This window comes from Lactuca saligna, chromosome 6, assembly GCF_052625555.1.
Source record: "Lactuca saligna cultivar CGN05327 chromosome 6, ASM5262555v1, whole genome shotgun sequence".
Classification (NCBI taxonomy): domain Eukaryota; kingdom Viridiplantae; phylum Streptophyta; class Magnoliopsida; order Asterales; family Asteraceae; genus Lactuca; species Lactuca saligna.
Window position 1 is genome coordinate 44,849,902 of NC_136422.1, and position 144,179 is coordinate 44,994,080.

Here is a 144,179-nt window from a genome sequence, read left to right on the forward strand (position 1 = left end):
TAATTAAACATTTAATTAAATTATTAACAACATCCATAAGGGTGCACTTTAAACCTTTTAAAATACTAGGGTTCTAGAATTTAAGATTTTAAAATTACACATATAATTAAATTTTAAATTCCAAAACAACATGGTGTATTTTTAAAACTTTTCAAAAAATACTAGATCAAATTTTAAATAATTAAATTAATAAATTAATTTTGTATTTATCTTAAAATATGACCAAATTACTTAATATAATAAGGATATACACTTAGCTTTTCAGAAAATTCATTTTTAAGAAGTAAAAACGAATTATGGTAATTATCCTAATCCAATTAAGATATAAAAATCGAAAAATCAGGGATTTGACGAGTCAACTTGTCGAGTCAGTCAAGTGAACTCGTCGAGTTCCATGAACAGACTAATGAATCTATTCCCTCATCATTTGGACAATTCACATATGCATCAAATTTAACATAAAAACAATCTGGATTTAATACCACTGATGGATTTTGAGTATAACTACAACCTATGTGATCAAGCTACCCTAATTGCTTTGGATCTAAGTTTTTCACTAGTTGAACATGCAAATTTAAATACCAAAGCAAAACCCTACATCTAGCATATATAAATAAAAATATACATATAATTGGGGTTTAGAAATTTACCTCACTTGTTATATAGCAATAACAAGTGACCTTGAAGATCCTTGACTATTGAGAGCTTAGTGTCGTAAATGTTACACCTCTAATGGCTTACAAACACCGCTAGCAAGACGATAAGAGGGAAGAGGAGGGATGCTCTTAGAAATTCGGCTAGCATTTACAAAATGTAAGAATTTTCCGAAAATCATTGGTATCGGGGTCTTTTTATAGTTGTGGGTTGCTAGGGTTTTCTGGAGGAAACCCTAATTTCCAATTTAAGGCTTAAGCAACACATGGACTTCTCATCAAGAGGCCTTGGACGAGATCTATAGGGCCTCCCTACAGTTTTCGTCCACTCCCATCTAAGGAATCTAGTAGTCGAATTTCACAACTATCAATGATTTGTAAAACAACCCTTGTTCCTTTAATCAGTTCCTCAAAAATTAATTCCAAATTAATTTCTAATTAAATACCAATTAAATAACATGACTTCTAATTAATATGTTATTTTCATAATACATTAACAAATCAATTTATTATTCCAAATAATAAATTCAACATCTCTCTCCAAAAGTCATCCTATCAAGTTGCTAGGGTGAAGGCAACCCAAAAGAACCATGCTACTATGAAATAAAGTGCACACCAATTATAGTTATGGGCTTAGACACCTAATCCTACTTCTTTATCATACTCAAACTATGGGAGGTATTAGATAATAATGAGTTTTTATAGATAAATGCATTTTTATTTATCCTACTCCTATAAGGAGTACGTGTTGCATCCATATGATTATAAAAGCAATACACAATACATGAAATAATGCGTGATTAATCTTGTAACTCTTATATGGTATCTGCCGTGTATCCACCCTCAATCTTTTCTTTATCTAAAACCTAATCACATCCGATCTTGGCACCTCGTAATGGCTCCGTCTACGTTTGATGATGAATATTTCCCCATGAATACTCTCCTCCACATGATCCTAATTAAACTATGTTCTACCAACTATCTTCACTAGAATAATCAAATGCTTCTAATTTTTTCTTATCAGAAGTTAACTACTCATATTGATGGTACCCCTGCTTCCCTTAAAACCCTTACTGTCGAAGTAAAGCAAGTTCCCAATCCTGCTTTTTTGCATGAAAAAATCTTGACCAACCTGTAATAATTCTTTTCAACTCCTATCTTACCGAGGAAGCTGCTTCCGAGGTTCTTGGCCTCACCTCCACTCACTCTAAATCTGGCGATAGTAACTTTTGTATAGAGTAGATTCACTCCATTTGAGATTCCATAAGGAAGATTTCCAAAAGTACCACTTCTGTTTCTGAGTATAACAAGAAGTTTAAGGGTGTTTGTAACAAGCTAGCTGCAATCGGTTAACATGTTGAAGATATGGACAAAATTCAATGGTTTCTTTCTGGTTTGGAAGCCTCATATGAATTCTATTTCCATTCGCACTTCCAAGAAATCTTCTTCTTTTCGAGATCTTCTTTCTCATGCTGAAAGTCATGAACTATTTTTAAAAGCTCTTCATGGTCCATCTACATCACCTGTACCTTTTTCTCTCAACAATCACGAACTAGCAACACCACCAATACTAGATGTGGTCAAAATCAAAATTTTACATGTGGTGGTGTTCGTGTAGGATTTAATGGTGTCATAGGACGTGGTGGTCATCGTCCTCCCTATTGTCGGTTAGGTAGAATAAATAGACAATACACATCTGCACGTCCCACTCTACCCACATATTCCTGTAATGCTTAATTTTCCGATGCAAATCTGGCTTAGTCCTTTCATTCACAGTGTCATGTCTATAAAGGACACCTGAATTGGTATGTTGGTTCTGGTGCTATTTCACAGATGAATTCTACACCGGATAACGTCACTCACACAAATCCAATCATAGGTAATATGCATGTCACCTTTGGTAATGGTCAAAAGCTTCATGTTTCTCTTATTGGTCAATCTATTCTCTTTAATAAATTGTTACTATGTGATGTCTTGGTCATTCCATATTTAACAAAAAAATATATTATCATGTAGTAAACTTACTGGGGATTAACCGGTTGATGTCTTATTTTCTCAAGCATTTTTTTACCATTTAGGACAGAGTAAGCAAATATATGATAGCACAAGGCCTATGTGAAGATGGATTATACATGCCCAAGAATGGACTCATAGCTTTGACCGAAACTTCTCGTGTTTCAAGAGAAACTTCTTTTGAATTATGGCACGCTTGTTTAGGATACATTTCTTTTGATGTTATTTCTAGTTTACGTAAGTTGGGTTTTTTACGTGTTACATCTTTGCTTCCAAAACCAGTTAGTTATAAACCTTGTCAATTTTCTAAGGGATAATGATTACCATTTGAATTGATTCTAAAGGATCTTTACATCCATTAGATTTAGTTCATTATGATTTGTGGGGTGCTCTCCTTTTGAGTCAACCTTTATTCATCTATGTCATTGTTGTAAAACTTGCTGAAACTATCACACCCCATGAAGAAAAATTAAAACGGATTATAGTTTTCTCTATTAAATTTTCATCTACCGTACACTAGACCCAGAAACTAAATGATATGTGAACAGTTGACTGATATGATAGAAGTTGGAAGCATTATCTAGAAAGAACAGATAGAAAATGTGATACACGGTGATTCTATTTTCTTTTGTTTTTTTGTTTTTTTGTTTTTTTTTTTTTTTATAAATTTTAGATTTAATTAGTGGCCTCTTAAATATATTGGGTTCAACCGACCGAGTCCCTGTGTGTAATATGAACAGTAGTAAATTAAAAGACATTAAATCAAATCGATAATGAATTAAAGTGAGTTGGTCACACGGTATGAGCCCCATCTAAATTACGATTGAGTTGATTTCAATTCCAAGGAGAACATGAGAAGAGGTGTACGACTCTTGAGTTCAGTATCAGAAAATAAAAGTCTTTGACCATTATTCAACATAAATTAAAATTTTTCTTTTTAGACAAGATTACATAATTGGTCCTTTTGCTTTATAAAACTTCATTGTTTCATTCTCTAACATTCATATTGACATGAATGGTCCTTATAGTTTCAAAATTTTCATGGTTGCTCCTTAATTCATCTAAAATAACAGCTCTACTCTTTTTTAATTTAGTTATACTTTTTAATTACAAATTGTCTAAATGATAAATTATAAGGACACCATCACACCTACCCTCCCCTCCCCTCTCATCTCCCATCTTATCCCTTTCTCTCTTTTATCACTGTCCACCCCCTCCCTAAAGTTATATAAAAAAAAACGAATCAAGGTATACTGTATAAACTTGCAAGCCTTTTATTGAAGTAAATAGTAACTCAAAAAACTCCTATGCATGAATGTTTACAGATCCCTACATATTATTTAGATACTAACCTAAACCCATTAGTCTATAACTAGGAAACTAATTTGTAAACATCTAAACTTTCCTTATTTACTTTCCTTATTACCTAAGAAGATTACAAAGACTTGGACACCACCCCAAGATAACTAAAATAAGAACCCGGTCCATGCTTGTAAGCCATAATCGGTTCTTAGATAATTCCCAACAACCATCCCTTGAATTTCTGAGTCGAAGGTAATTCTTGCACGCTTAGTAACGCTCCTATTTTTGTGAACCTTATCTGAGCTAAGGACTTTATAAGTGGATCTACTCATTGCTTGTCTCCCAAAACATGTTCAAGTATCACTTTCTCGTTTTCCAAATGCTCTCGAATGAAGTGGAATCAATGGATCTATTTGATTCTTCCATGAAAGACAAGGTTCTTTGACAGTGCAATTGTTGATTTGTGGTCTATACGAATCAACACCTTATGTTTCCTCATTCCTGTCAGATTAGCTAACAACTCCTTTAACTAAACTGCTTGACACGTAGCTGCAATAGCTGCCATGAACTCAACTTGACACGACGATGAAGCTAGTATATCTTGCTTCTGGGAATACCAAGTGATAGGTGAGTCACTAAGGTAGAAAACATGTCATGTCTTACTTATACCATCATCAACATCAACATTATGACTACTATCACTATAGCCTAGAATGGACAAATTTTTTCTTCGTTTGTATATTATTCCATAAGATGTTGTACCACACAAATAACAAAGAATTTGTTTAATAGCACTTGTATGAGATTATCGTGGACTTTGCATATAACGGCTAAGTATAAAAACCAAACATGCAAAATTTGTACGTGTGTGCAAGAGTTATAGTAAGGAACCCACTAGTTTTTTATAATGGGTAGCTTCAACTTCTGGTTCATCTTCAGCTTTTGACAACTTTAGTCCCAGCTCCATCAGATTTAGTCTTAATTCCTCTGCAAGGGAATAAGGTCATCGTCTGTATGGACTGGTTTAGCCCCAATGGGGTAGTGATTGACTGCGAGCAGCAGCTAGTGCGAGTTCAGACCCCAAGTACGGGAGGGTTGGCGATTCAGGGCGAGAGGAAACAATGTGTACCGACTTTATGTTCGGCATCAAGGGCAAGACACTACCTTCAGCAGGGTTGCACAAGGTACGTCGCTTGTATTATGGATAATTGGGATAAGGTTAAGGCGATCATGCATAATGTACCAATTGTATGAGAGTACACAAATATGTTCCTAGAGGATTTTCCTGGCGTACCTTCGGAGAGACAGGTAGAGTTCAGGATCGACCTAGTTATATATGCGGCTCCAGTAGCTAAGGCACCATATCGGTTGGCTCCTCCCGAGATGCAAAAGTTGTTTGCATAGCTGCAGGAGGGGTTAGACAAGGGATTTATCAGACCGAGTATTTCGACATGGGGTGCCCCAATTCTATTTGTGAAAAAGAAGGATGGGTCATATCGGATGTGTATAGATTACTGGGAGCTGAATAAGGTAACAGTGAAGAACCGTTATACCCTCCCAAGGATTGCCAATTTATTTGACCAGCTTAAAGGTGCATCTTGGTTTTCCAAGATTGATCTGCGATCTATTTATCACCAGATGCGATTCAAGGAAGACGATGTGCAGAAGACAACCTTTCGGACTCGCTATGGTCATTACGAGTTTGTGGTGACGTCGTTCGGGCTCACCAATGGTCCTGTCGTGTTCATGGATCTCATGAACTGCGTATACAAACCAATGCGGGATACGATATGTGATAGTTGTTATCGATGACATCTTGGTGTATTCCAAGACTCAAAAACAACATGAGGAGCACCTGAGGGAGGTACTGGAGACACTGAGGAGGGAGAGAATTTTCGTAATGTTCTCCAAGTGTGAGTTCTGGTTGTGTGAGGGGGAGTTTTTGGGGCACCTTGTCAACCAGAAGGGTACTTTGGTCGATCCGGCCAAGGTAGAGGTCGTGATGCAGTGGTAGGTTCCGAGGTCTCCATCCGAGATTCGGAGTTTTCTTGGTCGGCGGGTTACTATCAGATATTCATCCATGATTTCTCCAAGATTGTTGTTCCGTTCACCCGACTGACCAAGAAGTCTGTGACATACCGTTGGAGGACTGAGCAGCATGCAACTTTTGAGATTCTCAGCCAGCAGTTGTGCGAGGCACCGATTCTGACCTTGCCGAAGGGTGTTGACGATTTCATGGTTTATTGTGACACTTCAATCGCGAGTATGGGTGCAGTGCTGATGCATCAGGGTCACGAGACAGCATATGCTTCGAGGTGGTTGAATCCTCATGAGGCGAATTTCTCAACGTATGATTTGGAGCTGGGGGTTGTGGTTTTCACCCTCAGGATTTGGCGACACTACCTCTATGGAGTTCATTGTACCATTTTCACAGACGACAAGATCTTGAGGTACCTGATGGATCAGCCAAATCTAAATAAGAGGTTGCATTGTTGGTTGGATGTGGTGAAGGATTATTACTGTGAGATCCTTTATCACCCAGGGAAGGCCAATGTGGTGGCTGATGTTCTCAGCCGCAAGGCGGTTGCGGCTCCAATTTGGGACATATGCCTAAGGATGATAATGATTACTCTATTGTTGGAATGGATTCGAGAAGCTCAGTTCAAAGGTATGAAGGAGGTGCATCGGAAGTGTGAGTGGATCATAGTTCAGGTGGCTTCATTTAATTATGACAACCTTGAGTTGTTGACCTTGCATCGGAGGGTCTGGGTACCTTACGGGGGCGTTGTACATCAAGTTTTGATGGAGGAGGCTCACAAGTCGAGATTCTCCGTTCATCCCAGGGCGATAAAGATGTATCGGGATCTTCTCCCTGGTTATTGGTGGCCCTATATGAAGCGGGACATAGCTTGGTATGTGGAGCGTTGCTTGACTTGTAGGAAAGTCAAGCACGAGCACCCGTAACCTCACGATAAGATGCACACGTTGGAGATTTCCGTGTAGAAATAGGAAGACATCACCATGGATTTCCCTACAAAGCTACCCAGGACTGCACGTGGAGCGGATTCGATTTCGGTCATCGTATATTGGTTGACAAAGAGTTCACATTTCATCCCAGTCCAGGAGAGTAAATCAGATGAGCGAGATCTACGTACGCGAGGTAGTGGAAAGTCATGGAGTGTCAGTTTCGGTTGTGTCTAACTGAGACATTTGCTTCACTTCCAGATTCTGGAAGCGGTTTCATGACGAGATGGGCACTCCTCTTCACTTCAGTACAACTTTTCACCCTCAGACGGATGGGAAAAGCGAGAGGACGATTCAGACTCTAGAGGATATGATGCGTTCGTGCGTATTAGATTTTGGAGGGAGTTGGGAAACATTTCTTCCATTGCCAGAATTTTCGTATAAAAACAGTTATCACGCTAGCATAGACCAACCTCCATTCGAGATGCTCTACGGGAGGAAATGTGGGACCACAATCTGTTGACTCGAGGTCGGTCATAGAGTCATGGGGATTACGGAGGTGGTACTCAAGACCACAGAGAAGATCCAGTAGGTTCGGAGCAGGCTCCAGATTGCTCATAGTTGGCAGAAAAGCTGTGCCGACAAGTGTCGGTCAGACTTGGAGTTTCATGTGGGAGACATGGTTCTCATGAAGGTGTCACCTTGGAAAAGTGATATCCGGTTTAGGAAGAGAGGCAAGCTTGGCGTAGCTTAAAAACTTGATATTCTAGCCCAGCTCTGTCAGATTGACAACATATTTCATGTCTCCCAGCGGCGAAAATGTTTAGTGGATGATTCCACGGTTGTGCCTTTGGAGGAAATTCTGGTGGATGAACGCCTGAATTATATTGAAAGGCTGATAGTGATTCTCGATTGGGGGAGAAGACCTTGAGGAACAAGATCGTGGGGCTGGTTAAGATAGAGTGGCAACACCGAAAGGGTACAGAATGGACTTGGGATCCCGAGGAGGAGATGAGGGAGCATTATCCGAAGTTTTTCAGGATGGTGGACATCGAGGACGAAGTCTGATTTAAGTGGGGGAGACTTGTAACGCTCGATATTCTCCAAGGTATTATTTATTTAATTGTTGGGTTGATTTGAGCTTGGACCCATTGGATCCATATGATTGGGTTCAAGAGTGTCGTACGCAGGGCGCACCAATCTAAGTACGCGCAACGTACTCATAAGATATGGTAACCGTTGCTATGTGCGTACATGCTACGTATCAAAGGGTACGCACAACGTACACATGCAGTCCTCAAAACCCTAAAATTTAGGGTTGATCCCTATATAAAGAACATTATCCCCTAAAGTCCAGCCTCCCTCTAACCCTTAGACACATTCCATGAAACCCTAATCCATATTTTGAATGTTCTTGTTCTTAGAAGGCCTCTTGAGAGCATTTTTGGTGTTTTCATCCGTTCTCCAAGGAAGTAAAGGTCAAAGTAAGGCTGTGGTGCAAAGGAGAAGGTGTAGATCTAGGATTTTTGCTTTATTTCAGACCTGTTTAAGGTATAAAGCCTTGAACTTGATCTCTAAGTGGTTAGATCTCTTGTGTTGAGTTTGTGAACATTTTTGGTCCCAAGGATGAAGCTTTATTGTTTAAGACCGATTCCTAGGCTTAGCGTTGCCATGCTTGGTGCTATTTGGGTCCCTCAGTTAGAAAGTTTCCATCTTGGAGGTCTTAATGTGTTCATGCATAAGTTTGTCCATTTTAAAAGAAGTAGGTCGTCATATTTCAAGTTTGGACCCATTTGGCGGCTTGCAAGCCGCCAGGTAATCGACTTTTTGGGTTAAGACCCTTCAATTGACTCAGATCTGCGTTTGGATCTTTAGGTCTTTAGGGGTTAAGCTATTTTTGGGATTATGGCCTAACATGATAGTACGCTAAGTGTACAAGCCCGTACACCTAGCGTACAAGCCATATAGCATGTACGCTTAGCGTACAGATGAGTACCCCGCGTACTCACTAAGTTAGGCTTTGCATTGTTTGGGCTTTGGTTTGGGCCACTTCCATGGAATAGTGGCTTGGGCTGAGGAGGACCACCTGAAAAATGCAATAATGGGCTGAAGAAATAATTTAGGTCAATGGGCAAAGGCCCATGTGAAAGAATTAGGCCCAATTGAAATTTGGGCCATATATTGGGCCTTATGGGTGTAATTATATCATTTCGGCCATGGGTTATGATAAGAGTTGAATTTTGGGATAAGAGTATGTTAGAGTATAATGGTATTTTACCCCAGTGAGGACTTAAGGTTATGTGATGAGAATCCTAAACTTAATTTGTTTTATCTGTTAATTGGAAGCTCGGGGAGTCGAAGGATCAACAATCGGGGATCATCAATATTATTCAGCTTTGTGAGTTGAGTTTTCCTCCTGTTTGAACGGGTCGAAGGCACCAATGCTAGCATGTATTTATGATAGTATTTTTCCGGGCTACGGTTCGATATCAGGCGGTGCCCGATGTATGTTTATATGTTTTCTAGATTATAACCCGATGTCTTCGTGATTCTTACATGTGTCTGTATTTGTATGTTTCTGGATTATGGTCTGATGTTGGGCAGGGCCTGAGAATTGTTTGTATGCTTATGCTATTAATTATTATATGTGTATTTATTGATATGTTTATATGTATATCGAGCTTTGCTCGATGCCGGACACTTTCCAATGTCGGGTGCGGCCTATGATATGTTTATATGTGATTATGTAATTATGTGTATGGTATATGGTAGTTTGGGGAAACTCACTAAGGTTCATGCTTACAGTTTATAGTTTTGGTTTCAGGTACTTCTGGTAGCAAAGGAAAATCTCGGGATGACTACATTGCACACACTATAATGTTTTAGCCCGAGATGTTTACTCTTATGTTTCTTATATGATACTCTGATTGTAAGGTTTTGAACACTTGTCTTGTTTTGACGGGACGTTTTGATAACTATGGTTTTATTTAATAATTAAAAATGAAATTTTTGGGACCATAGTTTATGTATGTTAAAGTAACATCCCAAAAATACTAAGTAAAAAGTTTCATTTAAATAAGTCAAACCATTTATTCATTATCCCAAAAGGAGATTAGAGTAAAAGGCTCAAAACATCAAAGTAAGATCATAAACAATCATTATGGATAAAATCTTTAGGGGATGCAGTGCGATCAAGCCGATTCTTATTTAGAAGTCAGATGTTCCTAAAACCATAAACATGAAACCGTAAGCACAAAGCTTAGTGAGTTCCCCACAATACCACATACTAAACACATATAACATCTCAAAACTAAACTGAGTCTATTTCACCCCCATAGGTATCTTTCAACTAATATCGAATCTATTTCACCCCCTTCAATATCTTTAAACTGGTACTGGATCTATTTCAACCCCTTCGGTATCTTTCAAAAGGTATTGGGTCTATTTCACCCGATTTGGTATCTTTCAGTTGATATTGGGTCTATTTCACCCCTTATAGCTAATCACAAAGTCATATTAGTAAGAGTCATAAATAAAACAAGCACATACAAGCTTATTAGCAAATTTCACAAAGACAACTATCATCCTACAAACGTAATCTAGTAGTTTGGCATTGGTGCCTTAGACCCACAAGTACAGTGAAGAGGCTCACCTCTCAGATGATAATCAACTATTGCTGCTCTCACTGCTAACAATACAAGTGCTACTCTACACCAAGATATCATACATGGTAAACACTTGGTTTACCTTCCAAATTTAAGGGTCGGCCATAAGTCAACTAAAGTCAAAGTTAAAGTGAAAGGGAATAGACCTCCACGCCGTGGCCAACCTTGGTCGCTCCGTGACCCATGGGACTAAAACCGATCCAACAACAAGTCAAAAAAGTCAACACACCATTAGCAAATCCTCCATGTCGTGCCTTCCTTGGCCATGCCGTGGGTATGAGATGACAAAACTGTCGACTAGTCCCTCTTATCGCATTAATGGATAAAGTTTCCAACTTTATCCATTAAGACACTTCAATAAGACAAGATCTCTAATCAAAGGTCTAATAAAGGCAAAATCATGACATGGGCTTAACAACTAATCACTTTTACTCAAAGTCCTCAGTCTAAACAACTCCAAATGAGTTTCTAATACCAAATCTAACATAAGTTTGGGTGATTTATAGACATGCATGTCCTTTGCATATCTAGATTCTGTTTTAGGTCAAAATGAACAAAAAGGTGACCAAAACTCATGCAAGGCTAAGAATCCCAACTAAAGTCTAGTTATATAAGATATATTACTTATGGGACTCCAGAGAGTCATAAAGTTGCACCCTTTATCATATCAAACAACCAAACATCACTTAGACCAAAATAAGCTAACAAAGCTAGATCTACAACCAAAGAATCATTAAGATTGAAACTTGAGGACTCATAAACTTACACTTAGATGAGTTGTTTCTTGATCTTTGGGAGAGCACCTTCTTCCTCTTCCTTTAAAATGCAACCAAACACCAAAAAAGCCTTAATATCACACAAGGGAGGCAATGATTAGGGTTTCTAGTCTTGAGAGGGTGGTGCAGGATGAAACATCAAGAAACCCTAGCCATAATGTCCTTTATATAGGGCCCAAAGCCTAAGGATTTAGGTTTCTCCAAAATCAGCTACCATGCCATGGCAGAGAATTTAAATTTGTTGTCAAGAAAAACAATAACACGTCGTGGTGAAGCCCCACCATGCCATGGCTAGCTAAGAATAAAATTTTGAAAATTAAATGAATAGACGCATACCTGAAATGGGAATTACAACTCTCCCCCACTTAAATATAATTCTATCCTCAAAATCCGTTTTGGTTAGAATACTTAAAAACAATACAAATATATTCCATAAACTCCCTGTAACCACTTCGAAATTAGCGCATCTTATAAAGAAAACTCAAGTCACCACTAGGAAACCCATAGCTTCTAACAACAACCCAATAACTTGATGCTAATCGAACACAACAACTACCTTTCTCTCCTTAACTGTAAGACCCAACTTCTAGTGAAAACCACTCAAACCGAAAAACTTATTAAAAACTGGAACTACAGTTAATTCCATCAATAAAATCTCAAAACCGACAACCCATCCGTCTAAACTCCAGAAGCTATACTTTAAGACTAATGATCATCCATTCGTCGTACCTACCCCTAGTCCCTGACTAGTAACACCACCAAAACATGTAGAAAGAATACCTTAAAACATACCAATCGTGAATTTCGATCAATCCCAAATCCGAAAGTTATGACTAAAAACTGGAAATACCCACTTGACTTCCAGAAAAGTCATCACCAACCCACTACTCCAACAAGCATAATGATGGCCCCTATAAGAATTTCACGTTGCATCCAAATCTCCTATCAGCTCAAGTGTACATTGTAGAAGAGATTTAATCGGGTATGAACGTAATTAGAGTAATGAAAGTAGTATGAACACAAATAGTATATAAGATTTGGTTTATAGCTCAATTATACTTTCATATACACAAAGAGTATCAGACAGAAGGAGCTAGAAAAGTTCTATCTAACCCTGAGTACAACTCCTATTTATAGGAGAATCATAAAGTATACAAAAAATACTTAGGTCTAAACATCAAGACTTCAAAACATAATGTGCCTTAGTAAATAGATAAAATGACTTTCAAAACAATCATCAATAACTTTGAAACATTACAACATATTTGACACTAACATTCCCCCCTTTGTAATAAGTGACGAAGTCAATTGATCATTGTTTTTCTTACAACTATTCATATACAAAATCAAGTTGTATATTGATCAGATGTATATCTTTCAACATCGTTTTCTTGGAACAAAAACTTCGTTTGTTTTTCCTTCTTATTCTTCCCAACAAATGCTACTCCAAAAGGTTTCAAACATATCTCACCATCAACATACTTTTTTCAGATCAGCTTGGCTTTTCAACATTGATTGAGGATTAGGAATTTCTTTTCCCATTAACATTGTTAATTCAATATTAGTCAATGCTAGACAACCATAGGAGTTGTCTATGAAAAGCTTGAGATTCCCTAACCCCAAACGCAACACATCTTTTCTTGTTCCTTGAAGTTTTGAAGCATCTGAATCCTTGAGTATATATGCATCTTGAACCAGATCATTCAAGTTCATCAAAGGAAAGCCAACTATTGAGAAATCACAAGCAACCTTGTTATTCCTCACATCGTGGTATCGAAAATTTTGCGGCATACTCTCAAATAGTTTATCCTTTGTAATACTTATCACATGGACAATCTTTACAAGTGACCACACCTCCTCCTGATCGAATCCCAAGACTACATGAAATATCAGCTTCATATGAGTAAAATCATCTGGACTCTTGAATTGATCAACAATCTTGAACTGAGCAATAATAAACATCATCTTGTTTATTGGAAAATCTAGTTGATTCATTTCCTTGTTTTTGATAGCATAACTCTTCCTAGGCTTCTTTTTGAAATCATGCATTTTGTTATAATCCAACCTTGCCTTGATGTTTTCATAACTATATAGTTTCCTTGGATCTCCTATATTGAGATTCAGAGGATCATCTTGACGTAGCCTCAATATACTCTGGATTTGGTGTTGCTTCTCCATTTCAGCCTCTCTCTCTGCCTTTCTTTCTTCCTTTGATTCCTCAATTATCACCTTTTTCCCTTATCTTGATTTCTTTTTATTTCTTTTGGTTTCGATGCACTCCCTTCACCAGTTGTCCCAATTACAATACCTTTGGAAATTTTTCTTGTAGTTATAACTGTAGAAACCACCGGATCAGCTTTCGATATTATTGGTTTTGATTAGGTATGTATGTTGCAAATAGTTTACCAAAAACTTTTTGCTTCATCTTTAGTTTTCCCAGAAGCACCTTCACCTTAACCAAATGGCCTTCTCATTCTCCCTTTGGCCCCTGTGACAAAAGGTGGGCCATTCGTTGGTAGAAAACTGACAAGCTGTGACAATGGGACTAACTCTTTTTGAATAACAGTTTCAAAGATACTAAACTTATGAGATAAGAATTCAGGAGTTATCAGAGAAGATGACCGTGACTTTGAAAAAAGATCATTTAATTCATTTAACAACTTGTTAATTTTCGAAAAACTCTAAACTTCATCATTGGACATTTGCTCAACCTTCGTAACAAGAACTTCATACAACTTGACAAATTTAGTAACCGCATAAAGCAATTATGTCAATCTTTTTCTTTAGTGAAGCATAGTCTTGTTGAAAAATTGCTATTTCATTTCCCATATCTTCTCGAAGTTCTTGAATTTTTAAATTCACATCCTCCCTGACTTTCTTTGCATCTTGAATAAACAAGATATGATATTCCATTGCGACATCCTTTAAGTCTTTGGGATCAAAAGCAAATGTGGATAACTGATTTTTCACCCTTTTCTCGTTATTCCTATAAACATCTTGAATAGCATCATGAAGACGGACTTCATGACGTTTGAGCATAAGATCAACTTCCAAACTCGATACTAAATATTTCCCTCCTCCATCAGCTTGAATTTGCAATAGAGAATTAAGTTTTCAATTCAAGATTGTGAACTGTGTGCCTGTAAGAATCATATTATCTGGAATGTCCTCCTCTTCCTGATCAAACTGAATATCTTCAAAAGTTCCGTCGAAGATATTCTCATCATCATCTAATGGAGTTGGATTTTATTCATGAGTAACAGGTGGTTCAGTATAGTGTGAATAGAATAAGGCTGTAATAGGTTTATTAAGAATAGTATCGAAAGTAGGTGAGTTGGTATCAACAGAAGTAGTAACAAATGGAGGTAATTTGGTGGAAGTGTCAATGGTATAAGTTTCGAAGATAGAAGAAACAATAATAAGGGTACCGTGAGGGTGTGCCGTTTCGACATTTGACACCAAAGGTAGAGAAACAATAATTGATTCTCATGTAGACACTTGCGAATACACAACAATCATTTCGACAGTTAATTTTTTTGGAGAGTTTGCCGCCAGAGGATCCCTATCAACTTCTTCTTCCGTAGATTCGTCATTAATCACCAACTTGCGAAGTTTCCTTTTCTGCTTCTTTGAAATACGTTCTGCCATATCTTCAGGCTTTCATTTCTTTGCAGACGGAGAAACGGGAACAGGAACTTCACAAATCACAACACCTTTTCGTGTAATGTGTGGCTTGCAAATCATTGAAGGAGAAAAACTAGGAGACCTTTCAAAAGAACTTCTTCACTTATGAGCTATCTTCTTGATTTTCTTAAATACCCCTGTTTTCAAAGGAACCACTTCCTTTTTAGGATCAACAGACACTGTTTCAATTTGTTTGTCAATACGATTCGAAACATTAACTTCTTCAGTTTGTATACTATTTGGAGAATAAGAGCTTTTCTTCTCTTAAATTCGTTTTGAAGGACTATCCTCAAACTTCTTTGATTGACAAGATCGTTTAGACGAACCCTCATCAGATCGAGATAATAGAACACCAGTCTAGATTGATGAATTGATAGTTGGCAAGTAAGTTTTTAAGACATAGTTCGAAGGATCCACCTTTTTGAACATTCCATCAGGAATCCTAGCAACATTAGAAAATTCCTCTACATCATGTTTGACTATTTTTGGAAAATTATACTTCAGAAACTCTACTTTTGCCTCATCATTGGTTACCAAAATTCCTTCCCTCTCATATGCAAAATGAAGAATCAGACTCCAGTATGTTGCACAAGAAATCCCATCAATAACATTAGTGTTTTTGACACTCTTTAGAAATTCCTTCCACATCTGTGTAGCATAATCAACTACAATATCATAATATATGCCAGCTACCATAGCATAGACCTCCTATCTTCATTTATTGAGACCAACACTTCTACCCGTGAGATATCTAAGATAAATGCCAAACAAGAAGTTCCAAATACATGGGTGGTTTGATTTCTTATAGTCACTTATCTTGGTGAGAGTAGGTTGATAACCCATCTCATTGAACATATACAGAACTTGACCATTCATAACTTTGTAGAAAGGTGGAGAATTGGGTATTTCTAGAATTTGATAGAACAGTTTCTTAAACAAAAGAAACTTCTTTTCATTCACCAGATTGAAGATAATAACATCCAATGTTTTTCTATAAGTAGCAGTAGAACCTGCAAGTGATAGCCAAATCATTGGAACTGCAAACGAACTAAACATGACAATTTTCAGAACAGAATGTTGTAACACCACAATCAACAATTTTAACTCTTCTGGATAAACTGAAACATCATTATAGACTTGATAATTTGTACATTGAATCTTCATGATCGGTTGAGAAGAAATGTATTCGATGGTTTGAGATGAATCAACAACAGTAGCAGGAGTAGCCATGATTAGGGTTTTTAAAAGTATAAAGAAGACATAATTCTTTTTGTGATTTGGGGATTTCAAAAAGCATAACCGAGTAAGGAACCCTTGAAAACCTTTATATAGGTGACCCTTGGATTTCAATTTGAAGCAGGATCTGCATTAAATGATAACTGATGTGTCACCTAGAAAATCACACCCATACGCCAATAAAATTACCATGCATGATAAATTAAACATCATATCTCCTTGAAAATCGGACAGAATACAAAATTTCACTTCACGCAGCTTGTTAACTTGCCATAATGGAATTAGAACCATGAAAAACCTTCGGAATGAAGGCTAGGCTCTTTCACTTTTGGGTTAAAAAGCGAAGTCATATGCCAAACTTTCAAAATCATCAACCTGAGTTAGTAATACTTAGAACCTCAAGGATTTTTTGAGTGCAGTGTGCCAAGGAAAAAGATAAGAACCAAATAAAGAAAACTTTGGATCTTTGGTGTCGAAAAATTAGATTTTTAACACAAAAGCAGATGAATCCCAGGAAAATATTACTTCATTAATCTTCAAGAGAGATGATCAACTGCTTCCGTGGTTTCCCGTGAATTGGAATCGAAAACTTGTTAATAAGTATCGAAGTGGATTATAACATAAAGTATCCACACTAGTTATCAAAGCACTTTCACTGTTAGTACTCGCTCATCGCGGTACAATGTGTGGCGATGATAGCATCAAGGAGAAAACAGAAAACACTAGAACGTTTACACAGAGTTCATTGTCGAGCACACACAGAATACACCATCATATAACAAACATTTCTTTCAAATCGGCCTAACTTTCATTTCGGTAAGACTTAGTCGTCATCATTCGTCATGGATTGGCGTGGTCCTCACCATACTAAATTCATATGTTTCCATCGCCATGACCATCAAATTCACGAAACCCTAGTCATTCGTAACGACAACCCGACCTAGACCTCAGTATGGTCTCTTGTCTTCTAAACCCCGAAGTACTCATGCGAGGAGTACCTTGCCCTTCAACACATTGACACCGTATATTCATCATACTTTCCTGAACTACCAATCGTCAACAGATCGAGTTCAAGCACAGATACTAAGGACAAATACAAACCACCTATCACCATTAAGTGTATACATGAGGATGGTATATAATTATGATTATGCTGATTTAGTATGTGTGATTCCGCCCAATCTCCTATTCCTTGTTTGGTTGTGGACCGGGGCAGAGTTGCACATCCGACCGTCTTACTAATCTTAATTATATATGTCTTGTATACATGAGGTAATGATAGATGGACCAGGTATGAATCCTATCTAGATCGTAAGGGCAAAGTTGCCTAGATCTACGAGTTAGTATTCTGCCATTCAGAGGAGCACAACCCTAGGAGTACTGCTAAGATAGCTAATTTTAGGATGAAATTCCATCTAATGGTGTGACAACCCGAAATTTACTCCGTTAAATTTAACCCCTCCTTCCGTTAATAAACCTTGTTTTATTAAACTGTCCGTTAGCCTTTTCGGAAGAGGTTAATTAATGTGGGACATTTATAATGACTTGGTAAGGATTGAAAACAAATTAGAAACACCCTCATTAATCCCTTGAAAAGTTCTAGTTTCAACCAAGTCGAAATACGACCACTTAATCGGGTGCGACCAAAAGCCCCGTTTAGCGGCAGTATCAGATAGATTTCCACTGATCCCCAACTCAAGCACCTATATAAGGGATAGTAAACTTCATTTACATTCTTTTCACTCTCTCTCTCTCTCTCTACACTCTCTCTCTACAACTTGTTTTCGAGCCAAAAATGCCCATTTCGAGCCCCAAACTAGTAAGAAATCTATCCTAACTTGTAGTATAGCTTAGTTAAGATGAAAATTCATGTTTAAGACATCAAATAGGGGCAAGATTATGTGTTTATGGCCCAAGAACACTCTTGGACTGTGAACACCCATAAATGGGGTTTTTAAGCTCCAAAACCCCTTCAAACTACCCCTAAGGCTTAGATATGGCTAAATGACTTATGGGAACGGACTTAGAACACTGTGAACTTAAATTTTGAGGAGTAAACTTGATTTTACTGCCCAAGAACATGCTTGGTTCGTAAACTCCTCTTCATGGGGAGTAAACTCAAATTCAAGTGTTAGAAATGCCCTCAAACACCTCCTATGGCCTTGGAAAATGTCTAGAAGCAACCACCATTGAAGTAAAGGCATTAAACATCAATTAAACCAAGGAAATAGGATTTTACGGCTGTAAACCCCCCCTAGGATTGGTCCATGGGCCGTAAACTCCCAAAAAGTGCCCAAATGGTGCCCTAACTTCTTCATTTGGCTTGGAAAAAGGCATAGAACTTTATTCTCTACCATCTAAGTCCTTAAAACACCAAAAGAACATGCATATAGGAGCTTAAAGCCGTAAAATCCTTGTTTAGGGCCGTAAACTCCTCAAATGGTCCATTTAAAGCTTTAAACCCCTTCATATGCATTATATTTGGACCTAGCCTAATTCTATGAGTGAGATAAGACCATTTAGCACCCTAGAACACCCTCACCATGAGTTTACCACCGTAAACTCATGGGGAGTTGGTCTTAGGGTCGTGAACTCTATAAAGAGTTTACTCTTGAAGAGTAAACTCCCTATCTAGGCCATTCATACCCATAGATGTTACCCGCGACACCCCTAGCACTCAATCAAAGTGTTTTCCGCACTTTAGGATGCATATACGTGTTTAATTAGTATTATATTTACTAATTGTATGTAAACATATGCCATCATATGTTAATAGGTCACTAAGTGTGTTCAAGTCTTTACATGACACCGAGCACCCAACCGACACCTTCGTTCGATCCACTTACAACAGGTGAGTTCATACCCCTTAATGAACCTTTTAAATGTTTTTACATGCTTTTATGGGGGGGGGGGAATACAAGTTAAACATGCCAGTTATCATATCAATCACATGTGATTGATAACCCGCATGCACAAGGATTTATTACACTGTCAACTATTTTACCAAGTATGATACTGTAGGTGGTTTTCCAAAACGTCTATAATTATTCAAAGCTTTTCTCAAATTGTCTCTCGCGCTGTATGTTTTATTCAAACTCAGTTACACCAGCATTTTAAACAAAGGTTTTTTTTTCTGTACTTATATTGTTTTATCAAAGTTATAATCAAAACTTGTTTATGAATGATTTTCAAGGGTTCTAAAGGTTTTCAAACTTATTTTACAAAAGAATACCAAGTCATGATTTTCTTAAGTATAAAGGTTTTCCAAAGTTTTTCATCAAAGTTTCTTCCATGTTTTTATACTCCTACTTTATTAGATACTACTGCTTCGTTACACTTCTACTTAGTTAATGCTCCTACTTTGTTAACGCTTTTACTTCGTAATACACTCCTACTTGTTAACGCTTCTACTTCACGATACGCTCCTACTTCACAATACGCTCCTAATTCACGATACGCTCCTACTTCACGATACGCTCCTACTTCACGATACGCTCCTACTTCACGATACGTTCCTACTTCACGATACGCTTCTACTTCACGATACACTTCTACTTATTAACGCACTTGCTTCACGATACGCTTCTACTTGTTAAACACTTCAACTTTGTTAAATATTTCATATTGGTTAAATGTATGCTTGTGCTTGTATAGATATATATATAAATAATGTTTAAAGGACTTAGGAAGGCTAGTTCACCCTATTTCCTTTTCTTCGTTGAGATGTGGTCTGGTGGGATCGGATATTCGTCCGAAGGATGTTTGATCATTAGTTATACATTATGTATACAAGCATAGACATATAGGTTTACATCGGTCAGTTCAGTTGTGAGTCTCTATGACTTTTCCAGTATTTTACATTAGATCTCACTATTCGAGATGCATCTTCAGGACACGGCCTTCTCCGTTGTCTAGTTGGTAACTAGAGTCTCCTGTAGGGAGAGCGGGCATTATGTGTATAGATCTATACGGGATTGACACCCCCGCACCCTGAATGCTAGCTACAGCCCACGACCTACCAAGCCCAAGGGGTGACAGATGTCACATTATTTCCGACGCTTGCAGGGCGTCAAGTTCTCTAGTGTCTATCAGTATGGTTACGAGTATCTCGGGGTTACGATATAATTCATGGCCTTAAGGTAATGGGAATTAACATTGTATTCACTGTTTTTAGGCCTTGCTAGCCGTATCATTCATTTGATACTGTCTAGGGTCTGTGTCTTCTCTCGTTAGACTGAGTCAAGCGCGCCGTTCATTCGATACTCTCCTGGAGTCTATGATTTCTTTCGCCTTAGTCAGCAGTCTTCATTGCTAAGGCATATGTTATTTTCCCTGATATTCTCCTACTTTCTTTAAAATCAATACCATATTTTGATAATGATAGTGTTAAGGGAAAAACTACTTTTTACAACATAATTCCGTCCAGTCTTGGTAGAGGACTGCTTTTAAATAAGAAAATATAGGATTTTCTGGAAAGGACTCTAATTCATTGTGTACTGTGAAACTACTACTTGTATAAAGTTATTTGGATAAAATGACACTAAATACTTGTGAACTCACCAACATTTGTAAAAATGCTGATACTCACTTTCAAATAACTTGTATTCTCAGGTCAGCAATAGACAGGTACATCTCAGGCGCTTTTGGTGAAGACCGTTTTGTACCAAGCTGCATCTATATTATTACTTGTATCACTAGACAAGGCAAGGTCAGTTGAGCCAAAAATTATATCATCAACATAAATTTGAACAAATATTAGATGATTCCCAACTTTCTTTCGAAATAATATGGGATCAACTGTTCCTTCTTTAAATTTAGATTGTTTCAAAAATGAAGTAAGTGTTGCATACCATGCTTGTGGTGCTTGTTTTAAACCATAAACTGCCTTATCTAAGATATAAACATGATCAGGATGTTGTTTGTTAACAAAACCTGGGGGTTGTTCAACATAAATACTTTCTTCAAGCTTTCCATTTAAAATGCACACTTCACATCTATTTGAAAAACATCAAAGTCTTTGTGAGATGCATAAGCCAGAAATATACGAACAGCCTTGAGCCTTGCGACAGGGGCAAAAGTTTCTTCGTAATCTGTACTTCTTGTTGAGAATAACCTTTAACAACAAGCTTGGCTTTGTTTCGAACAATGTTTCCATCTTTATTGGTTTTATTTTTGAAAATCCATTTTAACCCGACAATCGAAACATCATTTGGCTTGGGAATTAATCTCCAAACCTTATTTCGTTAAAATTAAGATATTTCAAATTGCATTGCAACAACCCAATCTGAGCGTTCCATTGCAATCTTAACTGTCTTTGGTTCAATTTTAGAGATAAAAACATTGAACATGCAAAATTCTTGATGATTATTTAATACCTCATTCTTTGCACGAATTTGATCTCTTGTTAAGACTCCCTCTTGTGGATTACCAATTATTTGTTCCTTCAGATGATCTTTTGTCCATTTTTCCATTGGTGGATAAGCTGAATCAAATTCCAAAGGTGCATCTTCATATAAATCATCATGTTTTGAACCTGCAACTGAACATGCATCATTAATATCATGAAAATCTTCGTTTTGTTCAACTTTCTCCCCTCAACATCAGCATTCACTCTCTCATTCTTCCCCTCGAAAGAATGCTCCCCCTGAACTACAGTGTTCGAATCCAAGTGTTTCTCCTCCACTGGATTAATATGCATACTTTCATCCATTGCTTGATAATGTGATGTTGAACAATGATTGAGTTTCGTTGATTCAAGGATATGATTGTCATTAGCATTAATTTCAGCATCAACAACATGATCTGAAATTCCAAAAATCAATCATAATCAATATGCAAAGGTTATGAAGGTTCAGATTCTTCATGAATTTCTTTCAAAATAGAATGATTTTCAAAATGTTTTTCAGTATGTTTGATATAATAATCATCAAATGTAAGATTGAATGTTTCTTCCACTTTTCGTGTTCTTTTGTTTAACACACGATAGGCGACTAAATTATACGAATATCCAAGGAAAATCCCTTCATCAGCTTTTGCTTGAAACTTTGAAAGGTTTTCCTTAAGATTCATAATAAAGCACATGCATCCGAAAACATGGAAAAATTTCACATTAGGTTTTATATTATTGATTATTTCATATGGAGTGATATTAAAACGACGATGGATGAGGATCTGTTTTGAGTACAACATGCACTGGAGACAGCTTCAGCCTAAGGGTATTGTGGAAGATTCGCATATGCCAACATAATTCTTGCGGCTTCATATAGAGGTCTATTTCTTCGTTCAACAACACCATTTTGTTGTGGTGTATATGGAGATGAAAAAAAATTATGCGAAATTCCTTTATCCACCAAAATCGAATCAAGAACATTGTTCTTAAATTCAGTTCCATGATCACTCTTTATCTTTCGAACCGTCTTCTTCAGCGTCGTTCCATCTTCTTGATAAAGTCAATCATGATTTGCGCAACTTCGGATTTAAGTCTGAGAAAATAAACCCACTTGAATCTTGAAAAATCATCAACAATTACTAAAATCTACCGTTTCTTGTTGAGAGTGGATACAGTTGATGGTCCACACAAATCAATGTGTAAAAGTACCAGAGGTTCAACAATCTTTGAATCAATCGTGATTGGATGACCTTGCTTATGTTGTTTTCCAACTTCACAAGTTTCACATAAAGAATCATTATCAAATTTAAGTACAAGTAAACCTCGTACCAAATCTTGCGCAACAAGTTTGTTGATATTTTGAAAGTTGAGATGTGAAAGTCTTCGATGCCAAAGCCAGCTAAGATCTGATGTAGCTTTCGAAAGTAGACATACAACAGGTTTACCCATAATTGGATTGATGACCAATGTAAACATGTCACCTTTCCTTTTAGATTTAAGCAAAACTTCTTTTGTGTTGACATTCAAAATAATGCTTCCTTCTTCGTTAAAAAGTACTTGACTGCTAGTGCTTACCACAAGTAGTGATACACTTATATAGTTGTGTTCAATACCTTCTACATAAGCAACCCGATTCACTGTGAATAGACCATTCATTATTTTCCCATATCCTTTGACTTGACACTTTTGATTGTTTCCAAATTTAACCACTCCATCATTCTTCAAGCTTCGAAAATCTCTCAAGTTCTCCTTCTTCCCAGTCATGTGACGAGAGCAACCACTATCAATGTACCATTTGTTATTGTATTGCTTGTCACATAGTACCTGCAATTATTGAAAAAATTTAGGTACCCAAGGCTTTTTGGGTCCTTGGTTATTAGCTTGAAACAAAGAATGAATTTTAGAACTGAAAGCCCAAGTTCGAACTTGTGTCTGGATCCTATCAATTAAATCAACATCATTATCTAAAGATATTGAAATGTAATTTTTTTTGATAGGTTTGGATTTTCACTAGATTGCACCTCCGGCTTCTCAATTTTTGTCAGTTTGTTGATTGGTTTCCATCTCTAAATTGGAGTATTCGAATCTTGAGAAGATAAACTGCCAGTTGTGGACTCATTTAAATACTTTTCATAGGCTGATTTTATCTAACCTTGAGAAAACTTTCTAGGCTGAAACCTTTTTCCTTGTCCCTCAAGCTAATGATTAACCGAATGAACTTCTGATTTTACTTTTGTGCTTGAAACCTTTTTTGGTTTTGTGATTGGAGGACTTCGAAATTTTGGCTTTTGTGGAGTAAATTTTTTGGATGATTTGAAAGCTTCATGTGAAGTTGGTTGACTATTCGTTGATTTTCGAACATTGTTAAGTTTTCGATCATTCACAACCTTTTGTGAAGTCTCATACTTTCGAATGTTATCAGATTTTCGAACATATGCAACCTTTTGATTAATTGGAAAGGTGTCTATTACATTCATTGGTTGATGAAAAGATGCATTTCGTGGTTTATCTGTGAATAATGGCTTTTGAAAACTCTTTGATTTTGAAATATGTGTGGAGTTGGATTTTAAAAAACTTTTTTTTTCTCATATGAAACATTGGAATTGGTTAAAGAAAGTTTTTCCTTAGACACAACTTGCCTAAAAATTACCTTTCGTGCCTTTCTCTTTGAAACTTTATGATCTTTTGAAAACTTATCAACAAGCACTTTGAATTCATTTGAATTAAGTTTCACAATTGGAGTTGAATTAACAACTTCTTTTGTAGCAAATTCATTTTGCTTTTAAGATTTAACAACCCATTTTTGTTTTGGTTTCTATTGTTCAAAAACATATGAATTTTAGTGAGGTTGTTTTCAACAATGTTCTGATTCGCAAAGAATCCTTCGTTCGTTGAACGTTTATTGTCCTCTTCGACCAATTTGTTGAATTCGGGCTTTATTTTCTCTATATTTCCAGTGGTGATGAAGATTTGATTTAGAAACACAACATACGACATGACATCAACTTTTTCTCTGTCGAATGCAAGAAAAGGTAACAATTTACGATATTGTTCTTTGCTGATGTCAGAAGAATGATGTAAAGAAATTAAAGTGGCATACAAACGTTTGGTAGAATTACAGTATATGTTTTGTTGTGCCAACAACAACCTGACATCTTTGTCTAGATTCTCTCTATCTTTATTGACATTTTGTAACTGTAACTCTGGATACTCTACTCTAATACGTTTCGTGTCTAACAAATTTCGTGTCTCAAGCAGTTGACTATTATGTTTCTTTTCCTCGTTACTAGAAGACACAACAATAGCATCAAAGTAAGCAACAGCATCATCAAAAGCAATTATTTCATAATCATATGCATGTAAAAGAATATTAAAAGATTCGAGTATAGAACGTACCTTGGTTGTCATAGGATATTTGTCACTTGTCTTCGTAACAAAGTAACGTCCAAATATCTCCTACTCTTCTTCCTCCTCAAAACTTGCAAACATGGCACCATGATTCGGATGCCTCATCTCCTCATCATCAGAACCGGATGACCAGATCTGATACGTGCCACTTTCTTCATTTTCACTTTCTCTTCTTGCCACTAGAGACAAACATTTCGCCTTCTCACGAACTTCCTCCAATTTTTCCACATAATATGCTTCGTCCTAGTTTTTGTTGTTCTTTTCTTCTTTCTTGCGAATCATAGAAATCAACTGTAAAATGATTCGAACCATTGCAATAATGACAGTCTATGCCAGGATCCCCTTTCAATTTATTTTTGCCTTTAAACTCTTTCATCTTGTCATCCTTCTTCTCAGAATTTTCAAACTTCTTCTTCTCTTCTTCACCAGACTTCGTAAAATTTCCTTCATCTCACTCTTCTTCCCTTTAGGATTAAAAGGCTTTTTGAAAAACTTTTTAACTGGATTATTCAAGTAAAAAGCTACAGCTTCATCATCAGAATTCAACAGAAAACCTTCTTCATCCGAATTCTCCTTTTGAGCAGACTCCTCCTTAGACACTTTCAAAACTAAAGTCAGTGGTCCTCCAAGACTCAACTTTGATTCTTCAGCTATTTTAAGAACTTCACTTTCGTGTGTCTTTAGCTGATTGTAAACATCATTCAAAGACGAACAGTCGAAGCTCTACTGTTTTTTTGATCATCATGCTTACACTTCTCCACTCCTTCCTTAGTCCCAAAACAAAAGTAAGATTGTACTCCATTAAGGACCTTGTAATTCCATAGCGATTGCACCTGTAGATCAACTCATTCAGACGATCGTAATAGACTTCAATTGTTTATGTTTCCTTTTGTCTGAACTCCTTCAGTTCAACCAAACATTGCTATACAGAATTGATCTTTGTCTTTTCACTTCCTTGATACTTTTCTTTGAGAGTATTCCAAATCTCCTTGGCAGTTTTACAACCATGAATGTAGTTGTAAACAACAGGTGGCAAAGCACCTCTTAACTCTCTCATGCATCTATTTTCAGTGTTCTTCAGTCTTGTTTGTTGATCTTCAATAGCAGAAGTAGTTCCAGACGAACCTAAAGGTTGAACATTTAATGGAAGCTGAACTGATCCATTGATACAAGTCCATAACACTTCATCAATCTCGTTAAGATAATCATGGATACGATCAGCCCACTGATCATAATATTCAGGAATTAACATTGGAATTTTGGTTGATGATCCAAGCAGATGAGAAAATGAATTCCTTGAATTGATATTGAAATTCGCTATTGATACAGATGAAGTTTTTCGTGATATTTGAATTAACAACGTAAATTTGAAAACGATTATATGAAACGATTCAAAAATTTTAGTAAAACACTCGATTCAATCCAAATGCATAATCGAATCACAATCTTAGATCTACGAAAAAATTTCAATTTCAAAAAGCGCAGAAACTTTTGAACCAAAAAGTTGATTCAAAACTTTTTGAACAATTGAAAATCAGATCATAAAGATGATTCCTGCTCTGATACCAATTGATGAATCAATGAATCAAGTATGCAATTAATCAGAGTAGATATGAAAGAAAGAATGAGTAATTGAATACAAGATGTAAATAAGATTTCGCTTCAGCTCTATTACGCTTTGACTATTTACAGAGAAAAATAGACAAGGCTATTCAAGTTGTCTAACTCTAGTAAATGATCCTATTTATAGGATAGATAAAGCGTACAAAAAATATACTAAGGAGTAAACTCTAAAGCTTTGAAAAAAACCGCCCTAGTAAAATAGATTACAATTCATACGAAGAGTACAAAGTATGCTTCAACTAATTACAACAAAACAACCCTTACACATAAGCAACTACCATGTTGACCAATGACCCATATGTCATCCATGGAAACCATAAGCAACTACCATGTTGACCAATGACGCATATCTCATCCATGGGTGATGCCATGGACACCATAAGCAACTACTATGTGGACCAATCACCCATACGTCATCCATGGACACCATACGCAACTACCATGTTGACCAATGACCCATATGTCATTCATGGACACAATAAGCAACTACCACGTTGTCCAATGACCCATATGTCATAGATGGGTGATAGCATGGACACCATAAGCAACTACCATGTTGACCAGTCACTCGTAAGTAATCCATGGGAGATACCATGGACACCATAAGCAACTACCATGTTGACCAATGACCAATATGTCATCAATGGACACCGTAAGAAACTACCATGTTGACCAATGACCCGCATGTCATCCATGGACACCATAAGAAACTACCATGTTAACCAGTCACCCGTAAGTAATCCATGGGAGATACCATGGACACCATAAGCAACTACCATGTTGACCAATGACCCATATGTCATCAATGGACACCGTAATCAATTACCATGTTGACCAATGACTAGTATGTCATCCATAGGTGATACCATGGACACCATAACCAATTATCATGTTGACCAATGACCCATATGTCATCCATGGACACCATAAGCAACTACCATATTGACCAATCACCCATATGTAATCCATGGGTGATACCATCACACCATAAGCAACAACCATGTTGACCAATGACCCATATGACATCCATGGATACCATAAGAAACTACCATGTTAACCAATGACCCATATGTCATCCATGGGTGATACCATGGACACTATAAGCAACTACAATGCAGACCAATGACTCATATGTCATCCATGGACACCACAAGTAACTAGCATGTTGACTAATGACCCATATGTCATCCATGGGTGATACCATCACACCATAAGCAACTACCATGTTTACCAATGATGCGTATTTCATCCACGGACACCATAAGCAACTACCATGTCGACCAATGACCCATATGTCATCCATGGGTGATACAATGGACGGCATAAGCAGCTACCATGTTGACCAATGACCCATATGTCATCCATGGACACCATAAGGAACTACCATGTTGACCAGTAACCCATATGTCATCCATGGACTCCATAAGCAATTACCATGTCGACCGATGACCCGTATGACATCCATGGGTGATACCATGGACACCATAAGCAACTACCATGTTGACCAATGAACCATATGTCATTCATGGACACCTTAAGCAACTACCATGTTGACCAACGACTCGTATGTCATCCATGGGTGATACCAAGGACACCATAAGCAACTACCATGTTGACCAATGACTCGTATGTCATCCATGGGTGATACCATGGACACCATAAGCAACTACCATGTTGACCAATGACCCATATGTCATCCATAGGCCCCATAGGCAACTGCCATATTGACCAATGACCTATATGTCATCCATTGACACCATAAGCAACTAGCATGTTGGCTAATGACCCATATGTCATCCGTGGGTGATACCATGGACATCGTAAGTAACTACCATGTTGACCAATGACCTATATGTCATCAGTGGGCACCATAAGCAGCTACCATGTTGACCAATGACCCATATGTCATCCATGGACAGCATAAGCAACTATCATCTTGACCAATGACCCATATGTCACCCATGGGAGATACCATGGACACCGTAAGCAACTATCATGTTGACCAATGACCCATATGTAATCCATGGACACTATAAGCAACTACCATGTTGACCAATGACCCATATGTCATCCATGGACACCATAAGCAAATACCATGTTGACCAATGACTCGTATGCCATCCATGGGTGATACCATCACACCATAAGCAACTACCATGTTGACCAATGACTAGTATGTTATCCATGGACACCATAAGCAATTACCATGTTTACCAATGACACGTATATCATCCATGGACACCATAAGCAACTACCAAGTTGACCAAAGACCTGTATGTCATCCATGGGTGATACCATCACACAATAAGCAAATACCATGTTGACCAACGACCTATATGTCATCCATGGACACCATAAGCAACTAGCACATCGACCAATGACCCATATGTCTTCCATGGGTGATACCATTGACACCATAAACAACTACGATGTTGACCAATGAGTCGTTTGTCATCCATGGGTGATACCATGGACATCATAAGCAGCTACCAAGTTGACAAATGACCCATATGTCATCCATGGACACCATAAGAAACTATCATGTTGACCAATGACCTAAATGTCAGCCACGGGTGATACCATGGACACCATAAGCAACTACCATGTTAACCAATCACCCATATATCATCCATGAGTGATACCATGGATACCATAAGCAACTACCATGTTGACCAATGACTCGTATGTCATCCATGGGCGATACAATCACACCATAAGTAACTACCATATTGATCAATGACCCGTATGTCATCCATAGACACCATACACAACTACCATGTTGACCAATGACCCATATGTCACCATAGATGATACCATCACACCATAAGCAACTACCATGTTGACCAATGACATGTATGTCATCCATAGACACCATAAGAAACTACAATGTTGACCAATGACCTATATGTCATCCATAGACACCATAAACAACTATCATGTTGATGAATGACCCGTATGTCATCCATGGACACCATAAGAAAATACCATATTGACCAATGACCCATATGGCATCCATGGGTGAAGGCATTACACTATAAGCAACTACCATGTTGACCAATGACTTGTATTTCATCCATGGACACCATAAGAAACTACCATGTTGACAAATGACTTGTATGTCATCCATGGACACCATAAGCAGCTACCATGTTGATGAATGACCCATATGTCATCCTTGGGTGATACCATGGACGCCATACGCAACTAACATGTTGACCAATGACTTGTATGTCATACATGCGTGATACCATCACACCATAAGCAACTAACATGTTGACCAATGACCCGTATGTCATCCATGGACACCATAATCAACTACCATGTTAACCAATGACCTGTATGTCATCCGTGGGTGATACCATCACACCCTAAGCAACTATCATATATATTGACATGACCCATACGTCTTTTATATATAAATTTTGGTTTAAACATAAAGCATAAAGATGTATAGTTTATTAATGTTTAATCTTCGTTTATAATTTTAAATTAAAATTATACTATGAACGCCTCGTTAGTCTATGTTCTTTCTTGATGTTAGCTAGATGTATATACCCTATCTATCAATCTGGAGCTACTTTAATAAATTTGAATTACTAACTATTTAGCAGTAATTAACACATTTTGAATTTTTCATTAGCAGAGCTTCAAAATATTTCGTAATTCCTTTCCCTCCAACCTACACCTGATTACGATGCATATTACGGTAAGTTTACTGATTAGAAATGGGGTTTACATTTTCTGTAATCATCATCTCTGGTAGATAATTGATCAAAATCTTTGTTCATTATATGTTTGTGCTAAGAGTTTGGCGATATAGGTTTTTATCATCTAAAATTTATTTTTATTTAATTTACTGTTATCGTGATGATCGTTTCTTGTTCTATGATCATCTTCATGTATACTATCATCTTAAATTACAAGTTAATTGGTTTTGATTGTATTCAATAGTTTGCATGCGTAGTAATGTCTTCATATATAATTTATTTTTATTGTTTGTTTCTCTCTTCTCATCAGTAGTTTATCATCCTTAATACGTTGGTATTGACTATAGTTTTTTTGTTAATTTTTAAGCAAGAATATGTCGAACTCGAAAGCTAAAGGGTCATTCGGTGTGAAGCCAACTACATTCATTATACCACGGGTTATGAAACACAATAGGATTTCAACTGCAAAATTCATAAATAGATAATTGCAAGTTGAATAAATCGACTTCCCAATACCAACAACTACATCCAAAGCACCTATAACATCTACCAAAAAAACCCGAGTACCTAAATCATTAACATCAACCATGACTACCACTTCCTCGGCATCACTTACAACATCCACACCGTCCTTAGAAAATACATCTAAAACTTCAGAAACTGGAACAATACAATCCTCAACACTTACATCAATAACCAAAACATCAACACCTACATCATCTAAACCATCCTCATCACCGACACCCACTACCACATCATCAACACCCATACCTACTACCACAACCACAAAACCTGCATCTACACTACCATCGTTCACAACTACACTAACTACCACACCATCCTTAAGTAAAGGAACTACCACATCCTCAACATATACATCTATTCCAACACCTACCCCAGAATACACCCATCAACAACACCTATCCTAGAATCTACCGCATCACCAACATAATTAACCATGAATTAACCTATAGTGGAAAGTGTAGAAGGTGAAAACAATTCCTCTAAAGATTGTGGACCAGATAGACGTTTAAATATTCATGTTTCGAAAAAAACGTGAGTTACCAATCAAATCTTAATTACAACTTTTTCTATGTATAAAGTTTTTGTTTACATGTACATATCAATTTATAACTTAACACATCACACGATTACTTGCAGGCTTATGCCACCAGGCCCTTGTGCACACTTTATTAGTCAGTCCTTTAAACAAAGAGTAGATCCAAAAGGGTACGCTTAGGGAAAAGTAAGCAAAGAAATGCGCGAATTATATTGGGAGGAGTTTCAGGTAATTCACTATATGTGATAAATTGTTGTTTGGTAAACATTTACACTTAAACTTTGTTTATATTGTTAATGTGTAGAAAAAATGATGTTGGGATGAAACAATAGACACGTTGGCGAGGTAAGCTTGGTCAAGGAAAGCGGCAGAAAGTTATCGTCAATATCTCTTCAACATGCGGAGCCCTAAAAGAAACTAACACGGATTTAAACCAACTCATATTCCACAGAAAGTCTAGAACTCCTTGAAATTAAAATGGAATACAGAAGAATACAAGCTAAAATCTAAGCAGTTAAAGAAAAATAGGCGTAACGATGTGGCTAATGGAGTAGCAAAATCTACACACAACGTTGGATCCTTAACTCATTTGAAGATAGCTTCTAATTTGGTAATTTTTTAAATGGTACATCGTATCAATTTTTATCTATGTTTATCAGTAAATTTGCATTTTATATGGTATTTATGCAGAAGAAAAAATTAGGACGTGATCCACCCCATAGTGAATTGTTCATGTATATACACACGAAGAATCACGATGGAGTCACTTTCACAAATAAAAAAGATAGACAAATTCATGTAATATTCATTTAAGTGTTAAACTTTTATATTGTAGCTAGTCCATAATATCATTCATAAATTTGCTATCTTTTAACTTATATTATTTTTATTTTGTAGGCGGCGTATACAGAAAAACAGGAAGAGTTGGAAGCTGGATGTGTTGAATTTGAGGAGGACAAGCTATTTTAGGTTGTTGTTGGTGGTCATGATAAAAAAAAACTTTATGGATTAGGCTCTTTTGCAACGGCGGTTCCCATTAGGAACGGTAAAACGGATGTATCTTACATTCCAAAAAAAAAATGATGAAATAAAAGAAATGAGGGAGCTTGTTGCTAAACAAAAAAAAAAAGCAAAATGAAGAGCTTAAAGAAATGACGAACGCCCAAAATGAAGAAAAAAACGAAAGGGTTGGGAATCTTGAAAAACAACTTCAAACGACATTGGTTCTTATTAATGTATTCACAAAACAACAATAGTAGCTTGACATATGTTTATTGTAGAGTATTTATTTTAGATTAGAAACTTTTCTTTTTTCCATGTAATAAATAATTATTGTATTATTTTATGATATAATGGTTTTAATTTTTTTGTTATTTTTTTTCATATATTACTTCAAAATAATTTGGATCTAATTTATAAATCAATTGTCCGTCGGTCCATATGGAATCTGGTATATAATATACCACGAAAATTGCTAGGGATTCATGACCATGAATTTTTCTAGTAAGTCATTGAACGAAATTTGCTAGGGATTCAACACGACGAAATTTGCTATAGAATCACCACCACGGAATTTGCTACAAAATGACCACCACGGAATTTACTAGAGAATGACCACCACAGAATTTACTAGGTATTCACCACCACTGAATTTGCAAGGGAAGGACCACCACGGAATTTGCTAGGGAATCACCACCACAAAATTTACTAGGGAATGACCATCACGAAATTTAATAGGTATTCACCACCACGGAAGTTGCTAGGGAATCACCACCACAGAATTTGTGATGAAATAACTACCATGTATTGTATAACATAATCCTACTATGGAATACCATCTACCACGGATTTCATTACGTTGTCAAATTTGTTACAAAAGTATCGTTTCCGTTGCAAACCCATGCTACGGCGTTTTAGGGACGGAAATAGGCCATTGCAAATTCCATAAAAAATATCTTTTGCAACGAAATTTCAGCTTTTCACAACAGATTCCTTCCGTAGCAAAATATTGTTTTTCTTGTAGTGTTAGTGCCCCAAGTGTTGCACCTCTAATGGAGTCACAAACACTCTATGCAAAGTATGATGTAGGAGAGAGGAGGATTTCGACCACTCTAGGGTTTCTTAAAGCCTTGGATGAAAATCCCTTATAATGGGATCTATTTATACTTGTAGTTGCTAGGGCTTTAGGTGGAAACCCTAATGTAACTGCTTAGGCCTTAAGCAGCCCATGGATCCCTTTAGAATAGCCCTTGGATGAATTCCTTATGGGCTTCCCACATAATTCATCTAAGCTTATTCCAAGGTGATCCATCAGCCCAACTGCAACTATCTAATAATTACAATAATAGTCCCCTTTGTTTAATTAGTCTCTTTTGATCACCATATTAATTCTAGATTAATTTATGATCAATAATAATTAAAAAATATGATTTCCAAATAATATATTAATCTTGTAATATATTAATAAATCTATTTTGAGTATGAATTTATTCTTCATATAATAAATTTTACTCTCGTTCTCTCGTCTTGTCATCCTATCAAGTTGCATGAGTGAAGGCAACTCAAAAGGACCATGCTCATAATCGGGTCAAGTACATACCAATATACTTATGGGCTTAGACACATAATTCAATTGTCTCCCACTTGGATAAGTCTAATAACTATTTTGCAAGTACGATTTCAGAACCTGATTAGCAATCGTAGCTTTCAAATGTCGCTGTTGAACTCTGATCTTATTAGCAACACGCCCTTTAGATATGGGATCATATATTCCTCCATTCTAGATATCGTATGAACTGACACATGGATTATAATCATTCTCTTTGTTCATATTTTGTTTCCCGATTTCCGATGTATGACGACTAACAACAGATTACAATTGAACACATCAATTTAGTCTTGCCTTGGCCAAGCACTTATAGTGTCAACACTAAATCATTAAGGGGACCACAGATATCGCTTTTATCCCACATTGGGTAAAAGGAACGGATAACCTTCGACTCATATTCTTGCTCTATTCAATCATCAAATTACACACAACAATACGTTTTATAACACTAATTTACTGGTGCGTTTACGTATTATCAATGTGCAACCAACTTGCAAACTACAACTCATATCTCTTAGTTACAATAATATAAGATATTATCGTCTCACAATCACTCATGATAAAATCCATGAAGTGATTCATGTGAGCTTGGGTTTAATCTAATACTCAAATCTTATTTTAGGAGCACTCATGAATGTTGCAGCAAACTGTTGCTATGTGTAGACGCTCTAGAGAATCTACAAGCCAGTTCATGATAATCTTGCCTCATACCCACTTCCACCATATGATCAACTGTGGATGATTGAATAATCTTATTATTTGGGAAGTCAAAACATGCGAAGTGAAACAGAGGAATAATCGAATCCAATATGGCCTCAAAACTTCTGAGTATAAATAAAACACCTTGTATTTAATCACCATATCGATTACACATTATTCATTGTATAATGTTTCGGATAATCAACTTAATACTTGAATTTAAACAATAGTCATCGCATTCTCTAAGCATGCACACTATGTTTACCTATGGTCCTTACTTTGTGAAATAGATCAATTGAACACATTCCCAATGATGCTCTTTTCACAATTCCTAATCCTTATCACAAGTGTAAGAATACCAATTCTTGCCATTATTAGAATATGTTAGATTCTAACATTTTATGCAATGATCCCTTTGTAATGCCATGGCACCAAAGTCACCAAGACTCTACCAATAATATAACAAAAGGCTCTATTGAAGATTGTTATAAGACAAATCTATAGACATGAAGTCTCACATTCAAAGTACATTCCTTTGAACATCCTTCTTGCATGAAAGTTTCTAATCTACATAGATTCTTAATATCAAACTCCGATTATGAAAACGTTTCCATATTTTCCATATGACAACTCATTCTTAATAGAATCCTATCTATTTATAATAATGCCAATATGTTCCATTTAATACTTTATTTCCAACTTCCCACACGTGACCAATCCTTGGCGAACCTTAGATTGTACTTGACAATTGTTTATTATACTTTAGTCATATCTGGTTCCGGTCCTTTTCCCTCTTAGTGACCTAGGGATTTGGAAAAGATAGAACGGTCGAATATTACAGCATATACAATCGATCCTATATCCTAAGCACATGGGATACGATTCATAATGTCTTACATAAATACATGATACTTTACTAGTATCTTGCTATAATATTACCATATATAGAATTCCTTTATGTTGAATGTTTTCAACATATTATTCATATACGCCCTTTGACTATATTTTGATTAGCATTTCTCGATCTAAGCTTTTAGATTTAAAATGAAGTATAAATTTCTCTCCCTTAATTATAGCATAACAACTTTTCAACCTCTGCAACTTTGCAAAATGAAAATTTTGTTTTCAATAATTAATATTGCTAACTATCAATACATAATAATCATGCTCCCACTAACATGATAATTATTTCCTTACCTGCATAGCACTTATGCTCCCACTAGCTTTGACATGTATTCAGAAATCAATTGGACTTCTAGAAATCAATATTTACTGATTTTCATTACCAAAGTTCATATTTCTGATACGAGATGATTTGATAAGACTTTATCTAAGCTTCTTAAACTCGTACACCTTTCCTTAGATAACTCATATATGTGTCTAAACTATTTTAGAACTCACAACAGTACGTCCCAAATGTTCAAACTATTTTCCATTTCTCACAATTTGAACTATGAAGAGGAATGTTGTAATCGTAATCGAATTTGTGAATGCAAGTTACATAATGCTATCTCCTTAAAACTTCTTAGTGAAAGTATCTCCTCACAATCATTTTCATGAAGCGGAAAGAAACCTTATGACACTTAGGTTTTATGGTGTATGTGTTCTTATCCATGTGAATTTATCATAACCATAATCAAAAGACAATGTTTGTGACAAATCCAAACTCATATGGACTGAACTTGTTCAATCTTTATTTCTTACCGTCTGGCAGCACAAGGGCCTGCTATGTCTTCCAAGTAGTCAGGCAGCTCACCCATACAGATCAATGAACTTTTATTGATCAAGGTGCATTGCCTTTATGCATTCAAATGAGAACTCTTAGGATTCGCATGCATAGTTAACTCTACTGTAATGGCACATAAACAAGAATATGTCAACACGATAGGTTACAAACCTCAAGTCGTGTGCTAGTGATAAAACAATAGGTTTATTTTTGATTAGTTCCTGAAACTTTTCAAGACCATTAAGACTCCCACTGGCCTCTTGACATATAAGATTCTCTTTTCAAGAAACATTCCTTGACAAACAAATAATCAAGAGCTAGTACGGGTTCTTATCAAGACAAACACTTCACACAATTGGTCTTAGTTGGTATTTGTCTTATCCAAGACATCTCAACTTACAAATTTCAAACGTGCAAGAGTAAGAAACCTTTTTTCCTCCACATTTGATGATTGTTATAAACCTTCTTAAGGTGATGTCACTCAAATCACAATCTTGGAGTACGACTCCAAGACTTGATTTTGGAACGAAGTATGATTCACCTTTTGATTTAACCATTCAACAATTTACGATTTCTCTTAGAGGATCAATTGTGACACGATTTCATAATCATTAGTTAATCATAAAACACGATACTTAAGTACTTTCCCTTCTTTTTAGAATGGAAAAACTTTTATCTTTCTGCCTAATTGATTCTTCTTATTCATTCTGCTATACATTGAAACCTTTTCAACGATTCAGTATTACACTTAATCTTGTAAGCATAACCATATTTACTAAACTTTTTAGAAAATCATGACGAAAAGTCTTATCTTTCTTTGTGATGGACGTGACTAGTACACAACAATGTGTACCAGATCCTTTAGTCCTTCACTTGAGTCACATCCATATGTGAAAAAGGAATTAGTCTCAATTTCCCAAAGATGAAAGTGCACATTCATCATACGATGCAAGTCGCATGATTCCAAGTTTCCATCCAATTAAAAATTGGGTGATGAGAATCTTTCCTTATTTGGAAAATTTCTGACACTACCACAAATATCATAATTAAGAATCACATCCATTTTAGTATTGCTAAAAAACATCAATTTTCACAAATGCCATTGCAACGATATAAACAAGACAAAACCAAAATTTATTTTATTTATAAAAATATGGAAAAGGTTGTCATTACAATCGCAATTACAAATGCAAACTATGTAAATATTCCTAAGCAATCTACCTTTACTCTTCTAAGTAGCAACTAAAAAATCCGATCTTTGAACCATGCGATCGAAATCCATTTCTTCGTGATCAGACTCTGGTCACTCTTCCTTTTAAGCTTCCTTTCTTTTCTTCGATCCTACAAAACATCAAAATGTAATCTTATCACATCATTATTAAGAATATACAAATAGGAACTTAATAGAGTTAGATAGTGGATTTACTTGAAGCAAAGTCATACATATTGACTCTCCCACCCTTGCAATCTTTCAGGTACATATGGCAGCTTCACATCCAATGACCCTTCTCTTAGCAGTAGAAACAACCAGACTCTTTTGGAATAGTACATCGAACAATTTCAGATTCAGCCTTTCTCCTTACCATTTGGTCAAACGATTTGACCTCGGCCAATCCCTTTCCATTGGTAAGAGAAGACTTTTCTGGACTTCCAGTGTTGCCATTTTCAATGTCCATGGAAGTTTGGGAGGTTGATCTTCCCAACAAATTTGCTTGACCAGTGCACCAAATCATCGATGATTCAGCAGCAATAAGCAAATAGGTAAGATCAATGAGGGTCACGTCATGGTTCATCATATAGTACTCTCTAATGAACTCACTATATGATTCGGGAAATGATTGAAGAACCAAGTCAACAGCCAACTTCCTTCAAACAATGACACCCAACATTCCCAACTTGTCAATGTGTGACTTCATCTCCAAGATGTGTGCACACTCAGACTTTCCATTTTCATGTTTACTTGCCAATAGGGATTGAGTGACCTTGAACGTTTCAAGTCTTCGAACACATGGGTCAGGGAGAACAATCGGAGGAGGTGGAGGAAGTGAAGCATGATTTCCATTTATACGATCCAATCGTGGAACATCACCTTCAAGTGGAAAGCTTTTTCCAAAGGATTCGGGAAGACCATAGTCATTTGACATCTTCAAAACGGGAGAAAATTCAAGTTAGTTAATAAGAATCCTTGATATAACACCCAAATGAAATATCAAGGCTAGGATCCAACATAATATTCTGTAATTAGGAAAAGGGATGATGTAATCCAATTGCAAAATATTTGAAGGTAGGTATATGACGATTTACCAATTTCCACCATAAAAAACGAAAAGATAATTAGCTTTTAATTGTTTTAAAACTCCTAGATCTTTTGAGATTCATTGAACTTTTTAGTGGCATGTTTAATCTCAATTATGCCTTTCAAGTTTGTGACTGGGATGATGAGGATCACAAACAAGGCGTGGATAACCATGCAAATTAGCTTGATACTCTCAATATTGGTCACCACCCAATCAATGTCCTCGTCAACCACACACACTCCATTGATCAATGATAATCTTACGAGAAACCCATTGCCATCCTTCATTGGTCCCATATTAGTGTGTTGGTTAACCACATATGCTCCACTAATGACCAACAAGGTGTAATATGCAATTTCATGGATTAGCACAAATTCCACATTTTTTCTAAAGTAACTAAGATTTGGGAATTTGTAAAAGTGTATAGTTACTTCGTATTTCATTATACTTATAATGGAATGTTGTGTCCTATCCTACTCGTTTGGCTAACGACCCTCCACTGGTCAAGAGTGTGGTGAGTAAGAGTGGATACCCGATGATGGTCATTTTACAGGCCGCTTTCCTAAACACCCCTTATAGACCAGCTTCGTGAATGAGGCCTACTAACGGTAAGACTGACTCTTTGCTCATATCTATAATATTAGACTTTTAATTTTATATAGTATAAGGGTGTATAATACACTTTTAAAATGCTAGATGGTTTATTCTATTAATAAATTAAACATTTAATTTGATTAATCTTAAACCATATTATTATGGATTCATTAATTTTCTCGTTTAATTAAACACTTAATTAATTTAATAAAACCATAAGGGTGTAATTTGAACTTTTCAAAACATTAGGGTTCTAGAATTTAATATTTCAAAATTAATACATTTTAATTAAATTATAAATTCCAAAAGTCGAGGGCAAATTTTGAAACTTTTCAAAATATTTTTTAGATCAAATTGGAAAAATAATTAAATATCATATAATTAGTAATTATCACATAATTTGACCAAATCCAATTTTTACATACAAGATAATTCAAATCAAAATACAAATAATTAATCTTTATCTTATAAAACAAGTAATTATCTTAAATTGACAATTATCCATTAATTTGTTTAGGATACCAATTACCATAATTGAAAAATCTGATTTTTATTTGGAAAAATAACTTATGGTAATTATCTAAATCAAATTAGGGCAAAAATTCCGAAAATCTGTTGTCAGATCAGAGCTCACGTCGTGAGCACTATGCTCATGTCATGAGTCTGGTTCAAAATCGAAAAACTCAATCTTTCAGATTTGAAAACTTAACTCTTGCATCATATAACAAAAAAAACTATCTTAGGCTTTGATACCACTGATGAGTTTTGAGCAGAACATCATTCCTATGGTGTACATACAACCTTAATGCTTTGGATCTAGGTTTTCCTCAAGGTATACATGCAAACAATCTTCCAAAGCATAAAACCTAATCTAACATGTGTAAGAATGAAATTCATATGTTAATAAGGGTTTGGAATCTTACCTTACTTGTTATGTAGCAATAACAAGAAAAATACATAAAGTCCTTGACTCTTTAAAGCTTAGTGCCCTAAGTGTTGCACCTCTAATGTAGTCACAAACACTCTATGTAAAGGATAATGTAGGAGAGAGGAGGATTTCGACCACTCTAGGGTTTCTTAAAGCCTTTGACGAAAATCCCTTGTAATGGGGTCTATTTATACTTTTGGCTTCTAGGGTTTTCGGTGGAAACCCTAATGTAACTGCTTAGGCCTTAAGTCACCCATGGACCCCTTTAGAATAGTCGTTGGATGAATTCCTTATTGGCTTCCTATAGAATTCGTCCAACCTTATTCCAAGATGATCCATCAGCCCAATTGTAACTATCAAATAATTACAATAATAGTCCCATTTATTTAATCAATCTCTTTTGATCACCAAATTAATTACAAATTAATTTCTGATCAATACTAATTAAATAATATGATTTCTAAATAATATATTAATATTGCAATATATTAATAAAACCATTTTAAGTATGAATTTATTATTCACATAATAAATTCTACTATCTCTCTCTCTCTCTCTCCTCTTGTCATCCTATCAAGTTGTATGAGTAAAGGCAACCCAAAAGGACTATGCTCATAACCGGGTCAAGTACATGCCAAAATAGTTATGGGCTTAGACACATAATCCAACATAGTTAGAATACTAGGGTCTTGTTGGTTGCTTTTATGTGTATATTCCTTGTTGGGCAAGGCTCGTTGGATTAAAATAGACTCTTTGAGAGAGAACCGTTGGACGAGGCCCGCATGTTTGAAACAATCCAGTTACCATAGTATATGGATGTGTTGTGTTGTATGTTTTATTTCGAAAATCTGGATACCCCTTGGAATGTATAAACACTTTCCAAACTGATATTTCTACCCTATGTCCGGGTTACTAGAAATCCAGCATAGGATAATCCCAATGGGATACTTATGAATCTAGGCACAGAATACGTAAGCCAAATTGCTAGATTATTCTAAGTTTGTATGAAGAAAAATGAGAGTTAAAAGGTGATCTCTTCTCCTTGAAAGGAGATTCATTTATATAGAAAATTATATATATGTTTTCTTTTAGGGTTGGCCGTCATGAGTTCCTTTGGAAACAAGTCAACGCACTCTGGAACTAATGAGGAAATTCATGGTTTCCAAAACTAAAGATCTTAGTCAGTCTTACCATAATGAGGAAATCAATGATTTTCATGGGTCCCTTGGACACCGCTAAGGGCACTACTCCTAGACCCCACCAAAGAGGTGTTGCCCTCGGACCCTCTACTTGTCGTCGAACTGACTTCTAATTTGTAATGCCCGCAGATTCAGGCTAGTAAATTAAGAAACAATAAGCATTAAAAATGAATTTTTGATAGACATTATTTAGAATAAATAATCTTAACCAAGTTATAGTATATGTCACAAGGATTTCGTACATATAAAGAACGCTGAAATCCGAGTTATAATGAAGAAGTTATGACTCGTCGAAGTTTTGCAACAAAATCGTCACGACGTTATGTGTCGTAAAAAGTGAGTTTGAGATAAATAATTTTTAGCCTTAACGATCTATATGAGAGTTGTAGTATAAATTAAACCAAGAATTTACATAAAAATAACGTCCAAATTTGACTTCGTATGAGGAAGTTATAATTTTTCTAAGATTTCGCATAACAGTACGTAACCCGAAATTCGAATTTTAAATCGATCAATTTTTAGCTAACACAACCAAAATCAGAATTGTAGATCTCATTAATAGGAGCTCAATGATATAAGGACAATCAAAAACAGACGTTGGATGACAAAGTTATGAATTTTTAACGGGCTTTAACTGTCTAAGCCTGTTAAAGTATAACATTAAAAATAAAGTCAAAATTAGCCGACGGTATCTAAACGAAAGTTGTAGATCACGTCTCTTCCTATGCGTGGATATAAAGAACGTCAAAAAAGGAGCTTGTATGCGAATGTTATGGATTTTAGAATATAATTAGTTTTAGGGGTAATCTGCGAGAAACACGTGGCACTATCTGAGTCGTTGCTTCCTCCCCACACCTTGCCACCAGATGGTGACACTTGTCACCTCAACACAACGTGTTGGTGATCAAAACACGCTGTGTTGGGCCATTTCTCATCCTATAAATAGAGGCGTAAATCTCTTAATTCGTTACACCATTCTTATCTCACTATCTCCCAATACTCCTAAACCTTTTAAGTTTTTCTCTAACGCCTCCTAGGTGTTATAGGCGAGTCCTGGAGCACCAGAGGGTTCCAACAAGAAGAGATTTTGGCTTAGAAGTTATGCCCACGCATACCCGACTCCTAGTTAAACCCCCTTTTAATTAAGTTATGTTTTCTCCACTTTAAGTATAGCTTATGTTTAAGTTTATTATCGTTATTACGAACTTATATAAAATATATGTGATCAGTAGTTTAAATTATACACGTGTTATTATAATACCTTTTAATTATTTGTGGTACGGGGAATCAGGTTTGAAGGGCCGCATATGGTTGTTGGATTTCAGAACATCTTAAATGCCAAAATGGTCCTGCCCTCCAGTGTTTCATGTTTGGCCCTATCTGTAGATAGTATTTGAAAAGATTGTTTACCACTTAAAAAATGATATAGCTCGTAGTTAATAATTAGTTTCAATAAATATTAGACTAAAATATAGTAATAATGATACTAGGCTTCGTCGAAGGAAAATAAAGTTGTTAGAAGCGAAGTGCTTATGTATTATTATACCTATAAATATATTGCGTAAATATGGGTATATGGAAGATGATATGGATAATGAGATATGAAAGATGATATAGATGTTGAGAGGTGAAAGAAGATGAGAAGACTTGACTTAAGCGACGATCCAGTCATCTAGCAGAGTATAGATGACGACCACAAACTATTCTAGATAGTCCAGTGGAATGCCAGTTGGCTCGCAACCTATAGGTGTTTTTAAACTAAGTGTTCACTAGGTGTACTCAAAAAACCCTAGCAGCTATGGACTTAGTGCCTTACAAATGAACGTTAGCAGCTATGGACTTAGTGTCTTATAAATGAACATTGGCAGTTATAGATTTACTGCCCTATAGATGATCATTGGTAGCTATGGACTTAGTGTCTTACAAATGAATGTTGGCAGTTATGGACTTAGTGCCTTATAAATGAACATTGGCAGCTATGGATTTAGTGCCCTATAGATGATCATTTGCAGCTATGGACTTAGTGCCTTACAAATGAACGTTGGCAGCTATGGATTTAGTGCCTAATAGATAACATTAGCAGCTATGGACTTAGTGCCTGTTGGATGAACCCTGGTAGTGATGGACTTTATGCCTATTTCTTAGGATAATCCTTAGAAATGAATGAATGAAGAATAGATGATTCTTAGGGTAGATCCTTAAGAATAAAGAAGATATTGGGGATTGGAAGTTGGGTTAATTGTTTGATGATTAAACATAATAATTATATTATTGTGTATTGAAAACCCTATGTACTCACCAGGTTTCCCAACCTGATCCACTAAGTTTATTTATATCACAGGTGTCGATACGAAGCTACATTATACTGAGATATTAATAGAGATATAAATCGTTAGTGTAAATGAATGCAAGGTCTGTTTATGATATTGTATTGACGATGACATCCCAATGTTTTGATATAAATAAAATACATTTCTTCATAAATGCTTTGATAATATCTTTATCATGTTTTCTGGGAACAAATTTCAGCAATATTATCCTCTAAAATGGATACTCTTGTTTTCAAATAAAGCATAAATAAATCGTTCTTTTCTGACCGTGAATTTGGGGATGTCACAGTTGGTATCAGAGCATTATTTTAAGCTAACTAGGAATATTTATAATTTCTATACTTAAGCTTATAATGCTAAGCGATGATCAAGAGGAGGGTGTGTAATATATTTTAGGTAGTATACCTGAATAGACACAAGCACTGCTTATTTAGGGAAGATGCCTAAATTGCTTTATGTGCTAAATGACTTGTGATTCTTTATGATGCCATTATTTGATTGGATCTATGGTATGTTGCCTACCAAATCTAGAAATTTTATGTGATCAGATTTCTAAATGTTTAATTACGGTATTAGATATGTCATATAAATTTTCTGAGTGATAAGGCCAACTATACGTCTTTCGTAAATACAAATTTCCCTACCTTAATTCTCAACGCTATACAATGAACATCTGCTAGAGTGTATAGATCAAAATGGTGAGAACTCGCAGCGGATTATGAAGCGCTAATGGAAACCATCAGCATGGGCCAAAAGTCATTGAACGTGCGCCAGCGGCTGCACTCGAGCCAATCACGATGGCAAGAGTCCAAGCAATGATTCATGTTATGATGTCCGAACAAAGGGAGGAGATGAGGCAAATGTTTCTTAATAGGTATGAACCTATTGTACCCATTGTACAACCTGAACTGGACATTGAACAGTCAGATGGTCAGACTGTCAGTCAAGTTGAGCCACGAGTGGTTAAAAGAAACCAACCCGATGGCGGAAAAGATGGAAGCGAATGTAAGTATAAGGATTTCATGGCATCCAAGCCCCCAAGTCTTTCTGGAAGTCCAACACTGGTGGAAGTCATGGATTGGATCTCCGATATGGAGATAATGTTTAAAGTTGCTAATGCAGCAACAAACAGAAGATCGCTCTCGCAGTAACAATGTTGAAGACTTGGGTATTAAGCTGGTGCAAGCTACTAGCTGATACCATGCCCGAGGGAGAAGCTAGCAAAATGTCTTGGGAATACTTTTTGGCGCAACTAAAAATGCAGTACTGCTCTGAACAAGATCTTCTGGATGTCAACAACGAGTTTCAGAATTCGAAGAAGGGAAGGAAGAGTGTCACCGAGTATGTTGTGAGTTTTACAGAGAAAATGAAGCTTGTTCCTTATTTGGTTCCAGCTAAACTCTCCAAGGTCAACAAGTTTGCTAATGGATTGCCAACAGACTTTGGTCCAATGGTCAAACAAGCAACCACCTTAAAAGTCGCAATCTAGGCAACTAAGAATGTAGAGACCCATATAAGAGAAAAGGGTCTAGGAAAAGATAAGGCAGGAGAAAAGAGGAAGCTTGGGGGCTCTTCAAGATCTGATAAGAATGGAAGATTCTTGAATTCTAACCTTGATGACCAAAAGTATGGAGCCAAGTGGTGTGAAAATTGCAAGAAGAAACATTATGGGAGATGCGACGGAGAAGTGAGTTATTATAACTGTGGAAGGATCGGTCACTATTCCAAGGATTGTACTCTTAATGATAAGGTATGCTACACATGCGGAGACAATGGGCATTTATCAAAAGATTGCTCGGAGAAAAACGAAGCAACAAAACTGAATACACCAAAGCCAAAGGCAAGAGCATTCTAGATGATGCTTGATGAATCAAGTGATGATGCAAGGGATTAGGAGGAAGGATCTATAAAGAATCCATATAGATGATATCATGTGGTGTAGCCTAATATAAGAAGCATGGTATAGGTTGAACTCAAATGTCTATGTAATCGTTTCAAGAAATAATATAAACCTTGGTTATGTTATCTGATATGTTAAATGACTATGTGAAAATCTTGTATGGTGACTTGGTGAGCTGAGAGGCAATACTTGGGACGAGTATGAGTAGGTGTGAAAGGTAGTAGAGGCCTATACTACTGGAAGCATGGGATTCCAACTTGGATCAAGGAAAGTCACAAGGTTAAAAGGCACTAGTTACTAGTTATATCTTATTCATATATATCGTTACCATTGTTGCAGTAGTGACTAAGAAGATTGTTGTTATTCCAACCCTAGTGGTCGTATCAAATCAAGTCTAGCTAAGATACGTATGTTACGTGGTTTAGAGAACCAAGTTCGATGTAGCATCTGACTTAAGCCAAAATATTGAAGTGAAAGATAATCAAAGCGATCAATAGAAGTATAGTGATTATTGTTAAAGTAAAAAGCTTGTAGCTAGAAGTTCGACATTCTAGAATGTGATTATATCACATTAGAACATGAAGGAAGGTATATTCCATTCTTGAATTTGGCTCTAAAAGACCCGAGTCTAAGCATTGCATCATACGATAAGAGATCATTAAAACATGACCCATCGGTCTGTTATTATAATCAAATTAAGTCAGTTTGCAAAGGATCAGGAGTCTCCAAAAAGGATTGAGATTGTAACTTGAAAGTCATGATTGAAAGTCCAACGTGATATAGAGAACGATTGCAAGATGGAGCACCACCAATAGTCAAGAGGTCCAAGAGTTAGGTACTCATTTGAAAGGACATAAGAGTTACGGTTATTACCTATGATGAAAAGATAATATACGGATTCAGTATACAATCACTATTTTGTTGATGATTCTGGGACGTAATCATCCTAAGGGGGAGATAATTGTAACGACCGCAGATTCGGGCTAGCTAATTTAGAAAAAATAACCATTAAAAATGACTTTTTGATAGAAGATTATTTAGAATAAATAATCTTAACAAAGTTAAACTATATGTCACAAGGATTCCTTACATATAAAGAACACTGAAATCTGAGTTATAACGAAGAAGTTATGACTCGTTGAAGTTTTGCAACAAAATCGGCACGATGTTGTGTGTCGTAAAATGTGAGTTTGCGATAAAATAATTTTTAGCCTTAGCGATCTAAATGAGAGTCTTAGTATACGTTAAACAAAGAACTTACATAAGAAGAACTTCCAAATCTGACTTCGTGTAAGGAAGTTATGATTTTTCTAGGATTTTGCATAGCAGTAGACAACCCAGAATTCGAATTTTAGATTGATCGATTTTTAGCCGACACTGTAACATCCATAAAATTCACACCAAATTTAAACTTTTTCATTCATAAATAAAAACCACATATCATTGTTTACAAAATGTTTTCAAATCATTTTCCATCAGAGTGTCCCAAAAATCATAACATAAGGATGAGGAGCGATACGGTCACACCTTCGCCTTTCCACGATCTCCTGAAGTACCTGAAACAGTAAACTGAAAACTGTAAGCCTGAGGGTTTAGTGAGCTACCCCTAAAATACCAATACCACACTGATAATACAATAACAATAATAATCAATCAATCAATCAATCAACATGCATATTGGGCCATCGATAGGACTGGACCGCCCTACCGGGCCTACAGTCTGTCTGGATCTATCCCGAGCCATTGGTATGACTGGTCCGCCACGTAGGCTTATAGTCTCCCCGAACCAATCATAGGGTATGATGGCCTTCAGCACGAATCAGGACCACCTCAACCCAACCAACAAGCAAATAACCATGTGCGCATAGCAATCATAAACTGGCATATTCAAACATCAAACATACCTATCTCATTGATCACAATCATAGAATTCTCTTGTAACTAGAGTACCGACCTGGCAAGTCACTATCACACCAACCCCCACGGGTCATAAAAGCATAACATACTATCTACCTCGATTCCGAACTAACAATTCATGACCACATGCAACATACCATAACAATAACAATTAAAGGGCCGACCTTGGTGTCGTAGACCCTATCGATATAGTGAGGATAACTCACCTCGCAGATGTCAACTCGGAAGGTAAACTCCAACTCTCGGATCACTCGACACCGACCCAACCACCTATAACCATAGCTCAATATACGCATAAGTCTTTAACCTTGTAAGCTACTCCATAGCCCAGCAGTCAACCCCTGGTCAAGGTCAAAGTCCTCAGTGAAGGTCAACAGTCCATGTTGACCTCAACTCGCCGAGTACACCCAGCTACTCGCCGAGTCCCTTGAAGTGCAATCCAACTCGCCGAGTCATCGAGGTGACTTGTCGAGTTCCTTCGAATCCCGATCAGACCTTAAGGCCACCCGTCGAGTTTCCTCCCTACGACTCGATAGATATACTTGCGAACATTATTCTTGGTTAAAACTCATCCGACTCGCCGAGTTGTTATTCAACTCGTCGAGTCTCACGACAATCTTCATCGAACTCGCCGAGTTGTTCTACCAACTCGTCGAGTTCAATGGCCATCTTCATGCGACTCGCAGAGTCCATTCAGTCCTCTTTCTGTACATATCCATTTTGAGCCATGCAGCGGCTCCAAATCACATATCTGAGCTTCTAGGGCATGCTTATCACGTAAAGTTGAAAACTTTACGTGCACGCATGGCTTTAAAGGTTCAAAATGGAAATTCTAAGGTATTGATGGGTCTTCATGCATAAAGGGGACCTCAATCATGACTAAAGCTGCAACTTTATGCTTTTAGAATCCAAAGAGAGTCCAGATCTGAAGTTACAACTTCAGATCTAGCCCATAGCTCATCATACCAACTTGATATTCCATGAAAACCATAAAACTCACCCAATAAACGAGATTTATAAGGAGAATGACTATTTGGGTACCTTTTGAAGTTGATATCTGAGATGAGTGTTGATTCCCACACTCCAATTGCTTCAATCTCCTTCTCCTCCAAGTCTTCTCCCTCCATGAACTCTCTTTGAAGCTTCAAACACACACAAGGCACACACACACGAATAAGGCTCTCAAGGGTTATTTGGAACTGTAAGGAGGTACAAGGGAGGCTAAGGTCCCTTTAAATAGGGGCGCAAACCCCGAGAATCAGGCTTTCACTTGCCAGCTCCTACTCGCCGAGTCCCAATATGGACTCGTCTAGTAGGTCACTTAACCCGCTATCCTTCTCACTTCTACTCGACGAGTAGGTAAACCAACTCGTCGAGTAGGGCCTAATCCAAAAACTCATATTAACAATACCTGAGAATCAGGGCGTTACAGACACAACCTAAATGAGAATTGAAGATCGCATTAATAGGAGCTTAACGATATAAAGACAGTGGAAAATGCACGTCAGATGACAAAGTTATGAATTTTTAACAGACTTTAACTATCAAAGCTTGTAAAAATATAACTTTAAAAATAAATTCAAAACTAGTCGACGAAGTCTAAAGAAAAGTTATAGATCATGTTGACACGTATTCGCGGATACAAAGAACATAAAAATGGAGCCATATGCGAAAGTTACTGATTTTAGAAGATAATTAGTTTTTGGGGGTAATCTACGAGTGAGCGTGGAACAATCTGATCCGTTGCTTCCTACCCATGCTTTGCCACTAGATGATGACACTTTTCACCTCAACACAACATGTTGGGGCTTAGAACACGCCGTTTTGGGCCATTTCTCATCCTATAGATAGAGGCACAAATCTCTCATTTCTTCACACCATTCTTATGTCACTCTCTCCCAATACTCCCAACGTTTCTAAGTTTTTCCCTAGCACCTCCTAGGTGTTAGAGGTGAGTCCCGGAGCGCCAGAAGGATCCAAAAAGAAGAGCTTTTAGCTCAAAAGTTCTGCCTGCGCAGAGCCCGACTCCTAGCTAAACCCCCTTGTAAGTAAGTAAGGTTTACCCTACTTTAAGTATAGCTTATGTTTAAGGTCGTTATCGTTATTATGAACCTATAAAAAATATATGTGCTAAGTATTATAAATTATACAAGTGTTATTATAATACATTTTAACTGCTCCCGGTACAAGAAATCTGGTTTGAAGGGCCGCATAGAGTTGTTGGATTTCAGAACAACTTAAATGCCAAAATGGTCATGCCCTCTGGTATTTCATGTTTTAGCCCCTGTCTGTACATAGTAGGGGAAAAGTATTGTTTAACACTTATAAATTGATATCGCTTGTAGTTAATAGCTAGTCGTAATAAGTATTAGACTAAAATCTAGTATTAATGATACTAGTTTTCGTTGAAGGAAAATAAAGTTGTTAGAAGCAAAGTGTTGTCCAAATTGTGAATCATCATTTGAACAAGTGAGTGCATAGTTATTTACATCTTACACATAGATATGAATTATTTAATATAAATTACGTGCTATGTGTGCATATTATTTATGTTCTTGATAACTATGTTGGATGAACGATTTATACATGTTTTACTTGATTTAAAACCATATATGTATTTTTATACCTATAAATATATTGGGTAAATATGGGTAGATAAAAGATGATATGGATAATGAGAGATAAAAGATGATATAGATTTTGATAGGTGAAAGAAGGTGAGAAGACTTGACTTAAACGTTGATCCAATCATCTAGCAGAGTATAGATGACAACCACGTACTATTCTAGATAGTCCAGTGGAACGCTAGCAGGCTCGCAACCTGTAGGTGTTTTTGAACAACGTGCTCATCAGATGTACTCTAAAAACCCTAGTAGTTATGGACTTAGTGCCTTACAAATGAATGTTGGCAACTATGGACTTAGTGTCTTATAAATGAACATTGACAGCTATAGATTTAGTGCACTATAGATGATCACTGGCAGCTATGAACTTAGTGCCTTACAAATGAACGTTGGAAGCTATGGACTTAGTGCCTTATAAATGAACATTGGCAGCTATGGATTTAGTGCCCTATAGATGATCATTTGCAGCTATAGATTTAGTGTCTTACAAATGAACGTTGGCACCTATGGATTTAGTGTCTAATAGATAACATCGGCAGCTATAGACTTAGTGCATGTTGGATGAACCGTGGCAGCAATGGACTTTATGCTTATTCCTTAGGATAATCCTTAGAAATGAATGAATGAAGAATAGATGATTCTTAGGGTAGATACTTAAGAATAAAGAAGATAATGAGGATAAAAAGTTGGGTTAATTGTTTGATGATTAAACATAATAATTATATTATTGTGTGTTGAAAACCCTATGTACACACCAGATTTCCCAACCTGACCCACTAAGTTTATCTGTATCTCATGTGTCGATACGAAGTTACAATATACTGAGATATTAATAGATATATAAATCATTAGTGTAAATGAATGTAACGTCTATTTATGCTTATGTTTCTATATTAACGATGACATTCCAATATTTTGATATAAATAAAATACATTTTTTCGAAAATGATTTGATAATATCTTTATGATGTTTTCTGGGAACAAATTCCGCAATATTATCCTCTAAAATAGATATTCTGATTTTCAAATAAAAAATAAAAAATCTAACTTTTTTGGTTGCGAATTTGAGGATATTACATAATTTAATCTTATATATGGGTTCACTCCGCACATAACCAATCATATATTAGAGTACAAATTACGAAGCCTCTTATCTCACATATATATATTCGAATTACACAAAATGTCTTGGCGATACTAAAACCACCAACATATCATTTTTTTTCATGGGCTCGTATTCTAATGTTAAACTACACTATTTGTCTCAATCGAGACTGGAACCATCAATCTTTAGGAGATGAACATCTTTTATAACTTCTGATAAATTATCAAATTTATATGAAAGTAGATTTCACAATCACTAAGATAGTGTTTGTTTTTGTTTTAGTTTTTGTTTTTTTTTCTTAGAAAATCTCTTTTTGAGCACTTATGTCTACAGATGGGAAGATATTTATGTTTTAACGTTCTTGCAGACTGTTGTTTTTTAGAAGACCATAGACGTCACAACATATATGCATCTTCTTCTCCAAAAAGAGATAAATCAAAGTCTGTCACAGGAATACATTTCTCACTGACATCTTCTAGACAGTAAATGTGGATTAAATTCTTTTATAAATAATTAAGGATGCTTGCATAGCTACCAAAGTATAAGAAGCAAACTTGTTCTGTGACCAAAATGTGAGACATAAAAAGTCTAGGACAAAACAAGACAACATACAGAAATATAAGGATGAAACCTATTAATATACAAGATTCTTATAACTAAAATTTAAAATTAAAACCCATAAAATATAAAGAACTGCCAATATATATAAAAAACACCAAAGTTTAAAACCAAGAAACTATATTATTCTTTATATATAATGGTTAATCCCCGAACTAGTAGTTAATAATTTCTGAATGCTAATGCGTCTTTTCATATTGCCCTATCCACCACCGTTCTCAACGACCACTATCTCTCTGTCTTTCTGCCACGTGTATATTTGGTTTTTGTCATGTTCGTAATTTGGCAAAATACAAAATATACATAAGATCTTGTTTGATCACTTAAACCACGTTTTATATTTTAAGATGTATCAATTATTGAACGAAAATATCTTAAATAGTTACTCTGTTTAATATTTATTTTAGTTTCATTTCTCAAGAAATGTTTATTTTATTAAACAATAATATTCAAGAAACAAATTTTAGTCATCATAAATCATCCATCCCATAGGAATTGCAGTTTTTTATATTAAAAGAAAGAGATTAAAGACGTTATACTCGAACCTCGTTTACTATTAAGTCTTCATTTTTCTGTTTTAATAATAAAATCTAAAAAAACTAGTAATTGTATTCTAATTGTGTAACTACCCGGTTATTTAGTGCACACCAGATCATCGTCACACAATTAGTAAAACCTTCATTAAACTCTTTATATTATGAATTCATTTACAATCAAGCTATAATGCTTTTTTAAATAATAAAGTCAAAAGACTTGTAATTGTTTTTTATTTTGAAAAATTACCAGGTTATCCTGTTTCTTTCCGATAGGATTGCTGAGATGCAATCTAGATGGATAAGTGTACCCTAAGTCATTCATTTAAAACCAATGGCTTCATCTTTTTCAACCGCCCAAGTTTACGTAATCTCCATGAATCAACTTCGCAAGGTTTTAGGGTTAGGTGCGATTATGAAGATGAGTATGATATTTGGACTTCTTGGACTCCAAAGAACCCAAGATGGAGATTTGATTGCCTTAATTTCATGGCAAAGATGTTGATTTATCGTATTTCTCGTTACCAGCTTATGTTTTATGTTATAAAAGTGGAAATCTTCATAAATGTTGTAATTTTCCTTCATATAAAATGAAAAGAATGATTGTAAGTATTTTTTTTTTTTTTATATTGTCCCATCATTTCCCAGCAAATGGTATAAAGACAAGATGTTGGAAATGGTGGATTAATCCAAGAAGTCCACATACCACACTCAAATGGTGGTTAATTCTATCACCTTTTGTAGGATTATGCATTTTCAACATCTTGTCTTTATACCATTTGTTGGGCAAGGTTCAATCAAAGGAAAAAAAAAAAGTTATAGTTCTTTTTGTAACATCCTGTTTCGAGATAACATGAAGGTTTGACGGTAATCGATCTGGTAAAAGCCATGGGTCTCAAAGGATTAAGTTTAGACCTTAAGGAATACGGTTATTAGGCTCGGTATTAAGAACTTGGGCTTAGTGTGATGTTGGGCTTAAGTCAGATTTGGGGTTTGTTGTCCAGACGTACCACGACGTGGCATGCTGATGTCCACAATGTGGTATGTTGCTTAATGAAGAACACATTTTAATTGGTCGCAACGACGTGGAAAGAGGATGGCCACAATGTGGTGAATGATGCAACCCAAGCCCATGAAATTTAGGGATTCTTCCATATTTAAAGGCTTAAACACATGGATTATGTCATCCTCTTCACCCTCCAACCTTCCAACACGGAATCCTAGCCTCAATTCATGATTGAGGTCTTGTTTGCTTGATTGAGAGCTTGTTCTTTGGATTATCACGAAGCTTGCGGAAGGAGGAACCTTATTACAATGCAAAGGAAAAAAGAGCTAACTTGGATCCACCATCTTCTTCAGGCTTCTGAGTCATTTGAGGTATAAAGTTCATACAGTGACCTTAAGTCTTTTAGATGCAAGTTTGAGCTCTTTTTGGATGATTTTGGTCCCATTCATGGATGGTCTTAGAGTTCAAGGAATTCTAGAGCTTGTTATGGTACTCTCATGGTCATTATGCTATTGAGGAATGAGAAAAGGAGTCATGTTTAAAGTTACCTTGAGTCCATGCACAAGGACTTGACCTTTTAAGGACTTAATGGACTTAGGATTGTAGATCTTGCTTAGCAGTGATGTCCTTATAGATAAAATTGGACAATTTATCCATGAAGCCATTGGGAATAATCATATCTGAAGTTTTGAGCCTTGATTTCAAAGGATTAAGTGCTTAAGGAAGAAAATGGCTCCTGACCAAAAACCACGACATAACCAAGAGGTTGCCACGACGTGGTAGCTTGCTTCAAAATGAGCATTTTGTCTTGACTTGGCAACGACATGGCTAAGAGCTTCCCACGACCTAGTGTGTAACGTCCCATTTCACAACCAAAATTTTCATTTTTAATTAAGGAAAACTGCTCATTTTTTAGAATACAAGTTAAGAAACCCATTATTCCAAAGTATGTTGTTTAAAGTCAGAGTATTCTAGTAAACGCAAGATCTTCATTTATGTTGACGTATATGTAGAGTCAAGCCTTCGCCTTTCCACGATCGTTGATGATACCTGAAAAAAATAACAGTTGGGTAAGCATGAAGCTTAGTGAGTTTCCCCCCAAAATATCTATACAACACAACATAATAAATAGCTATGTGTTATCAGCAACCCTAGGAATTATCTGCAATCCCACTGGATTAACAGCACATCCGGTGGATTAACGACATGTTCAGGGGTTATCAGCAATGCATAGGGATTATCAGCAATCATCAATGCAATTTAGAAAAAATAGTAAAAAACAATAAAGAATCAACTGTTCACATACGAAAAGGAGTCATGTTTAGAGTTACGTTGAGTCCATGCACCAGGACTTGACCTTTTAAGGACTTAATGGACTTAGGATTGTAGATCTTGCTTAGCAGTGATGTCCTTATAGATAAAGTTGGAAACTTTATCCATGAAGCCATTGGGAATAATCATATCTGAAGTTTTGAGCCTTGATTTCAAAGGATTAAGTGCTTAAGGAAGAAAATGGATCCTAACCAAAAACCACGATATAACCAAGAGCTTGCCACGACTTGGTAGCCTACTTCAAAATGAGCATTTTGTCTTGACTTGGCAACGACATGGCTAAGAGCTTCCCACGACCTGGTGTGTAACGTCCCATTTCACAACCAAAATTTTCATTTTTAATTAAGGAAAACTGCTCATTTTTTAGAATACAAGTTAAGAAACCCATTATTCCAAAGTATGTCGTTTAAAGTCAGAGTATTCTAGTAAACGCAAAATATTCATTATTGTTGATGAATGTGTAGAGTTAAGCCTTCGCCTTTCCACGATCATTGATGATACCTGAAAACAATAACAGTTGGGTAAGCATGAAGCTTAGTAAGTTTCCCCCCAAAATATCTATACAACACAACATAATAAATAGCTATGTGTTATCAGCAACCCTGGGAATTATCAGCAATCCCACTGGATTAACAACACGCCCGGTTGATTAACAACATGTTCAGGGGTTATCAGCAATGCATGGGGATTATCAACAATCATCAATGCAATTTAGAAAAAATACTAAAAAAAAATAAAGACTCAACTGTTCACAGACATAAATACCACACAGGTAAAGTAGTGAGAAGACTCACTACCGCCTACTAGACCCCTCATAGCACATTTCTCCGCTACTAACAAATCTCCTTGGGATATGTAGCCATAGGTAATCAGAGGTAAGATAGCCACCCAAACAGATGATCCTACTCTAGAGCCACAACCAAACAAGGAACATGCAATAAAGCCTAGATCAAGAGTCCTTAGGTTATCCTACATGGCGACATACAACCCTTAGGTCATTCGACTGGACGTCAACCATCCTACTGGTACTCTAACCAACATACCATGACTGTTGAATCCTATCACATAAGGATATAAATATATCTAAGAACTCACTACAGCGCCACAACATCCGATCCATAAGGATATATAACTAAAGCTAGTGGGTTGGCATTGGTGCCTTCAACCCACGGGGTACAGTGCGGAAAACTCACCTGAACAAAGAACCCATAAACACTAAGACACACTCATCTTTCTATTTTGCCTGCTTCCATGATCCATCTAACACCAAAACATGGAAGAATCTTAATCAATAGTCCAAATCCTGTAAGTTTAACTCAAAGTCAAACTGGTCAAAAATTCAATGATTAACGATCAACAAAAGTCAACGATCAACATGTCAAATGCCCCTCACGACGAGACAATCTATTGGTCACGTCATAAGCCACTTAAAGTCAAAATAGCAAAGGTCCTTTGACCCTCACAAAATGACATGCATAGCCTCACGTTATGAGAACTGTCTAAATGATATTTTGATGAATTAAACTCCTTAATCCATTAATCCACTAATCCATCTCCTCTAAAAGACTTCCTTACACCCAAAATCCATAAAAATCAATGCTTTAAGGTCTTACATGTCTAATGCAAGAGTTGAGATCAAGTTAGATCATTTTATAAAGAAAAGGAGGTCAAAACCTCAAAATGAGCTCAAACATCAGTTAAAATTCAGATCTACTACATATAATCACCAAGGGACTCTAAGGACCCATAAATTTGCCAACTTTATGGAGTCCCAACACTCTAACACATCTAATCATGAACCATAATGCATAAAACACTAGATCTAGCAGCAAGGAACCATAAAACTTGAAGTTTGAATACTTACAAGGCAAAAAGGTTGTTAGAAGATGCCAATGAAGCTTATAAGCTGGGTCTATGCACCAAAGATGACCCCTTCTCCTTCAAGTCACCAAAGCACCACAAAATGTTTAAAAATTGTTAGGGTGCAAAGTCACGCTTGGATGTTGATTGTTAGCCTTACCCTCTTGTATGTGCAAATGGGTTGAGATGTTTCCTTCAATTAGAAAGTGAGTGACTACCATTATGTAAGGGAACCATTTGGAGTGTTAGACTAGAGAGGGAATTTGTACAATACCCACTTTGTATGTTCTTTCTAGATCTAATATGAGCTTAAAAAGATTTATTTACTTAATGTGTTCTTGAGTTTACATGATGATTCGCTAGATCTTTTCTTATTCCGCATATGCTATCAGAATCAACACGACTACAATTGGTATCACAATAGGTGTTCTTGATTGATCAAGAATTGATCCATGATTGCACTCTTGATTTGGTGATTCTTCGTTGTTTTTTTATCTTCATGATTTAGAGAGTTTTTGGATTCTAGAAATCAAATTCATCATTGTTTCTATTCATAATTCGATTTTCTTCACTAGAATTCTAGTGATTTTTACTTTCGCTCTCTAGAAAAATCATTCAAAATCACTTTCTCTCTCTAGAAATTTTCAAGTTCTTGTGATCATGGTGTATTTTCCATGTGATTCTTGGATTGTGATCGTTGAAGATATCAAACAAAAAGTCAATGAAGATCAATTTTATGGTTTGGTGTTAAGCAAATTGATTTCATGGGGTAATATGATTTCTTATGGAGATTTGAAGGATGATAATGGAAGCTTGAATTTTTAACCACTTTCTAAGATTGTATGGTTGAATAAAAATGCCTTGTCCATATTAATATGTAGTAGAAATCAAAAGGAAAGAAACAAAAAGATATTTGTTTAATAAGAAATACATTTCTCTAATTGAAAACCCAAATGATCTTCATGCTCTTAAGTTTGTTGAAGTTCAAGATAATGGAGGTTAATGGGATGTTCTTGATGTTCTTGAAGTTCGTGATAAGAAGATTCAAGTTGATTCTCATGAATATGAAAAAGTTTTTTGCTTGATTGGAGCTCAAACCGATGATATTTTGTGTTCTTGTGGTTAATTTGAAGAAATTATTCCTTATCGGATAGATTTTATTCAAAGTCAAAAAGTTGAAGTTGTGTGAAGTGGGTTTGTTCATGAAATCAAATCTTCAAGATGAAAAAAGACGAGAAAGAAAAGGAAGAAGATTAAATGCAAAAACAAGCGGGTTTATTCACAAAAATCATCAAATGTTGTGAAGTCAAAATTTGTGAAGCAAATTTGGGTTCCAAAGGTTGAATTGAATTTGAAGTCAAAACTCAAAATTGTTGGTGGTTCTTATGAAGATGTTCTTGGATCAATGAAGAACACGAAGAACGAGTTGTACATCACGCATAGTGGGTGGTACAATATTCATATTGGAGATTTTCTCATTGTAAAATTGATTCGTTTGTTGTAAATGGATCAATGAAGAACCAAGATCTCCTAACTTTGATGCATTCGTTGTAAATAGATCTCGATTCGTCAAAAAGGTATCACAAAATTTCAAATGGATTCCAAAACATCCATGATTTCGATTTGTGTTTTATGTTTTTCATTTTTGATCGATTTGTTTCGTTGGATCTATTCTGTTTCAACCCCATTATTGATCCAATATTTTTTTAAAGATCAAGCTCAAACAAACATTTAATGTTGTTTTGATTAATTCACAACATCAAATTCGAAACTCATTGTTCATTGAGTCCAAATCAAAGAATCATTATTACTATTCACAAATCAGTATTTGGCCCAATTGTGAGTTATAGTTCATGTTATCAACATAAAGTCCAAACTTCTTTTGATTCATTAAAATGAGCCTAGTCTTGCTCTGATTTGATTCATCTATCTTCATCTGATATCGTTTCTAGTTTGATAGTGCTTGATCAATTTTGGTTCGGTTATTTGATTATCACTCGTTATGAATCTTACTCATATGTATCATTCTAGTATGATTCTAAATATAATTTGAGTAAATCAAACCTCAATTTGAGTTGGATTTGATATTTTCTTGGTTGGTCGTTGATTGAATGCAAGTCATATATGGTTCAAAATTGTATTGGATATTTGTTCAATTTTGACTGGTTCTTGAGTTCGATGTTTGAACATCAATTTTTGGTTGTTGATTTGGATTTGAAATCAATTGATATCTTGATTTTGGAAAAACTCTCTCAAGAACATATGAAGAATTGGTACAGTTTTGCTTGAGGGTCTAATTGACTGAGTTGTTTAAATGTCGAAATTCATCTGTATGGGGGAATTGATTTCACTATGTATTGTTGTAAGGATAATTCGAAATCAATTTAAGTTTGTGTTGGGTTCACATTTGTGAACGAATTGAGGAATCTGATTTGTGTTGACTATTTGAAGTCAAACTGTGTTCTATTGAGTTCATTGTTGATAGTCGAATTTGTTGCTGAAACATTGATATCATTGTCGACTGGTTATACTTTTCATTCACAATTTGGAATTTTATTGTTCATTTTGAGTTCGTTGATGAATTTTTGAAAGAAATAGTGAAGGTGTATTGATTTTGGAAGTCAACAGCGAAGGCTTGCTGATGCATTGTCGATGGTCAAGTTTGGTTTGCGATTGATAATTTCCGAGTTTAAATCGATGGGTTGGATGGTATGTTGATTTCGAAGTGAGTCTTGATTTTCTGTTAACGAAATGTAGAAGTTTGAAGTCGATTATAACTGTATATGCTTATAAGCTTGATAACGAATGCTAATCTCATTGACTGAGTAGTTCGATAGTCAAAGGATTAAAAGCAAAGCTAGGTTTTCTTAAAGTCGATGGAACAAGCTTGCTAATGAAGTCTTGTACTCTTAATAGTGAAGGGCAGGATCTTTACTGTTGATGTCGATGATGTGGAAACCTTGTAATAGGGAAGTGTCGATTACGCGACTAAATGGTCAACACGTTATTCAACGATTTGTTATGATTTCGAATTGTCTCTGAATGATTAATAAGGGTTTTTGTTAACGAATTTTTGCATCTAAAAGCGAAGGTTTGCTGGTTTCGTTACTTGTGTAAAAAATTAGGGAAGAAACAAAAATGTTTCTTCCCCAAAAATTCAAGGATAAAGCTAGGTTTTTCCTTGAAATGAAGGGAGGCTGAAGAAGATGCCCTAGGTTATGAGATAAGTTCCTTAAATATGGAAAGAACCCTAAAAATTCACGGGCTTGGGCTAAAATCATCTTCACGACATGAGAATTATAATGTCACGTCGTGAGTCTCGTTTCTACGTATCACACCGTAACCTCCTCATCGTTACATCATGACACCCATTTTCACTAAAAGTCAAGCCCTTGGCTCCTCGATGCCATGAACCGATTCGTTCTATAAAATGGGTGTTACATGGTGGTTGTTGACCTGTAACAGCCCAAACTAGAGTTGAGAATTTTCATTTAAAAGTCTATCAAATCGTTCATCGGTTGTTCAAAACCATCATCAAATCATAATATTCAAAAATTTAGAGTACAATTATTTCAGATGCGGAACTCATGAGCGGAAGATGTTGTGCCATCACGCTGGGCCCTTCCATTTTGAACCGGAAGTACGTGAAACCATAAACATAAAATGTAAGCACAAATCTTAGTGAATTCCTCAAAATACCACACACACAAAACATATAAGTGCCATGGGCTACCCCTACGGTCTTTCCTTGCAATACCAAGGCCAAATCTCGGTCTTACAAACAAGTGTCATGGGCTACCCCATGGTCTTTCCTTGCAATGCCGAGTACAAATCCCAGTCTTACATACAAGTTGCAGGGGCTAGATCCTGATCTTTCATACAATTTCCATTGGTCATATCGTGGTCCTCCAGGCACATCGATAGAAAATATCACTTCATAAAACATCGATTAGAAGAGAGACTCCTCGTAGTAAAGAGGGCATCGTCAGAGGATAACCCAGCAGATCCCCTTATGAAGGGACTGAGTAGGGTTAAGCATTTGCAGCATGCTAAGAGCATTGGCCTAAGGCATGATATTAGTTTTAGTGACTAGATAGGCAATTAGAAACTTGTAATAAATAAATGTAATTGACATTTGATGATTAAATAATAAGGTTTTATTTATAAGTAAAGCTTATTTTCTTCTGTCAATTATTTATTTTATGTTTCACTTTTGCATGTTTTGACTTCCAGAATAATATGATTATTCAAAATATACACAATCAATCATACTTTGGAGGTAATATATGAGGTTAGATTATCATGAATTGGCTTGTAGATTGTCAAAAGCGTTTAGACATAGGAAAATACAACATTCATGAGTGCCTATAAAATAAGTTTGAGTATTGGATTAAACCTACGCTCACATGAATCACTTCATGGAATTTATCACAAGTGATTGTGAGACGATAATATCACATTGACTTCAAACCATGATATATGAGTTGTTGATTACGAGTTGGTTGTGCATTGATAGTACGAAAATGCATCAATAATTTGATGTTATAAAACGTGTTGTTCTATATAATTTAACAAGTAATTAGTACAAGCATATAAGTCGAAGTTTATCTGTTCCTTTTATCCTAATAGGATTAAAAGTGATATCTTGGGCCCCTCGATGATTTTGTTTTAACTTATGTGTCGAGCCCGGTCAGGACTCAATTGATGTGTTCAATTAATTTCTATGTCAAACAAATCAGAAATCGGGAAACAAACCGTTGGACAATAAGTATGACTCTATTCCATGTCTTTGTCCACTCGATATCTTGAAGAACATAGGATTATATGATCCCTTATCTAAAGGACACGTCATTGACTAGGTTAGAGTTTGACAACAGCTTTTGAGAGTTATGATTGTTAATCGGATTTTGAAGTTACATTGGTAGTTATAGTTATTAGACTTATCCAAGTAGGAGACTGTTGAATTAGGTGTCTAAGCCCATAACTATAATCGGTATGTACTTGACCCGATAGTAGCATGGTCATTTTGGGTTGCCTTCAGCGGAGCAATTTGATAGGATGGATATTTTAGAAAGAGATTATTTGTGATTTATTAATATACAATATATGAATAATATATTAATTGAGAAATCATAATATTTAATTAGTATTTATCAATAATTAATTTGAAATTAATTTAGTGACCAAAAGAGACTGATTAAATTTGCAGGGACTGATTAGGCAAATTAGTAATACTTTTAGTTTAGGCTAATGATCCATGTTGATTAGGGATGGACTAAAACTATATGAGAGACCATGAAGGTTTAGTCCAAAGGGCCTATCAAATGTGAATAGTCATGGTGAATTAAGGTTTACATGCATGTAATATATTAATTGAGAAATCATATTATTTAATTAGTATTGATCAATAATTAATTTGAATTTAATTTAGTGATCAAGAGAGACTGATTAAATTTGCAAGGACTGATTAGGTAAATCAATAATACTTATTGTTTGGGCTAATGATCCATGTTGACTAGGGATGGACTAAACCTATATTAGAGTCCATGAAGTTTTAGTCCAAAGGGCCTATCAAATGTGAAGAGTTATGGTGAATTAAGGTTTACATGCATGTGACCTTAGGAATTCCACACTCTAAATGTAACCCCTAGCATCACCAAAATCGGCCCCCAAGACTTCCAAGGTGAAACCCTAGCCGATTTTTCTACTTCCTAACCTCTCTCTCATAAGCCACCTCTTGCTTTTGGTGTTTCTAACTCATTTTAGGTATCACACTTGAGGTACTAAGATCTTGGAAGACCAAGATCTACAAGCTACAACAATGAGGTATTCATCTAACTTGTTTTATATTGAAATCTCTATATTGTATGCTAGTTAGGGTTCATGCTTTGGAAAAATGAAAATTACATGTATAACTTGAGGAAACTTAGATCCAAAGAATTAGGGTTGTATGTGCACCATAGGAATGTTATATTGCTCAAAACCCATCAGTGGTATCAGAGCCTAGGGTGTTTTCTGTTATATTGATGCATTGGTTAATTGTTCAAAGCAAAAGGAAATTGTTTTTTGGAATCTGCCTGATGACCATGACGTTGTCAAAGTTACCACGACGTGGTGTTTCGTTCGTTGGTAGATTTTCAGTTTTTTTGGCCAAGAATTGGATTGGGATCATTACCATAAACTGTTTTGACTAGTAGGAAAATTTGTTTTATTTCTATGATAAAGTAATGGTTATCCTCATCCAAACTAATGATTATGGTAAATTGTTTTAATATAATTACTTGATTTTGTGAAAAACTAATTATTTGTAGAATTTGAATCATCTTGATATATGAAATTAAATTAGGTCAATTATGTGATATGGTTAATTATATGATAAGTTATTTGTTATCAAATTGAACCAAGAGTTTTCAAAAGTTTCAAAGTTTTCCCTCAAGTTTTGGAATTTAAAAATTGATTAAAAGGTTTTAATTTTGAAACGTTTAAATTCTAAACCCTAGAGTTTTAAAAGTGTAAAATTCAACCCTTATATTATTATAATATTAAAAGTTTAATACGTATATATATATATATATATATATATATATATATATATATATATATATATATATATATATATATATATAAGACAGTCAGTCTTACCGTTAGTAGGACTCATTCACGAAACTAGTCTATAATGGGGGTATAAGGAAATTCCCTATAAAATAGCGATTGAATGAGTGTCCACTCTCGCCCACCGCTTCATTGACTAGTGGAAGGTCGTTAGCCGAACAGATATGATAGGACATTAATTCTTATTTAAAAGTATAATGATAATTATAAAAGCAACTAAATGTTTTTCTAAATTCCCAATCTTAGTTACTTTAGGAAAAATGTGAAAATGGTTCTATTCCATGAAAATTTCACTTTGCACCTTGCCAAGTCGTTAATAGAGCATGTTTGGTTAATTGACACACTAATACGGACTAACAAGGGTGGAAAAGAGTGGCTCGAGAATTATCATAGATCAATGGAGTGTGTGTGGTTAACCGACACATTCATTAGATGGTAAATGACTCGAGAGTGCCAAGCAAATTTGCATGGTTATTCACACCTTGTTTGTGATCCTCGGTATCCCAGTCACAAACTTGAGGGGAATAATTGATATTTAAACATGCCATTGAAAAGTGTTGGATTTGGTGTCTAAGCCCATAACTATAACTAGGATTTACTTGACCGGATAGTAGCATGGTCCTTTTGGGTTGCCTCCACGAGTGCAATTTGATAGGATGGATTTTTGAGAATAAGGTTATTTGTGATTTATTAATATATTACAAGTCTAATATATTAATATTATTTAATTATTACTGATCAAGAGTAAATTTGGAATTAATTTTGTGATCAAAAGAGACTAATTAAATATATGGGGATTGATTATGTAAATAAATGATTCTTGTAATGTGGAAAGTTGGGATAAACCAATAAACTAATCCATGGATAGTTCATGGAGGTTAAACCCATGGAGCATGAGAATGTGGAAAGTCATGGGTTATTAGGGTTTACAAAGTGTAACCCTAGCATTTTCCACATTATAAATAGAACCCCTCTAAGCCAAAATTAGCTACACCCTATTTGGAGTCAAGTAAAATATTCTCTTAAAGCCTCCTCTTACATATTGGTGTTTGTGAACCATTAGAGGCATCACACTTGAGGTGCTCAAGCTTTCAAAGATAAAGAACTCTACCCTAATCAAGAGGTATGCATCCAAAATAAGTTTTTTTGTTATATAGCTTCAACTGTATGCTAGTTAGGGTGAATGCTTTGAAAAAATAAAATGCATGTATAATTAGAGAAAACATAGATCCAAAGCATTTAGGGTTGCATGTGCACCACAGGAGTGTTATAGTGCTTGAAATTTTGCTTTTGATTGGTGAACTCGTCGAGTACATAAACAGACTCGAGAAGTCCACTCAGCAAACATGGCAACTCAACAAGTCAGTTCATGCACTCTATGAGTTGAAGGCCCTGTTTGTAGAATTTCGAGTTTATTGGCCTGGTTTGGATTTGGAATACTACCACAAACTGTTTTGGATCCTTGGAAATGTCTTTTAAGATATGGTAGTGCTTGTACTCATCCAACCACAAGATAATTGTCAAGGTTTTAAAATAATTGTTGTTTTATATGATAAACCGAATTGTTTTTAAATATGTTGATTTAGAGTTGTCTTGTTTAAGAGTTTAGTTAGATCATGAATTATGTGTTCATTTAGTTGTTATAAAAATGATCTAATTGATGTTTAATGACCTCCATAACTTGTCCTCAAGTTATGGAAAATGAAAGGTGTCATCATTAAAATTGAATTAAACTCATAGGTTATGAATGTGAAGAGTTTTGACAAGTTTCAAAACTTGACCTTAAGTTTTGGAATTTGTAAAGTCTCATTAAATGAAGCTTTAATTCCAATCCCTAGAGTTTTAAAAGTTAAAATTCAACCCTTAATACTTTATAGTATTACAAGTTTAATAATATATATATATATATATATATATATATATATATATATATATAAGAGCAAGTCAATCTTACTGTTAGCATGCCTCATTCACGAAGCCGGTCTATAAGTGGGGTATAAGGTTACTGCCTATCAAGGTGTCCACTCTCAACCACCGCTTCCTTGACTGGTGGAGGGTCATTAGCCAAACGGGTAGGATAGGAAACTAATTCTCCCTCATTAAAAGTATAATGATAACTATAAAGTAACTAGATTTTTTAATAAATTCTCAATCTTAGTTACTTTAGGAAAAATGTGAAAATGGTGCTAATCCATTAAATCGCACTTTGCACCTTGTTAAGTCATTAGCGGAGTGTGTGTGCCTGGAAATGTGTTGCAAAGGGTAATTGAATTTAAATCTTAGATCAATGGAGTGTGTGTGGTTAACCGGCACATTGATTAGGTGATTTGTAACATTGTGTCTGCCAAGTTAATTTGCATGGTTATTCACACCTTGTTTGTGATCCTTGGCATCCCAGTCATAAACTTGAAGGGCACAATCGAGATTTAAACATGCCATTGAACAGTTCAATGAATCTCAAAGATCTATAAATTTCAAACCAATTCAACTTAAAAAACTATTTCATTTTTCATGGTGGAAATTGGTAATCATTATTTACCTACCTTCAAATATTTTACAATTGTATTACGACATCCCTCTTTGTAATTGTAGAATATTGTGTTGGGTTCTAGCCTTAATATTTCATGTTGGGTGTAATATTAAGGATTCTCATCTAATCTAAACTTTTTTCGTCTTCTTTTTCAGATGTCTATCCCAAACAATGCTTCAACACCAGTTCCTTCAGACTCTTTCTCCCTCTTGAACCTATGTGGGAGGGTCATTTTTTATGCCTCGAATTTTAATGACTAGATTCGTAACATCAGAATGGCTATTTGTTATGAGGACAAAGAATTTATCCTTGATAAAGAGCTAAAAGAGATTGTTGTGACCACTACTACTCCTGAACAAATCGTTGAACACACTACTCTTGAGAGGAATGTGACTAAGGTGTCGTGTCTTATGATTGCAACCATGATTGCAGAGCTACGAAAGTCCTATGAGGACTACTATCCTTATGAAATGTATCATGATTTGATGGAAAGATGTCATCAAAGTACTCGGCAGGAGAGGTATGAGATTATTGCCTCCATGATCTCAACCAAAATGAAGGATGGTGAACCCATCATGGCCCACTTGTAGAAAATGCAAAGATATAGGGACCGCTTGCTAAAATTGAATGTCAATTTTGATGAAGAGTTGGCCATAGATATTATTCTACACTCTTTACCCTCTTGTTATGATCAATTTCATATGACCTATCATATGAATAAGGAGGAGGCCACTATTAGCAAGCTTCAAGGCCTTTTAAGGACTGCAGATAGCAACCTTAAAGGCAAATCGGTTGTGTCTACTCCTACTACTACTTTTACCCCTATTCTGGCAATAGGACATGGAAATGGAAAAAAGAGGAAGGCTCCCTCCAAGAGCCGCAAGGGAAAGTCTCTTGATGGATCCTCTTCTAGTGGGATCAAATTTGGTTTTGCTAATCCCTGTTCTAATCTGAACGATGCTGACTGCTTCCATTGCCATGAAAAAGGGCACTGGAAACGAAGCTGCCCCAAGTACTTGCAGGACATGAAGGATGGGAAGATAAAACCCTCCTTTGCAGGTATTTACACTATTCAATCTAATAAATCATCAAATGCTAATTCTTGGTTCCTTGATACAGGTAGTGGATTTCACATTTGTTCTTATTTGCAGGGACTAAAAAGAAGTAAGGATGTGGAGCACGGGAAGATAAACTTAATCATGGGAAATAGAAAAATGTCTTCCATGACCAAGATGGGAGTTTACTATTTATTTCTTAGTAATGGGTTAGTTTTAGATTTGAATAATTGTTGTTACTCAGCCGATATGGCAAGAAATATTATTTCCTTTCGCAGTTTGTACAAACAAGGTTTTACCTTTTCGTTTAATAATGAAGTTGGTACTATTAATGCTTACTGTGATGGTGTATTTTATTTTGAAGCATTACCTTGCAATGGTGTATATATAACTGTGAATGTTGTAGATAACCTATGAAGTAATGTGTTACAAATTGATTCTTCCAATTATTTGGATAAAGCATGCTTGTGGCATTGTCGTCTTGGACATGTCAACAAGAAGCGCATAGCCCAACTCCAAAAGGATGGAGTTTTGGAGTCATTCGACTTAAATTCGGATGACACTTGCGAATATTGTTTACTTGGAAAGATGACCAAGTCACCCTTCACTAGTACCTGTGAAAAGGGTGAAGGTTTGTTGGAACTCATGCACACCGATGTGTGTGGACCCTTCAAAACTGCCACAGGGGATGTTAATTGCTTCTATGTGACTTTTACTGATGATTACAGTAGGTATGGCTATATCTACTTAATCAAGCATAAGTCAAAAACTTTTGAAAATTTCAAAGAGTTTAACCAAGAAGTGGAGAATCAGTTGGGCAGGAAGATAAAGATGTTGCGATCCGATCGAGGAGGAGAGTGTATTAGTATCAAGTTCCTTGACTATCTTAAGGAATGTGGAATTATTTCATAATTGATGCCGCCTAGAACACCACAGCTTAATGGTGTGGCTGAGAGGCGCAATAGAACCTTGCTAGACATGGTTCATTCCATGATGAGTCGAGCATCGTTACCTATCTCATTCTGGGGGTATGCCTTAGAGACTGCTACCCATATCCTTAATCTAGTCCCTACCAAAAAGGTTTCCAAAACACATCATGAGATGTGGACAGGGAAGGTTCCCTCGTTATACCACATAAAAGTTTAGGGTTTCGAGGCTTTCATGAGACGCGAGACTCACGAGAAACTCGAACCTTGGAGTGAGTGATGTATTTTCATCGGCTACCCACAGAAGTCCTTTGGATATCTCTTCTATAGACCGAGTGGTAATGGTGTCTTCGTTACAAGCGAAGGAGTCTTTCGTGAGAGAGAACTCATATGCCAAGGGGACAGTGGGAGGCAAATTGACCTTGAAGAGATTCAAGAGTTAAGTGATGAAGGAACCTCAAACACTATCACTCAACCCAAAGAGGAAACTCTGATTGAACCAATTGACAAGTACGTACCTCTGAGGCGTTCCAGTAGGGTTAGTATTCCACATGTGTTATATGGATTTCAAATAACATCTGAGGGTGACACATTTATTAGTGATAGCACACTAATAGATTTGGATGAACCTAACAACTACAAGGAAGCCATGGTAGGCCCCGAGTCTGCTAAATGGAAAAAGGCTATCGATAGCGAGATTCAGTCCATTTATGACAATCAAGTTTGGAACTTGGTTGACAATGTATCGGGCCGTAAGACATTCGGGTGCAAATGGATCTTCAAGAAAAAGACTGACATGGATGGGAATGTACACACATATAAGGCGCGACTAGTTGCAAAGGGCTTTACTCAAACTCCGTAAGTTGACTATGATGAGACCTTCTCACCAGTAGCGAAGATTAAATATATAAGGGTTATGCTAGCCATAGCTGCATTTCATGACTATGAAATATGGCAAATGGATGTCAAAACCGTTTTCCTTAATGGAAAGTTGGCTGAAGATGTTTACATGAGTCATCCAGAGGGGTTTTTTAATACAAACTACCCTAATAGAGTGTGTAAGCTTGAGAAATCCATATATGGATTGAAACAAGCATCTCGCGGATGGAATCTTTGTTTCGATGAGAAAGTCAAAGATTTCAGATTTTCGAGAAGTGAGGATGAGTCATGTTTATATGTCAAAGCTAGTTGGAGTATAGTTAGCTTTCTGGTGTTTTATGTAGATGACATACTTCTTATAGGAAATGACATCTCAACCTTGCAGGAGGTCAAGTCCAGGTTGGGTAGTGTTTCGCTATGAACGACCTCGGAGAAGCTGCTTATATCCTAGGGATAAAGATATTGAGAAATATAAGTAAAATACTAATAGGACTTAGTTAAAGTACCTACTTGGACAAGGTGTTGAAATGTTTCAGCATGGAGAACTCCAAGAAAGGTGACATACCTATCCAAGGCAATACCAAACTGAGTAAGACTTACAGTCTGAGTACAGAGGTTGAGATAGCATAAATGAGTTATATACCATATGCTTCTGCATTTGGTTCGATCATGTATGCTATGACTTGTACTCGCCCTGATGTGGCCTTTGCTTTGAGCATGGTCAGCCGATATCAAGGGAACCCTGCTAAAGCCCATTGGATTGTTGTTAAGAATATTCTTAAGTACCTGCGGAGGACTAAGGACTGAGTCCATACCATCGGTGGGAGTGATAACTTGAGAGTAACAGGATATAGCGACGAGGGCTTTCATACCAATAGATATAATTTCCACTCTCAGTCCGGATGGATATTTACCCTGAATGAAGGAGTAGTGGCATGGAAAAGTTCCAAGCAGGAGAATGTAGCTGATTCAACGTGTGAATCAGAGTACATATCAGTAATCGAAGCAGCGAAGGAGGCAATATGGTTGAAAAACTTCATCGGAGACCTTTGAGTTATTCCATCCATAAAGGAGCTTGTGGAAATTTTCTGCGATAACGAAGGAGCGGTTGCCTTAACCAAGGAACCGAGAAATCATGGAAGATCCAGGCATATCGATAGAAAGTACCACTTTATAAGACATCAAGTAGAAAAGTACACCTCATTGTGAAGAGGATATCGTCAAAGGACAACCCAACAGACCCCCTCACAAAGGGCTGACTAGGGTTAAGCACTTGCAGCATGCGAGGGGCATTAGGCTAAAGGACAATATTAGTTTTAGTGATTAGATAAACCGAACCTTGTAATAGCTAAATAGTAATTGACATTTGATGTTTAAATAAAAGGAGTTTTATTTACAAGTAAAGTTACTGTCTTGTGTCAATTATTTAATATTGTTTCACTTTGCATGTTTTGACTTCCAGAATAATAAGATTTATTCAAATTATCCATAGTCGATCATACTTCGGAAGTAAGTATGAAAGAAGACTTTCATGAGTTGGTTTGTAGGATTTTCTAAGGAGTTAGACATAGCAACATGTTTGCTACACCATTCATGAGTACTTCTGAAATAAGATTTGAGTACTGGATCAACCCGCGCTCACTTGAATCACTTCATGGAATTTATCACGAGTGATCGTTAAACAATAATATCATATAAGTCTTCAAACCTAGATATATGAGTTTTTGACTATGAGTTAGTTGTACATTAATGGCACGAAAACGCATCAGTAACTTGATGTTACAAAACAAGTCGTTGTGCATACAAAAACACATCAGTAACTTGATGTTATAAAATGTGTCGTTGTGCATAATTTAATGGTGAAATTGGTAAATCGTCCTTTACCTACCTTCAAATATTTTGCAATTGGATTACGACATCCCTTTTCTAAATTGTGAAATATTGTGTTTGGGTCCTAGCCTTAATAATACATTTGGGTGTTATATTAAGGAATTTCTATCTAATAAAAATTGTTCTTCTGTCTACCTCAAACAACGCTTCAAACTCAAACTCTTTCGTGTCTTTCTCCCTCATGAACTTATGTGGGAGGGTCATTTTTGATGGGTCAAATTTCAATGATAGGATTCGAAACATTCGGATGGCCATTCACTATGATGAAAAGTAATATATACTTGACAAAGAGCTAAAGGAGATTGATGAACAAACTGCTACTCTTGAGCAACTGGCTGAGTATAGGGATCATGAGAAGGACGCGACAAAGGTATCATGCATCATGCTAGCCACTATGAGTTTTGAGCTTCAGAAGTCCTATGAGGACTTCTGGCATTTCGAGATGCACCAAGACTTGATGGAAAAGTACCGTCAGAGTGCTCGTCAAGAAAGGTATCAAATCATTGCCTCCATGATAACAACAAAAATGAAGGATGGAGAGTCCAACACGACCCACTTGCAAAAGATGCAAAGATATATGGACCACTTGCTAAAGTTGAATGTCAATTTCGACAAAGAGTTGGCTATTGAAATTAACCTTAGCTTTCTTGTATTGTATGTGGATGACATACTACTCATAGGAAATGATGTTCCAACCTTGCAGGAGGTTAAGTCCCAGCTTAGAAAGTGTTTCGCTATGAAGGACCTCGGAGAAGCTACATACATTCTGGGGATATGGATATTGAGAAATAGGAGAAAAAGACTAATAGGAAATAGTCAAAGTACCAACTTGGATAAGGTGTTTAAATGTTTCAACATGGAGAATTCTAAGAATGGAGAATTGCCTATCCAGAGCAATACAAAACTGAGGAAGACTCAAAGTCGGAGTAGCGATGCCGAAATAGCATAAATGAGTCAAGTACCATATGCTTTTATCATTGGCTCGATCATTTATGCTATGACATGTACTCACCTTGATGTGGCTTTTTCTTTGAGAATGGTAGTCGATATCAATGGAATCCTAGTAGAACTCACAAAATAGCAATAAAGAACATTCTTAAGTACCTGTGGAGAACTAAGGACTGAGTCCTTACCCTCGGTGGGAGTGATGACTTGAGAGTGACAGGGTATAGTGATGCCAGCTTTCAAACCAACATAGATAATTTCCGCTGTCAGTCGGGCTGGGTATTCACCCTAAATGGAGGAGCAATAACATGGAATAGTTCCAAACAGGAGACTGTAGCTGATTCAGCATGTAAATCAGACTACATAGCAGCAAGTGAAGCGCTGAAGGAGGCGATATGGCTGAAGAACTTCATCGGAGACATTGGAGTTGTACCAGTTGTAAAGGAGCCTATAGATATTTTCTGTGACAACGAGGGTGCGGTTGCCTTAACCAAGGAACCGAGGGATCATGGTAGATGCAGGCACATCGACAGAAAATATCACTTCATAAAACATCAATTAGAATAGAAATTCCTCATAGTAAAGAGGGGATCGTCAGAGGATAACCCAGTAGATCCCCTTATGAAGGGACTGAGTAAGGTTAAGTATTTGCAGCATGCTAAGAGCATTGGCCTAAGGCACGATATTAGTTTTAGTGACTAGATAGGCAGTTAGAAACTTGTAATAAATAAATGTAATTGACATTTGATGATTAAATAATAAGGTTTTATTTATAAGTAAAGCTTATTGTCTTCTGTCAATTATTTATTTTATGTTTCACTTTTGCAGGTTTTGACTTCCAGAATAATATGATTATTCAAAATATACACAATCAATCATACTTTGGAGGTAATATATGAGGTTAGATTGTCATGAATTGGCTTGTAGATTGTCAAAAGTGTCTAGACATAGGAAAATACAACATTCATGAGTGCCTATAAAATAAGTTTGAGTATTGGATTAAACCTACGCTCACATGAATCACTTCATGCAATTTTTCACAAATGATTGTGAGACGATAATATCACATTGACTTCAAACCATGATATATGAGTTGTTGATTACGAGTTTGTTGTGCATTGATAGTACGAAAACGCATCAATAATTTGATGTTATAAAACGTGTTGTTCTATATAATTTAACAAGTAATTAGTACAAGCATATAAGTCGAAGTTTATATGTTCCTTTTATCCTAATAGGATTAAAAGTGATATCTTGGGCCCTTCGATGATTTTGTTTTGACTTATGTGTCGGGCCCGATCAGGACTCAATTGATGTGTTCAATTAATTTCTATGTCAAACAAATCAGAAATCGGGAAACATACTGTTGGACAATAAGTATGACTCTATTGCATGTCTTTGTCCACTCGATATCTTGAAGAACATAGGATTATATGATCCCTTATCTAAAGGACACGTCATTGACTAGGTCAGAGTTTGACAACAGCTTTTGAGAGCTATGATTGTTAATCGGATTTTGAAGTTACATTGGCAATTATAGTTATTAGACTTATCCAAGTAGGAGACTGTTGGATTAGGTGTCTAAGCCCATAACTATAATCGGTATGTACTTGACCCGATAGTAGCATGGTCGTTTTGGGTTGGCTTCACCGGAGCAATTTGATAGGATGGATATTTTAGAAAGAGATTATTTGTGATTTATTAATATACGATATATGAATAATATATTAATTGAGAAATCATAATATTTAATAGTATTTATCAATAATTAATTTGAAATTAATTTAGTAATCAAAAGAGACTGATTAAATTTGCAGGGACTGATTAGGTAAATTAGTAATACTTTTAGTTTGAGAAATCATATTATTTAATTTTGCAGAGACCATGAAGGTTTAGTCCAAAGGGCCTATCAAATGTGAATAGTCATGGTGAATTAAGGTTTACATGCATGTAATATATTAATTGAGAAATCATATTATTTAATTTTTATTGATCAATAATTAATTTAAATTTAATTTAGTGATCAAGGGAGACTGATTAAATTTGCAAGGACTGATTAGGTAAATCAATAATATTTATTGTTTGGGCTAATGATCCATGTTGATTAGGGATGGACTAAACCTATATGAGAGTCCATGAATTTTTAGTCCAAAGAGCCTATCAAATGTGAAGAGTCATGGTGAATTAAGGTTTACATGCGTGTGACCCTAGGAATTCACACTCTAAATGTAACCCCTAGCATCACCAAAATCGGCCCCCAAGACTTCCAAGGTGAAACCCTAGCCGATTTTTCTGTTTCCTAACCTCTCTCTCATAAGCCACCTCTTGCTTTTGGTGTTTGTAACTCATTTTAGGTATCACACCTGAGGTACTAAGCTCTTAGAAGACCAAGATCTACAAGCTACAACAATGAGGTATTCATCTAACTTGTTTTATGTGGTAAATCTCTATATTGTATGCTAGTTAGGGTTCATGCTTTGGACAAATGAAAATTGCATGTATAACTTGAGAAAACTTAGATCCAAAGCATTAAGGTTGTATGTGCACAATAGGAATGTTATAGTGCTCAAAACCCATCACATGCAAGCACCACAGAGGCAACTAGCATTCCACATAATAAGTAATGGGTCCGTATTGGTGTCTTCAGCGCAAGGACATAGTGAGAAAACTCACCTCACAAATAGATAAGAAAACTAAATAAATTCAAGGACACAACCTCAATATACAGGTAAAAATACCTAAAATACCCTTAGGTCAAACCCTAGAAAAAATCCAAGGTAAAGAAAACTTAGTCAACCAAGATGAGTCAATGAGTATGTGGGGTGTACCCCTAACGTACGCAGGGCATATTGTATGGTTGATCGGAGCCAAGGTGCAGACCACATACATGCAGCATACCCCATCGTACACCCAATGTACGCGACTTCTCTCCTCTTAAGCTATTAAGTGCTTAATCCTTAAGTACTTACGTCTAAAATCCATATCTAGGTTCAAAAAGATGACCTTAACTATAAAGTGTCCAAGTTTATGGTCTAGCATGGCTATAAAGACCTTAACTCCGAAAACCCTAACTTCTTTACCCACTAAGACAAACTAGTTATTTCATGGGAAGAAACTAATGAACAAGAACCCATTTTTATGAATTAACACACGATAAAACCTCTAAAAGGAAAACTTAAAATGTCTTGGAGTATCACCTACTCACAAAGACCAAGTTTGGGACAAAAGGTGACAACTTTGAGCTACAACTATATCCATATGAAACATGCACCAAGAATGAAGCTTTTTTCCTCCACAAGATGCACAATAAAGAGGAAATTCTAGATCAAAAGTCTTAAGTGAACCACCACAACCTCAAGGTTCTTCCTTCTACACCAAGGCTCCAAAATGACACCAAAATGGGCACTTCAAGCTTCACAAAGCACTCACGTTGTTTAGAGTTTCAAAATGAGGAAGGGGGCTGAAGATAAGAGGGTGAATGCGGATATAAAGGTGCTTAAATTGGGTCCAAACCCTAAAAAATAGGGTTTCTATCCTGGATGTGTATGCCCTGCGTACATGCGTGCGCTTAGCATACTAGCACGGAATCGAGTACGCCTATCGTACCAAGGTGTATGGCTAGTGTACTAAGCTGCATCCTGAACTAACAAAATTGCCATTGGAGACTACACTTGAAAACAAAACACAACCCAGGGGTTAAAAGCAAATACCTTAAAATTAGATGTTACAGGACCTGTTGACTATTGACTTTTAACATGTTTAACCTTGGGTCAAACTTGAAGGATTTAGGTTATTGATTAAGGGTTGATCTTTGTTTAGTGTTAGCTGGTTCATGGGTATGATTGATGTGAGGAGTTGAGTGTGTTTCTTGTGCTTCTTCTGGTCTTTGATTCATGTGAGTTTCCTCACTATACTACGTGTTATAATGTCTATCCTTGCATGCTATGGTGCACGAGGTGAGTAATGATATGATGGTTAGAGTATCAGTTGGTCGTTGGTCATCTAATTAAGTTCCCTAGGGGTTGTATGTAGCCATGTATGATACCTTAAGAACTCTTAATCTAGTCTTTCTTACATGTTCCTTGTTTGGTTCTAGATATAGAGTAGGATCACATGTTTGACTTTTTATCCTACCTCTAATTATATACAACTATGTATTTATTTCTTGATTTGCCAGTTGTATGTAGAGTGCAATAGTGGCCCCTTGTATGATGTAGATATGCTAGATAGGTATATTAGGTTAGACAGTTGCATGTGTTGTATGATTGCGTATTTGTTTCTTTATATGTTGACATGTATGGGAAGGGATTCGAGGCGGTCATTCAATGTGTGATAGGTCAAGATACTCAGGCGGACCAACTTTATGAGATAGGCATAAGAGGAGGACCAATCATGGACTGAAGACCGATGTGTATATGCTTGTATGTGTGTGTTTGTGTGTGTGTGTGTGTGTGTGTATATATATATATATATATATATATATATATAGTGGTGTATGGTATTTTAGGGAACTCGCTAATCTTTGACTTATAGTTGTGTGTTAAATGCTTTTTTAGGTACTACCAATGATTGTGGAAAGGGGAAGACATGATTATACACACCCATTATGGGACATTTCACTTTTCATCTTACATGATTTCAAATTACAATATTTATGAAGATTTTCCACTTTGGTAACTTAAACAAATAATTTAGTAATGGAAATGGACAAATTCAGTAGCTTTACAATGAAATTAGGACAACTTGTGAATTTGTGCATTGGGATCTTTAGAGTTTATAAAGTCAGATACCACCTAGACTCTAGTTCAACACTATCATCAGAAAGAAACATGGTGACTACATAATTTTCCAAAATTAAATACAATTGAAAGTCTTGTGGGTTTATTTCTATAAAAATAAAACCAATGCTTAATCGTAAAACGATGTCAGAATATATGGAATTTAATGGAGATTTCCCTTTTACCACGTAAGAAGGATAATTAGGTGTCCATCGGGTAAACATGTAATATAACGTCAAGAAAAATCATGATAAAGAAATTCATTTTTCAAACCCATTTTCATAAACCATAATTTTACAAAACATCGTTTCCAAATCATAGCCATAAAAATCAGAGTATAAAATATCTATTAAATAAATATTAGAAGGGGGATGTGTATGATCATTCCTTTTCCTTGTCCTAATCATCTGATATACCTGAAACCTTGGAATCAAGTTGTAAGCCAAATCTTATTGAGTTCCCTCAAAATACCCCCACACAACAATACATATACAATGAATGAACACAAGGCCTATATCACAAGGATGGACCGCCACCTGACCCTTCACCTATAAGCTGGACCGCTCCTAAGCCTTTAACAAAAGCCAGACTGCTCCTTTAGGCCTACAGTATCAACTGGACCCCCCCGGTTATCTTGGCCTTCATCACAAAGTAGGACTTCCTCAACCTAACCATAATATGTCGACATATGCACATAAACAAATAACCAACTAACATAGGGAATCACACAGTTCTACCAATATAACAGATCACTATAGCAACATACCAAATTATACCCAATGATACATAACACAATCTTATGGGCCAGAATGGGTGCCTTTGACCCACGCATATAGTGAGGAAAATTGACCTCAAAGTCTAAACGATAGTTGAACTGGTCACTACTCCAAATACTGACTCTACAAGCACCTTTATAACAAACATGTACCAAGATTTAATCTACCACTCAAATTACTCTATTTGACCTAAAGTCAAACTTGGTCAAAGTCAACGGTCAACTTCTACTTGACCTACCCTTTGCGTACAAGATGTTCTACACCCCACATGGAGCATAAGGTGATCAAACCGGTAAAAAGGAGGCTACGTGTTGTGTAGCCTGATTTACACAATGTGTAAGGCGTTGATGCCCTATCCTTCCATTAAGTGATTAGTACAGAACGACACCACATTTAATTTTCATATCCAAGCCTAATAATTGTCCTAAATGACAAAGTTTAAATCTTTATGCATTTGCATGGTTTACAACGGCTCAAGGGCAAAGCCTAATCTCATGACAACTTCTAAAGTCCAAAAACTCATATGGTGAGGGTTGGAAGTAACCAAGATCCCATTTTTATGACTTAACTGATGGGTTTTGTGTATAGCAAACAATCTTATGTGTGCGTGCGACCCTAATTGTTGGATCTATGTTCTCTTTATTAGACATACAAGAATTGAACACAAAATAAGAAACCCTAGGACGCAACTACAATTTTGGAAATTTACATTAAACTAGTTATAGGATACATAATTTTATTGTTATATAGTAATAACAATGGTTTCCTTGAAGACCTAGAACTTTGAGAGCAAGTGTCACAAGTGTAACACCTCTAATGACTCACAAACACACCAAGCAAGAGGATGAGAGAAGAGAGGAGGAAAATTCTTCAAAGTTTTGGCTCTTGTTATGATTTCAAAGGATGGTTGAAACTAAGAGGGGTGAGGATCCTTTTATAGCTGAGGTTGCGTAGTCCTAAAGCTAAGGTTTGCTGGAGGAAACCCTAATTTCTAGCTTAAGGCCTAAGCAGCCCATGGACTCCTGATCCTTAAGGCCCTGGACGAAAATTATAGGGCTTTCCCTAAGAGCTTTCATCCACTCATTCTAGGAGGGTCCAAGAGCCCAATTACAAAACTACAACAAATTGCAAAATAGCCCCTATAATTTTAATTAATTTATTTAATCCTAAAATTAATTACAAATTAATTTATGATTAAATATTAATTAATAATATGATTTCTAATTAATATATTATTTTCAATTTCATAATACATTAAGAAATAATTTTATATACTAGTTTATTATTCTAAATAATAAATTCAACCTCTCTCTACAAAAGTCATCATGTCAAGTTGCTAGTATGAAGGCAACCCAAAAGGACTGTACTTCTATCAATTCAAGTACATACCAATTATAGTTATGGACTTAAACACTTAATCCAATAGTATCCTACTTGGATAAGTCTAATAACTATAATTGCAAGTATAAATTCAGAATTTACTAGCAAATTGTAGCTCTCAAAATCCATTGTCAAACTTTTACCTAGTCAGTAATGTATCCTAAGATAAGTGATCATATAACCTTCTGTTCTCCAAGATATCATGTGGACAAATGACATGGCACATAATCATTCTCATTGTCCAATAGTTTTTTTCCTGATTTCTGATTTGTAATGACAAAGAACTTAATTGAACACATCAATTTAGTCATGACCGGGCCCGACACATAAGTCAATATCGAATCATCGAGTGGCCCAAGATATTGCTTTTCCTGTTATGGAAAAAAGAACAGATAAACTTTTGACTTATATGCTTGTACTATTTACTCATCAAATCATTCACAACAATATGTTTTATAATTTCAAGTTACTGGTGCATTTACGCATTATCAATGCACAACCAACTCGTATACAACAACTCATATATCTTCGTTTAAAGATTATACGATTTTATCGTCTCAGAATTACTCATAATAAATTCCATGAAGTAATTTACGAAGAGTGGGTTTAAACCAATATTTAAATCCCCATTTCAAAAATACTCATGAATGTTGCAGCAAACCAATACTATATCTAAACCCTTAGAAAATCTACAAGCCAATTCATGATAGTCTTAATTCGCTACTTATTTCCAAAGTATGATCGACTGTGGATATTTGACTAATTTAATTATCTGGGAAGTAAAACATGAAAAAATGAAACACAATGATAAACAATTGACAAAAGATAGTAAATAATACTCATAAATAAATCTCCATTTATTTAATCATCAAATGTCAACTATATTTATTTGTTACATGTTTTTAAATATCTATCTAATCACTAAAACTAATATCATCCATCATACCAATGCTCCTTGCATGTTGAACTTTCTTAACCCTACTAAGACCCTTTGTGAGGGGATCTACAGTATTCTCTACAGATGATATCCTTTTAATGACGAGGTGTCATTCTTCCACTCGATTATCTGAAAAAGTGGTATTTTCTGTTGATATGTCTAGATCTTTCATGATCTATGGGTTCCTTTTTTAAGGCAACTGCTCCTTCATTATCACATAAAATCTCCTTTGGCTCCTGGATGGCTGGCACAACTCCAAGGTCTCCAATGAAAATCTTCAACCATATAACCTCTTTCGATGCTTCGCTCGCTGCAATGTACTCTAGTTTATAGGTCAGATTAGCCATTGTTTCCTGCTTGGAACTTTTCCATGTCACCGCTCCTTTATTAAGGGTAAACACCCAGCCAGACTGAGAACGAAATTTATCTCCGTCTATCTGAAAACTGGCGTCACTATACCCAGTAACTCTTAAGTCATCACTGCTACCAAGCACAAGGACCCAACCCTTAGTTCTTGATAGATACTTAAGAATGTTCTTGAGAACTATCCAATGAGCTTTACCTGGATTTCCTTGATATCGACTAACCATGCTCAAAGCAAAAGCCACGTCAGGGCGAGTACATGTCATAACATGCATGGTCGATATAATGGTGGAAGCATATGGAACTCGACTTATTTCTGCTATCGTTGCATCGGTAATCGGACTCTGAGTCTTACTCAGTTTGGTGTTGCTCTGGATTGGTAACTCTCCTTTCTTGGAATTCCCCGTTCTAAAACGATTCAACACTTTATCCAAATATGTACTTTGACTAAGTCCAATTAGTCTTCTACTCCTATTTCTCAAATTCCTTATTCCCAAAATATAAGTAGCCTCTCCCAAATCCTTCATAGCGAAACACTTTCCAATCCAAGCCTTAACTTCCTTCAAGGTTGGAATGTATTTTCGTATAAGTAGTATGTCATCAACATATAATACTATGAAAGTAACTATACTCCAACTAGCTTTGACATATACACAAGATTCATCTTCACTTCTAGAAAATCCAAAATCTTTAACCTTTTCTTCAAAGCAAAGATTCCATCTGCGAGAAGCTTGTTTCAATCCATAGATTGATTTCTCAAGCTTACACACTCTATTGGAGTACTTAGTATCCACATAACCCTCTGGCTGACTCATGTAAACATTCTCAGCCAACTTTCCATTAAGGAAAGTGGTTTTGACATCCATCTACCAGATTTCATAATCACGAAATGCATCAATGGCTAACATAACCCTAATAGATTTAATCTTAGCCACTGGTAAGAAGGTTTCATCATAGTCAACCCCTAGGGTTTGAGTAAAGCCCTTCGCAACCAGTCGAGCCTTGAAAGTGTGTACCATTCCATCCATGTCGGTCTTCATCTTGAAGATCCATTTGCACCCAAATGTCTTACGACCTGGTAAATTGTCAAACAAATTCCAAACTTGGTTGTCATACATGGACTTGATCACGTTGTCCATTGCTTCTTTCCACTTAGCAGACTCAGGGCCCACCATTGCTTCCTTGTAGTTAGTAGGTTCATCCAAATTTATCGGTGTGTTATCACTTATAAATGTATCACCTTCTATTGTTATATGGAAACCATACAACACAGGTGAGACGCTAACTCTACTAGAACGCCTAAGATGTAATGACCCATCAATCGTTTCAACACAAATTTCTTCCTCATGTTGAGCGCTAGTGTTAGAGGTTCCTTCATCGTTTGATTCTTGAATTTCTTCAAGATCAATTGTACTCCCACTATCCTCTTTGCATATGAGTTTTCTCTCACAAAAGATTCCCCTTCGTGCTACAAAGACCATGTGTTCACTAGGTATGTAGAAAACGTATCCAAAAAACTTTTATAGGTAGCCGATGAAAAGACATCTCTCACTTCGAGGTTCAAGCTTGTCATGAGTATCTTGTCTAATGAAAGTTTCACAACCCCACTCCTTGATATGTGACAACAGGGGAAACTTCCCTGTCCACATCTCGTGAGGTGTTTTGGCAACCTTCTTTGTTGGGACAAGATTAAGAATGTGGGAGGCATTCTAAGGAATACCCCCAGAATGAGATTTGAAGTGAAGCTTGAATCATCATTGAACGAACCATGTCCAACAAGGTTCGATCACGACTCTCAGCCACACCATTAAGTTGTGGTGTCCTAGGAGGTGTCAATTATGAAACAATTCCACATACCTTTAGATATTTGTGGAACTCGATACTAATATACTCACCACCTCTATCAGATATGTGCATCTTGATCTTCCTGCCCAATTCATTCTCAAATTCATGTTTGAACTCTTTGAACTTTTCAAAGGTTTCTGACTTATGCTTGATTAAGTAGATATAACCATATCTAGTATAATCAATAGTGAATGTCACATAGAATCAATTTGCATCCCTCAAGCTAGATCTGAAGGTCCCACACATGTATGTGTGTATGATATCCAACAATCCTTCACCTCTTTCACAAGAACCATTGAAAGGTGACGTAGTCATCTTTCCAAGCAAACAACATTTGCATGTATCATCTGACCTTATGTCAAATGATTCCAACACTCTATCCTTTTGGAGTTAGGTATAGCATTTCATGTTGACATGTCCAAGATGGCAATGCCACAAGCATGCTTTGTCTAAACCATTAGACGAATCAATTTGCAACACACTATTATCTAAATTATCTACAACCATCGTAGTTTCATAAACGCCATCACAAGGTAATGCGTCAAAATAAAATACACCTATAAGAATAAATAGAACCATTCTCATTATCAATAGAATATCTAAAACATTGTCTATATAAACCATGAAAAGAAATAATACTCCTCGTCATTTAATACGAACAGCAACAATTGTACAAGTCTAAACATAACCCACTACTAAGACCTAAAGAAAAACGCCAATCTTGTTAACAGGTGAAGAATCATGTTCATCTTCCCATGGTTCACATCCTCACTTCTTTTTAGTCCCTGCAAGTTAGAGCAAATATGAAAACCACATCCTGTATCAAGGAACCAAGAATTATAATGTGATGAACTTTTTGATCGGATAGTGTAAATACCTGCTGAGGTTGGATTTATCTTTCCATCCTTAATGTCTTGAAAGTACTTGGGTAGCTTCGTTTCCAATTCCCCTTGTCATGGATATAAAAGCAAGTAGCTCTTTAGGTTCAGAGGCGGGAGGAGCATCAAAACTGGCTTTTCCTTTGGATTCATTGCTTAAGGACCTCGCTTGGGACTTTCCCTTCCAATTATGTTTCGGAGGAGCTTTCCTCTTCTTCCCCTTCCCTTTCCTAATGGCCAAGACAGGATCAGTAGTAGCAAGAGTGGAGACAATACTCTTTCTCTTCATGCAACTCTCACCGGTTCTCAACAAGCTTTGAAGCTGACTCAATGTGGTTTCATCCTTGTTTAAATGATAAGTCATAATGAACTGATCATAACAGCTAGACAATGAGTGCAAGACTATGTCAATAGCGAATTCCTCATTGAAGTTCACATTGAGTTTCAGCAAACGATCCAAATAATGTTGCATGTGTTGCAAGTGGGTCATGACAGACTTTTTGTCGTTCATCTTGCTGGTTATGAGGGACTTGACTATTTCATATCTCTCTTGATGATCTCATTGATGGTACTTTTACATCAAGTCCCTGCACATCTCATATGGCCATTAGTCCTCATACAACCTTTGCAGCTCAGGAGTCATAGTAGCCACCATCATGCATACCATTTTGGTAGCATCATTGGAATGTCTTCTATACTTAGCTATTTTTTCAGGAGTAGCTGTAGTTTCATCAATCTTGTTCAGATCTTTCTCGAGAACATATTCCTTGTCCTCGAAGAGCAAATCCATCTTGATGTTACGCATCTAATCATTATAATTGGTGCCATCAAAGGTAACTTTCGAGCAGATGCTCAAGAGCGAGAAGTGGTTGGGGGAGTTGTTGTTGTTGGAGGAGGAGGAGGAACCGGAAGCATTGTTTGAAGTTGACATATTAAAAGGAAAAATGACAAGTTTCGATTAGATAAGAAAATCATTAATACAACACCCAAATGAAATATTAAGGCTAGGATCCAACTAAATAATTCACAATTCAGAAGAGGTATTCCGTAATTTAATTGCAAATTATTTAAAGGTAGGTAAATAACGATCTACCAATTTCTCCAAGAAAAACAAAATTTAAATGAATTAGGTTAAAATGAAATTCCTAGATCATTTGAAATTCATTGAACTATTCAATGGTATGTTTAATCTCGATTATGCCATTTCCATTTGTGACTGGGATACTGAGGATCACAAACAAGGTGTGAATAATCATGCAAGTTAGCTTGGTACTCTCAATGTCATTTATCACATGTTCCTAGATGAATTAAATGAATTAGGTTAAAATGAAATTCCTAGATCATCTGAAATTCTTTGAATTATTCAATGGTATGTTTAATCTTGATAATGCCATTTCTATTTGTGATTGGGATACTGAGGATCACAAACAAGGTGTGAATAATCATGCAATTTAGCTTGGTACTCTCAATGTGTTGGCTAACCACACATGCTCCATTAATCAATGATAATTTACGAGACACCCATTTCCACCCTTTATTAGTCCATATTAGCATGCTAGTTAACCACACACGCTCCACTAATTGACTTTTATAAATTGCAATGTGTAATTTCATGGATTTGCATCAAATTCACATTTTCCTAAAGTAACTAAGATTGGTAATTAAAAAAAAACATTTAGTTCCTTTATTTATTCCATTGTACTTATTAATGAGAATTAAGTGTCATATCAAACCCGTTCGGCTAACGACTCTGCACCAATCAAGGAAGCGATGGGTGAGACTGGATACCCATTCAACCGGCATTTTATAAGCAACTTCCTTATACCCCCCCCCCTGTATAGATCGGCTTCGTGAATGAAGCGCACTAGCGGTTTGACTGACATGTCTTATACATATAGTAAATATTAGACTTTAAATTTATTTTACATATAGTATAAGAGTGTATTTTAAATATTTCAGAATACTAGGGTTTGAAAATCTATTTAAATTTTCAAAAGTTAAAAAACAATTTTAATTTAAATTTTAAAATTTAAAAACTTTGATTTAATAATTATCTATTAATTTAACCTTTAATTATTTTATTAAAGCAATTAAGGATTATCCATTAAATTAAACAAATTAATTTAACCTAATCCCTTATTCCCTAATTTTGAAAATATGGGAGGGATTTATAAGATTCTATAATTATCTAGTAAAACAATTAGGAAGATAATTACCATATATAGCAACCCTATCAAACCCTTGATTCTCGAAATCTGGGACTTGGAGTGGAAGGCAAGGCTTTCAACCTTGCCTTATTTTTGAAAACCCTAGGGTTAGGAAACCTTAGATCTCAAAAATATCAAGGCCAAAGGAAAGGGTTTAAAAACCCTTAGTAATTTATGAAAAACAAAGTTATGAAACCCTAATTGCGAAAATCACAAGGCCTAGGGTTTAATTGCCATAAACCCTAATTTTTTCATGTTCAATCAATTGCATTAAAGCTAATCGAAAACGAAAACCACTAGCTCTAATATCACTGATGGGTTTTGAGCATAGCAAACAATCCTATGTGTGCATGCAACCCTAACTGTTGGATCTATTTTCTCTATTAGACATACAAGCATTGAACACAAAACAAGAAACCATAGGAGGAAACTACAATTTTGGAAATTAACATTAAACTAGGGATAAGATACATACATTTATTATTATGTAGTAATAACAATGGTTTCCTTGAAGACCTAGAACCTTGAGAGCAAGTGTCACAAGTGTAACACCTCTAATGTCTCACAAACACACCAAAAAAGAGGATGAGATGAGAGAGGAGGAAAATTCTACAAATTTTCGGCTCTTGTTAAAGTATTGCCGAGACTAAGAGGGGTGAGGCTCCTTTTATAGCTGAGGTTGCTTAGTCCCAAAGCTAGGGTTTGTTAGAGGAAACCCTAATTGCCAGCTTAAGGCCTAAGCAACCCATAGACTCCTCATCCTTAAGGCATTGGATGAAAATTAAAGGGCTTTCCTTAGGAGTTTTTGTCCACTCCTTCTATGAGGGTCCAAGTGCCCAATGCCACAACTATCAATAAATTGCAAAACAATCCCTGTATTTTTAATTAATTCCTTTGATCCCAAAATTAATTCCAAATTAATTTCTGATTAAATATTAATTAATAATATGAATTCTAATTATTATATTATTTTCATAATACATTAATAAATCATTTTATATACTAATTTATCATTCCAAATAATTATTTCAACCTCTCTCTCCAAAAGTCATCCTATCAAGTTGTTAGTATGAAGGTAACCCAAAAGGACCGTGCTACTATCAATTCAAGTACATAGCAGTTATAGTTATCGGCTTAGTCACTAATCCAACATTAACACCCTCAAATACGTCTAGAAATGCACGCTACAAGGTATAGTGTAGCTCATACTCAAATGGACCAAAGTAATGGGACAAAAAGGGTATAAAATTCAAGAACCTACTTAGATGTATTAACAAAAGCATAAATGTGTAAGCTTTATACCTTATTGAAATCAATAAGAGCCAAAAGGTCCGAGATCTACAAGCTTGAGAACTTAAAGTCTTCAACAATGGGGTCTTCCTTCTTTAAAGTGCACCAAATAACACACAAGGACCTCAAATATCACTTAAGTGAATTAGGGTTTTGAGGCACGTGCAACAAGGAGTGAAGGTTGATGATAAGAAGAACCTCAAGGGGTTAGAGACCTTAAATAGGGCTCGCAACCCTGAAAATTAGGGTTTTGCAAACAAGCGACTACGCCCTGCGTAACTAGCTCTATGCCCAACATAGAACATTTAATTTCCATGTCTAGCATTCCTCTTACGCGCTGTGTAGGAGGATGTCCTACGCCCCGCATAGAACCAAATCACTCAAATCCAAAAAGTTTTCAATAAAAGGTAAATGAAGCATACCTGCAAAGAAAGGGTGCTACAAGTAATTAACTAAATTCGGATACAATTACAACTCTTTTTCGTTGTATTGTTAAAAAAAATTACTACTTAATTATAAATGAGGCCATAATGTAAATATTTTAAAGAAGATTGTTAGCATTTGGCTTTTAATACTTACTCTAAGGCGTGTCCAGAAATGGGATTTTAATAGATTCTAGCTTTTAACTTTTAATAAAAAGCCTGATTTAAATAAAAAAATTTGTTTGGGAGTACGAACTTTTAGCATTTTCCATTTAGTTTAAACAAAAAGTTTATAATCTAAAAGTTACTACACATTTAGCATTTTCCATTTAGCATTTTAAGAAAAAACTAGTGAGTTTTTTTAATCAACTTTTTGAACTATTTTATTTATTATTATGTTTCACATTTAGCTTTTAGATGCGTGTCTTTTTATATAGATTTATATATTTCAAAAGTTTTTATTTATTTTTCTCAAACAATTATATAACAAATAAAAAACTATAACTTCCAACTACAAGATACCAACTAATTTTATTTAAAATAAAATAATAAATAATAACTAACTTTACAGTGAATATTAATTACTTATATTTTAAACCTTTTGTACTTTATATCAACTTGATGTGTCATTTTATGGTTTTGTCAAATACCTATTTTATTGTGAAAATGTGACATTACAAAATGATGATTAATCAATATGTAGGTTAGGAATATCGAAGTAATATATATATATATATATATCCCTATTCTAATAAAAGAGTAGTTTTTAATCTCCTTTTGATATGTGTCACCATATTAAACCTCGTAATTAATGCAATTTTTTTTGTCATGTTTCACCTTATTATGTCTTATAATTAATGCAAATCATTTGTTAACATATTGATTCTCCATTTTAAATTTCAAATATTAAATTTTCCATTCTAATTACATTAAATTAACAACATTAGAATAAAAATTAAAATAAAATTAATACAAATTATTAAGTGATATAATTTTACATATTTATTTAAATCAATGAATATAATTTCATATAACTAAAAAACATCTTAATTAATAATTTATTTAAAATAAGTTATTAATAATTTTAAATTTTAACTATTAAAGTTAAATTAATTTTATAAGCATCGTTTTCACGGGTTATAAACTAGTACATATATATATATATATATATATATATATATATATATATATATATATATATATATATATATATATATATATATATTAAAGAAATGAATGTGAATAGTAAATTTGGAAGTTTTTTTTGGATACTTTTATCTTTATTCTTTAGCTATTTTTGACACTTTTGGTCCTTGCAATCAATATTTTAACACTTTAGGAACCTTCTAATATTTAAAGTTTGGCTACAAAATTTTAATGGTTTGATAATTTTGATCCATTTTCTAAAAAGTTGTTAATTCCTAACTCTTTAATTCTTTAGCCATTTTGACAGTTAAAACTTTTATATTGTTTATAAAAACATGAAAAAACGGTCCGGGGCAAAGCCCGAGCTTTTCATCCTTCCACTTTCTACATCTATCATATTTATCAATTCGGAAACAACATTGAAAGCTTCTGGTCCCCGCGTAGCGGGAGTAACCTTTCTAGTTTGTATTATAAGGAAATATCCTTTCATGAAAAAAGTGGAAACTGCAAAATAATTTGTATTATAACTAAATAACCTTTCATCAAAAAGTTAACACATCAAATTTAATAGAAATAATCATAGAAAATAAAAAATATTGAAATAATATTTTTCTATAACTTACTTCGAAGTTGATGGCGGTCGATGGTTGGACATCGATGGAGAGGGAGGTGTCAAGGCAACAACGGTGGAGGAAAGTTATGACAATGGTGTGAACATCTACGATGATTGTGGTGGGAAGGACTTTGACGACCACAACAATGGTGGCGTGATGTCAACAGTTGATAGACAAAAAAGATAACTGAAGAATTTATTATTTGTTTTTAAAGTAAGATGGGAGAAAATAAGATCACATCTAAGATAAATAAAGAATGATTTATAACTAGTAAAAACACCCACACTACATTGCGGGTTTAAAACAGTTTAATGTGTTGAGAAACTGTAACATGCAAGTTTATGATCGATAATTCGTTTTCTTGTTAATTACCAGTTGTATTCTAATTTTTTTCTTCTACACACAATGAGGTCAAAAAAATAAAATAAAAAGGTGGAAAAATGTTGAAAGTTATCAAATGTTGAGGTATATATATATATATATATATATATATATATATATATATATATATATATATATATATATATATATATATATATATATATATATATATTCATAATTGATTTTAGGGACTAAAAATATCAAAGTGGTCAAAAAATATGACAAAACTAAACATAAAAACTTTACTATTCCGAATTAATTATATATAATACTTGTAAAAATAGATTAGAAATAATTTTTATTTATAATCTTGCAAAATAAAAAATATAAATTGATTCTTAAACGGTTACTAAGAGTTTCTATTTTAACTTTTTAATAGAATGTTAGTTGTGAGACACATATATTACATGAGTTAATTTTCTTTTAAAAGTTAAATATAAAAATCAAAATATTTGAAAACTTTGAATTTATAAGAAATTAAGAAAAATAATAAATTATTTTAATGAAAAATATTTTTTATCTTTTAAATTTAAATAAATAAATAAAAGAAACTAAAAAACTTTAATTTTAAGAATTTTGAAACTAAAAAATAAGTAGATTAACGAAATTACATTAGTTTATTATTATATTTATTGTAATTATTATATTAAAATATTATATAAATTTAATAAAATTAAAAAACTCATATAAAAAAAATTAATTAAAAATAACCATATGAAATTGAATAAAAATATAAAAAATGACAAAATATATATATATATATATATATATATATTTATCCAAAGGATATAATAATTTTGTTACAGATACATCCTCCGGAACAAATAAGCCACGTTACCCAACCAATGACGATATCTTTCCACACAAAACTGGCTATTACCGGTCACATTCACCAATAACTCTGACTCAATAACTTGTAATATCAGGTTTCCGGTTGGTTAACGACTCAATAATTTATCTCCTTCGATGTTCATCCACATCCGCATACACTTATATATACTACTACATCCTTCAGGTCTTGGATGTCGGCTTCCCCGTTAAAGCCTATAGTTTTCTCTCATATTAGCCCGTGATTTCTTCATTATTTACTCTTATGCCATTCTAGGTTATGGTTGCTGTTGTTAACTGCAAACCGCAGAGCCTCAGCTCCTCCCCTGCCATCGGCTTCCCCCGATTCCGCTACTTCCGCTACCGCCGCCTCCGGTGACGAATATCTATTCCTAACTTAATCGGATTTCATTTCTAAGTGTATATAGATTAATAGACTTGTAGATACAAAAAGTTATAAGATGTCAACGAAGAAGAGCAGCCCGAAGGAACAGGGGAAGAACAAGAAGGGGAGATTATCGGAGAAATCGGTGTCGTTTCACGGCCGTGTTCCTGAAGATATGGTTGGGAAGTTGATTAGGCCAAGGACAGTGCCAAATTTGATCACCGTTAGAGGTGCGATTACGACGGAGGCGATGACGCCTCCGAAGCTGACGAAGTTGTTGCTTAACGTCACGGTTCAGAGAAGCTTAGGTCCCGTGCAGGTGTTGATATCTCCGGAATCGACCGTCGGTGACCTTATCGCTGCCGCTCTCCGCCAGTACTCCAAGGAAGGCCGGCGAGTGATATTTCCGTCTCTAGATCCTTCCGGATTTGATCTTCATTACTCGCAGTTTAGTCTAGAAAGTAAGTGAAATCCCTCTTCTCTCTCGTTAGATTCACAAACTAATAACAAACATTCAGCTAGAATTTGCTGTTTGCATGATAACGTTAATCGACAAAATAAGTGGCTAATGACAATCTGCAACATAATCGTAATCGACAGGTTTATCTAGAGACGAGAAGTTAAACGAGTTAGGTTCACGGAATTTCTTCCTTTGTCCTAAGCAACCGGCTACCACTGCCGGAAGTAGCGGTGGTGATGGTGAAGTCGGAGTCAGTTACGATGGGATGACTACTACATCACCGCCGTCATCGTCCACCTGCTCGACGGAAGCAGAGAAAGTGACGAAAGGCGGAGCAGTCTGGCTCAGATTCATGGAATTCATGCTGTAAGATTTGATCATATTGATTGATTTTTACTACAGTATTTGTAGTTTCAAATTAATTGGTATTCAAATTTCTGGTTCCTATTCAGTTTCCGAATTTCATCAAAATAAAGATTTGATTTTAAGATTGATTGATGATTGGGTTTGAAATTGATGTACATGGATTAGCTATTTAGCTTGTATGAGTATACAATCTCAATAATATAATGTTACAAGTCATATCCGCAATATTTAAGTTATAATTTGGAATATATTTATTTGATAATTGAACGAATTGATGGAATCTTTTGTTGGACCTCGGATTGGTCCGATTTAGACACGATCTTGTCGGGTGTTTTAATGATGTTCGTTTTACTGTCACATGATTCCAACGAGGGTCAATACCGTTGTGACTGACAATCGTTTTGGTTGTTGAAGGCTTTTCTACCCTTTCATTCAATCTCCTAAGATATAAATAGAACGTCAAAAAGCTTCATAACTCAACTCAATCATATCCAAATATAATTCAAAATAGGACATCAAAAAACTTCATAACTCAACTCAATCATATCCAAATGTAATTCAAAAAGATAAGTACAATCCTTTATGACATAAGTTCAAATGATTGAAAATGCCCGACTTTTGAATGAGGTTGTGGAATTGATTTTTTCCATGTTCTTTTGTCAAAATATATGCATGTTGCGTTTAAGGTATGTGCACAAGACATAATAATCAACCTGTTGACGATAAAGTGACGTTCCACCCTCATATGTTTTGTACAAAATGACTTCTAACCTAACGGTATTCGGTGTTGTCTTCCCTCCTTAAGATCGATGGTTAAAGTCTCAATGTGGACACAGGTAGAATAATTTAGGAGTACTTTAGAATATATTTGTATTTGCCATTAAAATAAAAAGACTTTTGTAGAAAAGTTGAATGTGTGATTAATGAATTTCCCATAATTATATCTTAAAGTTAAATATTTTAAATACGAGTACAATGAGGTTTAAGATACAAATACAAATAGGGCCGAATACATGTTTGATATAACCTATATACTAACATCCCTACACACTTTGATCGGGGGTTTTGACCGCACATTCAAACTGGATCTGAAATCGAGGAAGGGAGACGATACAAACCCTTTTTCGAAGATATCAAGATACTGGGATGTAGATGGAATATGAAGAACATGGATGTGTTCTAAAGCAACTTCATCTTTCACAAAATGTATATCAATATCCACATTTTTGGTTTGTTGATGTGGAATCGGATTGGAAGACAAACAAACGACACTAACATTGTCGCAATAGATGATGGCTGCTTTAGTTCTTGATGCATGTAGTTCACTAAGAAGATTGTGTAACAGATAGGTTCTGGTGACAACATTGGCCATGCCTTTGTACTCGACCTGAGCATTAGATCTGGATATCGATACGTGACGTTTTGAAGACCATGAAAAAAGATTGATGTCAAGAAAATACAATAACCTCCATGGATTGACGGGTTGTTAGGAAACCCCTAATCAAGATTGAAGTGCGGAATGATCCCCTAAGATGATGATACAATTGTGGTTCATCGTGCAACAAACGTAGCGTAAAATACGCTTCAAAGCACTGAAATGAGGATCCCATTAGGTCATCCATATAAACACAAATAAGTTAAAGTGCATAACTGTGGGGTCAGGATTGGTGAAAGTTAAATACTAAAGGGAACCGGCTAGAATTCAATACAATGTAGGAACATCATTTGGAGGACCAAAAGAGTCGAATTTGGACTCGGTGTCTACTGGTGTACGAGAGGGTTTATTGGTAAGCACACATGCATGCTAAAAAATGTATGTGTTCTATTGGCAGAAAAAGAGACCACACTAAGACCAAATACCATAAATTAAATCCCAAGGAATTAGTCGAGTTCCCTAAGGTCAGTCATAGTCATAGAGAACTTATGACTAAGGGTCAAAATGATACGTTGATGGCTTGAAGCACATTTGGTGAATATGTTGTGAGAATGATTTTGTCGACGTATAGAAGGAAGTAGGCCGAGTATGGTCGTGTATGTAAATAAAAAGAGGTGAGTCATAATGGTTATGATGAAAGTCAATGCTAGTTGAAAACTCTAAAATATGTGAAACCATACATGTAGGGCCTACTTGTGGCCAATAAAGCGGTTGTTGGAGGTGACATACATGGTTATGGAATCTAGAGTCCTGAAAAAACAACTTGTAACATCCATAAAAATCACGCCAAATTTGAACTTTTTAAAACCTAAAAAAAATCATTAAGTTATTACAATTTGTTTTCAAAATACTATCATATCAGAGTTCCCATAAATCATAATCAAAATTGAGGAAGTGTACGTTCACACCTTCGCCTTCCCGTGATCATCTGAAGTACATGAAACAATAATCGATAAATATAAGCTCGAAGGCTTAGTGAGTTACCCCCAAAATACCAACACCATACATATATAACCATATCATATAAACATATAAGCAAACAACATGCATAATGAGCCTTCAGCCTGACTGGACCGCCTCGCAGGCCTTCAGCCTATCTGGATGGCTTTCCGAGCCTTTGGTACGTCTGGACCACCTCGCAGGGCCTACAGCCTATCCGGACCGCTCGCCAGGCCTTCAACCCGACTAAATCCCTTTGCAGGGCCTTCAATTTATCCAAACCACCTTGTGTATGTTGGCCTTCAGCACAAAGCAGGACCGCCTCAACCCAACCCCCAATCAAACAAACATGCGCACATATATATCATACGCTAGTATATATAATTGTCAAACCGATCTAACATATCAATAATCATAGCAACATCTTATAACAAGAATACAGACCTAACTGGTCACTAACATAGCATCATCCTATATACCAGGATACCGACCTAACCAGGTCACTAAGCATATCACCATCGTAACTACCAGGACGTAAATCAATAAGCATATCATGCAATAACCCGGATACAAATCCATAAAGGGCCGACATTTGTGCCTTCGACCCTGTTGGTATAGTGAGGACAAGTCACCTGTCAACTATCGACTCGAAGTGATAAGCTCACATTCTCATATCACCGCCACAAACTCCACCATCTATATTCACCATAGAACCATATTCATAAATTTCCAATTTCCCAAAATGCCCCATAAGTCAACTGGTCAACCCTTGGTCAAAGTCCAAGTCATTGGTTAAGGTCAACAATCCATGTTGACCTTGTTGGATTAGGTGTCTAAGCCCATAACTATAATTGGTATGCACTTGAATTGATAGTAGCAATGTCCTTTTGGGTTGCCTTCAAACCTGACAATTGAATAAGATTATTGTTGGAGAGAGAAGAATGATTTATTAATTTATTACTTGGTTAATTATCTTGTAAATTGTTTAATTGGATAATTAATGATATCCCTACCTAAATTTCGAAATCCATGGATAAATGATTAAATTAAGTTAATATGTATAATTTAAATTTGTACTCCTTATTTGATTTAATAATTTAATTAATCGTTTAGTTTTTTGAATAATTATTAAATCAAAGGTTTTTTAAATTTTAAGATTTTAAATTAAATGGTTTTAATTTTTCAAAATTTTTGAAAAATTAAAAAAAACCCTAGTATTGTAAAAGTTTAAAATACACCCTTATACTATATAAAATTAAAAGTCTAATATATTATATATATTTATAAGTAAACAGTCAGTCTTACCGTTACTAGGCCTCATTCACGAAGCTGGTCTATAAGGGGTGTTTAAGGAAATTATCTATAAAATGGTGATTAAATGGGTATCCACTCTTACCCACCACACTCTTGACTAGTGGAGGGTCGTTAGCCGAACGGGTAGGATAGGACACAACCTTCCATTATAAGTATAATGAAAAAACGATGTAACTAAACACTTTTATAAATTCCCAAATCTTTGTTACTTTAGGAAAAATGTGGAATTGGTGCTAATCCATGAAATTGCACATTGCACCCTTATTGGTCGATTAGTAGAGCGTGTGTGGTTAACCGGCACACTAATATGAGACCAATGAAGCATGGCAATGGGTAGCTTGATGTTTATCATAGACCAATGGAGCGTGTGTGGCTAACCGGCACATTGATTAAGTGATTTGTAACATCGAGAGTACCAAGCTAATTTGCATGGTTATCCACACCTTGTTTGTGATCCTCGGCATCCCAGTCACAAATGAAGGTCGCAATCGAGATTTAAACATGCCATTGAAAAGTTCAATGAATCTCAAAAGATCTAGGAGTTTCAATTCATTTAAGACTTAAATTTCCTTTTCGTTTTTCATGGTGGAAATTGGTAAATCGTCATTTACCTACCTTTAAGTGTTTTGCAATTTGAATTACGGCATCCTCTTCCAAATTTTAGAACATTGTGTTGGATCCTAGCCTTAATATCTGATTTGAGTGTTTTATTTTTGACTCAATCAACTGACTTGAATTTTCTCTCGTTTTGTAGATGTATGATTCTAACTATGGTCTTCCTGAATCCCTTAGAACAAGTTTTCCAAATGAAGATGATATTTTGCGATTCGATCGAGGAACAAGAGATCATTATTCACTTCCTCCACCTCCTCCTATTATTCTCCCTGAACCACAAGTTCAAAGGCTTGAAAAGTTCAAGCTCACTCAAGCCCTTTTGGCAAGTAAACACGAAGAAGGAAAGTCAGTGTGTGTGCACGTCTTAAAGATGAAGTCGCACATTGACAAGTTAAGAATGTTAGGAGTCGTTGTCTGTGAGAAGCTGGCTGTTGACTGGGTTCTTCATTCGCTTCCTGACTCATATAGTGAGTTTGTAAAAGAGTACTATATGATGGACCACGATGTGACCCTCATCGATTTCACCTATTTGGTTGTTGCTGCTGAATCATAAATGATTTGGTGCACTGGAGAAGAAAAGTTGATTGGTAGATCTGCTTTCCAAACCTCTGTGGACATAGGTAATGGCAACGAAAGGCATGCCATGGTCAAAAGGTTTGACCATAAGAGAAAGGCAAAGTCTGAGGTAGTTCTGTGTGCTATTCCAAAAGAGACAATTTTCTTTTATTGCCAAGAGAAGGGGCATTAGAGACGAAGCTGCCTTGTCTACCTGAGAGATCTAAGAGATGGGAGAGTCAAGACGTATGACTTTACTTCAGGTAAAATCCATTAACTAACTCTGTAAGTTTCTATTTTTTTGATTCTTAATACATTATGTGATAATATTACATTTTTTGATATTTTGTAGAATCGAAGAAAAGAGAGGAAGCTTAAAGGAAGAAGTGAGTTGAGTCTGGTTGCGAAGAAATGGATTTCGATCGCATGTTTTGATGATCGGATTTTTGGAGCTGTTACTTTTAGAGTTATGAAAGATTGCTTAGGAATATGTAATAACATAGTTTTTCATTTGAATTGCATTGTAAGGACAAGTTTTTTTGCACCTTTTATAAATAAAACAAAAATTTGTTTTTGTCTTATTTATTTATTTCCTTGCAATGGCATGTATGAAAACTTGACGTTTATGTATTTCTAGTTTTAGCAATGTTGAAATGGATGTGATTCTTAGTTATGTTATTTGTGGAAATGTCAAGGATTTACCAAATAAGGAAATATTCTTGTCGCCCGAGTTTTAATTGGACATAAACTTGGAATCATACTAATTTTATTGTATGATGAATGAGAACCTTCATATTTGGAAAATTAATACTAATTCCTTGACAAAGAGTCAAGTGAAGGACTAGGATAACTGGTACACTAGTCAACTCCACCACAAAGAACAATAATATTATTCGTCATGATTTACTAAAAGTCTAATAAGTGTGGTTATGTTTACAAGATTAAGTGTAATTCTGAATCATTGAAAAGTTTCAATGTATGGTAGAATGAATAAGAAGAATCAATTAGACAGAAAGATAAAAGTTTCTCCAAACTAAGAAGAAGGGAGAGTATTTTTGTATCGTGTTTTATGATCGTCTTGTTGATTATGAAATCATATCACAATTAATCCTCTAAGGACATCTTAATGCACTAGTATGGCTAAGAAGAGGAATCAGAAACTGTTGAAATGGTTAAATCAAAAGGATGAGTCATACTTCGTTCCAAAATCAAGTCTTAGAGTCATACTCCAAGATTGTGAATTGAGTGACACATCTTAAGAAGTTCTAACACGCTCTTCAAATGTGAAGCAGAAATTTTTTTTCTTACTCTTGCACGTTTGAAATTGGTAAACTGTGATGTCTTGGAAAAGACAAAGACCAACTAATACCAATTGTGTGTAGTGTCTGTCTTTATAGGAATCCACACTAACTATTGAATATTTGTTTGTTAAGAAATGTTTCTTGACAGGAGAATCCTATATGTCAAGAGGTCAGTGAGAGTCTAAATGATCTTGAAAAGTTTCAAGAACTAATCAAGAGTAAACCTATTATTAAACACTAGTGCACGACTTGAGGTTTGTAACCTATCGTGTTGACATATCCTTGTTTATGTGCCATTCCAATTTAGTAAACTATGCATATGAGTTCTACGAGTTCTCAATAGACTGCATAAAGGCAAGCACCTTGTTTAATGAAAGAACATTGACAAGTATAGGTGAACTTCTAAATAACTTGGAAGAAATGGTGGGATCCTTGATGGCAAGAAATCAAGTATGAACAAGTTATGTCCATATGAGTTTGGATTTGTCACGAACCTGATCTTACAATGATGGTTCTGACAAATTCACATGGATAGGAACACATACACCATAAAATGTAAGTGTCATAAGGTTTCTCTCCTTCATGAAAATGATTGCGAGGAAACACTTTCACTAAGAGAGATTTTAAGGAGATAGCGATTATGTAACTTGCATTCTAAATTTGATTATGATTACGACATCCCTCTTCATAATTCGAATTGTGAGATTTGGCGATTAGTCTGAATGTTTAGGACTTAGTAATATAAGTTCTGAATTAGTTTAGACACACATGTGAGCTATCTAAGGAAAGGTGTATGAGTTTGGTAGACACTCATCTCACGATCATCACTTAGCATTCTGAGTTTAAGTCTAGAAACCCTACAAATTCCTAGTTCACTTAAACTAATGCTCCAATACAAACTGTGACATCCCCTTTTTCACGGCCAGAAAAAACTGATTTCGTTTATGCTTTTATAATAAAATCAGAGTAACCTTTCAATTAAAAGTGTTGTAGAATTTGTTCCTAAAACAAAATATTATAAAATTTATCAAAACATTTCTTAATGAAATGTATTTTCATTTCATTACAAACTTAGGATGTCAACAACGATACAAATCAAAAGCATAAACAGTACAATATTGGCCTTACAACATATATTTACATCTACCGACCTATAATCCAAAATCCCTCGTCAAGACATCCAATTATGCTCTTGTTCTACTACCTGTAATACCAAAAGCTGAGTAGGTCACACTTGGGAGCCAGGTGAGCACATAGGGGTTTCAACACACAATAAATAAGTTTATTAATTTCATCAACCAACAATAACCCTGATTACCCGTTTCCATTATCCTCAATTTACATCGCTAAACACCTATCATAAAGGACCTAACATAAGGATCATCATCGGGATGGACAATACTGCTAAGGGGATTCCTCAACCATATATGTTCGTAAGGCAACCATGAGGGGGATGGAGTACACCGGTGAACACATCGTTCACAAGCACGTACAGGTTGCGAGCATGCTAACGTTCTCCTGGAATATCTAGAAAAATCTGTGGTTGTCATCTATACTCTGCTAGATGACTGGAACATTGTCAACTTCGAGGCCTCTCATCATTTTATTTCATTACACATCAACTATTTCATCCACCCATGTTTTACCCAACATATTTGTAGATAAAAATACATATACAGTTTAAACCATTGTAAACATGTATAAAACAATCATTCAACATACATCTCAAATAATCAAACTATATATATATATATATATATATATATATATATATATATATATATATACACACACATAGCACGTATTTTATATAAAATAATTCATATCTATATGTAAGATGAAAGTGATATACACTCACCTGATAAGATGGTGACTGGACAACACTTCGTTCCTTAAAACAATCTTTTTCGATGAAACCAGGAGGTTTGCTCAAAAACCAGGCTCTGCGCGGGCATAGTTTCAACTCGAAAAACTCTTTTTCTAGGAGACTTCAGGCTCTCTGGGGCTTTCTTCTAGTGCTAGGAAGGTACCTTAGACTTCGGGAGGTTTTAGTGTAACTTAAGAGAAAGTAGAAGGTGAAAGAATGAAAATTTTGTAAAACAATTTGGAGCAGCCTCGAACCCTTTTTATAGGTGGTCAAAGCCTCTCGTTATGTTGGGCGTAACTTTGGTACGTGGGGCATACTGTTGTACGCTGCACGGTGGAGCGGGGATACTACGGACATGTCATCGACGTGTCAAGCATGTGAAGGGTATCTCGTGGCTACTTCTGGACCGACCAAAATGTGAGACCGTTAGGCGTACAGATCTCGTACGCTGGGCGTACCTCGGTACGCTTAGCGTACCCCTTCACATGCTGGGCGTTCCTCAAGCTTTATAATATGTGCCTCAAAATTCAAAAACTCATAACTTTGGAATACGAGCTCCGTTTTCAACATTCTTTATATCCATGCATAGGTAACACCGTGCTCTACAACTTTCGTTTAGACTTTGTCAGCTAATTCTGACTTTATTTTTAAAGTTATATTTTAACAAGCCGGGACAAAAAAAGTCTGTTAGAAATTCATAACTTCTTCATCCGACGTCCGTTTTTGTCTATCTTTTTACCGTTGAACTACTATCGACAAGATCTTCGATTATGATTTAGGTTGTGTCGGCTAAAAATCGCTCGATCTATAATTCGAATTCCGGGTTGCACACTGCTATGCCAAATCATAGAAAATTCATAACTTCCTCATACGAAGTCAGATTTGGGCATTCTTTTTGTGCACACTCTCAATTTAATGTATACTGCGACTTTCATTTAGATCGCTAAGGCTAAAAAGCACTTTATCGTAAACTCACTTTGTCATCACACAACGTCGTGCTGGTTCTATCGCGAAACTTCGACAGGTCATAAATTCCTCGTCATAACTCATATTTTAGCGTTCTTTATATCTACAGAATCCTTGTTACGAACACTACAACTTTCTTCATAGATATCAGTTTATCTAACATTTTACTTTTGATGCTTATTTTTTATCCTAAATTTATTATATCATCATACTTAAGTATAAAACACATAATACTCAAAGAATTCATTTTTATTACTTCAAAACGAGTTACAAAGGTTGACCTAGACTATTACATCATCTTTAATGCTTAGCCCAGAAACACGGACGTTACAGATGGAGAATAGTCCGAATATGATTGAAGAAAGTCATACCTCTCAATCCTATTATAAGTCTTTCAAACCAGCCTCATGATACCTATTTTAATCCATACAAATACTTTTGGAAGGGAAAAGCCCAATTTGAAAAAGCATTTTAAACATCCATTTTATGTACACTGGTTTTATCAGCTTAATTATTTTTTTGCCTGTCTTTCCAGTTTATTTGTACATCTACTTTATGTACATCTGATAATGTTTTATCAGTTTAATTATGTTTTGGGTTGTCTTTGTAGTTTATTTATAAGGTTTTTATTGTTCTTTTACGGTTTTAATGTGCTTTTAATACCTTACGAATCCTAGTAGTATAAATATGATGATTTATCTTTATTATTTCCATGTTAAGTTGAGTTTAAACTTTTATAATAACTAGAGATTAATTATTCCAAAAAAAATATGTTCTCATAGTGTGTTATTGATTCTAATTTCATTTTGGCTATTTCTATTCCATATATTAAACAGTTTGAACATGACAACGTAAACCGTCTAGTGTGTGTGTGTGTGTGTGTATATATATATATAATAAATTAAGTGTAATTAATATAACTTTAAATCAAACCAAACTAGTTACCATGTAACACCCAGAATTAGGAAGACCAAGAAAAGAAAGGTTAAGCTCTAAATCAAGAGTCAACTCGTCGAGTCCAGGGAGGAACTCGACGAGTCGGAGCGGGATCCGGGTCATTGAGTAAGCGACCGACTCGGCAAGTCTGGTCTGGGCGAGAAAAAACCCTAATCCCAGAGGTTGTGATCTATATAAAGCACATTATAACCCACCCTCAACCTCTTTACTCCTCTTTGAGATCCAGAAGCCCTAGAATCGTGAGTGAGAGCCATTGGAAGCAAATTGAGGCATTATTAAGTGTTTTGTGAAGAAATCTTGAAGATCAAGAAGCTTGGATCAAGGTGGTTCTTGGAGTTTCATATTCCTTCTCAGTAGGAGGACATTTTGGAGGTAATGAATCGTTATCCTTGGCTTTCCCCTTTCTAGATCCATCTTTCATGGAGTTTTGGGGTTTCTTTGAGAGTATGTGATGAGAAATTGGTGCACAAGTTAGATCTGGAGTTGAAACTCCAGATCTGATCTCTATTTGGATCATAGATGCAGAAAGCCCTGTTAGTTGCTATGCAAAAGCCATTTCCCCGTGAGTTAAGTTCCTTCCTAGCTTGGTTTTTGGCATTAAGGGAGAAGAAGCACGTAAAGGAAGCAACTTTATGTTTCTAATGGACTTTAGAAACCTAGATCTTTGGTTTGGAGCAAAGGAGTAGCTCTGTAACTCACGATTATGGGAATACACGTATGGACTCGGCGAGTCGGAGAGATGACTCGGCGAGTTGGGCTAGATATCAGGCTTAAATTGCATAGTAACTCGGCGAGTCACATGGGTGGACTCGGCGAGTTGGATGAAGATAGGCAGGAACTCGACGAGTTAGAAGAACAACTCGGCATGTCTGTTGAAGATTGCCTTGGACTCGACGAGTCTGTTCTTGGACTCGGCGAGTCAAGTTGCGAAACCCCCAAACCCTTCAAGTTAAGACTCGGATCAGTGAGTTGAGTGGGGACTCAGTGAGTTGGACAGGTCAGGACTCGAAAATCAGTAGACTCGGCGAGTCATGGTCTGACTCGGCGGGTCGAGTCGCGAATGAAAGGGATTTCAGAGCTTATGAACTTGGCGAGTCAGTTGGCTGACTCGGCGAGTAGGGTCAACCTGGAAGGTTGACTGTGACCAAAAATTTGACTTTGACCAGAGTTGACTTAGTTGACTTTTGGAGGACTATCAGACTAAGTATCATTTTGATATTGGTAGTTCAGAAAGCTAGAGGAACAGCGGCTCAGATGGTGGTCTGTAAGCAGCCAGAGGGTTATCAGCAGAGCTCAGCAGTTCAGGTGAGTTTCCTTCCAGTAGGAACGGGTCTAAGGCCACAATGCCGGCCCGTTTAATTAGTAGTATTTTCCGGACCTCGGTCCGATGTAGTAGTTAGAATGTTTGATGCCTTCGTGGCTCAGACGGTGTTTATGTGTTATGTGTTCCGGGCTACGACCCGATGAATATGCAGTTTATGTGTTCATGCTAGTTGATATGTTTATGCTATGCTATGTTATGCTCAGTCAGTTTCCGGACTTCGGTTTGATGCAGGGGACAAGGTCCCAGTCAGTTTAAGATTTCGGTCCGATGCAGTTAGTTGCGGACATCGGTCCGATGCAGGGGACAAGGTCCTAGTCAGTTTCGGACTTCATTATGATGCAGTTTCCGAACTTCAGTCCGATGCCGATGGCAAGGCCTTGGTTAGTTCCGAACTTCGGTCCGATGTAGTTTCCGGACTTCGGTCCGATGTAGAGGGCAAGGACCTGGTTAGTTCCGGACTTCGGTCCGATGTAGTGAGCAAGGCCCAGTATGTTTTTATATGTTATTATATGGTATGTGGTAGTTTGGGGGAGCTCACTAAGCTTCGTGCTTACGGTTTCAGTTTTTGGTTTCAGGTACTCAGTTTTCAGAGGAGGAGCTCGGAGAGGTTGCAGTGCACACACCATAGTCAGTTAGCCTGGGAATGTTTCACTCTGATAATAAGATTATGTTTGAAATTAATATTCGGAAATTATGTTATGACTTATGATACGGGTTTTTATAAATATGGTTTTAGTAATATTTTAAAAAAAAATTTGGGTCGTATTTTGGGGATGTAACATACCAAGATAAGAACTTTAATTGAAAAGAAAGAATATTTAGAGAGAATATGAAAGTTATATCACTTAAACTTTTTGGTGTCTTTCGCCCTTTACAATGGAGGTGTATTTATACTACAAATTTTAGTAATCATAATCTACATACAATCGTAACTAGTTAAAAATGTCGACTAGTTTATCATACACCAATTATTTGTCATCCACCAATTATTTACAACACTCCCCCTTCGATGACATAATTTCAAATTTAGATTTCAACTTTGATGTACTGCCTCATTAAAAACCTTGCTAATGAAAACCCAGTTGGAAAAAACTTTAGCAAAGGGAAAAAAGAGTGCAATGTATAGTTGAATCCCCTTATTTAGACATCTGTTACACTATATTCTATGGAAATGTCGCATCCCGATGCCATGAACATGTTTCCTGAAGATTACACTAGGAAGTGCCTTCGTAAAAAGGTTTGCTGGATTGAGCATATTTGATTTCAACTTGATGGTTCTTTATAAGCTCTTGACCGATTCAAAAAACTTTGGAGGAATATGTGTCCTGTCACTCATGATATATCCTTCTTTCATTTGAGTGATACATGCTGAGTTATCTTCATAAATTAATGTTAGACCTATATCCTTTTCAAGTCCATATGAAGTTAAAACTAGTTGACTCATTGATCTAAAGCATGTACATTCTCTACTAGATTCATTTAGTGCAATTACTTCAGCATTATTTGAGGATGTGGTGACAAGTGTTTGCTTTTAAGAACGTCAAGAAATGGCAGTACCTCCATTCATGAATACGTATCTAGTTTGAGATCTAGATTTATGAGGATCAGACAAATAACCTGCATCTGCATAACTAATCAAGTCTCGTTTTGAATTATTAGGATAAAATAACCCTAAATCACTAGTTCCTCGAAGGTATCAAAAAACATGTTTGATTCCATTCCAATGTCTTTTTTTTGGGGCTAAACTAAATCTTGCTAGCAAGTTTACAGTGAAAGAAATGTCAGGTCTAGTACAATTGGTAAGATACATAAGAGCTCCAATTGCATTTAGATATGGTACTTCTGAACCAAGGACTTTTTCATTTTCTTCACATGGACGAAATGGATCCTTTTCAATATTTAATGATCTAACAACCATTGGAGTGCTTAAAGGATTGACATTGTCCATATTGAAACATTTCAAGACTCTTACTGTGTAATTTGATTGATGCACAAGTATTCTGTTAAGCATATGACCAATCTGCAAACCAAGATAAGATTTGGTTTTTCCAAGATCTTTCATTTTAAATTCTTTCTTTAAAAGTTAAATCACTTCAAGGATTTATTTATTCGTTCCAATGATGTTTAGATCATTAACATAGACTGCTATGATCACATACCTAGATGTTGTTTTCTTAATAAATACACATGGACAAATAATGTTATTTTTATAACCTTTACTTGTCAAATAATCGCTTAAACAATTGTACCACATGCGTCCATATTGCTTTAACCCATATAAGATCTTTGTAATTTTATAGAATACATTTCTTTGGGTTTTGCACTTAATGCTTCAGGAATTAAATATTTTTTTGGTATTTTTATATAGATATCACTATCAAGTGATCCATAAAAGTAAACTGTAATAACATCCATAAGACCCTAATGGTTTCACAAGTGGTTACATCCATTACCGGTGAATAAGTTTCCTTATAAAAGTGGTTACATCCATTACCGGTGAATAAGTTTCCTTATAATCAATTCCAATTCTTTGGGAGAAACCTTAAGCAATAAGCCTGACCTTGTATCTAACAATTTCATCTTTCTCATTTCTTTTTAGTATGAAGATCCATCTATACCCTAATGGTTTCACAAGTCCAGGTGTGAGCGTAATGGTCCAAAAAACCTTTCTCTTATTAAGAGAAATTCATTCAACTTGCATAGATTCCTTTCATTTAGCCCAATCAATTCTTCTTTAACATTAAATGACAAGTTGTGGTTCAGGATCATCATTCATAATATCACATGCAACTAAATAAGAAAATAATGCACTTATATCGTCAGTTTCATCTTGGTCACGTATTCTATTTGTTTGATGATAATTTTGTGCATCATTCTCCTTTCCTGGGGGAATTTGAATAATTCGTGTTTCACTAGGAGCACTTTCCTCATGATCTAGTCATTTTTTGCCCCTCTTATTTTTCGTGGGTTCTTATCCTTAGAACCAAATGGCATTCCACGCTTCAAGCATGTTTTAGACACTTGAGTGAATTTATCATTAGATTGTCCATGTGGAATTTCAATTCGAGCTGGAATATTAACACCTGGTACATATGATTTAGTCAACTTTTTGTGTCAGTAAATGCATCAGGTAATTGATTTTCTATTTCTTGGAAACGCATTATCTTTTGAACTTCCATATCACATTGCTTTGTGCAAGGGTCAATATATGATAAAGAAGACTCATGCCATGACACATCCTTTTCCAGAATATTCTTTTCTCCCCTAATGGTGGGAAATTTGCCTCATCAAATTGGCAATCTGCTAGGCGTGCTATAAAAACATTACCTATTAATGGTTCAAGATATCTTATAACAGAGACTAACTCATAACCAACATATATTCCCAACCTTCTTTGAGGACCCATTTTTATCCGTTGAGGTGGTGTAACAGGGACATATACTGCACACCCAATAATTCTCAAATGATATATATTTGGCTCTTGACCAAAAGCAAGTTGTAGTGGAGAATATACATGATATGAATGGTCTCATGTGTATCAATGATCCAACATGTAATATTGCATGGCCCCAAATAGAAACATGAAGTTTTGTCCTCATGATCAATGGTCTAGCTATTAATTGGAGACGTTTAACTAGTGATTCCGCTAAACCATTTTGTGTGTGTACATGAGCAACTGGATACTCAACAACAATTCCTACAGACATACAATAGTCATTAAATTCTTATGAGGTAAATTCACTAGCATTATCAAGTGTCACTCTTTTGATAGTATAATCAGGAAATGTGCCCTTAATTTAATAATTTGGGCAAGAAACTTTGAAAATGTCATATTACGAGTTGATAAAAAGCAAACATGAGACCATTTGTTGGATGTATCTATTAAGACCATAAAGTGTCTAAATGGTCCAAATGGTGGGTTAATCGGTCCACATATATCACCTTGAATTCTTTCTAGAAATCTAGGTGACTCCCTTTCAACTTTCATTGGAGAATGTTTTATAATTAACTTTCCAAGCGAGCAAGATGTACATGGATTTATGCTATTGGATTGAGGTAACTTTTTGTCCTTCAATGGATGCTCATGCATATTTTCAATTATCCTTCGCATCATTGTTAATCCGGGGTGGCCCAACCTATCATTCCATAAACTGAATGTCCCATGATCACAATGTTTTCCTTTGATTACCATATTTGATTCAATCATATGTATATATGTATAATGTAAACCAGAATCAAGTGTTGGTAGTTTTTCAAGCACATGGTTTTTGTCTATAATATACATATATTTATTATTTTCAATGATCACAGTCTTTGTGTCATATCCTTTGAAATATATATCATTGAAACTTAATAAGTTTCTATTAGACTTTGGAGAAAATAAGGCATTTTCTATACAAAAGTTTGTACCGTTTGGTAATATAAAATGGGTCTTCCTAGTTCCCTCTATCAAGTCTGTAGGACCTGATATTGTAAGTATGAGTATTTTTGTTGGTACTAATTTTAAAAAATATTTCTTTGATTTCAAAATAGTATGCGTACTACTACTATCTGCTATACAAAGATCTCCAACCTTTTATTGGTGTTTTACTCAAGTTGGAATCATATTAAACTTCACATATGAAAGAAATAATAAGTGAAGAAACATAATCATAATTATTAGTATATAGAAAGTTCATTTATTGTAGGATAGACATTACTTGAAAAACAAATGAAGGAAAAACAAGTTTATTACAACAATAATCGAAATTTCCCTGTCATTACAGAAATCAGCATAAGTTAGCATAGTGAATTCAACATTATCAATGAGGTTTGTTTTTTTCCTTTTCCTTTAATAACCTCTTGATAAAGTTCACAAAGATGTGCAAATGTGCAACAGGTCCTTGACCAATGGCCTGTGCTACCACATCTATAACATGAACCATCAGATTTTTGTGATGTCCGAGTATCATGTCTTGCCACTTTTGCCTTATCTTGTGTATGGACATTGTTTATTTGTGAAGATTTATAATTATTCATTTTCTCACCACAACCACGATCATTACCTTGTCCACGACCAAAATAATGTTTCTAATTATGGCTTTGGTTTCGATTAAAATAGCCACGACCTCTTCCTCGACCATGACCACGCCCTCGTCTACGTATATTGTTTCGATGACCATCAGTATTTGTAGCATTTTTTTTCAGGAAGTGATACTGATCCCGTAGGATGAGATTCATGGTTTTTCATCAAGATTTCATTTTTTTCTCTGCAACAAGTAAAGATGCACTCAGTTCAGAATATCTTGTGAACTTTTGCATCTGATATTGTTGCATCAAGCGAATGTTTGTTACATGAAATGTGGAGTAAGTTTTCTCCAACATATCTTCATCAGTAACTTCTTGTCCACAATACTTGAGTTGTGAACATATTCTGAACAAAGTTGAGTTGTATTCGTTTAATTTCTTGAAGTCTTGAAACCTCAGGGTTCTCCATTCATCGAGCATTTGGAAGTATAACTTCCTTTTGACGATCAAATATTTCTTTCAAAAGATTCCAGAGAATACTTGGATCAGTAATATCAAGATATTCAAATCATAACATTTCATCAATATGCTCACGAAGAAAAACTTATGCTTTTGCATTATATTGTGCAAAGCAATTATTAAATTCATATATAGAATTTGTGATTCCTAAGATGCAGTTTTACATCTATCATCCATGGCACATAGTTTTCCCATTAATTTCAAGTGTTGCAAACTCGAGCTTTGAAATGTTGGATATATGTAACTATAAATTTTAAACAAAATAAAAAAAATTAAAATTAAGATCCAATATTACACAAAAAATAAGCAGTAAAGCTAACATTGCATACAAGCCTAAAAGTCAATGAAATTCCATATTATTTTCGATGTTAAAGATTGGGATGAAAAGTAACATGACTATTATAGTCATGATTATCACAAAAGGATGAATCATCTTGAAGCTTGATTTCTTGAAATTGATTTGTTTGATATAAATGAGAAATATTTGTTGTGGGTAAAATAAGTAGGGTAAAGATGTTTATTATGGTAAAAAAAATATAGTTGTTGTTTTTGCTGTTTAGAACCGTTGCATGCATATATATATATATATATATATATATATATATATATATATATATATATATATATATATATATATATCCATTGTATATATATGTATATGCATTTTACAAATCATTTAATAAGACTCATAAATAATACATAACTTTACTTGGTATAATTTTACTAATTAGAAAGATATACAAATATTAGTAAATGTTTAAATAAAATTATGATGAGTATCGAAAATATGAATAAACATTGACATGTATAAGTAAATGTTATTATATATAAATGAATATTACATGTTTAATTTAAATGTTAGTATGCATAACTAAATATTAGTTGCATAATGTAAATTCTAGTATGCATAAATAAAAGTTGGTTGCATAATGTAATGTTAGTATGCATAACTAAAGTTGGTATAAGAAAAAAAATTGTTAGTAGTCCATAATGTCCATAATGAATAAGTTTTATCAATTCAATAGTATTTTTTTAATATGATGGGGGTTTTATAATTAATAATATTTTTAATAAGTAATACATACTTTGATTAAGATGTATATGATTTCCACTTGTTTAATGACCTGGATTAGAGCTTTCATGCTAATAACGTGTTACAAATTAAACGTAATGAATGTAACTTGAAACCAAACCAAACTAGTAACCTTGATAAGAACTTTAATTGAGAAGAAAGAATATTTAGAGAGAATATGAAAGTTATATGAATTATAACTTTTTGATGTCTTTCATCCTTTACAATGGAGGTGTATTTATACTATAAAATTTACTATTCATAATCTACATATAATTGTAACTATCTAAAAATGTTGACTAATCTACCATGCATCAATTATTCGTCATCCAACAATTATTTATAACTATATATGTATATATATATATATATATATATATATATATATATATATATATATATATATATATATATATATATATATGAGACGATTCACTTGAGATTAAAAAAAATGTAGAGGTCTTGAGATTCAACCTCAGTCACATCTTTCTCATTTGCCGCTTTAATGCTCCAGCGTACCGACAGCAACAAGGTATGCCTAATCATAAATGATTAGATGGTAGAGGGGTATAATTGTAACACTCATAGATCAAAGCTAGCAATTTATAGACAATGAGCGTCAAAAATGACTTTTTGATGGAAGATTATTTAGAAGGAGTAATTTTAACTAAGTTGTAGTATATGTCACAAGGTTTCCGTGCATATAAAGAATGCCGAAATCCGAGTTATAACGAAGAAGTTATGACATGTCGAAGTTTCGCGACTGAACCGACACAACACCGCACGAGGTGAGCATATGTAGCTCACGAGGTGAACATATGTGGCTCACGAGGTGAACCTAAAAAAATTCACCCTATAAATAGAATTCAAGGGACAGCTGAGTTTGGTTGCTCATGTCTTACTCTCCCACTCCCGATACTCTCTCTAAGCCCTATTTTAACCCCCTGAAGCCTGAAGATCCCGGGAAGTGAAATTCCCGAGCCAAAGCTCTGCCTGCGAGAAGTTGGTTTTGTGAAGATCTTCCAGATCTACTGAAGAAGACTAATTTTACAAGCCATAGTGTTTTCCGAGCATCGTCTAATCAAGTGAGTGTATAGTCCCTTTCATAAACACAATTTTAATACATGTATTGTTTGAACGTATTGAGTATATGTTTTGGGTAAGTGTGTAGTCACTTTTTTCTAACACATAAATTTGAGGTATTTGCTATGAAACACATACTATGTGTTAATAAATTGTTTGTTTATCTGAGATGAGTGTTGAATACGAAGTATTGGCTATAAAATACGTGATATGTGTTAATAAATTGTTTATTTATCTGAGATGAGTGTTGAATACGAAGTATTGGCTATAAAATATATGACATGTGTTAATAAATTGTTTGTTTATCTGAGATGAGTGTTGAATACGAAGATTGGCTATAAAATATGTGATATGTGTTAATAAGTTGTTTGTTTATTTGAGATGAGTGTTGAATGCAATGTTCGGTATAAGTTTTAAATAAGCTAAACTATATATGTATTTTATATCTACAAATATGTTGGGGAAACCATGGTTAGATAAATGATGAGGTACGAAAGATGATTAAGAATAATATTGACAGATGCACCAAATAGAGAATGTCATAATACTAGTAGATGCGCTTAAGAATAATGTCGGCAGATGCCCCAAATAGTGTATGTTGCAATCCAGGCAGTGGCGCCTGATAAAGTATGTCGTAATCCAGGCAGTGGCACCTAATACTGTATGTAGTAATCCAGGCTTTGACGCCTAATAGTGAATGTCGTAATCCTGGCAGAGACGCTTAAAGGATAATGTTGGCAGATGCGCCTTATGTAGCGATGGATTTTGTGTTAATTCCTTTGGTCAGTCCTTAGAAGTGAATGAAAGGATGATAGTTGATTCTTAGGGTAAACCTTAAAAAATAAATAACATAATGGGGATGGGTAATTGGGTTGATTGTTTGATGATTAAATATAATAATTATATTATTGTGGGTTGAAATCCCTATATGCTCACCAGACTCCCAAGCCTGACCCACTCAGTTTTCTTTGCATTACAAGTAATGGCACAAGAGTATAAGTTGGTGGCCTTGACGAGAGATTTTGGATTATATATCAGTAGTTATAAATAACTGTTGTAAGGTCTATTTTATACTGTTTATGCTTTTGGTCTGTATCGGAACATGACATCCTGAGATTTTGTTATTTAATGAAAATGCATTTCTTTAAAGAAATGCTTTGATAAATTATTACCATCTTTTGTTTTGGGAACAAATTTCGCAATTGTTTTCTTTAAAAGATTACTCTGATTTTAAAACAAAGCATAAACAAATCGGTCTTTTCTGGCCGTGAAATTGGAGATATCACAGTAATCATATATGATTATGCATATTTATACGTATTTATACGTATATACCTAATAATAAATGATTATACATATATGTTTGTTCACATGCTGAGCAATCGTTAATGATTATGAAAGTTGGTGGTAGAAAAGGTGGTGTGAATATAAGTAAAAGAGGTGACAGTGGTGGTGTCAGCTGGTGTCAAAGGTGGTGGTAGTGGTGGTGGCGGTGGCATTTGTGGTGGTGGGAATGGTAGTGGAGGAGAAAGGAACAAACAATGCTATATAATTATTTATGATTATAACATGTTTGTTGTGCTGGTACACCGAAGGGTTAGAGCGATAAATGTGAAATACATGGCTCAGGTTGAATCTCAAGATCTCTATTTTATTTTTAATCTCAACAAAACCTAACTCTGCATATGTGTGTGTGTGTTCATTTATTTTATTTGGCTTAAGGACGTTGATTATGTGTCTACTTAGGTTTATGTGTTATCTTGAGGAGAATGTTTACAATTTGAATATAGAAGTCGGACTCATCAAATATGTTTGTAAAAAGAGTTCATTTTCATAGATTTTACTAAACAATGAATACTAATGAAATTTATTGTTTCATAACCATAATAATTTGTTCATGGAATAATAAAGCTTTATATATCTTCTGATTATAACTTAGTTATCACAATACAATGAGAGAGAAAGCAAACAAGCAACAAGCTACACCGTTAAGCCTTTAACCCCAAGGGTTCTTTACAATGAATTGCATGCTCTCCAAAAGAGTCCAAACATGCCTTGCGGCACACCGAAAATATCACGTTAGCTGAGAATATTGGGATCATGAGTCGATATTTGAGGATAGAATGATACTCCACAGGAGACATATGTCGGCTAAGCCCATCTATAGGGATAGCTAGAAGAAAATATTGAGTATGTGGTGCACGTAAGCACTAAAAAATTGCTTTCTACCAAGCTGTCATGTCGAAATGTACTTCCATATCTTGGACAACTTTATAAAAAAGGCAATCACTGGTGTATTCTGTGATTTAGGAGGGTGGTGTCCTTAGTAGTAAAATTGCTAAAGTGTATGTCCAGACGCTTGTTACAAAAAGAAGCCAACACAAAAGCATAACCAGAATCCATACCACATATGTCGTTAACCCGTAAGATGTGGTCTTGCAACACCCAAGCTTGGGACCATAAGGCAACAAAAACATATGAGATAGCATCTACTGCTGAGTACAAACCCAAACCAATAAAAAATAATGGTTGGCGAAGCAATTATCCATTGTATGTCGCCAAAGAAAGGGCCACCACAAACCACAATGTCCTCAATCACCTCATGTAACCCATTGTCAAAGAATAATGTCACCTCCTCCATGTGAATGGGTTGACACGTCCTCTGCCCAAAGAAAAGTTTAGCAATACCCATACAAGACTGAAGCAGAAGGAGTCGACTCTGGGGGTCAGACAATTATAGAAGAAGACGCATCAAACTCACAGCGTTTTCTGCTTTCTTTATGGCTACTATGATAGCTTCGGTGGCTACTTTCATAGCCAACTTGGAAAGAAAACATCCCCCTATAGTGCCTACTGTAAGAGCGGTGTAAGAAGAGTAGATGAACAAAATTCTACAAAGCTCAAATTGCATCTTCCTCCTAGCCATAGCTTAACCATAGATGTAATAACGCGTATGAGGTCTTCGGCTATAGTTGAACCTTCTCCACAAAGAGCATCTGAAATGTGTTGAGCTCTCAACTCATCTCTCTCACATGAGGTTCCTTTAAGGAATGATTTAATGCCCCCAATGACATTTTCAATATCCACTACAAGGGGAGGTTTTAAAAATATGGTACTACGCATGGATGGTGGTGGATTGTATGAATGTTTATCCTCAAATGCATTCGTGGTCTCACCCCTGTATGGAACAACCCCTAAGGAACATAATACTTTCACTACTAGTGTGAAATGCCCATCTGAAACCTTATAGAAACATTGCTTGACATTGGTGTTGCCTAGTGTTCTTTCCTCCTAAATTTACTCTTCTTTTTTGCCTTGTTGCTCCAGCCTTGCGTTGTCAACCAAGTTTTTAACAAGCCTATACTGTCTTTTGTACCCCCAAGTAGCTAATCAGCTTAGGATATTATAATGTTGTAAGGATATCTTGTTCCCAAACCTACCTTCCTGCATATTCTTGGATCTGAACAACTAAAGAGTGCACCTAGGAAGAATTAAGAATGTAACCCACGCTTCAACAGACCAGGGATGAGCAGCCACCTTGGAAAGAGCTGCTTTCAAAGCATGAGAGAAAGCCATATGAAAGTAATGAGGGATGCTTTTGATTGTGGTGATAAGTAGCTTAAAAATACGATTAAGGAGTTTAGCATCCAACACCAACCCCTCATTGAGGTCGGCCTCTGGTTCATTGGGTGACGACTTCTAAAGGCCAACTGTATGCCCACTCATGTCATCAACCCCATCATTAAATTTAACAAGACCATCTGAGTGGTGACACGAACGACTCAGTGCATGTAGACTCATGCAATCCCCACATATTTGTTGACCAAACGCCTTTAATGTTGCTACCGCTGACATAGACAATCCATGATCTAAAGAAGTAGCCTCTCGCAACACAACTCTATTGTCACACCTGCAGATTCGTACTAGGCAATTTAGAGATAATGAGCATCAAAAATGACTTTTTGATAGAATATTTTTTAGAATAAATAAGCATAACCAAGTTATAGTATATGTCACAAAGGTTTCGTACGTATAAATAACGCTGAAATCCGAGTTATAACGAAGAAGTTATGACCTATCGAAGTTTTATAGCAAAACCAGCACGACACCGGGAATGGTAAAAAGTGAATTTTTGATAAACTACTTTTTAGCCTTATATATCTAAATGGAATTTGTAGTATATGTTAAACCAAGAGCATGCATAAAAAGAACATCAAAATCTATCTTTGTATTAGGAAGTTATGATTTTTCTAAGATTCCGCATAACAGTGTACAACCCGAAATTTGAATATTAGATCGACCAATTTTTAGTCAACGTAACCTAAACAAGAATCAAAGGTCTCGTTAATAGTAGCTCAATAGTAAAAAGATAGATGAAAACGGATGTCGGATGAAGAAGTTATGAAATTTTAACGAACTTTTCCTGTCCCGGCCTATTAAAAATATAAATTTAAAAAGAAATTCAAAATTAGCCAATGGAGTCTAAACAAAAGTTGTAGAGTACGGTCTCACCTACATGTGGATATAAATAACGTCAAAAATGGAGCTCGTATGCAAAAGTTGCAGATTTTAGAAGATAATTAGTTTTTAGAGTAACCAGCGAGAGACATGTGGCACAATCTGAGCCACACCTTCTTCCCTGCGGCTTTGCATGAGATCGTGACACGTGGCACATTACGCCCAACGTAATATTGAGTACGCTTAGCGTAACCCTTAAAAACCCATTATGCTCAACATAATTCTTGAGTACGCTCAGCGTACTCAATGTTGGTAGCCTATATATAGAGGCGTTTTTTCTCATTTTTCTTCACACCTTTTCTCAACTTTTCTCCCAAATACTCCCAAAGCCTCAAGGCTTTTCTCTAGCCTTTTTTATGAGTTAGTAGCGAGTCCCAGAGCGCAACAAGGCCCTGGGAAGAAGAGCTTTTGGCACAGAAGTTTTGCCCGTGCAGAGCCCGGTTGTTCGCTAAACTTCAATATAAATGAGTTATGCTTACCCTACTTTAAGTATAACTTATGTTTAAGTTCATTATCGTTATTATGAACTTATAAACAAGATTTATCAGTGATTCCAAGTCGTTATACTGATTGATCTACTTACAGGGATGATGTCTAGGCTGTGATTTAGTGAGGTGTTTAAAGTGGGATTTCCAAACAGTATACTTTGTATACCAAACTGACCCTACCTCCGTTATGATCCTACCTGATTGTTCCTTACTTGATAGAACGTGAAAGTAGACTTTGAGTTAATTATGAATCTAGACTAATAATTAGTCGCAATAAAGACTAGACTAAAACTTAGCGATAATACTGCTAGGTTTTGTCGAAGGCAAATAGAATCATTAGAAGCGAAGTGCTGCCCGAGTTTGGAATCATCACTTTGATAAGTGAGTGCATAGTCTCTTTCATGAACATGATTTTAATACAATTGTTAATTAAAGTATTAAATATCTATTAATATTTGCTAAAGAGTTTATGTGTGTGTGCATAGTCTCTTTCATGAACATGATTTAAATACAAGTATTAATTAAAGTATTCAATATTTGTTAATATTTATTAAAGAGTTTATGTGTGAGTGCATAGTCCCTTTCATGAACATGATTTTCATACAAGTATTAATTAAAGTATTAAATATTTGTTAATATTTGCTAAAGAGTTTATGTGTGAGTGTATAGTCTCTTTCATGAACATGATTTTAATACAAGTATTAATTAAAATATTAAATATCTGTTAATATTTGCTAAAGAGTTATTATGTGAGTGGATAGTCTCTTTCATGAACATGATTTTAATACAAGTATTAATTAAAGTATTAAATATATGTTAATATTTGCTAAAGAGTTTATGTGTGAGTGCATAGTTCCTTTCATGAACATGATTTTAATAGAAGTATTGATTGAAGTATTAAATATATGCTTATGTGGAGTTATTTGATGTTGCATGAAATACGTGTTTAAGAACATACCTGATTATATATGATAATTTAGGATAAAGTGTAAACCTAAATTAATTATGAAGAATATTGGGTAGTATCTTCTTATGAGTACGAGTGAGATATAAACAGAGAATAGAACTTTAAAATATGCCATTGATTCAGAGCATGGATTAGACATAGTCATTGTACCTAGTCCGAGAGTATAGATTGGACATAGTCAATTGTCATTAATCCGAGAGTATGGATTAAGACATAGTCAGTTGTCCTTAGTCCAGGAATATGGATAGGATATAGTTATTTGACATTAATCCGGGAGTATAGATTTAGACATGTGTCTCTAGTCCGAGAGTATGGAATAGGCACAATTATTGATCCGAGAGCATGGATTAGATCTGGGAGTATGGATTAAGTAAGAGGTAAAATTTAAGATCCGAGAGTATGGATAGTGTCGTTGAGAGGATTGACAGGGTGGGGTAAGAGTTGCTTATATATATATATATATATATATATATATATATATATATATATATATATATATATATATATATATATATATATATATATATATATATATATATATATATATATATATGGTGAAATTGTATATTTTGTGCGTTCTAAATTATATATATGATATAACATTGTGGGATTGAAATCTCCATGTACTCACCAGGTTTCCCAACCTGACTCACTCAGTTTATTTATATCACAGGTGTCGATACGAAGATACATTACACTGAGAGACTAATGAGATATAGATCGGTAGTGTAAATGAATGTAATGTTTGTTTATGCTTATGTTTCCGTATTGACAATGACATCCCAATGTTCTAAAATGAATAAAATATATTTTCCCGGAAATGCTTTGATAACGTATTTATCATGTTTTTCTGTGAACAAATTATACAACACTTTCTTTAAAAAGTTACTCTGGTTTTCAAAATAAAGCATAGACAAATCAATTGTTTCTGACCATGAAATTGGAGATGTCACATCTATGCTCATCTGTAGGGAGGTGCAAATTCTTGAAATGAGAAATCCCCTTACCTCCTACTTCACAGTTCGGGCAACAATGAAAACCCCGAAAAGGACACGGCAAAGTTTCACTTGTAAATATAGAAGAAGACGCTATAAACACACAAACAAAGCTTATTAAAACCTCAAAGTGAGACTCGAAATTAGAAGCAGAAACCCGAAGTAAAATGTGACACCCCAACAAAAGGTTGGAGTGCACAATGAAAAACAATACCGGGAAGAGACTATATATCTTCTTGAGTTCTAAAATGGCTGCAATACTTGAAAACCTTATTTAGACATTCTATCGAACACCTGAAGGAAAAAAAAAAAAAAAAAGTTTGATTTGCACCAATGAAGTTTGATAGTTTAACCCATGTATAATCTTTAAAGAGGGCAGCAAGTAATGATGAAGTCTTGATTTATGCTAGATTCGAAATTGATAATTCGTTCCAAAACTTTCTTCAAAGATCTTACCTTGCAAGTTTAGAATTTGCTATTTCTTGCTTTTTAATCCTTTTAATCCTGCCAAAAACAATATTAATCTCAAAATGATTTGTAAATTATGTAACAATCATGTTGTATAGTGACTTCATTCTTTAAACTATTTGTTTGATTGGAACCTGTACCATCGGTAGCTAGCTCGTAGCCAACATATTGGCGGTGAATGGTGATGGATCAAGGCAAGTGGTGATAGAATCCAAACAGCCAAACAGTGAGGATAGCAATCATGTTGATTTTTTTTTTCTAGGATGGCGTTTGATTGTTAACTAATTAAGCTTAGAAAGTTTATTATATATTATTTATATTGAAGAAAGATTACGAGATTATTAAAGTGGAATTCAATTTTAGTCTTGAGTTAATTATTTTTTTAGTTTTGTTTCTAAAAGAAATCGGTTTATGATAATCTAATTGTTAAGATCATATTTTATTTAGACTTTGTTTGGTAAACAAACTAAAAAACTAATTTTAAGTTGAAAAATTAACTTACAAAGAATAGTGTTTGGTAAAAAATAGTGTATAAATTAAATTGCAATGTAAAATGATATAAATAATTATTTACATATATAACCAAAAGAAAAAAAATAATAGATATAATTAATATATATTTGGAATATTTATGAAAAAACTTCATAAGTTTATCAAAAACTATTTCAAAATAATTTATCAAAAGCTACCTTATAAGTAATTCATAAGCTAAAGTAAACTATTTTGTGATTTTACCGAACAACAAATTACAATAAACTTGTTTATAATCTAGTTTAATTTTTTTTTCCCAAACATTGCTTTAGAATAACTATTTTGTCATCCTATATCAAAACTGAACAAAAAAAAACAATACAATTTGGTATAAGCGGCTCAATCAATTTGAAGGCTCTAAGCGAACCAAAATGTGAGGCTCTTTAGTTTTTATTATGTTTACCGTTATAAATTCTACTCTTTTATCCGGGGCTTGAGACTAACATAATAAACTAACAATTTTATAAATGACGGAGTTAGATTGTTTTATTATTATGTATATATTTTTTGTGAATATATTTAGGACATTGAGTTAAATTTTCTAGCGTTTTTAGATGTAAATTTTTTAATAAGGTTTTCATAATCAATTTCTTTTACTAAATGTTTTTCAATTAACAAAATAAATAATTCATTTAATCTTTCTTGTGACATTGTAGATCTTAAATAATAATTTTAATTTAGAAAAACTTGTTTATGTAGAGGCAGCGTTTACAAGAATAATTAACATAATCATATAGATAATATATGTATTTGAAAACAGATAAATTTTGAATATAATTAAGTATATTAATAATTGTATCACATTCAAAATGTACATAATGTTTTAATAGTTTTAGTTCACGAAATAAATCTTAATCGTCAATATCTAAGCTATTATCATATTTTAAAATTTTTTCAACATTTAAACAATGTTCATTTAAATTATTTTCATCAAATGATTTTAATTTTTCATATTAAATAGAAAACCAAAAATATTATTGCACTCATTAAATCGATCAAATCTACTTTTAAATGAAGTAATAACTTGATTTATTATATATAAAAAGTAATTAGTTTTAAATAACTCAAGTGAATTAACGGTTTCATTAGCAACATTTTCATTAAATCGTTTATTTATATGAATGATACCTTTTTCACGAAATTTAGGTTCTACATCCATTTATAAAGTCAATTCGTTTGTGTCATCTAAAACTTTTCAAATTTGTATTCTTTATATTTTTCAAAGAAACACAAAAGTTCATTCAGGTAATCTATAACATCATCGATACACTTATCATTTGATTGCAAGTTTTTACTAACAGTGTTAACAACAAACAAAATATCATAACAAATAATCATTCCGAATAAAAAAATTCAAACTTTTCAATTTCATACTTAGCTAAACATTTAACTTCACTTTTAATTTTTGATATAGTATATATAAAAATTAACCAGTTTTAAATAACTCAAGTGGAGTTTTAACATGTACATCAATTTGTTTATTTATATGAATGATATGTTTTTCACGAAATTTATGTTTTACATGTTTTACATCCATTCTAAAGCCAATTCTTTTGCGTCATCTAAAACCTTTTCAATTCGTCGTCTATATATTTTTCCAAGGTACACAAAAATCCATTAAGTTAATCTATTGCGTCATCGATATATATATATATATATATATATATATATATATATATCATTTAATCGCAAGTTTTTACTAATAGTGTTATTAGCAAACAAAATATCATACTAAATAATCATGCATAATAAAAAAAATTCTAAGTTTCAATTACATATATAGCTAAACATTTAGCCACACTTTTAATTTTTAGATATGAATAATTTTTGGATAATTCTAAAAGTGCATTTCTTAATTATGGTGCATGAAATCTAATTGTCTTTACACTTTCTATCCTACTTTCCTAACGAATTTGCAAGAGTGATTTAAGTGTTAGGTTTGATACATTTTATTGTAATATTTTCCACCTTTTAGTTGATGAAGCAAATATTGAATATATACATTGTATATATCCAAAAATAATTAGTAGCTTTAGGACACAAATTAGCCATTTAAACGATGACACCCACAATATGTGTAGATTGCTCTAGAATTAATATCCAACAATCGTTTTTGTATACCTTGTTGTTTTCCTTTCATATATGATCATTTGTCATAACCTTGACCCCTAAAATCATTTATATTTGTCGTCTCTATATTTTTCAAAGAAATACAAAAGTCCATGTAGTTAATCTATAGCGTCATCGATACATATATCATTTGATTCAAGTTTTTACTAATATTGTTAATAGCAAAAAAATTTCATACCAAATAATCATTCCTAATAAAAAAATTCAAAGCTTTCAATTTCACATGTAGCTAAACATTTTGCCTCACTTGTAAATTTTATATATGAATAATTTTTGGGTAATTCTAAAAGTGCATTTCTTAATTATGGTACCTGAAATCTAGTTGCTTTTACACTTTCTACCATACTTTCTCAACGAGATTGTGAGAGTGATTTAAGTGTTTGGTTTGGTATAATTTCTTGTAATATTTTTCCACTTTTTTAGTTGATGAAGCAAATATCGAATATATACGTTTTCCAAGAAATTCACTAGCTTTAGGAAACGACTTAGCCATATCACAAATTACCAAATTTAAATGAAGACAGCCACAAGGAGTATAGAATACTTTGGGATTAATATCTAACAATTATTTTTGTACATCTTAATGTTTTCCTTTCTTATTTGATCCATTGTCATAACCTTGACCCCTAACATCATTTATATCTAGTCCTATATTTTTAATTTCATCAACTATAGTATCATATAAGTCTTTACCAGTTGTATTATCTACAATTAAAAAATCTAAATTATACTCTTTAACTTTTATATGAGTTGCTGAAAGATCTAAGCGTCGTAAGATAACCAACATGTGTTCTTTATGACTTGTATCGAGAGCACAATGAAGTATTATTCAAAGTATTTAGCTTCTTTTCTTTTCTTTTTTAATAATTTTAATGTTAACTTCTTATTCTAATAAATTGATAAGTTAATTTTGAATATTATGTCTAAGTTAATGATTATGAATTTCTTTATACTTAATTCGTCTATTATGTTCTTGCACAATAGGATCACTCATTTCAACTATACATAAAAAATTATCATTATTTTCTTGATAAAATTTTTTATTTTTTCCACTAAATACTAAATTATTTTTTCCTAAAGTTTTTGTTACATCGATGATTCTTGTTAACATATTTTTCCAACGTTCTCTTTTGTTTATTTGTTTGCTTTTGTGTTTGCTTGTCAATTGTTTTATTATTTGCTAATCAAGTTTATAAGTTAATTCATGCCCTCATATTAAGAATATGTTTATTACTTGCTTCATGTATTTTTAGTATACTAGAAATATTGTTTCAATCATTGTTCCATTTATATATTAATGAACATGTAGATATATTTACATTAAATAATTTACAACAAAAACAAAAAACTTTCTCTACATCTATGGAATAAACCAACCATGTTCATTCGTATTTTTATCCATTTTGTATTTTTTGCATATAAAGAGATGTAGTACAGCTTCTTAAATGTTGATCTTTTGGAAAGTTAAAATTATAAATCTTAATAGGACATTTTTCTATGATTAAATCTCATAAATTAGTATTTAATACTACTTTATCTACTTAGATCATATATGTTTAGAAGCTGTTTATCATTTTCAATATTAGTTTGTTCGTTATCATTTTCAATATTAGTTTGTTTGTCATCATTTACGATATTAGTTTTTTCATTATTATTTTCAATATCAGTTTGTTAATTATCAATTTCAATATTAGTTTGTTCATTATTATTATTATCAATATTAGTTTGTTCTTATTCGTTATCAATATTTATTTGTAGTTAAAAAATTTAAAAACAACCATTTCTTTGATTATGTAGCTATTTCTTATTACATTTTTCTTTTCTTTTTTAAAGCCCCTGAGTCATATTTTATGTTAGACATGATTATTTATTAATAAAAAAAATTACCAATTTAGTTAATCAAGAAACACCAATATTGTAAGAAGCAAAAATTTAGAAAGATTTGACTTTGGGTAAATAATTGACCAAAGGGGTAATTTTGTCATTGACAGGAATTTCATGAATTGAGAAGATGTAACTTTATGAAATAAGTCAAGATAAGTCTAAGTTACTTATATAAGATGAGATAAGTGAGTTCAAGAGAATAAATTCAAGGGATTGTGCATTTAGGCCATAAAGGGTAAAAAGAGAATTTTATGTTTTTTGGGTCATGTTTATGACTTAAAAGGTTAAGACATTAATATTCAGTCCGAAGTGACTTAATGGAGTTTTAGAACTCATTCCCACCTTCGCGTGGATATAAGATTTATAGAAAACGAAGATAATATGAAGAATATATGCATCTTTGACGATGCATTAGAAAATGAAAAAAATTGGTATTGTGAGCTTTTTTTGCATGGATTAAAGGATTAAGTTCACTATGTATTAATCCAAAAGTAATTAAATAGAATCGTAGGGATTGTTAATACCTTCGTGCAGATGTAAAGAGAGTACACCCAACGTACTCTGATGTTGACCAAAAGTGGGGCGCTGACCGCGAATGTGCAACGTACCTCCAGGTACGCCCGGTGTACGTAGCCCAATCCCAAAACTACATTTAGAGCTCATTCCATTAAGCCCTTATGTCCATAACTCATATCCAATCCCAAAATGATGTCCTAAGACATAAAGCTTCCAACTTTATGACTTCGCACGGTTATAAACTGCGTAATGTCCAAAACCCTAAGTTCTTAACCCAATAGTACATCACAACTCTTTTACGGAAGGGATGGAAGGGACAAGATCACATTTTTATGGTTCATAATAGCTCCCTGATGGATAAAGTTTCCAACTTTATCGATTAGAATAGTCCCAACAAACAAGATCTAGTCTTTAAGTCTCAAAGGGACCCAAAAGTGCATTTTTTCAACTTAATCAATTAAGTACAAGTCTCCAACCTTCATATCTGAATCAAAATGATGTTTTGATGGATAAAGTTTCCAACTTTATCCATAACAAGGTCACAAACTTTCAAGATCGATACTTTATGCACTTAACGTGACCTAAAGCTCATAACACCCAAAACTAGCTAGATCTAACAATTTCATCATAAAGATTTAAACTTTATACCTCTAGAAGAAAGATCAAGGTGAATAAAGTTTCGATCTACAAGCTCTAACAGAACCAACACTTCTTCAATAAGTTCCTTCTTCTCCAAGGTGTACCAAGAACACTCCAAAGCACTTAGAACACCTTCTTTTTACTCACAAGTCTCAATCTAGGGTTAGGGTTACAACAGAGGGAGTTGGAGAGGTGGAGGCTAAGAATGGAGTGGGTTTGGGGAAGTTAAGGAGCTTAAATAGGACTCAAACCACGAAAATAGGGTTTAGGCACTGATTGCATACACCCAATGTTCTCAATTTACGCCCAACATACTCAGGCATACTCAGTACACCTAGTGTACTCAATTTACATCCCGCGTATGCGGCTGACCTAATAACCGCCCTAACTTTAAACATGCATAACTTCTTTGTTACAACTCTGATTTCGAAGATCTTTATATCCACGGAAATGTTTTGAGAAGATCTAAAACCCTATCAACTCTTTTTTTCATTAAAACTTACCAACTTAAATCCAAAATTCATAAAAGGATCGAAGTATCACTTTATGGTTATACCCTTGGGCTCCAAAGCACCAACCGAACTCTCGGATCACCTACACTACATTACCCACACTCAAAGGGGACTAAGTCTCTTTCCCAAAGGCCCTAAGCCTTATGATAATCGGTCTTTGGGTCATGGCTTAAATTATGAATCGATTCGAAACAAGGTGTTACAACTCTCCCCCACTTAAATTGGATTTCGTCCTCGAAATCATTCGTCACTACTTCCTTGCCACTAAACGATCCTACCTAAACTTCATAAATTCAGATTAAGAATAAAGAATCATCCCATACCGATGGCCATCTCCCAACCTTGCAATCTAAATCCTGTCGTGGTAGAAATTTCTTATACTTACAAAAGGATGAACCTTAACACTTTGCCATCAGCCCATAACAAGGAATCCCAATAGCCCTGCCCGAGAACTGAAAAAATTTCCTTACTTTTGCCAATTAGAAGACCTCGTAACACTGCGATAGCCACTCAAGCCATGAATTTTCAAAAAACATGAACCCATCAACATAAACCTTAGCAGATTGTTCCTTAGGATTATTGATCCTTCGTTCATCGCCCCCACCCCTAGTCCTTGACTAGGAATGTCATTCTACTATGCATAAGGAAAGATCAAAAGATACTGATAGCGAACTACACCAAATCTCTAATTCGGAGGTTGCTCCTAAAAGCCTCAAATACATGCTCGACTTCCTGACAAGTCATCATCAACCTACTGATTTCATGAGCATGAGGATGGTCAATCCAAAAATTCTCACGCTGCAACAAAATCCCATGTCAGTTGTGGCTCGAGACCAAACTCATGATAGACAGTCCTCAAGCAACCAAATTTATAATGCAAACACTCTGAAAGCGGCTACTGGTGCACAATTATCATTCCTAACAACCTTTAACTGCCCACATGATCCAAACCAGCTAGTCACCGAATCTCCCGATTTTCACAATGCACTAACACCCAAATAAGCCAAGAAAGCTAACGATTTGAGACCTAAGAGTCTCAATCAAAAGACCATCGGGTCTTACCCATATAAATCATGCAACCATTAGTTCACAATACATCGTTACACCTACTATCCACTACACGATAAGCCCACGATACTAAACCGATATTGCTGACACCACATCTATAGCCTGAAGAATCGTGATAAGCCCCACAGGGACCTAAAGATACACAACCAGCAGTCCACCAACTTGAAGGAACCCAACTAGGATCCATCTAAATGCTATATGAACACAACATATGCCATACTCTTCTATCATACACAGTCCCTTACACAGCACAAACTGATATCAACATAAAACCAGATAAAAACATGGCCGCACACAACCAAAGAATGAGATAGAAGGTCACATGCTTGTTGTAAAGCAAATGATATAAAGAAAATGATACTCATTCTAATAATCCTAACCAAGTGGTCTCATTCTATCTTACTCAGACCACTTGCACCCCTCATAACCATAATCGAGGCACTATGACAATGTACACCCCAAAAGGAAGACACATAACCAACCTTGGACCTACTGCACTCTTCTATCCTCACAACCTTACCCAAAGGGTGAAGTACTAATAGATTTAATGAAATGACGAACCTCAACCATTAATAGAAACATCTTCATGAACAACCGATACAAGATCCCACACCTAGATTGAAACATAACAGATTCCACCAATTCGTAACTAGCACGAGAAAACTCCCAAGGTGATCTAGAAATGTTGACAAAACCTAAGTCTGTTATGCACCAAAATTCCACACCACAATTGAGGGTAAACATACCCATAAATCAAAGAAAATATAAAACACACGGAACTTGAAGGTAGGTCGACACAACCATTGAACTTCAACTGACACAACTTGAAACTTTCGAAGAACCTCCACTTTTGATGATGAACGAAAAGACCAACGATCGAGACTGCATGGACAGCTAACCTAATAACCCAATACACTTCTTGTGCAAAACCCAAGTGAGACTAAAAATACCAAACTCTGAAGCTGATTTATCGATCAATAAAGCCAACCCTAGAATAGGGATAACAATCTATATAATGAGTTGAGGAATTCCCCCAGCACTCAATGCTCAACCTGAGCATCACAAAAGCCTCTTAATCTATTTAATGACATTCTAAAAGGAACCATTGGTTACAATTAATCTCCTTATCCAACATCTTCTTTCCGTGAAGATGACTCTTACGTTCCTGAGCACATACATCTAATGATAACTATTTTTGCACCTTTGTCCTAACCAATTCCTGAAACGAAGTTTTGCATACCTGAACTGAAAATCCATAAGACCATTCTTCTGAAATCATAAACTCAAATATATAAATGATCCTTCAATCAAAATAGTTGGTTCTCCCCCACTTAGGGTTCGAACTACCACCCAACGACGATGTAGACCTCCCACATCTCAAATCGTTCCTACAGATAAGGACCAAACGAACACAAAGTTATCCCGGATCTCATATGGAAACCTCGAAAACCTCCCAATCATAACCACCTCTAATATAAGAATCCCATGCAGATGCACAAACAATAATTTTGTCGACTCATGACACCAATTTATCGTGAGAGTTACTCATAATTACAAGAAGCATCATTATGTTAGTCAGGATACATCAAATACAAGAAGAGTTGCTATTGTTGATTCACTTCCCTTGGTTCCTGAAACAATCAACAAGCACTTGACCTAATTAATTTCAAGAAAGCAGACCCTTGATCTCATATCAAAGAAACTGCATCGCAAAAACCCTTTTGAGCATTCTTACGTTGCCATACCCGTCGACAAGAAAACCACAATCTTCTAGACTCATGTCGGGACTACATCCCATCCATGAAAATCACATGAACACTCTATCTTTCCTCCGATCATGGAAAGATGGAACTACATAACCCTTATCTATAAAAGTGACATCCTAATCCATCTACCAATCACTTAATCTCCGGCTACAATCCTCAAGCCATTCATCACACTAGCTTCCTTCTTGAGTCCCGCGAGTCAACTATCACTACTTGAGCAAGGCCATCTAGACCTCAGAATCAACTACCTTCCACATTTATGCACCATTGAAACCCAACAGACATGGACACTAAGTCCCAAACAATCATCTGGCCCATCCTCAACCTGGATGATCATACCTGATAAACCGATAAATGAGTATACACCATAATGAATCATGGTGCCAAACCGTGCCACCTTCCTTAACCAGTTGTTTAGAATCCCCCAAATTTTCCTTGATTCGGGTGTGGATCTCGTGCCTCCAGTAGTACGATCCCAATACTACCTTCCACACCTACCCATACTTTCCTTAAGAATCATCTTGCATCCTCTAAGTAACCACTCATGTCCGTATCCATCCTATCCATTTTTATGCACCCGTTGTCAAATAAATACCCATCGCTATACAACATAGGCCAACCCTATTACATCATATCCTAGGCTCTCCTAGGTTCCCGACCTCGCCATGCCATCAGTTGCTAAAGAACTCCCAATAATGCCAGTTAACTACTCCATGAATACAATCACATGCATCAAAGCTTAGATAATCCTTCGAGTGAAAGACTTATCCCTACAACGGTTAGAATTAAACAAGAGTTGCGCAGTATGGTGAAATCTGTCACTCTGAGCATATTTAACTATGCCACATGTGACTTAACATTATCAATTAATAGTTAACTCACATGATCATGAGTCCCACAAAGCATAAAGCAAACAATATTCATGCAATAATACTTCAAGTCACAACCAAACAGAGGACACCTCAATCCCACATCCTACCAAGAAAGATTTCAAATCTAGCATAAAATCAAATTCCTCTTAGGCTACAAGGCATCACATATCAGGCCAATCGATCCACCAAACATTTCCACAACTGAGAGACATGAAACGCGTTATGGATCAAACTAAACAACACAGGAAGATCTTGAGAATAAGCAACCCGGACTACCTAAACCAAAACCCTGAAAAGGAATGAGGTACCTGGGGCAACCACCACACTACTCTTCGTCATTAGCTGCATAAGGAACTCCCCCGAACATCCTCTAACTAGCTCACAGATACAATTACATATCGTCGACACTAGATAATTCTTCGAATGAAAGGTCTTACACTATAACGGGTGGACTCAAACAAGAGCTGCGCAATAGAGTTTAAACCTAACCTTCTAAAATTATCTAGTCTCAACAATATACTCGCTTACTAGTTAGCTGAGGTTAATGGAAACTCCTAAATGCACAAACCAAGTAGCATTCGAGCATCGAGTAATCAGAACAAGCATAACCTATACAGGTCATCCTATCACCGATTGATTAATACTAGCATGCAAGTATACAAAAGCATACGGTAAGCATATAAAGGCATCTCTTCTAGCATTCTATCACGCAAATCTTAATCATATCCTTAGCCCCAACTAGCATGCGATTCATAGATTAATAAATCAAATGATGTCTTAAAACATGCATGGATATTTCGAGAAAACTTACTTAAGCTCGGTCGATTGCATGCACCAGACCCTTTTTCTTTTATTAGAAAACCCTTTTTTAAACATTTCTTTTTGAAAAATGTACCAAACCCTCAATTTCAGTTCAGATACACTCGAGAGTATGCCTAAATCCCTCAAACTAAGGCTCTGATACCAACTTGTAACGTCCCAAAAATTAAGACTAAAAGTTTTGATTTTTAAATTAATAAAACCATTATCCAAGAAAACATCATCAAAACCAAATTGAATCAAAGTGTATCAATAACATCCTAATATATCATAGTAATATAAAATGCAGAGCGATGTGATGTATGCACTGCAATCATCCCAGGTTGTTCCCCTTCAAGCCAGAAGTACCTGAAACATAAACTGAAAACCGTAAGCCCAAAGCTTAGTGAGATCCTCAAAATACCAAATACTAAACAAACATATTGCCTATCATATATGTGTGATTGCCTACCCTTTTGGTCTATTTCAACTGAATACTATCAAGCATATCTAGGTGCTTTCCTATCCCTTTGATCTATTTAAACCGGATACTATCAAGCATATCTAGGTGCTTGCCTACCCCTTCGGTCTACTTCACCCAGATACTAGGTCTATTTCACCCATACTACTACCACATAATATCATAACAAGAATCACAGAGTCATTTAGTAAACATAATCATAACCGATAGTTGTAATGAAGTCAACCATCATACTATACCATAAACTAGTGGGACAATATTGATGCCCATGAATACCATACAGGAAACTCACATCATAGTTTAAAAGAATAGTTGCACTGATCACTACTCACTACAAGTCACATATACAATTAACAAAACCCAATTTTCAAACTATAATAAAATTACCCAACACACCCTTAGGTTAAACTTGGTCAGCCCTAGTCAAATTCAAAGTCAATGGTCAAGTTCCAAAATCCAATCTTTCTTCCCAGCGGAGTACGCCCTGCGTACCAAGACAGTACGCTCAGCGTACTCTGATGTTGACCAAAATCGGGGCGCTGGCCGTGTACGCACAACATACCTCTAGGTACGCCCAGCATATGCAGCCCAGTCCCAAAACTACATTAAGAGCTTATTTCATTAATCCCTTATGTCCAAAACTCAGATCCAAGCCCAAAACAACGTCCTAAGTCATAAAGTTTCCAACTTTATGACTCTACATGGCTATAAATTGATTAATGTCTAAAACCCTAAGTTCTTAACCCAATAAGACATCACAACTCCTGTATTGAAGGGGTACAAGGGATAAGATGGCGTTTTTATGGTTCATAATAGCTTCATGATGGATAATGTTTTCAACTTTATCCATTAGAATGGTCCCAACAAACAAGATCTAATCTTTAAGTCTAAAAGGGACCCAAAAGTGCATCTTTTTCAACTTAATCCATTAAGTACAAGTCTCTAACCTTTAGATCTGAATCAAAATGATTTTTAGATGGATAAAGTTTCCAACCTTATCCATACCAAGGTCAAAGAATTTCAAGATCTAAACTTTATGCACTTAAAGTGACCCAAAGCTCACAACACCCAAAACTAGCTAATTCTAACAATTTCATCATCAAGATTCAAATTTTATACCTCTAGAAGAAAGATTAAGGTGAAAAAAGTATGGATCTACAAGTTTTAATGCAACCAACACTTCTTCAATTTGTTCCTTCTTCTCTAAGGTTCACAAAGAACACTCTAAAGCACTTAAAAATACATTCTTTTTGCTCACAAGGCTCAATCTAGGGTTATGATTACATGAGAGGGTGTTGGAGAGGTGGAGGCTGAGAATATAGTGGGTTTGGAGAAGTTAAGTAGCATAAATAGGGTTCAAAGCACGAAAATAGGGTTTGGGCACTGATCGCGTACGCCCATCGTACTCAATTTATGCCCAGCGTACGTGGCTGACCTAAAAATTGCCCTAACTTAAAACGCTCATAACGTTTTCGTTTCAACTCTAATTTCGACTATCTTTATATCCATAGAAAGGTGTTAAAAACATCTACAACCCTATCAACTATCATTTGCCTTAAAACTTACAATTGTAAATCCAAAATTCACAAAAGGCTCGAACTATCACTTTACGGTTATACCCTTGGGCTCTAAAGCACCAACCGACCTCTCGAATCACCTAATCTACATTACCCACACTCAAAGTGGACTAAGTCTCTTTCCCAAAGGCCCTAAGACTTATGATAACTAGCCTTCGGGTTATGTCACCGAATTATGAAACGATTCGAAACAGGGTGTTACATTATCAGAACATATATTTAACATGTTAAACCCATTTTCTCAATCCCATTTCACAAGGTTAAATCCAGAGCTCTGTTAGAGAAATTTTTAAAGGCATGAGGTTGTTTGTAGATGGCTACAATCAACGGACACGAGTTGTAATCTCTAAGAACACATAAATGTATTGTTTTTCTTCCTAATTTAGTTTATGAGCTTTCATGAAATATGTTTAATTTGCGTTTAAAACTTGAAATATATTATGAATAACTTGATTATGATGTTAGTCTAAGTGTTTAGAAGCTTTGTATGTGATTTCCAAGGTGAAATAAGTATATGCATAAATTAGGGTTTCAAACCCTAACTAGTGAGGAAGATGAATTAATGCAATAGATTCTATAGTGTAATGATTTAATTAGTATAGGATGCTTAATCCATAGGGTGTCATAGATTTAGAGATAAAAAATGAGATGTTAGAATTATGATCAATTGGGTGATCATTTTAATATGGAGAGTGATTAAGCTCTTAATGGGCTAAGACATGTTCTATGGAACTTGATATGTTGTATGAATAGGAGTTTAGCAAATAAGATGAATCGAATTGCATCAATTAAAGAATGGAGCTAGGGGTAGTTATATTTGACTAACTAACAAGGTAAGTTATAACTCTCTGTCTCTCTCTCTCCCTCTCTCTCTCTTTCTCTCTCTCTCTCTCTCTCTCTCTCTCTCTTTCTCTCTCTCTCTCTCTCACACACATACTATATTATGTATGCATGTTTATATGTGTTTATGATATTATGTATGCATGTTTAAATCTTAGTGGCATTGTGTTAAATGCCTATAACCTATTAGATGAAGATAATGCATGGTTATATTAATTATAACCTTAGGAATGACTATGTGTGTTTGATTAGGTGTAAGGGTATTATGTTGAATACCCATAAGATGTTAGATGAAGATAGATTATTATTATTATTATTATTATTATTATTATTATTATTATTATTATTATTATTATTATTATATGTTTATAATCATGTAAATGAGTATGTATGTATGTTTATATAATAATGGTGTTATGTTAAATACCTACAAGCCAATAGATGAAGATAGAGAGTGTATGTGTGGTTAGATATTGATGGTTTTGTGTTAAATACCCAATATGTATTAGGTGAAGGTAGAGTATAAAAGTATGGCTTGATGCAAATGGTATTGTGTTGAATACCTATATGCCAGTAGACGAAGATTTAGACTAAGTACTTAATGAATTAAGTACTAGATTTTTAGTAGAATATCTCTTAATGAGATGATGAGATAGGGTGTTATGAGACATGTGATGTGTAAGACGATATAGAGACCATAACATTCACATGCAAGATTATGAGAAGCTTAGAAAGATGATCCCTTCCGGAATGAGGTTATGTTTCCACTAGGAATGAGAAGATGATTCCTTCGGGAATAAGATTATGTTTCCTACAGGAATGAGATGATGTTTCCTTCGGGAATGATATGATGATTCCTTTGGAAATATAGATAGATGAATCCTACAGGAATAAGATGTTGTGTTGTTAGAGAAGATTGAGAAAGGTTCCATGAGTGGAACAAGGTAAGAGGTTTCTTTAGAGAACCTTGATATAATCCACGAGGGATTAAGTGTAGAGGATTTGTAGTTTATTGGATCTTCTTGGAAGTCTTGGAAGTTGATTAAGAATGATGAACATAAGAGACACCAACAATGACTTAACTTGAAGTAGAATGCTAGTTCTTTTGTATAAAACACTTAAGACTCTTAAGCTTTATGTTCTTATCAAATAAGAACACAAAGAGAGCATAAGAAGCAAGTAATCTTCATCAGATGAACCAAAAATGATTGAGAATGCATATCAACATGCAAATTTAGATTTTCACTCATAAAAGGAAAGAGAAATGCAATCCTCAAGTCATAAAGCATAAAGCAAGGTTCTTAACCACAAGGTCTTAATACTTTTAACCAAACCATATCCCTATGTCATGAGCATATCCCAACATGCTTTACTAGGTTGATTTCTTTCAATTAAAGAATTGAAAAAACCTATGCTCTTCCTTTTGACTCTTATTTTCAAAAATAATAAAAGGAAGAATACAAAACTTTTATAATTTATAAAACAAGTTTATAAAATATAAACTTTAACTTTTGGTAAAAGACAAAAGAATTTATCTTGTCCAAAATATTGTACATGACTTATTAATTCATACCATATGAATTATATAATGTTACTTGCTAATGAAAATTATTATTTCCTAGAAATAAATAAGTTCCAATTAATTAAAAGAGATTATTGAATATTTATTAAAAGCAATTTCTAATAAATAATCAATTATATCAAGTTGTTGTTAGTGTGACCTATTAGTATCATATGTTAATTAGCAATATCACTCGAATATGATTCTTGAGCATACAAGATCCTTCAATCTCTCACTTGTGCAAGACTGATATTAGACTGATATAGATAGTGGTGAACGTCTAACAACATTTCAATGCCCTAACAACGTATGACTTTGTGTCATTTTATCAACTCCCAATTCCCAAAAAGCTCCAAACCACAAGTGGTGTATAAGGTAAGTTTATCAGTTATCCCTTTGTCACAGACATCATGTTGAACATGAGATACAGATCGCAATCAACATCATATGGTGTTTAACTTTTGGTAAGGTGCCTGAGATGTCTAACTCTCATCACATAAGAGGAACAAACATCTTGACTACATAAGCCTCTTGCATAGTTCATACCATACCTGAAAATGGTTTTTATAACTGCCCGGTTAAGGATCAGCGTTTGACCATATCTAAGCACAATACTCCCTACATTTAAGTCCCACTATGTATGTCGGGTGTTAAGGATACAAGGATAGTACCTTTTAATAAAGTATCATTCATGATAGCAATCCATGAGATGATCTTGATACGGTTCAGTGTAATACCAGTCTCTCTAACAAGTACCTATGAAACTTGGTTACAACCCAATGCCTACCTTCATCTAGTGAAAGTAAACCAATCCAATTCATATTAGTCTTATTTTATAAGTTCTCCCACAATTATAACCGACTATAAATTTTAGAATAATAAATATTATTCTTGGATTAAACATGTTAATATAGAACACAACAAGTATTGATGTTACGATCATATCCCAGTATATCAAAACATTATATAATAGTTGTTGTTACAATGTTCCAATATCCAAATACTACATGCAAATAAAAATCTCATTTCTAGAACAATAAAGTCTTACGGTTGAAGTGTGAACATTCATACTTAGCTCAGAAAAAAGACTTTATTAATGGGTTCGACTAAACTTAATTTGAGTGAATTCTGTGAAAGCTATTATCTCCGTATTTGACTTTACTCTAGGTATATTTAAATATATCAGAGTATATGATTAGTGTTCTTTCGGTACATAGAGTGTCTTAGCTCGGTTAAGTATACTCTCGAAGTCATAAAGATTTCTATGTGATTCTTAATGACAGATATCAACATAGTTTTTCAATGAACGCATTCATCCAATCATATTAGATTTCAACTTATAAAGTATTGTATTCTTATTTTGTAGTATATTGTGTTATTTTGTATTGTTTTGACCTCATTCCAACTAAACTTACTCTTCATCCCACAATGAAGTCATAATCCAATTATAATTTATAACTATCTATAATCGTTTATAAATAAGAATCTTATGTAGGTATTTACATGAAGATTTTATTCTAAACTATATGTTTCATACACATTCTCTTAGTCCTTCTAAAGCACTCTTAGAATGTTCATATAGTCATCTGGTGACTTAACCATGTATTCAGTTAGTATATTATGATATACTCATAACATGATCATATATCATGTCTTTTGCATAATATGGCATAAATGATGGATTTATTTTCTAAGAAAATAAAATATAATTCATTTCAGCTAGTTCAAACCTATGAGTTATGTCCATTTGAGGTTGGCTCAAATTTAGTTCCATGTTACAATGTTAAGGTTCCTACAAAGGAATCTTCTATCTTGATCTCTTTCAAGATATTGTCAATATATTCATAAGTATATAAAACTTTTAACATTCATTTTTCTATCTATATAGATTTTATATTCCAAGAATGTATGTTGTCATTCATAAGTCTTTTATTTTAGAAATACAATCTGAGTCAAGGTGAAAAAGCATGTCATGGTCAAAATGTAATTTCTTGTGATTAAGTATGTATCACTCATACAAGATTAGAATTGTCATATGCTCCCACTAGTTCTTAGTAAACACACATTTTTTTTATTTTGATATAAAAGCATACCTTATGGTTTCATATTAGAATGATGATTACAACATTGAGATGTTTTCTTTATATCCACAAGTAGATCTTAAGCTCTACACATCTTTTTAGGATAACACGGATTAAGAAAACCTCCAGGCTAATCTATATAGATATCTTCTAGTAGATGACTATTAAGAAAGTTGTCTTTCTTGAAATCTATATGCTATATCTCATATTAAGAATATGAATTTATAGTAAATAATATCATTGTTGATCTAATCATAGCTACTTGTGAAAAAGGTTTGATCATATTCAATGTCATGACTATGATAAACACCATAGTAAATGGTATGAGTATAAAAAAGTCCTTTTATAACAAGTCTTGTTTAAAATGTGTAAAGTTATCTATGTAATGTATTATTTCAAGAAGAATCATTTACTCTTTCTAGCCTTGCTATAGAGAGGAAGTTCAATCAAGACCAAACTTGATTATCATACATGGATTACATCTCATGTTCATTACTCTAAGTCATTAACCAGATTTGAGATCTGACATATCATCTTGGTATTTGATGGATTTACCATAAACCATCAGAAAGGCTCATCAATGATAAATTCCACATTTCTCAAGTCATGGATGATTTCTACCACTAAAGAGAATAATTTGTGTTTATGAATAGCTATTATTCAAGTTTAAAAATCTTTTGTTAAAACTAGTGCCAACTATTACTACATCAGCTAATGGTTCTTGAGCTACTTCAAGTTCCATGTACCTCCCACTTTCTTTGTCATTAAAAGCTTATTTTCTGCTAACTCAACTATCAGAAGAATAAGAAAACGTATTGTTGGTGTGTTTTTGTATAACAATCTAAGCCATATTTAGATTACTATATGTAAATATGTATTTAATAGATTTTAGGTTTAGAAGCTTTAGTCGAACGTAGGCTTCCAATCCGCAAAACATTTAATAAGATAAGGACGAAGCCTTTCATACACAATTTTATAAGGAAAATGTTGTATCTAGTTATTAGTTGGTATTTGTACTCAAGGTACAATTGATAGTGTTATATGTGTTATCACAATGAAATAAAAGAAGGACATTTCTACCGATTATAAAGTAAATCATACAAAGTATATTAATTTCATCCTTCATTATCATTAAGGCTTCTTCACCGGTTTGTATTCCAAATTTATATTCGAAAACTTAAACAAAGGTTTCATATTATGATTTACCATGTAAAGTATAATTGAAACTACTATAGTTATTAATAAAGTTGATTTGATATCTTGTGCTAAATCTTAGACATTTATTAGAAAGGAAGTCATATACCATAGTGTATAGTTCCTTAATAATTATTTTCTCTACTAATTAGTGAAAATATCATTAGAAATCTTTCATATATAAATAAGATTTACATATTTCAAATAAACTACATTATTTGTTTTCAAATATCCATTTCCTGAAGTTGGAATATGTGAATGTTACTTATATAATAAAGATAACAATGTCAAAGATGTGTTTGATTTAAAAAAAAAGTTTAATTCAAAATATTTTTCATATAGAACTTATTATTTATAAAATAGTGATATTTACTTTATAATCATATTAAGAGATCTAGTCACATAATCAAAATTTTAATCATTTCTAAATATGAAAGTGGTCGTTATGAAAAGCGATTTAAGTAATTAGTCAATCATTCATAAATTATCCGAGACATATATTTAGACAAACTAAATCAAAACATACGTTGTTCCAAAAAAAATGTTTTATATTATAAGTACATTATGTTCCTAGCATATAATTAATAAACTAAAATCCTAGAGTGTAGTTTCAACTTGATTGTGCTCAACTGGTTACTGTTTTGTAAATATCTACAAGCCATTTACAAATATTATATTAACATTTAAGTACCAAGTATTCGAGTGTTATATGAAAATTATGAGTTCTGTCTAGTATATACTTGAAGTACTAGTCTCTTCCAGACTTTCTTTCCGGATAAGAGGAGTAGATCCTCTTCCATTTTCTAGTTTCTCCATAAAAGAAATAAGATCCATCTATGTCGGCCTTATTAGATTTATTGGGCTTAAAGATCTTCAGTCTATAAAACATGGGCCTCCTAGACCACACAAGGTGACTCTTTTAAGCCTTGTACTATTCCTAATTTGATGTTAGAAACATCTTTAGCATTATAGTGATGCCTTTACTAGGTATAATGTTTAGGTTTATTGCTCAAAGCAAATAGTTTAGGACTAGGATCTTTAAGAGTATACAATTTCATATATCTCACGAGATTGTCTCCTAAGACATGAAACCATTCATTTAAGTTGTATATATTGAATATTATTGTTTCATTAAATCATTAAATAAAATGACAATTTCATGGTAATGAGAATGAATTATTTAAGTACAAAATTTTAACAAAATTCATTTAGTATTTTCAATATTAAAACTCTTTAATAATTAACACCCTTGTAGTTTCGAAAAACATTAAATGTCAAAGTCTAGGATCCAAGTTGCAAAACAAATAAATGGTTATGTATCCTTTATCCCATCCACTTAAATTCAACCCAGTAGAAATCGATTATCAATTATATCTTACTATATAATTCCTAGATTTATGTAACACATGTCCCAGGTATTATTTAATTTTCTAAGTTTTAGGGTTTTGATTCTAGGAATCGACGAGTTGGGAGCCCCGACTCGTCGAGTAGAGAACATTTCGAGGACGCGGGATGTAGGCCCTACTCGACGAGTTGGAAGGCCAACTTCACGAGTAGGTACTATAACGGAAAACCCTAATTTTGGGGTTTGCACTCTATATAATTTCCTTAAGAACCGTGAGGCTGACCTTCCATCAGCCTCCAAGCCCTAAGAGTGTCTGTGCTAAACCCTAATCCCCATTCTCTTTCATTTTGTGAGCTAGAGTGACTTGTGGAGCTTAAAAAGAAGGAGATAGTGAGAAGAAGAAGAAGATCCAACAAACCAAGCCCTCACTCTTGAGCTTGACCATCGTGCGGACTGTGGTAAGTCTTCAAGATTCGATTTTTATCTTAGAATATGGCTAGATCTTGAGTTTAATCTTCATTTCCTATCATTCATGTTGATTCCATACAGGGGGTTCATAAAGTTTACAACTTTATGGATCTCCAGGGCAAAATAGTCCCAAAGTGGTCTAGATATAGCTTTTAGTCAAGTAAGGATGCCATGCAAGGGTTTTTAGAATATATTTCCCCTTTTTTGGCCATTTTGACTTAAAGACATGCATTGGACGTGCATGTCCATAAAGCGTACATATTTGGAATGTTTTGAGGACTAGAAACTCCTCTAGAAAGGAGGGATTCTAGATCCCTAATGTTTTGGAATGCATGGCAAGACTTTTGAGCATTCCAACTTTTGATAAGGGCCTTAGAGCATTCAGAGTGGTTCTAGAGGGTAAAGTTGGAAACTTTATCCCTCTGGACTTTAGCATCCATCACTCGAGGTATTATTTAAATTATGTAAATTAATATTTTTTTTGGACTAACACTTGGACAATGGACCTTTGGAGTGGACCTTAGCAAAATGGGCCATGAAGTTGGGTTTCCCATAAGTCATACGTTGGGCGTAACCTTGCATACACAAGGCGTAGTGGTCCATTAGATTCGGGGGACTCGGGTGTGTACGTGCAGCGTACCAAGAGGTACGCCCAACGTATGCGGGCAGATGTCAAACCTTAATTTTTAGGGTTTAATACATATAAATACCCCATTATAGTCTACCCTTTGGCCTCATCACCAATCCCTCACCCTCAGAAAACCCTAATCCGCCTTATACTCCATTGTGTGTGTGTGTGTGTTTGACCTTTTTGAGCTTATTTTTGGTGAAGAAAGGCTTGGAAGAAGTAAAGAGAAGTTGGAGGAGAAGAACTTGAGCACCTTGAGCTCAAGGATCTGGAACTAGTTCATCTTTTGGCACCCAAAGGAGGTATAAGGCTTCTAACTTTCCTTCTAGGAGCTTAGATCTAAGATTTTGGGGTTTTGGACCTTTTTAGGTCAAAGGATGTACCTTTATCATGCAACTTCATTTTTGAGCTTAGGGTTGCCACCTTGAAGCTCAAAGCATCCCTTTAGCAATAAAGCTTCAATCTTTGAGGCCTTTATGATGCCATGCAAGATATCTAGCCATTTCCATGGAAGTTTATTGCTCTTTTTAGTGTTCGGCTCATTTAGTGGGTTGCAAGTCACCAATTGATCAGCTTTATGGATTAAGACGTTGAAAGGGGCTTGGATCTGTAGTTATAGCCACTAGAGTTGAGTATTAAGTGCTTAATAGGAAAAGTGACTTAACAAGGAAGTACGTTAGGCGTACATGCAAGTACACACCATTTATCTAGTGCGCTTAGTGTACAGAGAGGTATGCCCCACGCACTCCACAGTATTGGGCTTCTCACCTTTTTGGGCATCGGTTTAGGCCAACTATTGGACTTATTAGTTAGTAAGCCATTAGAAGTCGGATTTTGGGATAAGGACATGGTGGGGCTTAGGGAAAGCCTATTTAAGGAGTTAAGCCTAATTTAGCAAATTGGGCCATTAGTGGGCCATCAATGGACTTAGAAAGATTAATTGGAATTAGGCCTTGGTTATGGTCTAAAACTATAGTAGGGGTAAAATGGTCATTTTACCCTAAGAAGGATTACCAGATTTTGATTAAGTGTTATATGGAATTGATAGTCGAAGAGTCGTCGGAGCAGTAGACAGAGATTTCTCACATGAGTTTTCAGCAGTCAACTTTGCGAGGTGAGTTTTCATTCAGTAGGGATGAGTCTAAGGCACCAAGGTCGGCCAGTTATGCGACATGTTAGTAGTTGAGTGTGGGCGGCGCCCGAATCTCATAGCATTCTAGTGTGGGCGGGTCCCAATTCTTATTGTGTTATTTGAGTACAGTTATTTGAATGTTTGATAGATATACTTGTTGTCTGTGTGATACTTGTATGCATGTTAGTAGTGGAGTGTGGGTGGGGCCTGAATCTCCTAGATAGTGGAGTGTAGGCGGGGCTTGAATCTCCTAGATAGCGAAGTGTGGGTGGGGCCTGAATCTCCTAGACTGTGGAGTGTGGGTGGGGCCCGAATCTCCTAGATAGCAGAGTGTGGGCGGGGCCCAAATCTCCATGAGAGTGGGTGGAGCCCGTATCTCCTAGTTGCATGTTATTTTTATGGTATGTGGTAGCTTGGGGAGACTCACTAAGCTTTGTGCTTACAAATTTCAGTTTAGTTTCAGGTACTTCCGGTATCAAGGGGAGGGCTCGGGGTGATCGCATGGCACACACCACAGCATTCAGCTTGGGATTATTTGAGACTCTGAATTTTTTATCACATGTTTTGTCACAGTATTGACATGATGTTTTGAGATACATGATATATGGTTTTCTTTATGATTATGGATGATTTGTGGTTTTATAATGATTTTCAAAACGAAATTTTTGGATTGTGTTTTTGGGGTGTTTCATAGACACCTTAGGGTTTCAGATCTAAGCCCTGGAGTCCCTACATTCGCTGAATCATCATAATAAGAAAACAGGTAGGGGGACTCAACGAGTTTCCCTAGCAACTCGATGAGACGGATTGGGTTTCCCCATCTATTAGATATCAAGTGAACTCGTCGAGTTGATGAAACAACTCGGCAAGTTGGCTAGGGTTTTTTCAGGTTTTCTGGACTCCGTAGGAACTCAGAGAGTTGCTAGATGCACTCGGCGAGTTAGGGTCAACATGGACTGTTGACCTTGACTGTTAACCTTGAATTTGACCATGGTTGACCAGAGTTGACTTTAAGGGTAATTATGGGATTATGACAAGTTAATCTTATGATGCTTATAGAAAGTTGAGTTGGAGTTGCGCGTTGGGACTTATTGGATCTTATCTTGTCAGCACAACATTAGTGAGAGGTGAGTCTCATCACCATACGAATGGGTCGGAGGCACCAAGGCTGACCCATTTTGTGTGATATGTGGCATACTTCTTGATTGTATATATACATGTTACGATAGTTAGGTATGTTAGTGTTTTGCTATCTATATGTGTTACTTGCAGGGAAGACCATGGGGGGAGCCCATGGCACTTGAATGTAAGACCATGTGGGGGAGCCTGTGACTTTTCAAGTAAAGATCATGGGGGAACCCATGACACCTAGTTGTAAGACCATGTAGGGGAGCCCATGGCTTTCGAGTTAAAGACCATGGAAGAAGCCCATGGAACTTTGGTGTAAGACCGTGTGGGGGAGCCCATGGCATCCTGGAGTAAGACCTTGGGAGGAGCCCACGACATCCTTATTTTTTGTATGCATGGCTTATGTGATATGTATAGCTTCTCTGGCTAATATGATATGTCTTATGTGGATTGTATGTGTGGTATGATCTAGGGAACTCACTAAGCATTAACTTATAGTTTGTGGATTTATTTTAGGCACATCGGAGCCCAAGGGCGAGGGCAAGGCTTGATGGCGTGACGTGTACTCCCTCAGGCATTTTCTTATGGGATGCTCTAATGATTTGAAATAAAATTGTACTTAATATGAATATTGAAAACAATTGTATTTGGGATTTCATGTTTTGTGGACTGTATTTAGTTAATCAAAAATGAAAACTTTCCTTTGAAAATTAGGTCGTTAAAATTTAAGGGATCGCTAAAAACAAATTTAATTAGACATGTTTTGTAACACACCGTTTATTTTATATATATATATATATATATATATATATATATATATATATATATATATATATATATATATATATATATATATATATATATAGTAGCCATAAAACCATTAATTATATATCAAGGGTTGGTCTTGAGGAGTTAACTATCACAATTTTAGAAGTTGGGGGTTACAAGTGTAAGTTCTGGGATTTATTTTGTAAAGATTTTTAGAAGACAGGTGGTGTTTGGTATCATTTGGACCTAAGTTGAAAATGTTTTATAGAGGAGGGGCCATTTGGTAACATAAGGACTTCAATTGGAAATAATTTGTAGCGGGAGGGACTGTTAGGTAAGTTTCGGATTGGATTTGAAGGGGATTTCCGAGGTCGGGGTAGAAAGGGTAAATTATGGCCTTGGTTTGAAAGAAAAATAGAAAGGGAGAACTGATCTTCGCCTTATGGAAGCTAGTTAATGTTGGATAAGGTGTCTAAGTCCATAACTTATTTGGTATATACTTGACCCGACCGGCATGGTCCATTTGGGTTGCATCTCATCCAAACTATTATGGATAATTTTATGAGAGTTATACACATATGTTTATCAATATATTATGAGTTATAATATATTAATATGAAGTTATGTTATTTAATTAGTTTTAGTCTTAAATTAATTATGAATTAATTTAGAGATTAAAAGGAAGACTAATTAGATTATGGGCTATTTGTTTTATATAGTGTGGGCTAATACTCATTTGTTAATGGGCTAGGCTTATGTGGAAGTCCATGGATGATCCATGGAGCTTTTAACCCATGGATCCTTGGAAAGGAAGAGGTATGGGTTATTAGGGTTTCACCCTAACCATGCACACTATATAAGCATGCTTATGGAGCATGAAATGGAGCCTAAGAGGAAACTAGTGAACTAGTGTGTGTGTGTGTGCTTGTGTGTGGCCGATTTTATACAAGTGTGTATACTCTCTCAAAGTTTTCCAAGAGTTTGTGGTGTTTTGTGATTCCATTTGAGGCATTCACACTATTGGTGCTTGGCCCTCAAACTCCTTAGAACCAAACTCACCAAAAGGTATGTAATCTCTTCTAACTCTTTTATGTTGAAATGTTCCCCATGCCATGTTAGATAGGTTATAAACCTTGGAAAAATTATTATTTTGCATGTATTTAGACAAACATAGATCCAAGGTTTATTAGGGTTGCATGCACACTTAGGAAGTGTTAGATTGCTCAAAACCCAACAGTGGTATCAGAGCCTAGGCTTGCTTGTTTGATACTTGATGCAAAATAGTGATAAAAGTCGAAATCGTTGTTGTCTGCATGATGGACTCGCCGAGTCCATGGGGAGGACTCGACGAGTCCAAGGCAAACTTCAACCTACTCGTCGAGTAAGTTCATGCACTCGACGAGTAGGATCGAAAGAGTGCAGTTTCTCGACTTTTGCTGCTGGAAATGGACTAGAAATATTACCCTAAACTGTTTTGGTGTTATAAAACTTATTTTAGTTGGTGTAATGGTTGTTCTAATCCATTTTCAATAGCATATATCAAAATTCCATGATTTTATGTGTTCATATAATTCTTGAATTTTTGATGATCATGTTCATGTTCTTATGAATTTAGAAAATGATAGGAATTATTTGCTGAATTGTTTATGATTAATTCTTGATCATTTATGTGTTTTAATGGAGTCCATAATTTGTTCTCAAGTTATGAATTTCCAAAGGTCACCTTTATTTAACATACACTTAAAACACATAAGTTACATGAAAATGAAGAGTCTTCATTTTTATGAATCTTTAATTCATAAGTTATGAAATGAAGAGTTTTGCAAAGTTACAAAACTTGCCCTCAAGTTTTGGAATTTGTAAAGTTTCACACACTTTAATAAACTTTAATTCCAACCCTTGGAGTTTTAATAGTTAAAATTCAACCATTATACTATTTATAACATTAATGGTTAATTATTATATATATGTATAAGAATAAGTCATTTTACCGTTAGTAGGCCTCATTCACGAAGCCGGTCTATAAGGTGGGTATAAGGTTGTTGCCTATAAAATGGCGACTTAATGGGTGTCCATTCTCACCCACCGCTTGCTTGATCGGTGGAGGGTCGTTAGCCGAACGGGTAGAACAATGACTTTAAATCCTCATTAAAAGTATAATGATTATTATAAAGTAACTAAACTCTTTTAATTCCCAATCTTAGTTATTTTAGGAAAAATGTGAACATGGTGCTAGTCCATGGAATTCACACTTTGTACCTTACCAAGTCGTTGGTGGAGCGTGTGTGGTTAACCGGCACACTAACTAGGACTAGTAAGGATCACGAAGGGTGACTTAATGTTTGTCATAGATCAATGGAGCGTGTGTGGTTAACCGGCACATTGATTAGGTGATAATATTAAGGGTACCAAGTGAATTAGCATGGTTATTCACACCTTGTTTTGTGATCCTCAGCATCCCAGTCACAAAACTTGAAGGGCACAATCGAGATTGAAACATGCCATTGAAAAGTTCAATGAATCTCAAAAGAATCTAGGAATTTCAAATCCAATTAAACCTAATAAATCATTTTGTTTTCGTGGTGGAAATTGGTGAATCGTCATTCACCTACCTTTCAAATATATTATTACTTAGATTTCGGCATCCCTCTTCTAAGTATAATATATTGTGATTGGGTCCTAGCCTTAATATTACATTTGGGTGTCTTATTAAGGATCCTATATATCTAATCTAAACTTACTCTCCTCTTTCAGATGTCTTCCAACACTAATGCTTCAGGCTCTAACCCAACTGGTTCTTTCTCTCTCATGAATCTTTGTGGGAGGGTCATCTTTGATGGTTCCAACTTCATGGATTGGATTAGGAACATCAGGATGGTTACTCGTTACGAGGACAAAGAATATATCCTCGATAAGGAGTTAAAAGAACTTGATGAGTCTACTGCTACTCCTGAGGAGATCGCTGAATTCAGGACTCATGAGAGAGATGCTACTAAGGTGGCATGTATCATGATGGCCACGATGACAGCCGAGCTCCAAAAGTCGTATGAAGATTTCTACCCTTTTGAGATGCACCAAGACCTGATGGAAAGGTACCATCAGAGTGCTCGTCAGGAGCGGTATGAAATAATCTCCTCATTAATAACTACCCGCATGAAGGACGGTGAATCCGTCATGGCCCACATGCAAAAGATGCAAAGGTATGTGGACCGTTTGCTGAA

General features: G+C 35.1%; 1 protein-coding gene across 1 annotated transcript; it reads left to right on the plus strand.

The window, feature by feature from the left end:
- The first annotated feature begins 89,634 nt into the window (after window positions 1–89,634).
- On the plus strand, window positions 89,635–90,874 carry LOC145002726 (uncharacterized). Its single transcript, XM_078961936.1, has 2 exons — window positions 89,635–90,284; window positions 90,424–90,874. The coding sequence occupies exons 1-2, from the start codon at window positions 89,900–89,902 to the stop codon at window positions 90,651–90,653; spliced, it is 615 nt and encodes a 204-aa protein (XP_078818062.1). The 5' UTR covers window positions 89,635–89,899; the 3' UTR covers window positions 90,654–90,874.
- Window positions 90,875–144,179: the final 53,305 nt, after the last annotated feature.

What these genes read in the sequence shown, in the direction of transcription:
- LOC145002726 (XM_078961936.1), top strand. Translation starts at nt 89,900, where the DNA reads ATGTCAACGAAGAAGAGCAGCCCGAAGGAACAGGGGAAGAACAAGAAG. An exon ending in CTCGCAGTTTAGTCTAGAAA is followed by an intron (nt 90,285 to 90,423) that starts GTAAGTGAAATC and finishes CGTAATCGACAG; the next exon opens with GTTTATCTAGAGACGAGAAG.